A 144,179-nucleotide genomic window follows, 5' to 3' on the forward strand; every position below is an offset into this window, starting at 1 on the left:
GCACATTCTCAAATCCATCGGCTGATATACACTGGTTAAAGTGAAGGTCATTTACTAGAAATGAGGGAGCAGATGATTCTAGATGTTTACCTGTGCATCTGAATTTAGAACACACACAATTTCCATTCATGTTCTACTTGAGAGTCTAGCACAGATAGTCTGTTTATACAAACAGGATGTTGAGCAAAGTTGCAACCCAAGAAACAAAGTAGTTTTCCCAGGGCACAGATGTAGGTTGGCTAGGTGCCAGTATGGTCATCTGAGATGACAAAACTTGTGGTGGCATCAATGGAGTGCCATCTGGCTAAATCATGCCTGGGTGAAAACTATCCAGTGAATCACTGAGGGTACTCCACTCAACCACTTCACCCAAACTTCCCAGCAAATGATCTCCAGAATGACAATTTATGTGTACCATTTAGAGATTTCAGGCAAATGTCTAGCTGAGCTAAAGATTCTCCTGCTATTAGTATTCTCCCCAGTGCTGTCCCATCTTGCTGCATTTTCCTGAGAAGCACATGAAAGAAGCACAGATCCAAGTATTCATATGGTGCACTCTGCACCAAAGCTGCCTTGGAGAGATCCTGCCCTGGGATGCAGACTTGTGGACTTTATTAAGTGCCCAGGGCCACTTTGATTGAGTCACTTAACCTCTGTGCTCTTCATAGCTCCCTTCCTTGCCTCTTGTGCAGGGACATTTTGAGGTTGTCTACCTTCAGGAGTCTCACTCTGTGTGTTGCTATTAGACATGGGGACAGAGTAGCAAATTTTCTAAGAAATGATTAGGGAAACAAAAAAAAAATCCCGTTTATTTAAATTAAAATACCGAGGAACTTTAATTGTTGAATTAAAAGTATGTGTTTCCACAGTTTAGTGTCAAGTACTATGTCAAGTCAAAGTGATTTTGTAGTAGTTGAAGTAATGTCATCTATCACTCTGTTTGTCAATGTCATGAGACACAATTTAACTTAACAATGTCTTTTTTCTTTTCCCTTTCTTTCTTTCTTTCTTTCTTTCTTTCTTTCTTTCTTTCTTTCTTTCTTAACAGATTTTTCTGTGTAGCTTTGGCTGTCCTGGAACTTACTCTTTAAAATAGATCCACCTGCCTCTGCCTCTCCAAGTGCTGAGATTACAGGCTTGTGCTGAAAATGATATCTTTATATTGAAGTTTTTCAGACTTGCTCTGTTGAGTTCTTGGCAAAATTACGATAGCAAGGGAGCCAGCAAGATATTTAGTGGTTTTACATACTTTCTGTCCTTTCAAACAACCAGAAATTTGTTCTCAGCTCCCATTCAGGAGACTCACAAACATCTGCAACTGTAGGTCCACAGGATCCAACACTCTCTCCTGCATTTCTAGAGTTTCTGTCTGAATGTGTGACTATATACACTGAGTCACATAAACACAAATATTTTAAATGACTATAGTGAAGAAAATGGTGTTTTGTTTATTGTGTTTCTAGAAACAGAATAGGCTTATGACCACTATTAAAGTGTCATCTTGCAGTTAGCCAGGGAAGCAGGGAAGCTTACTGTAGATCCTTGCCTCCCCATCTTCTCCTCCCAACCAATCCAGTTCAATCTCGTACTCCGTTCACCTGCTGTTGCCTCCCCTCCCTTTCTGCTCCACTTTCCAGCAGATCAAAAGGATCTTCTCCTCCAATCTTTGTGGTACTCATCCTTTTGTCTTATTCCCCAACTGCAGAAGGCATTCTGTGGCAACATGCTGTCCAATCCTAACGCAAGTAGATGGCGGGTGGTGCAGATTAGCTCCTTGCTCAGCCAAGACCAGAGATGCTTCCTCCTGCCGCAACTGGGAAGAAATACAGAGATCTCCATCCAGACAATGAGCAGAGAGTGAGAGACACCACAACACTCAACCAAAAAAGCAAAAGGGATGTTGCCACCCAATGCCCACCCTGAGAGATCAAGGAATCTCACAAAAGAAGAGGAAGAAAGACACCCGGAAACAAGTACTTCTAAAAACTGCAGAATGGACACACATATGAATCCCCAGAAACTGACGCAGTATGCACAGGGTTTGCATAGGTATGTACCACATGGTGTCCTATAGCAAAAGGAGAAATGAATGCATATCCCTATCCCTGACCCAGCAGTTATCTCTAGTTGATAACCACTTGCAAATGAAAAAAGTAGTTTTCTCCAAGGGAGTATCACTGAGGAAACCACCACTCTTAAGGGTGTACCGCATGTGCAGCAGTAGATTGCCAAGGAAATGAGCTCAGTGGCATCTTTGGAGGTTCCTTGTCTCATAATGTCATATAAGGGCTTTTTTGTTTGGTTTTTTAATTTAATTTTCATTTTTAAAGTCATTTTATTTTATGTTATTATAATACCATCATCATCATCATCAATAATCATCATCATCATCATTATCATCATTATTTTTCCCTGCAGGCTTTGCATATATAACATGGTTTTGCTTTTTTTTTTTTTAAATGGGAGTCTTATCTGTGGGAATCAGTGGATCTCTGCATCTATATCGGTTTCTCATGTTTTTTCCTTCTGCTTGTTTGGTCCTGTTCCAACATGTTAGCTTGCTTAATATTGTTATATTATGTTATATTTAATTATTATCCCTTAGATGCTTGTTTGTTTTCTAACAGGAGATAGAAAGGGAATGGATCCAGATGGGAGGGATGATGGGAGAGGACTAGGGGAAGAAGAAATCAAAATCAGAATATATTCTATGAAAAAAACTACTTGTAGTAAAAGAAAAACATGAAATGTCATATTGTTAACTTATACATTACTTTCTCTAATTGTTAAATATAAAAATATGAAAATATAAAAATAACCACTCCTGATACACAAAGTAATGATCAGCCATGTTCTCTCTAGTCAAACTCAAGTATTAATATTTCCATATATATGTACATATATAGCTTACTTGAACAACTTATTTGTGGAATATACATAGTATTTCAAATATAATACCACATCATCTTGAAATCTCGATTAGTCAGTGGTTGGGTGAAAAACAGATGTTATATAGTGTTACGTACAATTCAACGTAGACATATCTTTCCCTATTCATTTCAGACAAATGGCAAAGCTGGAGAGCTGAATGCATGTTTCAAGATTTACTTCCTATTTCAGAGTTTTGAACGTATTTTGCTGTTGTAATGTACAGATGAAATGTAGTGCATGAAAACTGTGATCTTACCATACCTTGAACAACATATTTAATTTAATAAGGCAGTATATGCTGCTGTTGTCGGCTTGGTAACAGCATGAAACCGACTCCAACCAGATGTTGAAATAACATCTGGCTATTAACAACCCTTAAACAAATTGAAGAAGCATCTTCAAACTCAATCGTGAAAGCTCTTTCTCAAGTCTCAAGAAGCTTTAGGCAACAAAATAAAAAGAACACATTAATTTGTACCCAGGGGGCCATATGCTGTCTACAAATCAGACCCATTAGCTTTGCTTACCTTCTGGTTTGGATGCACATGGAAATCCTCTTGACTGTCAAGGAGAGATAAAGGTATACATTAAAAATGCATTGCACCTTATCTCACGGAAGCAGGTGAGGAGGCACTCGTTGTATGAACAGAGGGGCTCTAACTTTTTGTTGCAAGTGTACTTAACAGAGCCTCTGCCCCAGAGCTCCTGCCATGCAATCTGAACACGTTGTTTAGGGAACAGTGTCTGCCATCTGCTTAGGCTAAATGGCAGTGGCCCAGCCCTTGCTTCTTTTCTGCCCCTGAAACTTGACTATTAGATTTTAATTACACAGGTATATGATCAAATCAAAGAGATTAAAAGTGTAACACTAATGCTCCTAGAGGTGCAGCAGGCCCCAAGGCTTTGGAAACAGCTGGCATTGTGGGAGTTCTCTCGGTATGCCACAAAGAAAAAAGAAAAAAAAAGAGGTAATGAGCTCCAGGATGAGGCTGCTTTAGTTTTGTTAGATGAAGTTCTGGCTGAGAACGTTTAGTTCTAAAGCCTAGAAAATTAATGTAAAATCGCTTGTTTCTAATTTTTAAGGGAAAAAAGTGCCTAAAAACATCATTTTGTTTGTTCCTAATGTGGTGTTTTGTTTCTTTTGCTATTTGAGTCATTTGAGAGTCATGAAAATCTGGATGTGTTTTCTGAAAGTTAAGGAAGTAATGAGAAGTTGAGTCACATTGTCCATAGGTAGATTGTCCCATTCTGTTTTCTTTATTCTTTCTTTTCCTTTTTCTTTTCTTTTCTTTTCTTTTCTTTTCTTTTTTTTTTTTTTTTTTTTATGAGACAGAATTTCTCTGTGTAGCCTTGACTGTCCTGGACTTACTTTGTAGACCAGGCTAGCCATAAACTCACAGAGATCTGCCTGTCTGTGCCTCCAAAGTTCTGGGATTAAAGGTGTGCACCACCATAACTTGCCTAGATTGTCCCATTCTTATGTCCAAGAATTCTAAGGTATGTTCTGACCTGGAAGAAGAAATTTAGTCACCATTAAAGAACATGCAGCATTAATTAGTGAGTAAGAAGAAATATCAGTTGAAACCAATCTCCTGGGCATTTGAGTGTAAAGCAGCACAGAAGTAGGCACATCTGTCTTCTGTAGGCCGCAGACAGTACTAGGGACCAAAGCCTGCCTCTGCCGCTTGCCAGTGTTGATAAATCACTTATCATTTCTTTATTCTCACCTGGAAAATGGATTGCCAATAAAATGTATCTTATGGGATAATGCATCAATATTAATTTATATTCATACCACCAGATTTTTAAAGTATTGTTTTTGCTCTCTAATGCTGATTAGAAGAGGGGAACACTTGTCTAGTAATTTCAATGTAATTCTTTCCTAGAAATCTATAGGTTACTACTATAACCCTTTTCCAAATTCTTTTCTGAATCTATAGAAGATGCTTTGAGAATTTCAAAGGTCACAAGGAATGTTTCTTAGTAATATATGACCTCTAAGCCACAATAATGGCATTTTCATCATTACTGTAATAATGCAAAATATCTTTCTCAGGAGGAGTCGTAGAGAAAGAGTTACCCAGAATTCTTATTTTGCAGTAATAGGCCTTAGATAATATTGGTTGCTGCAATGAAATACCATGGTGAAAGCAAATTATAGAAGAAAAAGGGTTTTGGAAACTTACAGATTTAGGAGGTTAGAGTCCATGATCATTGTGTCAGGGAGCAGGGCAGGCATGCAGGCAGGTAGGCATAGATTTGGATGCGGAGAACTGACTTGGAATGGGACTGGCTTTTGAAGCCTCAAAGCCAGCCCCCAGTGATGCACCCCCTCCTAGAAGACCATATTTACTAATCCTCCCCAAATAGTCCCACCAACTGGCAACCAGGCATTTGGATATTTGAGCCTATGGGGGTGCTATTCTTATTCAAACTGACACACAAGGCTCATCCCCAGCTTTCCTCTGTTTAGCTCCTTGGGATTCAATCATGGTGAGACATTCTCCAAATTGTTACTTTTCTTTATAAAAAATCTTACTCAAAAAGGATAAGACAATTTGCTGCTTGTAAATGAGAGGTTGAAAATCAACTCTAAATAAAGGGGTAAAAAGATTTTTAAATATAGAATAGCATAGTAACCTCAGGTAAGAACAAGGACTTTGTTACAGCGTAGTGAAGATGGAAAACATCAAAATCCACATACTTCTTTATGCTATAGGGAGTGTCCTCTGGTTATCATGACCATGCCTCTAATTTCACAGCACTTCTTTATGCTATAGGGAGTGTCCTCTGGTTATCATGACCATGCCTTTAATTTCACAGCTAGAAAAAGGTAATGCCTGCCTTCAACCCATTGTGTTGCAAACTCAAAGCCATCATTCGGGGCAGGGAGGGGGGGCGAATCATACCAAATTGCACAGTGTAAAACAATTTCCAAAATATTTGTATACCTTTTTCTATGGAAAGGGCTTCTCAAAAAGTGTTTTACATTCATCACCACATTAGAAGCATCATTGGATGCAGGCATATTGGCTCTAATTTGCAAAGGAATCTGAGGATAAAAGATCTAATGAAGCCTGGTTCAGATGTAGGTACCAAGAGTCAAGGCTGTTTTCTAATTAAGCATATCATGCTAGAATCTCTGAGATAATTCTTCTGACAGTCCAGGATTTGGGATAAAAACAAGCATTAGCTTGCATGAACTACTAAGAAATAATACAACTTCAGAACTAACAAAGGCTTTGTGAGAATTATGAAGCCTAAGAAATAAATTATATTCTCCAGACATGGATAAACAAGTTTACACACTCTTCCAAATAGGGACAAAGTGGATGGTTGTTGTATGTTGTGTCACTGCTCTGAATATTACTATTGAGTATATTGCTAGAGTTCATTGCTTATTAAAATAGTTTCAAATTTTTATTTATTTATTCACAACCTCTCTCTTCTCTCTTGTCAGCCCGCCCTCCCATACTTTTTTTTCCTTTCTTTCCTCCTCTTCTCCTCAGACAAGGGGAGCCCCCCCCCACATACTCATGCACACAGGCACACACATGCACATGTACATGCACTCCCACAACCCAGCCCCCGCAACCCTCCACTCTCACAAATGAGCATATCAAGTCACACCAGGACAAAGGAATCCTCTTTCTCTAAGGCCTGAGAATGCAGGCCCTGTAGGGGAAAGTGAGCCAAAAGCAGGCAACAGGGTCCATGTCAGAGACAGGCCACACTCTAATTGCTAGAAGATCCTCATGAAGAGCAAGCCCATTAGCTACATATGTGTAGGGGATGTACGTCCAGTCCTTGCATGCCTTTCGGCAGTGGTTCAATCTCTGCAAACCCCATGGGTGTAAGTTAGTTGATGGGGGAAACTCTAGCTGAGACTCCCAGCAGTGGGAGACATGGAGACCTAAATGGCTACTTCCTATAACCTGGCAGGACTTCCAGTGACTGTAGAGGGACATCAACTTACCCACAAAAGCTTCAATCCAAAATTTACCTTGCCATCAGAGAGTGCAGGACTAAAGATGAAGCAGAGATTGAAGAAATGACAAAAAAATAACTGGCCTAACTTGAGACCCACCCCATGGAAGAGAACCAAGAGATGGTGACACTATTAATGATACTGTGCTATGCTTGCAGACAAGAGTCTACATAACTGTCCTCTGAGAGGCTCCATCCAACAGCAGATCAAAACAGATGCTGCGACCCACATCCAAAGATTAGGCAAAGCTCGAGGAGTCTTGTAGAAGAGTGAGAGGAAGAATTGAGGGACTCGGAGGAGACAAGAACCTCACAAGAAGACCAGGTATTTAAAGCAGAGAAATAGCACTAGTGAAATGTCTTAGTCAATTAAATAATTAAAGTTCTACCTTAAGGGTGTGATCACTAAAGTTCAGACCCACAGTCCACACATAAAAGTTAAACAGTCATAGTGGTCTCTTGTAGTAACAGCTTGGTTGAAACAGAGACAGGGATTCATCATGGTAATTTGGGTACCAAGATGAACCTCAGTCTCTGAGGTCTGTGTTCAACAGGAGACTCTGCCTCAGTAATAAAAATGGGAAGCTGCTGTGGACACACACACATCACCTTTGGGCCTCCACACACAGAAGTGTATGTGGACCTGTACTCACTCTCATGCAGGCACACATGTATGTGCATACACCAAAGACATATACATATAAAAAGAATAAAGGAAGGAAGGAAGCCACCTTTTGAGGAACATAAACTTTATCTGATGTTCTTTTTCAAAACTCATTTTTGTAATAGTTTTCCTTAATCCCACAAACTTTACAAAAGTACTTTCATACTGGTATCCAGTATGAAAATAGCTTTTATATAAGATATCTTTTATACCTTATGTATTTATTTCTTTCCTATACCATGAAATATTTTAATATTTTTCATTAAAATAGAATCATATAACATACTTCTCCTTTTTCTTCCTTCCAGGCCTTCCTCGATACACTTCCTTGAACTTTCTCCCATGTTCTCAAACTCTTGTTGATAGTTCTTTTCATTGATTACTATTGTTTCATACGTGTATGTATATACAAAAATAACTTGCTATGTTTATTTTTGTTGTTTGTGTGTGTATATATATGGTTTTATGTCTAACTACTCTGTATATACGTTCTGAAAATCTATTTGCTTATATACTGAAGGTGGCTATGGTATCATCTCTTTTTTTTTGATATTGTATTTATATATCAAAATATATCACTTGGAAGAGAAACACATGGCACTTGATGCTTCATGAAGCTCAAGAAGAAAAAGATTGAATAAATTCCTTTGCATTTGATAGGATAAAGGTTTTTTTTTAAAATCATGACTATTGAGGATTAGAGGCAAGAAAGATAATGAGTGATTATAGAAGAAAAATCTGAGACAATGATATAGTGGAATATACGTGTGTGTGTGTGTGTGTGTGTGTGTGTGTGTGTGTGTGTGTGTGTGTATATATATATATATATATATACACACACACACACACAACCAAGCCATGTTATCTGGGAAAACATGAAAAATAATCAAATTTTACAAATAAAGAAAAATTATCTACAAATCAAAAAAAACATACTTTGATATCATGAATCATAATATTTTTCATGTCATTTCCTTTTTTCTCCAACACAAAGCCTAAGGTAGAGAAAATTGTTATACCTCGCTGAATTATAGATTTTTAAGTGCTTGTTTAGAATTCTTATTCTTTTCTGGTATCAGTAGAGCCATAGAAAAACCACAGTCTAAAGAAACCACAGACTTGATTTGCCTTGAATTCCCTGCATCTGTTTGCTCAAGAGTGTGTAGAAGGAATGACAGGACAAAATTCCATTTTGCTTCTCAAGTAGAAGAGAAAAGGAAAATGAGAATATAGTCAAGACAATAAGTTAGAGACCAGGTAAATACTGCTACTCATTTCTTGTTATACAAATAGATGTGTTATTCCTTCTTGTTTCCTTGTACTGCTTTTCTATCAGCTCCAGACACTGGAAAGTATCACTTAGACCCATGTGGTGCTTTAAGTAAAATGATCCCCATAGGCCTGTTTATTTAAATATTTGGTCTCCAGTGGATGCAACAGTTTGGGAAAGATTGAGGGGTATGGACTTGTTGGGGGGAGTGCGTCAATTGGATGTGTCGGGAGGAGACTAGATTTGAAGCTTAAAATTCCAATGCAATGTCAAGTTTTCTTTACTTCTTACTTATGAATCAAGATGTAAGTGCTCAGCTAGTGCTCCAAACCATGCCTGACTGCCGGCTGCCAGGCTTCATAGCTTGATAGTTGTAGAAGCTGACCCTTTGAAATTGTAAGTCCTCAATACATTTTCTTTATAAGTTAACTTATGAAAGACTTGTAAACGGTCATGGTGTCTTATCACAGCAATCAAAACATACCAAATGAGAAAATGGACCAGGGAGTGGGCGGTGACAGATCAGGCCATGCTGCTTTTTGAAGGAATTGTGGAAGATTTGGGACTTTGGATTAGAAAAGTAGTTCGACATTTAATAGGCCATCCTCTTTCGAGATTGTAAGGCAGTGGTTCTGTAAGCAATGTGGACTATGGAAGCTGTACACAGACTTTTCAGAGATGAATAATAGTAACAAATGGATGATAGAATATTCTTTTGGTATTTGCACAAAGACTGTGGCTACTTTCAGCCCTTGTTCTAAAAATCAGCCTGAGGCTAAACTGCAAAGTTTTGGACTAATTTCATTGATAGAAAAGATCTCAAGCAGAGGAATACTGACCATGGGACATGGTTATTAGTGATGACACTTTTGCAAATTTTCAGTGAAAAAGAGCAAACAGGGCAGTATGAGATTTTTTTTTTTTTTTTAATGTGAGCCAGGTGTGGTGGCACATGCCTTTAATCCTAGCAGTTGAGAGGCAGAGGCAGATTTATCTCTTTAGGTTCGAGGCCAGCCTGGTCTACAAAGTGAGTCCAGGACAGGCAAGGTTACACAGAGAAACCCTATTTTGAAAAACCAAAAAGAAAAACAAAAACAAAAAAAAGCAAAAAACCAAACCAAACCAAACAAACAAAAAGGATGGTTTAAGGAGTAAAAGAGTACTTAGTGTAGGGGGGCAGGGTGGGGGATGGCTCGGGTGCAGAGAGTACCAAGGAATTTAATGTTGAAGTCAAGGTTTGTACTGAAAGAGAAAAAGAGAGGCAAGATCCAGGATGGAGTAAAGGGAGGAGTGACCTTAGGGCACAACGTTCTTCAGCTCAGCTTCTAGCCAATAAAAAGGCCGTGCTTAATGAACTTTTCTATGCCTAAAATAAAACTACAAGGGAAAGGCTTATCCAAAAAAATCAAAGCTTATGCAAATGTAACTGATGGAAGGGGCTATGCTCCATCCCAAGTAGGCAGTCAAACTTGGTAGCATCTGCCTCTTGGTTCTGACTAGATCATGAAAGAAGGTTGAAAAGAAGATCCTGGCCTTTTCCTCCATCACTACAGAGAGCTGATAAGGCCAGTGTATCACAAGGGATTCCCTGCATGGAAACTCTGAGAAGCCACTGCGTGAAGCTGTGAAAATGAAACCTGGATTCCCCTGGAGACCCCAGGAAGTTGGAGGTGTCAGAGGAATAGGATGACAGAGAGAGATGCATAAAGGAAGTGGGACCAGTCCAAGAGAAAAAAGTGTGTTGTGGTCATCGAGTCTAGAAGGATGAAGTGACCTAAGCCTTCACAAGAACCACAGTGCTACAGGAGCTGGAGTCTATCCTGCTCAGCTTTGGTCTTGCTTTGGTCCGGTATTTCTTCTCTATGTCTCTACGGCCACATTTGAAATAGTGAAGTAAATTCTAGGCCCTTGTGTGTTGGAGGTATGAATTACAAAAAAAAAAATATTTATTTTATGCAGGGTTACAATTGAAATTTAGAGGAAATTTTGACATTTTAAGCTGTGGTGAGACTGTGAAAGACCATGAGTCTTTTGAAGTTGAGCTAAATACATTTTGCATTGTGGTATGAGCCTATAAAGGCTAAGAGTGGAAAATGGTAACTTGAGTGAGAATGGCTCCTAGAGGTCCATATATTTGAATACTTGGTCCCTAGTTGGTGCAACTGTTTGAGAAAGATTTACGGGATGGTCTTCTATGAGTAGGCCTGTTACTGGGAGTGAGCTTTGAGGTTTCAAAATCCCATGCCATTCCAAGTTAGCTCTCCTTGTCTCCTGTTCTCAGCTACTGGTCCAGCACCATGTCTGTCTGCCGGCTGCAACGCTCCCCAGCAGAATGGTCATGGACTTTGACCCTCTGATATTGAAAGTCTTGGATAAGTTCTTCTTCTATTAGTTTTCTTGGTCATGGAGTCTTATCATAGGAATAGAAAGACAATTCCTTTGCTAATTTTTCAAGTACGTGAAGGAATAATTCCTATAGGTAACTTAATGACTCTGTATCTCATTTCCACATAATTTGCAATGTTTCTGGTGCTTTTAAGAACAGTTAACAGTCATGATAAAATTCTTTCATATATCAAGCATTTTGCAATACAGATATTTAGTATAATAGTGTACCAAAACAATTGCTTAAGTAATGCTTCTACAGACAGTATAGTATTTATTCAAATTAGATATTTACCATAAGCATTTTACCTCATTTAATATACCCAATGAGAAGAATTCTCTAGGTGATCATATTAGTTCTTTGCCCTAAAACCCAACATCTGAGAGAAGCAACTTTAAAGATAATGTGCTTACTTTGGGTCATGGTTGCAGGCATGTCCATACACCCTTGTAAAGAAGGTCTGTAGTATGAAATGACCTTTTCTGTGTGGCTATAGGGGTTTATAGCATAGCTCTTTATATCCTGGTGGACCAGAAAGCAGAGGGATACAAGAAGCAAATTAGTATTGTCAACATCTGCTTCCAGCAAACTATTTCAAATTAAACCAAGTCACAGTTCCAGAGTTTCTACAGTTTCTTCAAACAGTACTATCAGTTGGTGATATGAGACATTGTATATTTCAGGTTCAAACAGCGTAATACACAGTTCAGTGCACATGTACATGCTTTGTCCTACTGGAGTTAATACTTGAAAATCTTTGTGTTTACATCTATATTCTCTTGTAGCCATGTCCATTAGGACTCTCTATACATGAATAATCAAAAGAACATTTCTATCTACATACCAGTATCTACCTCTATTTTCACATATATTACATTATTTATCTTCATATAATATGTTTTACATGTAGGTGAGTAATACTACATCCACTCATTATAGGGCATTGGCTCATGTGCATGCAAAGCTGAACTAACTCAACAACCAGTTAGGAAGCTGGACAACAAGAGGATCAATGGCACAGTGCAAATTCTAGTCTGAGTAGATGAGAAACAGAATAGCCAACAGTGTATGTTGTAGAATAAAAGGGACTGATTTTTTAGTCTGAAAACCAGAAAAGGCCAATGGCGTGCCTCAAGAACCAAAGTATAAACATTTCTCTTACATTCAACCTTTTTCTCTACCCAGGTGTTTTATTGATTTGACGGGGATCATTTAAAGTGAGGAGGGGGAAGTGCTGATTTTGTCCAGAAATATCAATGCAGACCTTCAGAAGTTTTGCCCAAACAGCCAACAGATTAAACCATCATATCTTAGAACTGAAAGCCTCTGATTTTACCTATGTTTAAAATCAAGTTTTCTCTGTAACTTAATTGTTTATAGTAAAAGGCCGCTCCAAGAAGACACAGAGAAAAGTGGAGAGGGCATAGTCATGGCCTTTCAAGAAAGCCAAATAAATAAGAGCAATTCCCTTTACTGTGGAGTCAGATACTACTGAGCAACTGTGCACTGACCCTGGCACTGACAGTGTTCCATATGTCAAATTTCCTGTCCCACCCAACTGAGGCTGCTCTTGCTATCTTCCAGAGACTTGACTTAAAGACATTTACATTTTCTTTGTGTTTTTTTAAAATTTTTCTTGGCAGTAAAATGTTGAAGACATATTTTTATAAGTACATTTGTTTTTTAAAGTTTTCACAGAAGCATACCTGATACATTGAACTCCTTACTCCGACATCGTCTTCCCATTTTTTGCTCACTTCTTCCATCCGCATCCTCTGTTATTTTAGAGCAGTAGTTTTCAATAGGTGGGTCTTAATGCCTTTGGGGTTCACATATTAAGAGTAGGTGACTTGGTCAAATGTGAGGCACCAGAGTATGTGAGAAAGTCGTATCACACTCTCCACTCAACTGTGGAGAATATTCTGACCATTGGCTAGATCTGGGAAGGGGTTTAAAGTTTACCTCCTGTATTGTCCTTGGCTGGTGCCTTAGTTTGAGTGGGACCCCTGGGCCCAAATCTGCCTATCATATTGTTCTACTTGTAGATTTCTAGGACCCTCTGTATCCTTTTATTTTGCTGTTTGACCATGTCCCCTGGAGGGGGAGACCTGGTGGCACTCAGAGGAAGGACAGCAAGTAGCCAAGAAGAGACTTGATACCCTATGAGAATATATAGGGGGACGTAATCCCCCTCAGGAACAGTCATAGGGGAGGGGAATAATGGGAAAATGGGGGGGGGGAGGAATGGGAGGATACAAGGGATGGGATAAACATTGAGATGTAACAAGAATAAATTAATAAAAAAAAAAAAAAGAAAAAAAATTTTAAAAATTAAAAAAAAAAAAAAAAAAGTAGGTGACTTCAGAACTCAATTTTCACAATTTTCTCCTCCTGACAAAACAGAGACGCATCATACCAAAACTTTGATCAAGGTCTATAATATAAAGCAACACTCAGGTATAGGCACATGTGATTGCCTCAACTAGAAGTTTCTCACATTCTACTTAATTTCTCCTATAAATAGAAACTCTACCAACATCACTCCTAGCGGCAACCCACCCACTTTATCATCTTCATGTTCTTCCTTCAACTTTGGCTACAACATAAGCGGTCTGAAATAGTTGTTTAGATATCTAGTCATTCTTGGGAGCGGGGTGGAGGGTGGGGGTAGGAGAGTATGGGGTAGGGGGGGAAGGGGAGGATGGGGAGGGGGCGTGAATGGCTCTTTTGTTTTCATCTGGCAGTCAATTCATAACATGACTTTTGTTCAGGACAGGAACTGAGTGTCAATGTCAAACATGATGTTTCTTTTATGTTAATTTGAAAAATTGGTCACTAGACTAATCTCATATCTACTTGAAATTGCTGTTAAGTCATAATATATTTAATTTATAAAGAGCTTTGAATACAGTTTAACGAGCATCTGTGTCATCATGGATTTTGTAGTCTATGTCCTGTCATCATTAACTCTAATAAACTTTCTTCCTGCTTCTGTTTCCTTCTAGAGCCTTCACTTAGATAAGCTGAGTGTTGTTTTGTTTTCTTTCTTTCTGTGTTTCTATTTCTCTTAACAGTGGGAGGAGTTGCATATCCGGATCTTTGCTTCTGGCTTGTCATCTGTTGACTGTATCATACGTCAGTTCCAAAAAGCAAAACTGCGCTAGAGGATGTAGGTCATAGAAATGTCAACGCTACTTAGAGTTTTACACTTCTGATAGTTCAGAAAAGCTTTCCAAAAATCCTGTGGATACAACAAAAATGCAGGAGAGGAAGAAAAGAAAAAGCGAAATAGTAATGGCTGTACTCATTTCCCCTAAACCAATGGAGCCATCAACTTTGCAATTACTGAGATCCATTTCACTGGACTTTATAACTGGGAATGAAATGAGTGAGAAATGAGAATCCCTAATGAAGGGTTAGGTCCCCACCCACCGTGTTATCATCACATCCCACCCATGCCAACATTCATTCACCAGCTTTGTAATTTGCAGCTTAATTTCTCATAACTCGCCAAGCGGCTCACATTCATTTACATTATTGCCATTTAACACGCAGATGAAAAAGAAATATGGTTTAAGATCTGATGGGCTAGGCATTTTCCCCTTTCTTTCCTTTTTGTCTAGTTGCATTTGTTTTTGATGCTGAAAACAAATGTCTCTGGAGGTTCGTTTAATTTAGCATGTCAAACTGCTTCCTTTAAAGGCAATTTGGAAATGCTTTATATGTGTGATGGGCTATAGAGGCAAAACCCCCAAGCAGAACAGGAAGTGATGCTTAAAGGAGCAGCATTCAAGTTAGTTCCTGACACATTGCTGTGTTGCTGATGGATACCTGCATTGCCCAACAGAAAAGTCCTGGACAGGGTGGCAATGGAAATTCCTAGACCACAGACTAAGAGGTTATTTCTTTGTAACTTTTATTACTTCTCTTCTTTTTTGACTTTGGTTTTAATTTTTACAGGCTTTAACTGTAACTTTAAAGTAGCACTTGCTGCTTGTAGGAACCCAAGCACCATGTTCCTGAGATTTTCTGATTTTGAGTATGCACTCTGTGCATTCTTTATAATAAACTTTACGTGTTATATATACATTTCCTCAAATTGTTTGGGTTACTTAATCATTATCAATTAACTCTCTTTGTTGAGCGACTTTAAAAAGTAACAATGAATAAAATACCTCTTTCTCAAGTCTCTAATGGGATTGAAGACCAGGTAGCTTAGATTTACAATTAAGCTTAGTCGTTTAGGGGTTAAGATGATTTTAGGTCTCAATAGATGTTTTAAGTTGATAATGATGAGATATGATAGATATTGATTTCATTCAGAATTTTAGATGCACCAATATAGGAAAGACGTTTTCTTCAAGCCCTCCAAATACAAATAGCCAAAACACTATGAATTTGGCATTTATATAATTCCTAATTGTGTCATGGTTCTTCTTGCTTTGGCTAGTCTATTGTATATATGTGTAATAATATAAATATATGTAAAAAATTAAAAATTAAAAAAAGACCAATGAAACTAAGTCTTTCTCTTTCTAGCTCTTGCTCCTTTTTGCCTCCTTTCCCTCTGCTTCCCTTTCATGTTTCTCTTCATCCTCCTCTCCTTTTTCTTTCTTCCTTTTCCTTTTCTTCCATTTAATTTCCTCCTCTTCTTTGCTCTTCCATGCTTTCCTTCCACTACATATCTTCCACAGAAAGCAGATCTGATCAAGACATTCAAAAAATATCTTTAAAAATGCAATTCGCTCTCTTCAACCATGACTTCTCTCTATTCTATTTCCTTTTCTGGGTGAGATTTAAATATACTCCCTTGGGTCCTCCTTGTTACTTATCTCCTTTGGGCTTATGCTAAAGGAGTGGTTGAAAAGAGGGAACAAGATAGGAGTGAGAGCACAGAGAGATACAAGGGTCACGATCAGACCTGGGAGAGCAGGGACTGGAGGACAGAAGGCCTGCAGAGAAAAGAAAACTATGAGCTGAGGCCTCTCTGTGACCAGCTGGAGACCTAAGTCAGGGTATTCTCCTAGGAGGATATGAGGAGAACTCTAGCAGAGAATCCTAGTAGCAGGAGTTATCGAGACTGAAGAGGACACCCTCTAACTAGACAAGACTCCTAGTAGAGGGAGGAGAACACTAACTCTCCCACAAAAACTTAGACCCAATATTTCCCCTGCCTACAAGATGTGCAGGGATGAAGATAGAGCAAGACTGAGGGAATGGCCAACCAATGCCAGGCCCAATCCAAGACCCACCTCATAGAAGAAAGCCAACCCCTGATACTATTAACAATGCCCTGCTATGCTTGCAGACAGGAGCCTAACAGAGCTGTCTTCTGTGAGGCTCCACCCAGCATTAGTTCGAAACAGATGCTGAGACTCACATTGGGGGTATTCAGAGGGAGTCTTGTGTAAAAGTGTGGGGAAGGTGAAATAGACTTGGAGGTGACAGAAGCTCCACAAGATGACCAGTGTAGCCAACTAATCAGGGCCCCATGGGACTTGCTGAGACTGAAACCCTAATGAAGGATCATGCATGGACTGGACTTAAGTCTACACAGATGCAGCTGTTGGGCAGCTCAGGAGGCTTCATGTGGGTCCTTCTAGTAAGGGAAACAGGGCTATCTCTGACATGGACTCTGTTGCCAGCTCTTTAATCACTTCCTCCTGGTGGGGCTACCTTTTCAGATTACAAGGAAAGAGGACATGCTCAGTCCTGATATGATTTGATGATCTGGGGTGGATTGGAAGGAAGCCACCCCTTTTCTGAGGAACAGGGGTGTGGAAGGAGGCAGCTTGTATTTATGCATTTAGGAACACACACAAACATGCACACTAACACACACACACATACACACATGTAATATAAAAACAAAGAAAAAGAAGAGAAAATTTAAAAAGCAGCAAGAGGGGGGAATTACAATCAAGGGTTGGTAGGGAAGAAAGGAGAGGGGGAAATGATGAGACTATACTATAATCTAAAAAAAAAAAAAAAAAAAAAACCTTAAAAATTAAAGCACTTCTGTGCCAGAAAAATTAAGATTATAAATTCCAGCTAAACTTTTTTTTCATGAAATATTTCTGTAAAGCCAGACAGCTAAGGGTCACCATAGCTTATTAAGGTGTAGTTGGCTAAATAATGTTAGTTATAGAGTGTTAAGGTAGTAATTCTAATAATGAAAACCAAGCCTTTTTCCTTCTGTATGCCCGATGATTCTGCTATTTGTAGGGGCTCCAGGCCTCCTAATGTGGATACTTTTCTTCCTCTGGGCTGTTAATCCAGAACAGGAAACCTTTTATGACATGCAGAGTAGAAACCCAGAAGTCCCTGGTGCATCTACACCTTCTATTTTGCTTGGAGGAAACTATCTAACACAGTCTTTAATATCAAATACCAGTGTAAAGGGAGGCTGAATGTCAGGTCTGGGAAAGCTGAATGACGAAGGCTAAATGTGATTGCCTTAGGCAGGGAAAGAGAGGCTCTCAGCTGCTTTTCAGGACAAACAACAGAGACAACAATTTGGAGAGGTATACTGTGGCAACTTATAAATCAAGATTTCCCCATGCCAGTCTACTTGGAATGCTAGTTGGCATTGGGAAGACTAGTATTTAAAGGATTGTGATGGTCTTGAAGTAACTTGAAAGTCCGCAGTGGGAGAGCAAAGCTGAGCATTCCTGAAATCTCTATGGCACGTATTCTCTTTTGGGAGACTCTCAGAGAACTTTTGAGTTTAAACAAATCAATCTTATTTTGGATGATGGGAGGAAAAGACATATACTTTCATCATGGTCGATTAAGACATCTAGACTGCCAAGAGCTCACTGTTTGATCTTAGGCAATCTATAAATAAACAATGTATCCTAAACTCACTTTAGGTGACTTGTCTTATCAGTTTAGTTATCTCAGGCAACTGATTCTGAATTGTCAATTGTGTATGAATTTATGGGTGAACTTATTTACTTACATGTCCATTAAATTATGAAAGATGGTTTCATATTTCATAGTGGTTATCTGCTGGAGAAGTACACTGAATAGAAGACAGCATTTCTGTTTTATGATAAAGCACCCTGGCAAAACGCAACTTAGCTTATAATTCCTGGTTACAGTCCATCCCAAGGCTGCAAAAACTTGAAACAGCTAGTCAATTCACATCCTCTTGAGAGTATTAAGAGTAGAAAGAAACAAATGCATTGAAGCTCACTTGCTTTCTTGTGCTTAGTGTCATTTTTCTATTGCTATAGGTCAAGACCCCCTATCTAGGGAATAGCATCTCCCACAGTAGGCTATGTAACCTCAGTTAACTAAGACAACCTCCCACAGACATGCTTATAGGCCTACCCAACGTAGCCAATCCATCACTCTGACTCTCTTCCCAGGTGATTCTTTGTTGTTTCAAGTTGACAATTAAAACTAACAATTACACAAAATGATAATATGTATAGTATGGAAGCACTCACATTTATAGGAGAACGTGTCCTCCTACTGCCAGGGGGATTGAGGGAGTCTAACTCCTAGGACATACTAGGTCAATTGCTGAGAAAGTATAATTTTTCCTTTTTGTACATACATAATGTGCAATAAGCTTTTCACCAGCAGAGGTAATATCAAATGGCCCATGAAAATTAGGTATCCTGATAGAGTATTTCACTTTATATATATACTTAGATGCACCTGTGGAAATGACATAAAATAAGAGAAAATAGTATCATTTCTTTGGCCAATGAATACATATAAAGTTCTTCCCGTCTTATGAATCTTAGAGTATATTAATGACCTGAGGATCAGACTCTCCACTCTGACATTCATATGAATATCCTGTAGAATATCTCCTAAGAACATCTCATGATTCCCATTCTTATAAAAGCATATTTATTTCAACTGACATCTTTGCCTGTCTATAACATACTGGAAAGTTCTGAAAATAATAGTGGCCATAAGTTACAACATTTTCAATGGTTCTTTATAATTTTAAATTATATTCCTTTATTTGTCTGTGGATATCAAGGGGTATGCATATGGGTACACACAGGTTAAGGCATATCTGTGAAGGTCATTGGATAACCGGAAGAAGATGGGCCTGTTTTTATACTGTGCATGTCTCAAGGATTTGAGAAAATCAACTACTCAGGCTTGGTGGAAAGTCTCTTTATACCTGCTGAGCCATCTCACTGACCCTGAGGTGTTTCTTCATATACTGGAAAAATAGGTAAATTATGTTGCCTTGGTCTCAGAGATGTGGAGTTTGATATACACTTTTCCATCCCTCAGGTTTGTAGATTTGATATACCTTCTATACTCTTAAACATTGAAATTTATATTTTCCTCAACTGGACTCTATAGCAGCACATTGTGTTCAGCAACTTCATAAATCTTCTTTGCTGAATTGTATTTAATGCTATAATCCTCTGCTTAATAGGATAGCCAGTTAAATCACATGAATTATTTCCTAAATTTGCTGTGATCTACATTCCTATGATTACTGTGATTACTGGCCTTTATTAAACTCAGCAAAGTTTACAACTTTCATTTTAAAATAATTTCAGGTCCCAAACAATATGCAAAGAACTCTTTTATACCATTTTTCGGCAGTACCAATGGTGAAATGTTTTCACAGCTACATTTATAATGGTCAAATATAAGCAAGTAGCAAGTACATAATACAATTAAGTCATAAAAAGCTGTGCAACATTGGCTAATTTTCTACTAATATATTGTGTTTTCCTATGGTTAGAACAGCATAATCTCACATTGCATTTATTTGCCATGTCCTTTGTCTTATGAAATCTGGGAAGGCTCTTCATTTTTCATAACTTTAGCCTTTAAAAGAGGACTGGGAGTACACTGTAACCGTCATGTCATTTTGGGCTTGCTTGATGTGTCCTCATCATTAAATTCACAACTGCATTTTTTAAATTTAAATAATTTATTCAGATTACATCTTGATTGTTGTCCACTCATTTGTATCTTCCTATTTCCCCCTCCCTCTTTCACCCTATTCCCCTCCCCAAGATCTGTGACAGAAGGGGACCTCCTCTCCTACCATATGATCACAGCCTATCAGGTCTTATCCTGGTAGCCTGCTTACCCTTCCTCTGAGCTCAGCCAGACCTCCCCATTAAGGAGAATGAATGAGAACTTAGGAATAATGCCCCATGTTGACCTTTCACCTGTACATCCACACATGAACACACACACACACATACGTGCAAACAAACAAACAAACAAACAAACATCCATTATTTTTCTATTTGGAAGAGGATCTACTGAAAGTGGGAAAAATAATTTCAAGTCCCCATAGGATTTAAATGTTTTAGGATGGAGTTTATATCTCAGCATCAGCATCTGGGACAGAGCCAATCCTGGCATTCTTCGATACATAGATATCTGAGTGACAAAATGCAAGAATTCAAGTCCACATGCTTTATCCTACCACTTGTTCAACAAGGTCCATTGCTCAATAATATTCATGGTAGCCAGAAAATTGAAATAAGCTAGATGGCCCTCAACAGAAGAATGGATAAAGAAAATGTGGTTCATGAAACATTTGATGAATGGTATAAAAACCTAGTGCAATGGAAACTTCCTAAAATATATGAAGGCAATCCTAATGAAATCTCCACATTATGAGTAAGCCCGAGCCCCAACTGCCATCTCATGTCATTAAATGAAATTTCGAGTACTAGAACTGGATTACATCCAATCGAGTTATTGGCCAAGGGAGTCCCATGGAAATCCCAAATATCCCAGGCTGTAGGCAAGACAATAGGTTGCTTTCAGCAACTGAGAGCAAGGGCCCATTGCTGAATACAGTACCCACATAACTCATGGCACAATTGAGATTTATATCTGGTGCTTATATAGAACTTTCACCCCTACATTCTAGTGTTGTTGATTTGTAAAGGTTTGTTGTTGTTGTTTGTTTGTTTGCTTTTTGGTGCTCTGCAGGCTACCAAAAAAGAAATATAAACACCAATCCAGCCACAAAACCTTTGATCTATGATCTGTCCTGCATTGAAAATATGGTGTTGTAATGGTGAGAGACAGCTTGTGGAAATAACCAACTAATGTCTGATTTGACTTAAGGACCACTCACTGAATAAAACTCATATCTGATACTCTTTGTGTGATAAAGAACCAGTGACTAGATAGCTTAGATAAACCAGAGACATAGGGGAAAATAAAATACTACTGCTTTAAAGAAAAAGTTAGAATAAAATAACTCCTAATGATAATTTGACGTACTTATAGATCAGTGCCTTATTCAGCCATCATCAGAGAAACATATACCTGCAACAGATATGAACAAATACAGAGACCCATAACTAGACATCTCTGTCTCTGTCTCTCTGTCTCTGTCTCTCTCTCTGTCTCTCTCTCTGTCTCTCTCTCTGTCTTTCTCTTTCTCAGAGGGACAGAGATACACACAGACAGAGACAGACAGAGAGACAGAGAAAGATAGAGACAGAGACACAAAGACACACACACACACACATACAGACACAGAGATACCTTGGAACACACATCTTTAAAGGAGATTTCTCCTTAAAATCCATTTTCTTAGAGCTTAGGAAACCCTGTGCTAGAAGAGGAAGAAAGAGGGTAAGAGCTAGAGGGGAGGGGGCGCAGGCATCAGAAGAAAAGGCTCTCTAAATCAACTGAGCAAAGTTGATTTGAAGCAGAGACTGAAGCAGCAAGCACTGGACCTTTCACATGTCTGAAGCAGGTGATCTACACATATATTTTAGCTTTCAATTTAGTATATTTGTGGGACTCCTGAGTGTGTGAACAAGCGGGTCGCTGATTCCCGTTCCTTCTCTTGGAGCTCTTTTCTTTCTGTTAGTTTGCTTTATCTGACTTGGATGTTATGATTTTTGTTTTTATCCTATTATATGTTTGTTTTGTTGTCATATTTTAGAAACTTGTTTCTTTCTAATGAGAGACAGAAAGAGAGTGGATCCTTAGTGGAGGGGAGGTGCAAAGGTGTTGGACCCTATGGCCGAATCTGTCAGCCCTCTGAGGCCTTGAGGAAAGAACTGAGCCTGACTTGAGTTCCAACAACAGTCTCTGGTAAATACTTCTGCAAAGGAATGACTCAGCATGGTCCATCCTGGTGTGAGCCCCTCCTGCCAACAGCCATGTTACAATTGGTACTACAATATCAGGCCACTTTACATCCTGAGAGACATCATATCTCCTGAGGCCTCATGCCTTGCCCACTCCCTAAACTCTATATAAGAGAAACCTGCCACAATAAAGTTGTGTATTTTTCCTCTGGGCATCAGGAGGGCATTGGGCATCTTAGGAGGCAGCTGGGTCATTGACACTCACTATACTGTTCAGGCCCCAGGGAGAGGAAACAGTGAGTCCAGGTCCCCTCCCATTCTAACCCTATCTGCTGGTGTAAGAGACCCCATAGAAAGGAACTGGGTAGACTACAGGGAGGGGGAACTAGTCATAATATATTATGAGAAAAGTATTTATTTTTAATTCAAGTAGAAAACTAAATTCAAAAATGAAAAAAAAAACATAGAAAATGGCAGTGGCTATGCTTCCTTGATTCACGTAGGTTCATGAAATACTTTATACAGAAACAGAACCTCATATGAACATACATGTGGAAAAATGATCTCACAGCAAGTGTCAGGACTGCTATAGTTGCTTGAAACATCATAACTTTTTTGAAGAAGAAAATTATTTAATATTAGGGGTCTCAGAAGTGGATACAAATAACCACGTGACACAAAATTTCTGTAATTGCGATTAGAATAGTTACTGCTACACACAGCCATTTGCTAAGATCCTTCTAGCCAAGAAATGGTACTTTTCCATTTTTAACTCTACCAGTTTTTCAAATCACTTCTTTTGTTTTTGTTTGTTAGTTTGTTTTTTTTGTTTTGTTTTGTTTTTGTTTTTGGTATTGGTTTTGTTTTTTTGTTTTGTTTTTTTTTGACAGGGTTTCACTGCATTGCTTTGGCGGTCCTGGACTTACTTTGTAGACCAGGCTGGCCACGAACTCACAGGTAGGAGGAACTAAGATCTGATCTAAAAGCAATGTTACTTCCAGAGTCTGTTAGCATCAGCTTAGGGCAGTGTTTTAAATAAAGCCTTATGTATTTACTGCAAAAGAAAAGAAAAATGGAGTCCACAGTAGACTATGAGATATTGCTGTTGCCACTATTTCACTCAGCCTGTCATTCTCAGCCTTTTATCTCAGTGTCAATAGTGAGTCTTTGCTTGATAACAGGCATTTACAATTGCTGTGTATTTCATGTTTTTGACAATATTATACAATTATTCACATCTATTTTTGAAAATGAGGCCACAAAGTTGAATGCATTAGTTATTTTCTATGCTGCGTTTTCTAAGTTGTTAAAAACAAAGCAAAACACCCTCTGTAGATTTTTGCTTAATACCTCCAAAGCTAAGTACATTTTTGAGCTATTTCATGATTAAGCATTGAAATGTTTAAGCCTAGGTATTTAGCAGTTCTGTAAGAACCTAACACCTTCTAAATCTGCCTTCCATTTGAAAAAGTAGAGGATCACATTTAACCCTTATTCTAACTGCCTGTTGTTTAAAAGATCAGGCTGAACACTGAGGAGAAATAGAGACTGGATGGAAGGAATTTCTGTGGTGGGTTGTTTTGGTTTCCTCTGTATAAAATGTGCCTTCTTATTTAAATTAGACAAACACCAGGGCTTCCTGGCTATTAAGGCCATTTGGACTAGAGGTTTGGAAGTGTCACCTCCACTTTTTATCAGGTGATCATAATTAGGGAGAATGAACCAGCCAGGGAGGTAGAGAGCAAGCCAAAATGCATACTTAACAGAAACAAAAAGACCTCCAACAAATAGACCACCAGGGCACCATTGGGACATACACACACATAACACAAACACAGCTTGGAAAAGCCACTGGACAGCAGTGCTGTGACTGCTAAATTACATCCACTACAACTTTGAATCCAGACTGTCTGAGCAGCCTAGCTGGTTGTATTTTAATTATGTCTACTATTTCACTACAACCCCCAAACATTCCCCCCCCCCTTTTTTTTTTTTTTTTTTTTTTGCCAGTTGAAACTGTCTGTGATAAATCTGAGTTGCATATTGCTATTTCAGCTCTGGGATCCTTTCTGGAACCTTAGCATTCTCCTGCCTGGGGGGGGGGGGGGGCAGGAAGATGCTGTGAATCCCTAATGACAGCATTATATGGGATCCATAACCCATCCACATTGCTGCAAAGGGCTTGTGTAAATACCTGGTTTTGTTGTTTCAGTTTTAGTAAATGGTTTTCTTTAAGGATGATTCCTCAGGGAAATGTCCAAACCAAGTCAGATTAAGACCCTGCACAGTGATTAAAAGTGCTACATACTTACAATGTCAAGAGCAGGTTTGTTTTAAAAGTGATGCAAAGGCTGAAGAGAAGGATCTGGAAATTCATGTGAAAAGGAGTAGAAATAGACTGTGGGACTGATGGTCCATGAACAATCCAAGGAACAAATAGATTCCAGGTTAGTAATTATTAGACATTTGAATGCTCACACATGAATCGTCTCAGTGTTCTATTCGCAGCTATCTTGATTCTTTAAATCTACAGTGGTTGGATTTTAAAGATCTGTGTGTGCTACAGAGCACATTACAGCTTTGACTCCCCATGTCAGTGTGGGGAACGCCTTGATGAACATTACTCTAAGTTGGAAACAAGCGCTTCTTATGGAAAAGGACATATACTTGTTTCAGTTTTCTTTTAGGGAAAAAAAAAAAAAAAAAAAAAAAAAAAAGGAAATGAGTGGCATCAAGTATTCAAAGTAGTCAAAAGTAGATACTTAAATTAAAAGTCAGGGGGAGCCTGAACCAAGTGCTAAAAGAATGTTCTGTAAAAGCTTTTTGTATCCTTGATGTCTGCCTTTGTACTCGTTGGCTTCATATTTCAGGAGAGAGGATAAGAATTGTAGTCTTAGTACTAGAAATGGGAAAAAAAAAAAGCTCCATTGGATAGATAGCTATTTCCATTAGCTCGATTTCAATTCATGAATTTTTGTGTGTATATGTAGTAGTAGAATATATGTACATATGTTTGTATGTGAGTAAGTGCGAATGTGTGGGAGCCAGAGGAGGAGATGAAGTGTCTTCATGTATTATTTTGTGTGAGAGAGTCTATCACTGAACCTGAAGCCCACTGTTCTGGCTAGGTTGGTAGTCAATGAGTTCCTAGGGTCTGCTGTCTGTCCTCTCTGACACTGGAGTTCTAGGCATGTGTTACCTCATTAAGCTTTAGGATTTTATATATGAGTTGTGGGGACTGAACTCAAGGTTCCATGCCTGTAAGGCCATTAGTTTACTAACTGGGCTATCTCAAAACTCTGTTTAAAAAAAATTCCTTGAGGTGTGTGTGTGTGTATGTGTGTGTGTGTGTGTGTGTGTGTGTGTATATATATATATATATATATATATATATACACACACACACACACATATATATGCATATATCAGTCTGGATTCTCTAGATTCACTGGAATGACTAACAGTCCAACTATGCCAACAAGGTTTATTAGTGAATGGAAAGTCCCAGAACCTATTAGTTGCTTATTCCCACATGGCTGGATATCTCTGCTGGTCTTCTTTACATGCTGGAATTCTAAAAATGTGTGCGGCAACACCAGCGAGGGATGGAAATGCTAGCAAGGTAAGGGCAAGCAGGCAAAGAACACAACCTTCCTTTTTCCATTGTTCTTATATAAGCTTCCAGCACAAGGTGTGTCACAGATTAAAGGTGTGTCTTCCCAACTCAAGATCTGGATAAAACTGGTGGGCTTACCACCTCAAGGTCTGAATCCAAAGGCTGTTTTTCCACGCTCAAGATGCGGATCAAAGGTATGTTTCCTTTCCACCTCAAGATCAGGATCACAGGTATGCCCTCCATGTCTAGATTGTAGTTCATTGCAGATACAGTCAAATTGGCAGCCAGGAATATAATAAAATCGATCTCCACTCTTTACCCTCTAATTCTCCTGATCTTCATTCCACTATTTTCCACACTCGATTTCATGCTCTTTTTTTTTTTTTTTTTTTTTTTTTTAATTTTTTAAAAAAAGAACCACTGAGTTGTTGTTACCAATGTGTGTATATATGTAGAAATTTTCACTGGATCATGGACAAACTATTAGTTACCATACCCATGGAAAAAACTGACTATCTTCTGGAGATCACCAATCATTAACACCTCCTCAGGCAGTAAATTGAATTCATGAACCTTGCTCATGTCCGTATGTTAAAACATCTCTGAAATGGTAGAAGATATAACAAGTTACATATCATCTATAGAGTACTTCTAGTGTCAAAGGCGTCGGCCAACTTTTTCTGCTCACGTTTATATTGGTCACATGTTTATATCTATATTTAAGGAGTCAGGGTTGTTTTTTCTTAAATGGGAAGAAACTTAGAAATGGTTGGATTTCCTGTGATGTCAGTAGCAGCAAGCATCATATGGGAGAAAAAGTCAGCATCTAATATCAGAAGGCCACATGCTTATGTGTCACACTCTAAAAGATTTGAATTGAGAGCATCATATATCAATGTCTGAATATATTTTAGCATTTCTTAATAATCTGTTCACCAGAAATAAAAACCAGGAAACAGAAAACTGCATGGATATGAATATTATATAGAGGCCATTTGCTGTCATAATTCCAACACAGTTTTACATCCAAAGAAAGTACTTAATAAAAATTTTGAAGATTGTCTGATAATGCATGTTCATTAAGTGAAATCATCTAAGATTGCTAAATTAGATTTAAAAATAAGTATCTCAAAATGGTCTCTGTCCTTTGAAAATTAAGAGTTATGTTTGCTAAGAACAAATTAAAGGCAACAAATTTTAAACAAGTTTAGATTTTATGTTAGAGACATAAAAGTATTTGGAGTTTATGTGAGAGATAGATTAAAAGTAAAACTTCAGTGTCGTTTTATCTAGATTGTTTGGCTTTTTCTTTCTCTCTCATGCTGTAACTATATCCATCAAAATATATCCTAGATCATTAAATTTTATCATACTTCTTGTGGAGTACTGTAAAAGGCCATTTGACTTTTTAAAATATTAACTTCATACAAAAGTACTGAAATGCCAAAACTGACACAAAAAGACTCAGTAAAATTTTGTTATTTCATTTTCTCTCATAATAATGCATTCTCTTAATATTTTTACATAGTAAATTGTTGTGCAGTTGCATAAGAAAATCTGGGACCATAGAGGTTTCCCTCTGGATTTTTTAATATTACAAAACAATTTATAGTATGTACTTCAATTTTTTTTAAAAAATTACATTTCTATAATTAAATATAATTATATGCCATGCCTCCTTTCCTGTCCTCCTTTCAATCTCTCCTGTGTCCTGTTCCTCAAGCCACCTCCATGCACCCACCCTAAAATTTTATAAAACTAGTGATATTTTATAACTAAACATATCTATATACATTTTATCAACATTTTCAAATTATAGACTCCAATAACTATATTTTTGTTCAAAAATACTGTAAACATTTGAAAATATATCTTTAATTCTTGATGTTACCGTCATAAGAGTGATTTATGGAATGCAAATGATCAATGGATATTGTGTGTCTAAAGTGTGTTAGTTACACTCTGAGGTACATAGCATTTTCAGAACATATTCCACATAATCCTTTTGCAGAACTATGGTCTATAAAAATTATTTAATGTTCCGGAAAAGTTGAGCTATATCTTATGGCAAGTTGTAATGAATTTTACCAAATGGATATCTAGAAGACACATATATCATTCTGGGCAAGCCTAAAGAACTGTCTTTTCTCCATAAGCCATGTACAAGCAGAAAGGGACAACTTGAAAGTTGTCTTCTCATCTAAAACTATCTGCCATGTTGTACACAAACACAGATAAAATTTAAAAACAATTTGAAGACTTTGCACACCTTTAATAATCTTTGGAATCATGAATTATGTTCTGGCTTCTTTGAAAAGAACATTGGTTCTGCTGCCATTTTAGCAAGACCTGCATGAGATTATACGCACTTTGGAGCAGGTTCCACTTGCCAGAGTTTGAACAAGAAAAGGAGTCCTGAAAACACCACCAGAATTGTGGCCTTAAGCTCTGTGACTAGGTAATAATTGAGTGTGAGTAACACTAATATAATGAATGACTCACTGCTTATTGGGAATTTGGTTGAGAATTTGGCCACGCAGATTTTGGTAGGTTAATTCCCTCCATTTGTCATCCTGTAGTTGGCTGATTACGAAGAGGGTCACTAGAGCAGCGTGCTGTAACTCAGGCTCCCTTGCAGCTGCACTTCTGCCTAATTTGTACTTTGGCACTCGAAAGATTATAATACATGAAGTGCTGCTTTCAAAGTCTCAGACACGCCGATTTTTTTCACCTGTTTGGCAAAGGTGGATTTAATTTGACTTTCACGAGTGTAAAAATCCGTCTCCTTAGAAGTTGGTCAAACTATTAATTTTATGGCAGGGACAACTGAGCACAGTAAACCTTTTCACAAAGCCAGACAGCTTAACCTAATTAAGCAGTTGTTTTGACAGGTGGCTGAAAGTGGAATGAGTGCTATCAAAAATGTTTCAAGACATAAGTTTGATGAATGCATGAATGTGTTCCTGCAGGTGAAAATGTGTTTTGGAAGGATGTGATGACAGCTCTATGTCCAAAGAGTAGAAGGTGAACCTCCGGAGTCACGTGTGCACACGTCTGACAACTTCTTTCTGTGTTTTTTAAATACACACAAGGAGCTGGTAAGTTTCAAGTCTACAGATTGACAAAGAGTGTGAGAAAAAAAATCATTAACTATCATTGATATAATGAACAAAGTCATGCTTAACTTTGAACATAAAATACTTAAAATCAAAGTTGGGTTAGATAGATATGCTTGGTACAGAGAATCATGATTTTTTTTGAAAATGTACATATAGTTTCATAACCACTTTCTACATGCTGAGCTTGAATCTTAGGATTTCATATAAAATAGATGTACCTTCCTAAACCCATTCAATGACTAGTAGACCAATTGCATATACAACTTTATGGCAACATTTAAGCCTTGTGTGTATGTTTCAGCAATGACAATAAATTTAACATCAAGTATTCTGGGATGTAAAATGTTTTTTCCATTAAGAAGTCTAAGATTGGTTTTAGAAGGTCTTGTGCCTTCTATTGTGTGTGCAGCAAAGGCTGGGGTCACTGTATGCATTCTCCTTGTGTGTTTTCTGCTTGTGTCCTTTCTCTTTTTATCTCTTTAATAGAATGTGATGAAAATTACTCAAGCTTTTGCAAAATGAAGCAAAATCAATATTGGTGTTCATAATCATTTGGTACTTTTGATAGATTATCATTTGATAATGTGATACATTTTCCTAAAAATAAGTAATTTGTTTACAATAAAATGATGGTATCAAAACATTCAACAGACCCTTTTTTAAGTGATTTCTTTCATCAAGTTGATAATTTATTTCCTTAATGAAAGAGAATATCCACAATAAATAACTTATTACAGGTCCTAATTTTAATTAAGTGCTTTTAAAATTTCAAGCATAATATCAATTATAACTACACTGTCTTGAAGCACCAGCTCCCAATAATGACATGGAGACCATTTATTCATTATGAAAGCCTGGTCTTAGGGTAGGCTTGCTCCCAACCTGCTTTTACCTTTAATTATCCCATTTATACTAATCTACATTCTGCTACATGGTTTGTTTCCTCTCAGTCTTAGTTCCAGCACTGTTTCTTCCTCTGCATTTGGCCGACAATCCTCCTTTTTCCTGATTCTTTCTCAGGGTTTCTATCTCTTCCAAGAAATCCAACCTTCCTTTTCTGCCTTTGCTATAGTCCTCTCAGCTCTTTATTAAACTAATCAGAAAGTCTTGTAGGGAGTGTTTACAAAATAAGATGCAGAACAATACCATAGTCCAGCATGTAATCAGATCCTCTCCATACCGAAATCAGCATTTGAATATTCAAAGACAACCTTCAGCAGAGTGCACAAAAGAGATCACTCCAACAATTAATAGCAGAGATATTGTGGTTGGTGACCAAAGCAGTAACAAGATTAGTACTTTGATCAAAGTCACATAAATCCTTAGGTCTGAAATGGAATCTAAACTTTAAAATGTGAGGCAAATTTTCTGAACTGTAGTAATTCTTTCTATATTTGTTATTTTAAAACAGAGGTTCTCAAGCTGTGTGTCATGACCCTTTGGGGACTGACTGACACTTTCATAGGTGTTGCCTAAGACCATCAGAAAACACACATGTTTATATTTTGATTATAGCAGTAGCAAACTTAGAAAGTAGCAAAAAAAATTTTTTTTATGGGTGAGGTCACCACAGCATGAAGAACTTCGCATTAAAATGTCACAGCATTAGGAAGGTTGAGAACCACTCTTTTTTTTTTTTTAATGTTATATTCAAAGTATATTTAACCTAAGAAAATTTCCTTACACAGTGTGTAAGGAATGTAACTCCTAACTTATACCACCTCCTGGTCATTCCTATGTAAAAAACGAACAAATAAACAAATGCTAAAACATCACAAGAATAAAGGCCACCTTCTCTGTGGCTGCACTGGATTTGTCTCACATTCAGATACTCACTCCTGTTAAAACAGATCAAGTTTTCTAAACCATGTACAATCAAGGACAGAGGTATACTGAATGCTTAGTGTACATTCCAAGAAACACAGTTCCCATGAATAAAATATTTTTCTTAAAAGTAAAAGGACATAAGAAAGAAGATGTGATTGCATATAGTTTAATTTATACTTAAAAAATTAAATCCCAAAACTTGAACTATCAGAAAACCATGTCTCTGGAAGAAGAGATATAGGAAATTTCAGTAGAGAAGAACTTTGCTTGTACCCATGGATCAATTCCTTTCACAATTTTCTTTCAGGTACAACAGTTTTTCACTTTGATGCAGTCAAAACAATTTTGGTAGCATGTGTTCTTCTTCCACTGCTTATAAACACAGGCATCACCCCACTCAGCAAACCTTCTTTACAAATAAATAGGAACATCAGGAGATGTGATGCAGTGGCACCAACTGGAGCTAGACTCCAAACCATCTGTTGATCTCTGCATTTTGTTCTAATTGTGTTTTGTTTTGTGTTTATGGTTTCGCTTTTGCTTTTGTCTTTTAGTATCCCCATTTGCTTTAAAGAAATATTCTACAGCTCAGTGAACATCTTGGAAGAGAGAACAGAAATATTATACAATACCTGCTGCGACCATCTCTTCCAGAGATGGTTACATAAATAAGGCTGTGCCAGTGATACTATCAATAAAAATGTTATGTAGAAGGGCCAGATTTTGCAGTGTCTCACTCCCAGTAATGACAGGAGTGGGAGAGGAAAATTAATCTCTTCCCAGGATGAGTCCCCTAATCTGTTGTCTAATGCAGAGGGTAACTGTATGCACATTTATGTGTATATGTACATATATATATATATATATATATATATATATCACAAATACATACACACACTTATATTTGTCTATTTACAAACATGTAGGTATGCATATATATTACACACATATAATCATATATATATATATATTTTAGTACATACACCTCAAACATATGTGTAGCAATAACAATCAAGAGAAAATAGACCATTAAATTTAGAGTTGGTGGGGGCATGGGAAGTATTCAATGGAAGGTGGCTGGGAGGAGATGGATGGCAGAAGGGGACAACTGATATAATTCTGTTTTAATTAAAGAATATAGAAATATAGGACTTGTATAGCCTTTTCAAAAACCTGGCAATAAAAAGATAATGGCCTGTTAGCTTAAGGAGGATATAAAATAGTGGCAATTTCAGTAAGAGAGAGAGGAGAAGAGAGGAGAGGAGAGGAAAAGAGAGAGAGAGAGAGAGAGAGAGAGAGAGAGAGAGAGAGAGAGAGAGAGAGAGAGAGAGAATATCTATAGGAGATAGAGGCAGAAGATTTGTCCAGGGACCATGAAGAAGACAGGCATATGAAACAAAGCACAAATAACTAGCCAAGTGGCAGAACATAGACTAGAATAAATGGGATGTTAGTTATGGGCAGGTCAGGGAACATGCCTGGCTACATTGGCCTAGGCTTTTGTAAATATATTTAGGCCTCAGAGTCATTATTTCAGAAACTGGGGTGTGGGAGGAAAATATGCATTTATACTTTTTTTTTTTTTACGATGTAAATAGGACAAGATTTGCCAAAGTAGCATGCCATGCAAAACACCCCTTCTTTCAGAAAACAAAATAGAGATAGGAGTTGATATGAGAAATGGACTACATATAACATGGAACAAAAAATATAACATTAAGAAGAAATGGATTTTCAGAAAAACAGAATTTGGTGGTGTAACAGAGGTCTAAGTTTTCGGTGAAAGAGGCTGTATTAGTGCTGTAATAGAGCCAAAGAAATAAAGGTAGATGTATGAATTAATTTGTCCTTCAATGTGTTGATCAAAATCAAATGATGAGATTGGGTTCCAAAGTTTATGAGATAGAATTTTCGGTTAAAACATCTGACAAAATGAGGTGGACATTCCGTATTAGTGTGGTGTACAATAATATAACCAGGAAACATTGGTTGACAATGTCTATTTCATGATGTCCAAAGACAAAACCCTCAGAACATAAGATGAAGTTGATATTTACCGATGTCAGTTACACAAACTGACAATAACAAAATTTAACACTACTTGTCTTTAATATAAATACACATGACAATAAGTTGAGTGAATATATCCTATAGTTTATATTTTTAGTAACTTACAATGGGGCAACTTAGATGCAAAAGTGCCTTTGATTTGGCTGATCTAATTGTCGTTTCAGAGGCTTACTGCAGTGTTGATCATCTGTCTTCAGCAATAGTCATTTTGGCATCCAGGCTTTCTACTCTGCCAGCCTGATGACTACCTGTGCTCATGCAGGTGGTTTGTTGACCTGTCTTCATGCAGAGAGAGGGGTGTCTTCTTTCTGACCCTTCTGCATTGTTCTCTTTCTACATCTCTTCCTTGAGTTGTGCCATTCATGTGGAAGCAGCTCTTACTCAGATCACATCTTTGTCAATTTTGATGGGGTCTATACTCTTTCATCACCTGTGGAAACATAGACAAAACCTATTTCCCGGCACACCACATTTCCTGACTTCCATGTTGATGTTAAAATATCATTAAAGTACAGGCTGATCTCACTCAGTGGTTTTTTTTCTTTCTACAATCCAGTGTCTTTGAACTAATCTTATTCTCCATTTCTGTTTATCAAGGTACAACTAGATCTTTATAAATCTATACATAAACTAGATGTTCAGGAACTAGCATTCCATGCCCAGCTCCATGACAGCAAACTGGACTCCATGACAAGAAGCCAGGAGTCTTACCCATTGTCAATGTGCTGTTTATCTTGATCCTCAATTTCACTAGCTACTACAGGATCACAATTAAGTATTTCTCTTACTTCCTCTGCTTCTTATCTTTCAAGGCTTTGTATCATCATAGCTACTTTTTCTTGTTGTACAGCTAATTTTCAAGCCTTTTATCAAGGAGACATATAAAGATTGCAATTGAAAATAGGGAGGGGTTTACTCTAGTGGTGACAGTTGCAATAAGTAGTGTAATAGATTGTCTATACCCTCAAGTTCTACCGTTGTTCTTCAGGGATCTGAAATGGAGTTTTCCATTTGTTTTATTGCAGGAAAATTCTGTCTATATAATTAAAATTGTCTTTTGGCATGGCTTACTGTGATTTTCTGTTTCAGAGGCTTCTGTTTCTTTCCTTGGTCTGGGCTCAGCACTCCCATGTGTCCAGAGTCTCCTGGGTCTGTCTGGGTGTCCAGCCATATTAGAAAAACTGATGCTTCCTCTGGAGGTGATCCCAGGTATATTTTCCTCTGGGGCTTTTTGTCAGATGTCTCCTGTCCTCTGCAATGTTTCTGTCAGAAATTCTCTGCTTTCTGGAACATTGTTGGGCTTTCTACTTCTCCAATCACATTGGTCAGCAGATGTAAAAGTATCACTTATTAGCCTAATGTAATTGTACTCTCAGAGGCTTACTGCCTCCTTTTGCTAAACTAGCCCTAGCCCTAGAAGAGTCTAGCCTCCATAAAATCAAATGTTTTCAGCCTCTGAGACTTACTGCTGAATAAGCTCACCCTTTCTAGCTCTTTTTGAACTCTGGCTGGCTGCTTCAACTCAGCTATTCTGACTTAAATACCTTACCAAGCTGACTGATTCAAACTGACTTCTCTCAACTTCTGACCAAATTACTCTGCTTGGCCTCAAACTAACTCCAGAAATCTGTGTTAATCTTCTGAGTCCTTCTCATTCTCTGGCTCATTTTGTCTTTACCTGTGTCTAGCTTGTTCACTCTTCAACATCACTGTAAAATTCTCCCATTAAAACTGCCTCCTCTCCCTCTCTAGTCTGTTCTCTCTTCACCAACTCCCCACTGAGTCTAACTGACTGAATTTAACTCAACTAAACTTCCTCTCCCTGCACTCTCTTGAATCGCCTCTGTTTTCTGTCTCTGTTCTTGTGAGACATAGGCATATCCTATTTCTGTAGAGGTAACTCATTCACATTGTATTAAGGTTCGTCTCTGTATATTCTATTGTTAAATGCTGAACTGATAATGAGAAAAATGCTACCAGGTACTGGTATTGTCATTGCTACTGAGGAATCTCCTGTCTCAATGTTGTGTAAAAATTATTCCACAATTATCTCTAATTGGTTAACAAAGAAGCTGAAGAACCTATGCCTGGGCAGAGGAGACAACAGGTGTGACTTCTGTTCCCAGTCTTGGGGTCTCAGGTAGAAGGATAAAGAGAGAAGAAGAAGATGTTTTCCAGCCATGAGGAGCATCAAAACATGTGGAGTCACAATGAGGACAACGATGGAGTAAGACCAATCAGGGCAAGATTAGATGGCAAGTAGATGGGGCACCTGGCTAGGAAGTAGGCCAGACTAGCATAGATGGGTCAGAATAGATCAGTATCTGCACAGTTATAGCTCTTGAAGCTTATTAATAAATGTAACAAGTCTTTGTCTCTTTATGCGGGAGCTAGGGTAGGAATAGAAAAAACATTAATTACAATGTATTTCTGACTTATTCAGTCTCTCATTTGTCATGTTGTCTGACTTTCAATTAGACATCACTTTCAAACATGGTGCTTCCTTCTACAAGCTAACTTGACCTTTATTGTTTGGGATTGAAGATGTGTACTAGGGGCGTGTCTGCATTTTAGCCTGATCACACAGACCTAGAAGGGCTTTGGATGTGATCAGGGCAGCCATTCTGCTGGATTAAAATTCTGCTATACTTAGGCTTTCATTTAAAAGGCAGTGGTGCAAAACTGATAAAATATTTGTTGAATGTTACCTTTGAAGTTTTACCATTGCCTGACATGCTTTGTGGTAGACCTGCAAGGCGGCGAAGGAATAGCATCTGTAGACACCTGACAACCCCGTGATCATGTCAGTGAATACTGTATCCTGGAGTGAACAACGTTGTTAGGTAATAGCATTTGAGAGGTTAGGTGTGCTACTGCATTTTCAGCTTTCCCTGCATTCAGCTTATGATGTGCTTCCCAGGAGGGGAAAAATAGAGAAGTGGCAGCATTGTAATATGAAATTATGTTATCTTCACACAAAGGCTATTGCTCCATCTCAAATGCATAGCATGCCAGGAAGCACTTATTAGTCTACTTGACACATGTTTTGGAGGTTATTTGTTTGCTATCACACTTTAAATGAAGTACAGTCAACTACCTTCCAATGAGATCAAACAAATGCAGTTTTGTCCAAATAATGAAATAAAAAAAATCTCCAAGTATATGGAAGTTCAGAAATTTCTTTTAATATAGTTTTAGATGGCAAACACTTGAAGATCAATGCCCTCTCAGAATTGGTTACATGAATGCTTCAGGGATCCTCTTTTGAAAGTTTTAATCCTATTAAAGAAACAGCAGTTCTCCTGGGATAACTACCTCTTAAGGGCACTATATCTCAATAATAGCATGTTAACGAAATCTGAGCTCTGGAAGAGATGCATTCAAACTACCACATCAACAGAGAATGACTCCAGATGTGCTACACCTGTGAAATTTGCCTCTCCTGTCAAAATACAAATAGTATTTATTAATGGACAATTTAGCACACTGTAGGTACAAATAACTACAACCAGTTAAATAATTACTTATAATTATTAAGATCTAAATTCAGTTGGCTGATTGCATCAGTAGTAATAGCAGAAATTTATACTCTTACTATTTCTCTGTAGAATTATTTCTTTCTTTAAGTAAATGAAACAATTCCATTGGTGTGCCTAGACTATTGATAACAACACAGAGTGGTGGAGGAGGACTAAAATGAACTAATATGAAATTGGCAGTAGGGAATTTACTACACTTGGTTTCTATGAATTAAGTCTTTTTTTGGAATTCATCATTTTCATTAATGATGAATTTCTCTTGGATACCCTCTAAACCATTCCAACATTTTGCTGAGCCTCTGCATATAGTGCTGTGGTCTATAAAGATTATATTAAATATGTGTTAATCTTTCTATATACATCTCCTCTTTCTGATGTACAGATATCAATAATTTCTGACAGTGACTGAAAGGAACTTAGTTTTATATTTAAGGGAAATTAAAAGAAAATTTATATTCAGCCTAATGAAGGTTCAACAGAACATCCGAGTTTACTTTCTGTCTCATTTTTTCCCTACATTTACAGAAAACATTCCTCTGTGATGTATTGCTGTCACAGAGTGAAGAGATGTTTTAGTTAGTTTGGTTATTGTTTTGTTATGTCAACTTGACATAAATTTAGGTCATCTGGGAAGTAATTTGTTCACTGCTGTAGTTGATGGCATGAACCTTGGGAAAGCGGGGCCTAAAAATAAGGCAGACAAAAGTCTCATGCAATAGCCAATATTATTTAGATGCATCACATGAGTAAAGTATGCAATCATAAGGACAAGCCACATGTGGCAAGACATATTTTCCATAAAAGCATATAAGAAAATAACAAGAGCCAACTGTGAAGAATAATCAGAAATAAGCTCACTACTATTTACTATATCTGAGAGGGGCATGTGATCATATTGCAAGAACCATTCAGTGTTTTTGAAGAAACTAAAGTAATAAGACACTCATTTTCTTACAAGCACTAAAAATTCCTTTACCCTGACTCCATTTTTCGACTGTGCTTTGACAGGATTACTTCAATTGACAAAATTTCCCTATCATATTGGCCTGTAGGCAAGTCTTCATGGCATTTTTTTTGATTAATGATTAATGTAGGAGGGCATAGCCTGTGTGGGTAGCACCATCCCTGGGGAGATAGTCCTGGGAGGTATAAGGAAACAGGCTGAGCAAGAAGTATGGAACAGCATTCTTCCATGGTCTTTGCTTCCATTCCTGTTCCATGTTCCTGCTCTGACTTCTCTCAGTGATACACTATGACATGAGGTGTGTAAGCCAAATAAACCCTTTCTTCTCTAGCTTGTTATTGGTGTTAGCCTTTGTCATAGCAGTAGAAATCAAACTACGATACAAAACAATGTTTGCCCAGTTGAATATAATCCAGAACTATGTTTGCATGCTCACAGTCTTGTAGGTAGATAACTTCAACACATGAGAATAAGTTTCACATACGCGTATGTTTAAGTGTATACATTTAAGAGCGTCTTTTATGAAGTTGAAACATAAATCTTGTTAATGTATAGTAGAAAAAATTATTGATTAGTGCACTCTGAATAGACACTTTCAAAGAGGTGTTCCGTTGAAGACTATATTTACTGCATTGCCTTCCTGGCACAAAGTATATATCTTTAAAAGAAATAATTGTCTGTGAATGTACTTTCATGATCTAGGACTTGTCTAGCATGTAAGCTCAATCTTATGCATGCATCACAAATTAATGAAACATATAAATAAAATTAAATTTTGATTATGAGATTTATGGGACTTGTTAATGTTAAAATTAAAAGCATTAATTGTTTGAAATGGCTTTCTCCATGAGAGAGTATATATTTCAAATTCTGTAGTTTATGAGCTCAGTCTCACTAATTTGAAGCAATATATTTAATAATTACGAATGAGTGACTCTGTTTCTTGGTAAACAGAATTGGATGAATGGACAAAAAAGTGAAAGTTTAGTCATACAACACTAGGTTTTCATCACCCAGGGAAAATGAGTCATTTAAAGAAACCATAGTAAAACATTCTATTGCTATCAATAAAGTCTCAAAGTTGTGGGATGGTTTCTACAAAATCCTTTTTGCACACAATTCAAAGGTCATCATAGTTTAGGATTTTCACATGCTGAGGGAGTATAAGTATTTCCCAAGTCTTGCCAAAAATAGCATCTTTCTTACTGTATGCAAATTTTATTTGTACAAACTACTTACACCCTTTTTAGATCCAATATTTACTCTTCTTCATTTTGTTTACACTGAAATTTAATATACAACTTGTTTTTCCCAGATCGCTAGGTCCACAAAGAAGACCAGGAGTCCGAAAGGAAAGAGTCTTTATTCAAACTGGAGCCCAACAGTCCCCAAATGTCACCAAATAGAGTAATGAGATCCCTGAAAACCATCCTTATGCAAGGTTTTTTATTGTTGCTACAGCAAGGGATGGGAGTTTTCAGTTTGTCACTTACAGTATTGGTTGACATTTGGCAAGATTGGTTTAGCACTAGGGGATTGGTCGAACCTGACCTTGAAATGCTTAAGCAATCTACCTATAACATCTGGGGACTTTAGGTACTTTCTCCCTGTACCATGATTGGCTCAGGCCTAAGGTGATCCTTTTCCTGGAACAGGTTGTCGTTTTTCCAGAAACAAAGGTGAATTTAGGGACAGACTCAAGATGGTACCTGCTGACAAACGGAGTCACATTAGCGAGGGCTGTTCAAACTATCTATATTTTAGTGTCTTGTGTGGAGGACTATTTGCTTTGCTGTTTCCCTTAGTTCTTTCAAACCCATAGGCATCATACTTAAAGAATAGAAAAGGAGTGTATAAACTAGAGAATCGTTTGTCAAAATATGTTATCAACTCTAGTAGGAAATATAATGAATTGGTATTCTCAGTTAGCTTCACAGTATTTCATAGAATAATACCACAATAAGGTATGAGTAATGAAAGGAGATGGGGTTGAAGCAAAGTACATTGAGTGTAAGTGTTGGAACTCTGAACTTACCACTTTAGTGTCATCAGCTTGAAAAACATCCTTTGGACACTGAAGGCTCCCATGGTTTCTGATTAATAGGCTTGTCCTTAAATGAGTAATTGAGATTTTTGAATAACATACTAGTCAGTACACAAGTGATATCACAGTTCAAGCTTTTGGTTTTTCTCACAGTGTGTTTCTATTTTATTGTATAGAATTGCTTCATAATGGGGACGGTCCCCAGTAAAGCAAAAATGAAACAATAGGATATAATACATACTTGTATTACACCCATGTTCCAAACGATCTCTATGAACTTCAACTTACACAATATTCTTTGTACACCTACGATTAGAACTTACATTGAGAGGGTCAGCAGAAGGGTTCTTGGTTTACAAATTACATTGCATTATAATGTTGTAATAATTATAACTATTGCATCAATATGTCTATGGAATTATATAAGAAGCAAGCAAAATAAATATAAATATAACTCCAGTAGAAAATGTAAAAAGAAAAAAAATAGTGGCTTTTACTTAAGGTCTAGTAACAGTGTTGAGGAAGCCAGTAAGAGAAATGACAAACATGGCTGAACAGGGCGATGCCCCATGGAACTTACTCATTTGAGGGCAGGTTTATTCAAGGCAAGCAGAAAAATAAGTGGTTAAATGACAAATCCAAACCATAGTCAAGAGAAACGCAGATCCTGAAAGAGTATCCTCTATGCATTAACATCAAGAAAGAAGAAGATAATTAGGATATATGAAATTGGAAAGCATCAACTTAAGTCAGGATTTATAATACAAGGTATGTTGGAGTATAATGTTCAAGGGAACCAAAGCCTTTATTGACCATGGCACATTCGTCACATTATAGTTGTTTGTTGGGGGTAGTGTCCATGGCGTGTGAATATAGTGTGTGAATGGAAATAAAATTGTGACTTCTTGTGTTTGTGCTTACAGGACCTGACGCCAGGATTGCCTAAGGAAACTCATGTCTATATAGTGGTATCAGCCTGTTCTTGAACACTTCCTTCTCTGGAAGAACTTCAGCCTCCTCCACTATGCAATTGTGTGGGCTAAACATGAGTTACTCAAGAAGTCAGGGATATGAGAGAGAAATGCCAAGAATAATTAATATATTGTTTGTGGAATACATACAAAAATCATTGATTTGAATAACTCAATCATGTACTTTCAATTTTAATTAATTCTGTTCTGACATAGAAAAGATTTGTAAGAAGGATCCTCATCTCATAGTGGGAAATGGAGTGCAGCTAGGCCCTAAAGAGATGAAACACAGAAGGAGGTAAGTTGTAAACTTTCCTAGTATTCCAACAGTGATGATGAGAAGAGCATATAGAACCACCCAGACAGAACTGAAAGGTTAACAACTGATTCCTCTTCCTATTATGTGTGATAGACTGAGACTTTAAGGCTTTTCAAAGATGTCCCATATTAGCCACACAGTCAACATCGCTGTGATAGTGGTGATGGAATAGCATTGTGGAAGAAGGTCATTATAGATTTAGATAAAATGGCAAGTTGCCTACTGTCTAGTTATACCATGTGGGACACCAGGAGATGAAATGAGGAATGTGGACACAAGCACACCTATGTCCTGGAGTAAATCTTCATTTAAGAAAGAGAGCAACCTGAGGCTATAGCACAGCAGACATATAGTCTAGAGTAGTTGATACCCATGGACTCTAGCATTTTGTTAGATACAGGATCTACCAAAACCACGTGACCAGAGCCTCAGTAAGTCTGTACTGTAACACCAAAACTTATGCATATTCCCCTATATCCACCAGGAACAACTGAGCTCCCTCCCATCAGAGATGACTTGGGAATATTTGAAATATCATATCACCAGAGGGGGAATTTCCATGTGAGGAAACAATTTTACATATACAACTTTTATGAGGAAGAATTGGAAGTGAACACAGTAGTTATGACGAAAAATAATGTGGAAGATGAAAGTGCATTTTTCTTTTAAGATGCATTTTCCTATGTGTCTAATGAAGCAGTGTTTAGAAATACGGAGGTAGTTAATGAATAATACTCAAAAACAAAGCAGAAAACTAATCTGTATGGAAAGGACTATTTTTACTGTCCTTTCAGATTTGCCTCAAAAATATTTGTCACAAACTTGGTATTAACATTCCACTTTTTTCTCTCACTTATTCTCTATTTTTTCCTCGCAACTTCTTTTACTTCATTAGGAGAGCATACTGGAATGCTTGGGTGTATGCTTTATTTCCTAACTAATTCTGAAACATTCTAACTTACTATTTCTTCAAGTATTACCACTTCTGTGTGAAAATTCCCTTTCTTAAATTATTCACATGTTAGACCAATTTTTTTCATGTCTTTTAAATTTTCTTTCAGAGTTTTCAACTAGTATGTAGGGTCCAATTTACTTGGGCAATCTTTAATATTTCTTATAAAACACCCAATAAACAGAAAGGAAAGCAAGATAATGAAGCCTGGTACAGCTGCTGCAGTTGATGTCAGCTATGCTCAGTGGCTGGTTGGAAACAGAAATTCCTGGGAACCAATGATACTTTAAAGAATAGTGAAATGTCCCTCACTCTTACAAGTGCAAAGCATTTGTCTGTAGCTTATGTGCCTTTCATGTTTCTCATGGTATTATGACAATTTTGTTGTTTTCCACAATTTACTTTTCACAGGAGTTTGAAAAAAATGACCATTCTTTGGTTGGAATAAGACAATAAAATATTATTTGTAATATTTAAACTGTAGAAGTTACAACAGAAAAATAATTATGAAAACTTTGAGACTAAGCATTTTGGTCAAATGAGCAGCTCATTTCTAACGTCATAAACAGTCTAGAAATACACTCCAAAGGGACTGAAGAAGTCACCTCTAGTTGCCTGGGATCATTTTATGACTCTAATACTTGGCATATTCTTTCCAGACTCTGACTTTTTTCTTTTGGTCTGACTAAGGAGTTACTATTTGCCTTGAGTAAAGCTATTCCTTCCTCTGGCCATGCCAGGCACCCTCTCTATGTTCTTTCATCCTTGTTAGTGTGTCAATTGATTTCCTCTGCTCTGATTAAAATCAAACTCTGAATAAAAATATCATAATTTGGCTAAAGCCATCTTATAACTATGTGAAGAAAGTCTCCAAAACACAAAGGGTATGATATTTAGTAAAGAAAACAAGGTCTTTGTGTCTTATTTTCCTAGCTTAGAATAGATTGAAGAGCTCTATATGAATAGTTACACAGAAACAATTGAGCATATGATGAAATGGATAGAAGATGATAAGAGAATATAAAGCCCATGTCCTAGTCTATGGCAAATTTCAAAACAATCCTTTTAAAATATTAAGCTAAAATAGACAAGGAATTCTTTCCTTAAATCGTATTTATGTATCTAATATATATGAGTGCTCAATCTGCATATAGAGACCATCAGATTCTATTATAGGTGGTTATGGGCCACCATGTGGTTTCTGGGAATTGACCTCAGAACCTTTGGAAGAGCAGCCAGTGCTCTCAATCACAGAACCATCTCCAGCTCAACAGATTTGAACATTCAGCAATAAGAGAAGAAGTAAATCCATAAAAATGGGGTAAATTTCTGAATGTCTGAGACAATATGCAAATGAGAAATGAACATAAGAAAAGTACTGAACATGATTTACGATGAAGAATAGCAGCAATGTGACACTAGATCATCCCAACAAAGGAGCCATGCATTTCAAAAAGCTGGAAGTAACAACTGTTAGCTTTGCCAAAACCAGAAACTCCTGTTTTGTTGCTGATGAGAAAGAATAGCACTGTAGCTACTTGTCAAGCCAAGCACTTGACAATTTCCTGATAAGATAAATATAATCTTCTTGTCCAGAAATTAATGTTCTAGACATTGATCTGACCAAGCTGAACAATATGCTCACAGAAGTTTCTGCATGAGAAAGTTCATAGCAGATTTGTTTGGGGAAAAAGAGTGAACAATTCATGCATTGGGATATTATTCTACTATCAACACATAAACCAATATAACTGAAGTTAATAAATGCACAGTGTTAAGTGAAAGGAACCAGCATTAAATTATAATTAATCAATTATCCCCTATGACATATATAAGATTCCAAAGAAGACAGAACCGTGCAATAAAGAGACCACGGTTTTCCAGTAACTTTGGGGAAATAAGTAACAATTAAATAAATAATGTGAAATAGACGGAGCTCAAGGTTCTCATCATGGTGAAACTGCTGTCTGATGCTTGTAAGAATAACTAAAGCATTTAAGCCTTTGTCAAAAACTCATACAACTTCAGGCACAAAAAAATATGCCTAATGCATGCAAATGGAAAACATGTAGGAGTTGGGGTTACTACCAGACGGAAATCAGAAGTTGACAAAAAATTCTAAGCACATCACATAGATGTGACAATCTCACTGAAATAAGTGTGAAAATAAATTGTAGGAGTAGATTCAGAAGCCAGTAGAAGCTGTAGGATTAAGTGCAAAAAGAAATATTTGTAGGGGCTCTAATTAATAAGGATCCTTTCTTCAGAGTCTGTGTTTATAATTTTAAAAGTACTTGACATGCATAATGGACTGTAATAATGATGCATACTGATATCATGTGATAAAAACCAGATTTCTCTATGCCGAATGAAGAATGTCAGCTGAATTAGCGGATTAGGCTACAATGATCTGCATGGAAAAGGATCAGATTTGGAGATACCATGTATCATGCAGTATATATATATATATATATATATATATGATAAAATAGACACCAAAGATCATATATAAACATATTTATTGATGTGTGTATATGCCACTTTTAGATAGATAGAAGACTTGATAGATATGTAAATGATATATAATTATGGATAACTAGATAATGATGATAAATAAATAGATAGATGATAGATAATAAATACCTTAGATAGAACAAAACCTTATTAACCCTGAACACTCTTACTGTTTAGACTTGGATTCTTAATGCTATTATTCAATAACGTAATGAAAGCACCTGGAGGAAATGGCAGGCTCTAAAATTGATACACAAACCTATAACAATTATAGTTGTAGTGTAAGAATATTAAAATGGTTCAATAAGTAATTTAACAATAGTAAAAAAATATTTCACCACCATAAAATGGTTGGTGTTCCCCTCCTTCCACTAGGAGTTGTGTCCAGTTAGAAGTTGTCCTATTCAGTCTCCGTGGTGCCTGCCACTAGGAGTTTCAGATAGAGTCATTCTCAAATCTTTCCTGAAACCTACCCTGTCATAGATCTAGAGCTTTTCACAGAGAATCGCCTGCCCAAGGTTTCTTTTTCTCCTCTAGCTCTCTGTCCTCCTGCTCCCATTCACTCCAGGTCTTATATTGACTCTCATTTCTCTCTGTGCTCCCTCTCTTATCTTGTTCCCTCTCTTTAACCACTTCTTCTATCTATCATCTTTCCATTTCTGGGTGTGATTTAAGCATCTGCTCTTGAGTCTTCCTTGTTACTTCTCTTCTTTGGGTCTGTGAATTGTAATGTTTTTCTGTATTATATGGCTAAAATCTATACCATGGGTGCCTTTCTGGGTCTGGGTTGTCTCACTCAGTATATATTTTTCTACTTCTACCCATTGGTCTGAAAAGTTCATGATATCCTTGTTTTCAATAGCTGAGTAGTACTTCATTGTGTAAATAACTCTTTCAGAGATGGTGCAACACTCCTTATATATTAGTATTAGCTTTTTACAGTGATAGTTCTTCTACTGGGTAGCAGAGAAAGTTAAATAGATGATTATGGTATAGAGAAAAAAAATGACCTTTTTTTTTTTTTTTTTTTTTTTTTTTGCTCTGAATTGAACAATGGAATGAATAAAAACTTGGAGAAACTGAGGGAAAGTTTAACTATATATAATAGTAGATCAATTTTGGGTTTTAAATTGTGAAAAAATAATCAGATTAATAAATGTGTTACTAGTGAAGAAAAACCAAATGTGAAGTGTAGAAAATGTGCTATCACTTTACTCTAAGTCACATTATATTTGTTGTTGTTAATATAGCTTCTGGTTGTCAACATATATACTATGCTAAAAGAAATAGTTTGATTTCTTTTATATCTGTGATATCATATGTTTTTCAAAAAATAAACTAAGGATCTACACTATGTTAAGTGGAGGCATGGATTTCTAGCCTTTGAGGGAAATTTTCTTAGCATATCACATAAAATGTGTTACTCTTGGAATTTTTAAATACATTTTTATTTGTTCAAACCTTCTATAAATGAAACTATATATTGACAAAGTGAGATTTGAGAAATTTGAGATATAAAGATTAGTACTCCTGGCTATGATTATGACTCTAAACTCACCCTGCACAAAATTAAGACTAAATTGATTAAAAACCTCAACATAAAACCAGACACACCAAATCTGTTCGAAGAAAAAGTGGGGAAGAGCCTTGATCTCATTGGCACAGGAGAAAACTTCCTGAACAGAACACCAACAGCTCAGGCTCTAAGATCAACAATTAATAAATGGGACCTCATGAAACTAAAAAGCTTCTGAAAGCAAAGGACAGAACAAAGTCAAAAGAACAAAGCAGCAGTCTAAGACTGAGAAAAGACCTTCACCAACCCAACATTCAACAGAGGGCTAATACCCAATATATATAAAGAACTCAAGAAATTAAACACTACCATACCAAATAACCCAAATAAAAATGGGGTACAGAGCTAAACAGAGAATTCTCAATATAGGAATATCGAATGGCTGAGACACACTTAAAGGAATGTTGCCTCCCTTTGGGTCACTTCTAGATGGGCTGGCTTATCTGGCCTCAGTAGGAGAGAATGTGCTTACCCCTGCTGTGACTTGAGGTGCCAGGGTGGGTCTGCACCCCTTGGGGGCCTCCCCTTCTCTGAAAAGAAGGAGGGGGAATAGGTGGTAGCAGGGCATGAGGGTGGAACTGGGAGGAGAGGAAGGAGAGGGCTGGCATCAGGCTGAAAGTGATTAATCAGATACATGGGGAAAAAGGAATAAATGTGGATATTAGGGCTGAGTAGAAGACTCAGTGGCTAAAATGTTTCCTGTGCAATTAAGATGGCCTGTGTTAAATCCTCGACATGCATATAAAATTGTGGGAGTGGTGGTGCAAATTTTGGTCTCAATCCCAGAAGGGGGTTAATAGGGACAGATAGATTTTATGTGCCCACTAGCCAGCTCTATCCTAATTGGTGAGACCCAGATCTCAGTGTTAGATCCTATCTCAAGAAAGAGTGAGCAACTTCTGAGAAATAATATACCTGAAATTGACTTGTGCTATCGACGTGCATGCTGATACGCACATGCACCAGCATGCATGTATTCCTACCTACTTATGAACACACACATATGGAGCTATATGAGCTTCAATGTTAAGGAATACGTGAGAAGACAGGGAGAATATAGAAGATGAAGGCAGATCTTCAAAGAAGTCTACACTCACAGGACTCAATAACACATAATCTATGAAAGCAACAAGCATAGGTCAAGATGAAGATGAAGATGCAGACAAGAGAAGTGATAGTGGAACAGAGGAAGGAGAAGAGAGCAGATGCAGACAGAACATCACACTTTGCTTTCATGTGTGGTCCACGAGGCCTGGGTCTCAGATACATGAATACTTCAGTGGTAAATACCACTGTTAAACAATTGACTGCCTAGTTAATCGTAGATGGTTTCAAGTCCTGTCTAAACCATTGAATAGTTATGAAGTGTTCCACAAACATATTAATCTGAACCTTCATTATCTAACTTGGATAGTGAAAAAAAAAGTAAAAGGATGAAATCCCTTGGTGTTATTGAGGCAATGAACTGATCTAAGAGGTGTATAACAATCACCTCTTCAAAGACTGTCCAAAGGAGTGAAAAAAGGCAGATATTCAGGACTATGGTATCTATAGTAGACAGAGCTCTTCTGAAGAAGGAGAATTTGGTGCCCATGAGCAATATTTTCTAAGACTATGCATCAGAATTAGCTGGGGAGCATTAGAATGTACTGATATCTCAAAGTGACCCATAGAATTCTGGAATAATTGGTCTGGAGTGCAGGCTATAGCCCAGCTTCTTTCCGGTTTACTTTCTTGTCCTATCTTTGCTCTAGGCCGTTTTGATGATTACTTCAGTTTGCATTTTGTTTTTACCATAGCCTTTTCATTCAGTTCTGCATGCTTGTACAATCTCCTTGTACAATCTTGACTGGAGGTGTGGCAAAATTAGTCAAACTCTCATAGTATTGTGCCCCATGTGCATACAACCACCAGAGTCAAGGGGAGATTATGAAGCTTACTGAAGCATTTGAAAAGGAGATATTCTACCTTACTCTGTTTGGAAGTGAGGGGAATCGTGTCTGAAACTTAAGCAAACAAACACCACATCCTACAGTTTCCATACTCAAACTCCTTCCCATATCACCACGATTCTGTATAATACCAGAGCTTGGGTACTTGAGCAAGCATTTTTATAAAAAGAGAACAGTGCAGCCTGGAATTAATTAACTTATTAAAATCCAAGATGCAATCTCCCTAGGCAGATAGCTCCAAAGAACAGTCCGTTTGAAATGAGGCCACTCCACAATGCTGGACTCTCACCTGCTTACCTTTTCAATTCTGCACAAAGGCCTCCACTGAAACCTCTATTGCTTCAACATGAGTCATCTAGCTGGATGGTTCTGAAACACTTAATTTCCATTTGAGCTTTAGCTACAAGTTGTCAGAAAATAGCTTGCCTAATGCTATTCAGCAGATTCTCTCAAGGGTAAGGATTCACATCATAAGTTTTTCTCAGGTTCAATAACTAAATCGCCCACTTCATTTATTACTCTGGCACTATCTGTTCTCTGGGGGCAGCATGAAATACAAGGAGACTCTTTTTTAGAGTAGGTGGTGATGTGTGTGTTTATTTCTCCGAAGCTGCATTTTGCCATATCAGCCCAGTATAAAGACAGCCGACTAAAGAGCATCTCCATGTTGTCTGATAAAGATAAGAGATAGACACTATTACCAGGCAGGGAGAAACAGAACACACTTCAGGTTTTTTCCTTATTTATAAGAAAACGAACAGCAGCCCTCTCCCTTAACTTTGAGATAAATGGTGCTGTCGCACTCTGTGAAGGTAATTGTGGGTTTTGTTGGAAGGCAGCCACTAGAGGGTCCCTTTGTTTAAATACATGCATCTGATTTTGAAGGATGTGACCAGAAAGTGGGAGAAGGAAGGGACAAAAAAGGAGAGAGGGAGGGAGGAACAGGAGGATTGGGGTGGGGTGGGGTGGGGTGGCATGCAATAAAAATGACAAGCTGAAAATTTAGAGTAATGAGGTTACCTTGGCTTGTTAGTTCTGGCCTGTGTTTTGAATAAGAATGTTAGTGGTGTACCTAAAATGAAACTCTTCTTCTTAGATGGAAAGGGAATGATTTTCCCATCCCCAAAGGATGTCTAGCATGTTGACAACTATTGCTTCTTAGTAGTTGTCCTGTGTCAAATCATAGCAAAACATTGTTTAGGGCAACTGACTGCCCTGACTCTACCCGCATCTAGTAGAGATTCTGATAGCTAAAGACTTTACTTACCAGGAAAGTGGGTCAGAGGGGAGGACATCCTATTGGGATTTTAGGTGAAAGAAGCATGGGAGAATGGGGAAATAGAAGGATCCAGAGGGTCCTGGAAACCTACAAGAAGAACATTATGATGAGTGGATCTGGGTCCTGGGATCCTGCTCAAACTATGGTACCAGCCAAGGACAATATAGGCAGTAAACTTCAAACCCCTACTCAGACCTAGCAGATGGACAGGACATTCTCCACCGTTGAGTGGAGAGTGAGGCCTGACTTTCATACAAACTCTGATGCCCCATTTCTGACCATGTCCCCTTGATGGGGAGGCCTGGTGGCACTCAGAGGAAGGATAACAGGTCAACAAGAAGAGACTTGATACCCTATGAGCATATACAGAGGGAGGAGGTCCCCTCAGTCACAGACATAGGGGAGGGGAGTAGGGGGGAAGCTGGAGGGAGGGAGGAATGGGAGGATACAAGGAATGGGCTAACAATTGAGATGTAATATGAATAAATTAATAAAAAAGAAGGAAAAACTCTTAGATTTGAGATATCAAGCTTAGATGCAATTCAGAACACATGCGCAGCAACAAGCACATATCCCCCATATATGTAACACCTGCGGTGCAGTGAATGAAGCACAGGGATTTTAAGCACTTCCTGGGGTAGCTTATGAATTTGAAATACGCAGATTGTTGCTTGTTGTTTTAAACAAAGTTCCAAATATTAGATTTTACCAATAAAGACTCAGGAGCCAGATGCTGGGGTGAAAACCTCCTAGCTCAGAGAGGCAGAGAAAACAGCCAGCTGACCTTCCTACTCAGCTGACGAAAAAGCCCTTTCTCCTTCTCCACACTGTCTTAACATTTTCAAACTGGATGCTGCCTGTTTCTACTTCCTGTGCTTCTCTGCATCCATTCCCTGGTCTTCTTCTCATTCACTATGGCTTTTTCCTATGTTCACTCCCTGTCGCCTGGATGCTTACTCCACCTCTTGACCTATGGGTGACTTTCTTTAAGCCTGTTTGCAGAAAGCTATTGGATTAAAGGTGTGTGCTAGGGCTGAGCCACAGTATAAGTAGAAACAGGTTTTTCCAGTACACAATCTTGAGTTCACAGTGTGATCAAATATCCTTCAACGGTTTTTAGTGAAACATAATACAAGAGTGAAATGTTCCCACACATAGTATGACTTAAAACATGTTAATTGCATGCTTAGATTTTCTGACAATGGCAACTAGGTTCTTTTGTACAGTGAGTTGGTCTGGAAAACCTGTACCTGCAATAGGAAAGTGATCCAGTTGTAGAATTGTTCATGATTCTCATCTCAACTTTTATTCATAATGCTTTTTTCTTTGTGTAGTGTGGTGTGTGTGTGTGTGTGTGTGTGTGTGTGTGTGTGTGTGCATGTGTGTGTTTATCAGCAACTTTCTGAAGTTTTCATGCTTTGCTCATTTAAACCAATATTTTCAGAAATTTAGAATTCTACATCTTAAAATTTTAGTTTTATCAAATGGCTGCTCCTTATGTTACAATTTCCATTAATCCTTACATGAGTGTCATTTAAAATAGTTCGTCTTTCTTTCATTTTTCCTGTAAGTTAGGTTACCTATCATCAGCAGAGATATTTCCCATGCATATAAAAATGGAGACCTGAGAGTTCTTGACATGTCTACTTGGCTTCTGTACATGTAAATAATTTGTCCTTCAAACAATGGGTATCTGTATGTGGTCTGCATTCTTTCCTATGGGAAAAACAAAACAAAGAACAAAACCACAGTTGACAACATCCATATGTTGACCCCTACGTATGATTCCATCATATACGTCCTATATTAAGATACATTAGAAAAGACATGGAGTTAGTCGATTATCTTTTCCTTCCATTTACCATCTATATGTTCACTCATCTTGTCAGGAAATTCATTTTTCAAACATAAATCAAAGAGCTATTTTGTGACTAAAGACTAATATATAGTTTAGGATATGTGAAAGCAAAGTATAAATGCTTCCTCCAAACTCACTGGTTATTAGTAGGTTATTTATGGCTAAATGAACCAGGAGATCATGATATACTTAATTCAAAAATGCTGTACTCAAGCTGAGCGTCTCAGAGCTGGAGCGGCTCAAATCTCTCAATTTTACGAGTCTTGAAGCATAATAAAATGTTATGTGAAAATTGGAGAGTATGCAAGGAATTACTTATTTAAATAGTTGTCCACTAAGTAAACACATACAGTGAAATATCATTTGCTGCTTTTAGATATTAAGAGAAATTGTAAAATATTCATAGGATAATGCAAGCACTGCAGCTGCATTAGGGTATATAATTAAATTGAATTATTTTTCACACAGATTAGTGTTTCTTGCAGCTTACCATTTAAATTTGTAGTTGAATTTCGGCATACTATATAACCTGAGCCCTCTGTTAAAATCATATAACCTCTCCCCATTCCTCTGTAGGTAGGTAGACAATGGGTGGATAGAGTAGTTTATGCTAATTGCCTCCTAAATAGTTTGAAAATAGAGAATGATGTCAGTTTAATTTGGAAATTGGAAAACTGGTTTATATTGATTTTCCCTCAGAACATTAATGTTTTCAAGTGATTAGGTTAAAAAGAAGCCTGGGCAATTGTTAAATGGCCTAAGAAACAAATATTAAAACTGGCAGAAGCATGAGCATTTACTGTGTCCAGTGGCTATGTGGGTGATTTTAGGAATCACTGCTGTATTTACTAAGCTGGATCAGTCAAAAGAAACAAGTAAGGAAGTTTGGATGAATAAGACTAATGTGAAAAATGTTGAGGTCTCTGTTTTGGATCCTATTTTTAAGCCATCAATAAGCTGTCCATTAGGAGACAGAACTTCATGGCTTTTCCCCAAAGCAGGCATCAAGAGTTTACAAAATAGAGATGAGCAATGATCTTGCATGCAAATGCTCACATTGTTTGAATGAGAAATGCCAGTCCTGGGCTTGATATTTAAACATCCAGCTGGTGTCCCTGTTAGGGATGTTTGTGTAATGTTTAGGAGGCAGAATCTTGCTGGAGAAAGTACATCACTGAGCACAGGATTTGAGGTTTCATAGCCAAAGCTCACTTGCTATTCTCCCTGCCTCTGCTTCTTGTGTACAGATGAAATGTGATCAATCTGCTTCCTAACCACCAGGCTGGCCTTATTTTCCTGCAGTTATGTCTTCCCTGCTATGATGGATTATAGCCTCTGAGACCTCTAACTAACACAACCATGAAACCTGGTTATTTTTGTTAGTGCATTCTCTAAAAGGATCTTTATTCTTTAAGAAATTTGCATCCGGGATTGAGTCCTTTAGAATTCCCATTGCATAAAATATGTAATGAGACTGTAGCAGAATATACAAAGATGACTTAGGTCACACTCAGTAGTTTCCAAATGTTTCTTTAGCCTGGAGATCTTTAGTTCCATTGAAGAGAGCAATGTCTATATTGTTACTTAGTGTCTCAGTAAATTTCAAGTGGGCTGACATATATGTTTTTAAGCATTTCCTAGGGCTACCATGACAAGGTTATACAGGCTAGTTGACGTAACAACAAAGTCAATTGTATTAGGCATTAGAAGTCCAAGGTCCAGAGGTTAAGAGGCTGCGGCCTCCTGATGCTTCGCTCTTCAGTTTACATGTAGTCTCTTTCCCTCACATCTTCAAATGGTCTTCTGTCTGTGTATATCTCTTCCCCAATTCATTCTTACAAGAACCCCAGTCATATAGAAATGCACTCAAATCTAATGATCTTGCTTTAACTTCGTTACCTTAATGAAAAATCCATTTACTTTCTGAGGAACTAGAGGTTAAGTCACTTAATGCAGAGATTTGGCTCACAGATTGGCAGTTGCAATCCCCAGTTGGTGTCTCAATAAGTGAAGGCATCAGCTGGACTGTCATTTCCGAACAAATAGAACATGGAATAAGAAAGGTTTCACAATAGGCTTTGAGAATGCTCAGGACAAGCCAGAGTGGTAGCAGATATTCTGCACTGATTGGCACGTTGGTGGCTGGAAAGAAAGCCAGTGTGTAGAGTGATTCTTCCTTTTGGGAAACAATATAGCTTGTTGTAAAGTGATGGCTCTGTATAGAGGAACTGAATGCAATGAAAGGCCAGACTGGTGCAAAGAGCCGGGTCTGGATGTGGATGGTTCACTTACCTGGAAGAAAACCACATATAAGGCTATCTTTATATGCCTCTGAGTGAGGAAGCAAGGAGCAGAAGGAGGACCCATCTGAGGCACACCTGCCAGACATTCTGGAGAAGGACTCTGTCAGAACAGTTCTGGGAATGGGGCAACACTGTAGTGAGCAGTACAGGAAAATAATACTTCCCTTTGCTTTCCAGTTAGGTTATGCCAGAGCTTACACTTTCCTCCAAGGATGACTCAAAGAACTGCAGCCCAATTGGTATGCTATAAAAAAAATGGGGCCCAAGAGGGAGTGCCTGAGATAGGCGAGGACATAGAATATGATTGAAATAATTCACTCTAGTGAGTTTATATTTTCTCTCCTGGCCACTTCTGATTCTTGATGTGAGACTTATTTGAACAGCTATCAGCCTACATTATGGTCACAGGGGTAATAGGAAAAGAGATCACAGATGCTTCATTAAGTGTCAGTGGACCGCATGGCTCATGAGTGTATTGCCCTTTCTTACTTGGACAAAATGTTCTATTATTACTAAAACTGGACATCTTAAATATTTGAAATTATAAATTGATTGGAATAATAAAGAAAGCATTATAACTCCTTGGTGTGTGAGACTAATACAATGGGAGATCTGTCAAGTTGGATTCATGACAAATTGACACAAGAAGTTTTCGGATCACTTAGTGCCCTCAGCTTGAAGAGGTGACTGCTGATCATGATCTTAATGAAGTTTAGCAAGGCAAAGTGTGTCATGAAATTGCAAGACAGTGTTCTTACCTTTTTAACAAACGGCATTATGCCTCAAAATTGGATTGTCTTGTTTACATAATCCATAATGACTTCCAGAAGGAGAGTCCCCATGTCCCAAATGTACCACTTCATTATAGCATCAGGAAATTCAAACAAAAGAAAGAAAGAATCTATGATAACTTGTGGGGGGCTGACTGCTGTGAAAACAAAAAAGCAAAACAAAACAAACAAAAACAAAAAACCCCACCTGCAGGTGGTCTGTATATCACATTTTTTTCTGTGGATCTGAGACTCAGCACAGTAACAGAAGAGAAAGCATACACAGAGTTAAATCCAAACCATCTCAATTTTTCCCCAAATTGATTTTATCCATATCAACTCAGCCTGCCTAGTTTATTTCTTTATTTTTTTTTCTTTTAAGAAGCCATGTGTCAAGGAGAGAATTGCCTGACTCCAGTCAGATCAAATTTCTTTATTTCATAGAAAATAATGCTATTAGGAGCAGGTGCAGCAATGCTTTATTCTATTCTATATCTTTCTGAGTTTCTATCTTATTTCTCAGGAAAACACTCTGAGATTTTTGCCTTAACACTGATGCACACAGAAAATGTGCATCGAGAATAACAAACTTGAAATTAGCTATTTTTAAAGGTCATCTTTCCAAATTGCATTTGATAGGAGCTCTATTAGCAGTCATGATGGCTTGCTGAGGATGGCAAATCAAGAAATATGACAAAAGGCTAGAAAACTGCTCTTGTTGTTCATCTTCATTAATGATAGAAAAGGAGCAAACAGCACATTAAATTTGGATGTTATTAATTCAATAGCTTTTGAAAACCCCAGCAAGGTCAGGAAAAATGTTTAAGTGCTCATAAAATGTAGAATTGATGGAGAAAAAGAATTGAAATAGGAATAAGACTCCACAGCATTGAACAGGTAGCATTGAGAACCCTTATTTAAAGAAAAAAGTATATTGTTCATTAAAGCTATTGAGTGATACTTTAGACTTAAGATAGGAAGGAAAATAATGGAACTTAAATATGACCCAACGGTGAAAATATAAAGATAAATGAATATGCTGTATCTAGTATGTGAATTTAAGAATGTGAGCATTTGTGTAATAGGAAGACATGACCCACAATTATTCCACTATTCAATAATCTCAAATAAAAGCATCAGGATTTTTTGCACATATCATGCATTATATGTATGCTTGCATTTTTGATATTTCCTTTAGCAAATAAATACATATCTCCTCTCCAATGATCTTTAAGTCCAGGAAACAACTGCTGTGATTATCTATTAGAAATGCTGGTGTGAAAAAAACATCAAAATTCTCCACTCATTGAACTTATATTCCAGTTCAAGGAGACATAAGTAAATCATAAAGAACTGTTACTTAAAAAAACAAAAACAAAAACAAAAACAAAAGTCAAGAAGTGAGGAAAAGGCTAGGGTCTCAATGTAATGCTTAACTTCTGTTAGTGAGGTCATGAATTCAGTCACACTAATCAAAGAAAGAAGAAAAGAAACAAGAAGAGAAAGGAAGGAAGACAGTTAGGAAGGAAGTATTGGGGAAACTGAAAAACATGATTAAGAATAAATAAATTTCAAAATAAATTAAATATATATATATATATATATATATATATATATATATATATACTAATATACTATTGAAGCTGTGATGTTAAACTGCTTTATAAATGTAAATGTTATAACATTCACCATGGCACTTGTGAGATGGTAAGTATGTTAAAGCACTTGCTACCTTGCCTGACAATGTGAGTTTGATCCCTGGGACATATATTGTAGAAGCAGGAACTAATTCCTAGGAATTGTCCTTTGATCTCTGTACATATGTTTAGAAATGTGTGCCTTCACCAAAATAATTAACTAATTAGGGAATGGGGTAAACTTGATATAACATTTTATATACATATATGTAATTCTCCAACAAAATATTACAAATCCATTATGTTTTTGATTGTCTGTGTAACAGACCTACCCAAACTTGGTGGCCTGAGGTGGCAGGCAGCAATTCCTTCCAGTTTCTTGCTGCACAATGTGGGGAGCAAGCTGCCTTACCTAGGTGGCACATACTCCTTGTTTGTTTAACTATTATCTTGCAGATTTATGGTTTGATTATCTGTTTGTATCCTTGGAAGGCTCACCAACTGGGGTACTAAAAATGCTGCAGTCCTATTTTTCTTTTTGTTTTCAGTATTATCCTTGAAATTTCCTACCATATTGTCTTCATCAAATTGAATTCTGGGATCCTAAGATACATGACTTATGTTTAAGAGAGTGAGGCAGGTAGGAATGCATTGAACATTATGATCCAGTTCAGACAAGCCATTGCTACTTCTATAAGAATCATTAAATTGCAAAACATGGAAGGGCCCAAGCAAGTTAAAGGAGAGTATCAAAGAGCATATTTAATTGTGAGGAATATTGTCACTGGGTTCTAAGAAATGTACCTAGAAAAAGGTGGATTCTATTGTTTTCATCTTTAGAAAATACAAGCTGTCATATCAGTAAAATTTGCATTTTATTGAATTAAAGGAAGAGTAAATACCTTTAGTGGGTAAATTTCTGTAAATTGCAACTTAGTATTATAAAATAATACCACCAGAATATATATTAACAAATAGTATAAATGAATAAGTTTATAGCCAAAGTGGCCAAAGCTATTGTCTCCTTTTGCATGATGTAGTCTCATAGAGACAGTATCTTCTACAAACCTAGAGCAAAAAGAACACTGTAGAACATTCTGAAGAATATCACATTATAGGAAGACTTTGATCTCTTCATATTGGTTATAGACTGAGAAATGGATAAAACATACTCTGGCTATAAAATGAATTAATAAAGGCAAAGGGATCAGAGAATTCTTAGAAATGCTGATCTGAGGACAGTCCAAAGAAAGAATTCTTTCCAGAGTGTGCTTAGAATTATAACAATGAAAATCCAAAGGGAACTGGTAACACCACTGGCATGAATAGTAGTACCATGTTCATTTCACTATGAAAATCTAGGGGCAAAAATAAGGACAGTGAAGAGGTTAACCATTTTGAATTGTTTAAAATTTTTTTTTAAAGCAATGGCAATGTGCTAATAGAATGATCACCTATGACAAATATAACTAGGGGACTGTGTAGGTGGATATGTCAGTAAGGTGCTCCCATTGTAATGACGAGAACCTCTGTTTTATTCCCCAGGACCCGTATATTAAAGTTCTCTGTGCATGCTGGAACACACCTAAAATCATAAAGCAAGACATGTCATATGAAAGAAGGACAACCTCTTGGGCTCACTGAGTAACCAGTCCTGTCTACTTGGCAACCTCCAGGCCAATTACAGACCTCACCTCAAAACACAAATGAATAAATATCAACAGCAATATCGACAAAATAAGTACCATGTGGAAAGCTACTCCTTAATCATACACCCAGTCTGGTCTTCAGCTTCTATATGCACATTCATACAAGTGCAAACTACTGCCCTCAAAACCAAACATAATAAAAATAATTCTAAGATTATACATAAGTGAAAGTAAAGTGTCATCATTTGATATTCATTCTATTAACATTTCTGAAAAGAAAAATAAAATGAGGAGCATAGGATGTCCTCAGAGTGGCAGAGAGAGCCAGAAGTTGTTTTCTTGAATCTTCACACCTTGTCCCAAGTGTTACTCAGTTGGAAAATTCTGCACAACTTTTTTCTAAGGGAGTTAGATGATGTGGCTAGGTTCTGGAGATGAGACACTGAGGCCACAATCTTTTTCCAGAATGACACAGCAAAGTTTACATACTAGTGCAGGGAAAATCCAGAATAATTTGTACTTACAAATGTCTCATCAGACATTATAGAAGTGTCTTAAACATAAAATTCTCAGCATAATCATATTGTGTGTAAGAAAATGGTCCATCAAGTTGTACAATAGTTGATTTAGAGATTCTTGGAGAAGCCTTAATAATTCTGTGGGGTAATAGTAATGAATATGCTTTCAATTATCACCCAACAACTGTGCACTCATTCCAGCTGATATAGAGTGCTGCTCTGACCATTATAGCAGGAACATGGCAGCAGGCATGGTACTGGAGTGATGGCTGAGAGCTTATATCTGGTCCACAAGCACAAGGCAGAGAGAGCTAACTGGGAATGGTTTGGGCTTTTCTCAAACTTCAAAGCCCACATCTAGTGCTACACCTCCATCAAGGCTACATTTCCTAATTCTTCCCAAGCTGCCCTACAAACTGCTGACCATGTATTCAAATACATGAGCATATGGGACCTATTGTAATTTAAACAATCAGGAGCTATGTTTATTCCTTTTAGTATCATCTCTGGTATCAGAGGTACGTATATATATTTACAGTTTGGGTGTATGTGTCTTTGTCTATGCCATGGAACACGTTGTTGCTCTTGGCTCTTGGCTGCTGAGACATCTCCCCTGTCCTCCTTCTGATTCTTATGGTAGCCATCTAAACTCACTTAAATATCACTTCTTCAAGGAAAGTAACCTCAAATGATGTAACCAGATTTTCAGTGACTGTAATGCTTATTCACTGTTTAGATTTTCAAATTATTTATTCAACAATTACCTATGAACACCTAATATATGAAGGAACAGTGCTAGACAAAGTGCAAAAAAGCCATTAATGAAAATGAATGCTTACTTAATCTTACAGATTGTATTCATGATATACAGAGGCAAATAAAAGAACCAGGTTGCTAACCATGTAGAGGTATGTGTATACCTGGATTCATATGTATGAAAGGTGCAACAGTTTATAAGATTCCTTAAGAATGTACATCTCCTTAGAAACTGAAACTGGAGGCTAATCATGGAAAGGAGAAGGTCAAAACTAGTTGTTGGGGCAGAGACAGATGTGGCTGAAGGAAAAGGTCTACCGGAGCTAAGGGTATAAAAAGCTTGGCATGCTGGAAAGGCTGAAAAGAAGAGTATTTGGAGGTTGAAATAGGGACCTGACATAAAACTGTGTTTGCTTTTAAGACTGGTGACAATTTAATCACTCAAAGAAAGCCAAGATTATTTACAGAAAAAAAGGCTTAATGAAATCTCAACACAGACTTACTAATTTCAATAGCATTTTTACACTACTTAACAGCATTTAACACAGGCTAACAATGCTTAGCTCTCTCTCCCATTGACCCAGAAGGAGATGAATCCTTCTGATCTGGTCCACATCTCTGTACACTGATTTATCTTGAACATTTTGTTATTTTGTTTTGTTCGTATGTATATTTCTTTGTGATGTGTGAATATTTGTGTATGTATGGGGGCAGAGGTGAACATACCCCAACACACATGTGGAGATCAGAGGGTAGTCTTTGTGTATTGGTTCTTGTCTTTGCATCTTGCTTGAGGCTGTCACTTTGACACTATGTAAGCCAGGCGCTGGCACCCAGCTTCTGAGGATTGCTTCTCTGCTTCTCTTCCCCTGTAGGCAGATGCTAAGACTGCAGTTCAGTCCCAAGTGTATTGATTTTCCATGGGATATGGGCAAATAAATCCAGGCATTCAAGCTTACCAAACAAGCACTTTCCCCCGCTGAACCGTGTCTATAACCCCTTGAACTTTTTATGCATCCCGGAGAAGCCCTCACCCAACCTGAGATCCGCCTATCTCTTCCTCCAAGTGCTTGAATTACAGATATGTGCTACTATGTCTGACTTGAAACAACCAATTCACATAATGGTGTTATAACATATTTGTCATTCATTTGATTACATATTCAATCTCTATGGTTGTATAACAAATTCCCCATACTTAGTGGTTTAGTAGACAATAATGATTTTATCTTTGTTTCTGTGTATCAGGGTTTTTGAAGCAGCCACACTTGAAAGCTCTGATATGGGCTCTCTGATAAGGAGGCAGCTGACAGGGAATTTATTTTTCTCAGGGTCCATGTGCAGTTGTAGTTTGCTGAAGGGATGCCTGAGACTTCAATATGTGTTTTCAAGATAACTCAAGATGAAGCCAATGTTGGTAGTTGACAAGAACTCTTAGTTCTTAATGGTGCCAACGCACCAAGCTGCCTGAAATTTCTCACAGCATGGTAGCTGGATTTACATGTGGGAAAGACCAAGAGACTCTGGTGTGACTGTTGTGATGAGTCAGTTTTGAGTCTGTGTGGGAAGGCCTACCAGAATCCCATGGAAGCAAGGCTTGTGAAGACATATTGAAGGTCAGTCACTGGAAGTAAACAACCCTTAACACTTAATAAAACATGACTTTCTTATCATGTTTTATTAAGGAACACTCTTTCTTTGTTCTCTCTTGGTTAAATCTGATCATTTTCACAAGGGATTCAGGAAGTGTTAGCTTCACGTTTCCAACTGCATTCGAGAAATTTGATTTTAGGAGCCTTAACCAGTTCAGAAGTTTACCCTGCCTCTAGAAGGAAAGTCCCTTTATCTTGCATACTTGGCTCATTTCTTTTTGCACCATGGGAACCAGATGGCAAACCTCTCAGGAGTACTGGTAGCTTTTAAACCATATTTATAGGATTACATGAGACAGCATGCCTTTAATTTGCTGTTTAGCTGCAGAGCAATATGTTTCTCTATTTGGAAAACAGTTTTGCTAAGGCACCGGAACAGGGGATTGGAAATGAGGATTTCTTGGATCAATTTCCTAACTGACTTATTGGTTGCAGCGTACCCTTCAATAAGACACTTAATGTGTTTTCCTCTGAAGCAGGGATAGGAAGAATAAATCCTGCTTGGAGGGAATGCATCCTAGCTGAATTCATATTAATGGAATAGGTTTTGAAAAAATCTCACAAAAATGAGTACTATAGAAATGTAAATTATTTCATTGCAAAATTCTTTAGCAGAATGGTTCTATGAGCCTATAAAATACTATATCAGTTTGTTTTATCTGCTTTATAACTGTTGGCTTTTAATTTGAAATACAGTTCGTTTTCTTGACTGGTGACAAGACACATGCAAGCTCACATTGGATTTGTAAATGATACATTGTTTGGTGGCTGACTTTCATTGAGCTCTATTATTCTCATATGGAAGTCACCCTGTAATCAAATAACATCTTTCAAAATGATAATTGCCTTACTCCCATGCTATCAGAAGAAAGTGCATCACATTCATATACACACTTTTTACCCTGGTAGCATCATTTTAATAATTAGAAATGTGTGGGAGAGAGCAAAGGATAAGAGAAAGCCATAAACTATTTTGTACATCAGTATACATAATATATGCAGAGAATCATATATTATACATATATACATATATATTCAACATTGTATAGTGCTTGTTTTTCATTTAGAGTCTGATGCATAACAGCTACTTTAATGACTGTAGTAAGTTTCATGAGAACATTTTTAAAAATAATACTTTGACTTAGACTTACTGGAAAGGAAATACAAAAAAGATAGATTGATACTGAAATTAGAAATATTTTATAAATGACTCAATTACATAAAGAATGACAGCATTATATGATATGCACATCCCATTGGAGTCTACTATTGGTAGACTGTAGACATGGATTATTTCAAAGCCCTTTCCTGTTTCTGATCTGTCCCACGGCTGCTCTCTAGCCTTAAGCATCTATTTGTCTCATGCTGCTTCTCAGTCAAAATCTCTACTGAGAATGATACTGAAATTTCTACTTATGGAAAGAAAAGGTGACAGAAAATAGGTTAAAATGTAACCCTAGCCAGGAAAATAGGAAATCGAAGTATGAGTTATTGTCCTGTGGTAAAAATGTGACATATTTTCATGTCTCTTAGTGGCAATATGATACCTTCTTCCATAAGAAGTATGACTATTTCTACCCCAACATGGCTACATCAAGATATGTATCCAGTGGGATGAATGGCCAGTCATGAGTAAAGACCCAGTTAGACGCAGAACACGGGACAGAGTCTGAAGGATGATAGTACAAGATTCATGGATTCTTATCGCTCTCCCTTCAAAAATCATTTTATTTGTATGTGTGTGTGTGTGTCATAAGTGTGTGCATGTGTGAGAATGTGGCTGTAGCAAGCCGAAGAGAGTTTTCTAGATGCTGGGTTTGGAATGACAGGTGGCTATGTGCCTTCTGATGTGGGTGTTGAAAACCAAACTCTGGTCCACTGCAAGAGCAGCAAGTACTCTTAACAGCTGAGTCATCTCTCCATGTCCGGTTTACGACCATTAAGAAGTGTTTCTTTTTCTTAGACCACTCACCATAGAGAACATCATCCATTTCCATTGCTTTCTCAAAGATATTATTTAATCTTCAGGATTCTTAGATCAAACATGACTTGGAGCATAAGAAACATTTCTCTGAAGCAAATAGTCATTGCTATAATTGCCTTGTCGCTGCCTTGTTATTGAGTAGAAGCCATGGTGAAGAAAGTGTCTAAGTCAGAGATAGTTAATATGAAGAAGAAAACACTCATCACTACAGATGTCAAGAGTTATGAAGAACAGGGACAATATCTTTTGTAAAATTTTTATTTTATTTAAATATATTTTATTAATTTATTCATATTAAATCTCAATTGTTATCCCATCCCTTTGTCCTCCCATTCCTCCCTCCCTCCCATTTTCCCCTTACTCCCCTCCCCTATGACTGTGACTGAGGGGGACCTCTTCCCCCTGTATATGCTCATAGGGTATCAAGTCTCTTCTTGGTAGCCTGCTACAGGAAGAATATCTTTAGTCAATATATGTTCTTTTCAAAAGCAATATTTGACTTGCAGTGGACCTTGGTAGAGATAAATACCTTGTCATAGAATTTCTTGAGTGTAAATGATATTAACTAGCCCACCATTTTGTTTTACCAGCAACCAAAGCAGAGAAAGAGGAAGGTTTAAAATGATAATATAAATGATCAAATATAGACGATCAAGCTAGAGATATCTTAAATGCAAATGTGTATGAGCAGGTGTCTCATAGTCTCATGGTCTCCATTTTGGTTTTACTGTTACACTGCCTTGTACATATTGGACAGCTTCTCATGCACAGTTCTTCTAAATCACAGTAGCTTCAAGACAGTTTATTTCAATTTAGTCCCTGCCACTTCCACTTTCCCTGGCTCTTTTGGTATCTCTAATATATATTTCATCACCTATTTATCTACCCTCTAATATATCCACTATCTAATATATATATATATATATATATATATATATATATATATATATATATATTCAGGGATTATAATTTTTGTTAAAGTAATATGCATATACACATGTAATTTTTACTTATTTGGTAGTATACAAAGTTATGGATTTCATAAAGACATTTCCATACAAGTATATCATGTATTGACCAATTTCTCATCCTTATTCTCTCCTTTCTCCTTATCACCTCCTGCTAGACCCTTCTATTCATGTCACTCCCAAACAATATTTTTTGTGTTTTCATGTCTCACATTTTAAAAACGATCGCTTAGGAGAAAAAACACATGCAAAGGTATATGCATTATATTGATTATGAAGTTACCTTTAAAAGCATGCTTTGTTTACAAATTTCGGGAATTCCTTGTTTTTAATAGCTGAGTAGTATTCCATAGTGTAAATGTACCACAGTTTCTTTATCCATTCTTCTACTGAGGGACACTTAGGCTGTTTCCAGGGACAGAGGGGAGGACATCCTATTGGGATTCTAGATGAGAGAAGCATGGGAGAATGGCAAAGTTGAAGGATCCAGAGGATCCTAGAAACCTACAAGAAGAACATTATGATAGGCAGATTTGGGCCCAGGGGTCCTGCTCAAACTATGGCACCAGCCAAGGACAATACAGGCAGTAAACTTCAATCCCCTACCCAGACTAGCCAATGGACAGGACATTCTCCATAGTTGAGTGGAGAGTGGGGTCTGACTTTCACACGTACTCTGGTGCCTCATATTTGACCAAGTCCCCTGAATGGGAAGACCTGGTGGCACTCAGAGGAAGGATAGCAGGCTACCAAGAAGAGACTTGATACCCTATGAGCATATAAAGGGGGAGGAAGTTCCCCTCAGTCACAGTCATAGGGGAGGGGAGTAAGGGGAGGATACAAGGGAGGGGATAACCATTGAGATATAATATAAATAAATTAATAAAATAAGTATAAATAAATAAAATAATTAATTAAAATAATGCTTTGATTGATTAAAATGAAACATGAAGATTAAAAAAAAATGCTTGTATGTATACATTTGCACATATCTTTTTGCACACCAGTTCTCCAATCTTTTTCTTTGTGTTTTTAGAACTCTTTGTCTTCTGCATGCAAATCATACCTATTTTTTGTAGCATACCCTTTTTTTTTTTGCCCTAATTTTTAGTCAATGTTTTGGCTGTACACTTAATGTTGAGTTCTAAATTTCAATTTTTGTTTCATTTAGAACTCTGAATTTATTGTTATAATGTAAACTAATTTATCTTGTTTCTGATGATAATTCAGTCATTTAATATTAACATTTCCTCCTGTACAAAACAAAGTATTCACATCTGTCTTTCAAGATTCTCTTTCATCTTTATGGAATTTGAGTGAACTGGATGTAGGACTGGTTTTATTTTTTGTATTTTTTTGTCTATGTAAACATTCACATAAATGTTACTCTAACAGTCAAAGCATACAATTTTTTCTTTTTCTTATTTATTTATTTATTTATTTATTTATTTACTTGATATCCCTCTGATCGCACTACTGAAGAAGAAACATTGAGAGCAAAGGGTGGAGGTTCCTGGAATCCTCGTACAGTTCTGTACTATTGTTCTAGCTGCTCATTTCTTCTAACACGCTCATAGTTAAATTTTCTTTATTTATCCTGTTTGTAGATAAACCCAAATGTTTGAATCTTTCACTTAAAGAGTGAGAATAAATAGAGATAATATGAATTATGAACAGTAGTTTCTGAAATCATTCCATATTTAGAAGTTTGATGATAAAGACTGGCAGATAAAGTGTCACTGTCTACCCTACGTTTTACTTTTGTAATGACCATCTTAATAAATTTAGCTATTTAAACATTGTGATTACATGAATTTTATAAGACAGAGTCCACAATAATGAGAGGTGCCACACTTGGTTCATGTTTGTGTCTGCAAACCACTTTCATGTGCAGGGTCTGAAATATGGTGAACAATCAGGAAACACAGGGACAATGTTATCACCAGGATGTGGATGAGTTAATGCTATGCGGTTATATGAACCATGGAAGATATATTCCTTATTTCTCTTAGTAGATAGGAACTTCAAGAATGTGGTGATTCATTTGGTATGTTAATTGAACTGGGACACGACATTAAGTTCAGATATTTGGTTATAAGCATTTACACTGCATCTATATGAGTATTTTTAGACGAGATTAGAATTAATGAAGGTAGATTGAATGAGTCAGATTTATCTCTCTGTTATAGTTAAACAAGACAAAGAGCTGAATAGAACACAAGGCAGACTCTTCAGTAATGATGGGGGAACTCTTAAGTATCACTTTCAAAACACGATAACATTGTCTCGTTTCCTGCCTCTTGACTCAAACAAGCTTTAGTTCAACTGGCTACTCTCCAAGCAAGAATTATGTATCATAAGTCCTCCTGGGTTGCAGGCCTTTTGACATGGAATGAGAATCATAGAATACAGATTGCAACTTGCCAACCCAACTTGCAGAGCTTGGGATGACTCCTCTGCTAATCATGTGAAATAACTTATTATATCTTTGTATATGCATTCATACATATATTCATATGTAATTTTGCTACATATAATATACACATATACATAGGTACATATTTATACAAACCCACATTCAAAGTATTCTGTTTCTCTGCAGAATTTACTGCAGAAAATATGATGACATAGTAAGTTCCTTACTGAGTAACTTAGTCTTTCAAATGGGGATACTGATTGAGACTTTTCATTTACGTGTAGCTACAAACACTTAAATTGATTTAAGTGATCTGTCATTGTACTAGCCAGTTTTTAAAAATTCACTGTTCTGTATTAATATTATGATAATTTCCCACATTAACCATAACTGGTAAAAGAGGCAATTTAATTTGTTAATTTAATAATACAACCAACATATAATACAGCTCATTATAAGTAATTTATTAGTTAACTGGCTTAGTCCTCACATTTTAATAAAATAAGTACTAATATAATCCTTCTAACTGACAAATAAAATTATTGGGACTCTCTTCCCGCTGACCCTGCCTCCCTCCTTCTCTCTCTCTCTCTCTCTCTCTCTGTTTGTGTGTGTGTGTGTGTGTGTGTGTGTGTGTGTGTGTGTGTGTGTGTGTGCATGCACATATGGTGTGCGTGTGTGTGTCGTGTGTGAGAAAACCATAGGAATCCATAGGTGGAGCCCTAGTGTCTCCTTCAATCACACTCCACATTATTATTATTTTTTATCCAATAGCTGTCATTGAAAACATTACTTATTTTCTAGACCAGCAAGCCTCAGAGATCCCCCTGCCTGCAGCACAGAGATTAGAAGGCAAACACAATGTACAATCTTTACTACATAGGTTTTAGAGACCAAACTCAGGTCCTTATGTTTGATTGGCAAATATTTTGTCTGGTAATCTATATCCCAAGTGCTGATTGTATTTTGTTTATGTCAGCTCCCCTTGAGATAGGTATTTTACATAATAATTATTATGTTACCATCTCACTAAAAACATAACAAGTTAACTATATAACATTGAGGTGTAGAGATTATAAAAGTTATATATTTATGCTCACTGTAGGCTATGTCAGCCAGCATCTTACATCTATGTCATTTTAATGTCTCTCCTACTGAACTTATTTGAATTAAGGCCAAGACTTGCTGTGGTGTAGGAAAGAATACTGGTTTTTTACCTATGGGAAAATTGAGGCTAGGGAGCTGTGGCAAGTTTGGAGGTCTATTTCAAATACTATTAAGAAACCATATTGAAAACTTGTTTGTGAAAGTTTTCATGAGTACTTCTCAGGGAAGGATTAATAGTAACGTGAAAACATAAATGTTAAGATCAATGGTTTCAAAAATTTGAAGGGAAAGTAGAATTAAAGTGAATGTAATATATAAATATATTCTAATACCTGCCACCAACCCCCTTGGTGGTTTATGTTTGAGAACAGTCTCAGTGCATATTTATTTCTTTTGAGTTGTTACAAAGGCATACAAACTGAGACAATATTTTAACCTGTTGTTATATCTATTTTATTACATATTTCACAATTTTAAATTAAGTCTGAAGTATAATTTTCCACTTTCCTAATATTTATTAAGATATATTTTTGGACTTAATCACAGGTTCAAATATTCATGGAGGCAGAATTGCATTTTCCTCAAGAAAAGGCAAACAATCACAGTATTAGGAATTCTAACAAAATAAGCAGAACTGTTGTGTTTCCCACAGAAGAATTTTCATACTGATTTTCTGCTCACAGGTTAAGTGAGCAACACAGGTAGACAACATGTTTCTTAAAGGGTTTGGAGGTCTTTCTGTGAACCAATCACTTGCTATTGCCAAGTGTGACCAGAATTTGAATACCGTGTAAACCAGGCATGCTAGTGCACATCTGTCATCACAACACTATTAGAGTAAAAAAGGAGGCAGAGGAAGAACCCCAGGGAAATATGGGCCAGCTGGCTTGTCACATACAGTACTAAACAACACAGAGATGCTTTCTCCAACAAGGTGTAAAAAGGCGACTAACCACATCCTAGGCTAGCTTCTGACCACAACACATGCTCTGTGACATGTTACTTAAATGCACTCGCACGCGCGCACACACACACACACACACACACACACACACACACACACACACACACACACACACACACACGGAAATAAGTAAATGAAAATATATCCTTTAAATGCCAGGCATTCAGTCGTTGCCACTTGGGTTCTGATTTTAAGCACCTATTTCTTTTTCTGCTGGCATTTGATAGGATGCTACAAATGTTTCAACTATTTGAATTACAGAAGCCTTTCTTTCCTGTGTATAGGCTTTCTCACATCAAAGTATATGATCCAACTACTTATTGTATTAAAAAACCATTTTTTTAGAAGATAACTGCAAAGTCATTATACTTAAGTTCTCTAAAAGAGGAGATATTTCCTTTTGAATTATTTAACAAAGATTTACATTGTGCCATAAGTATAATTAAGCTAATATAGAACAAAAAACCCAGAGATATAATTCCTTAGCTGCATTAAAACTTTGTTTATGATGGTAATAATCATGGGTAATATAAACTCATCTGAAGATATCAAAATATTTTAGCAGTCCTTTTGTAATATTTCAATTTTTATGTATGATTATCCTTTGATAGTTGTTTTTATAACTCCATTGTTGATGAATTAAGCTAACTTATATCATTAAAAATACCATGATGAAATTGGACCTCCTGGAGTTTGTAAGGAGGCACTAATATTCTTATACATAGAAATTTAATAAAATATTCCTCTCCAACTATTATAGGGACAAAAGTAAAGAAGTTTGGGTAATAGTCTTAAAATAATTGTTTTGTTAATGTGTTAATATGGTAACCCTGTTGCTGCAGGAAGAGAAAATGCTTGTAAATCTTCACTTATTTTCCTCACTTCTACCCAGAGCTTCCACATTTATGTGATACACAATCATGACTAGGATTGTTTTTAAAATTATTCACTGGAGAAAAATTTCAGCATAATCTAACAAGATGATGCCTGATGAAAAATAAAGACTATGAACATATTTATTCCAAATACCTAATTTTAACTTTTTTGGTCATTTTAAAAAAAGATCTATTTATTATGTATACAATGTTTTTGCCTACATGTACATCTGCATGCCAGAAGAGGACACCAGATCTCACTATAGATGGCTGTGAACCACCACGTGGTTGCTGGGAATTGAACTCAGGACCTATGGAAGAGCAGGCAGTGCTCTTAACCTCTGAGGCATCTCTTCAGCCTGGGTCATTTTTAATATCCAATGTTATTTAATCATATTCAATAGATCAGATACAGATGCATTAGTGTTTTTGTTGTATTTGTTTTTTTTCTTGAAATAGCTCATTTTCTGAGTATTTGTGATAAGATCCAGGTAACCATTTGTGGAGAAAGAAGGCTTTAGACAAAATGTTATAGTCCTATAAGCTATTTTTCTAATGTACAATTCATTATAATGAACCACACAATATTTAAAATAATTTAAAAATACTATTTACAAATATGAATAACTGCATTAATATGAAAGCTGTATCACTCAGTAGATTTATGTGTATCATGTGATCATTTTAATAAATAAGATCAATCAAAAGAAGTAGCTAAAAGGATTAAGATTAAGTTGGGGCCCAGACACATTGCATGAAGAGTAATTATTATCTTATAAAATGAGACACCAAGGAAGGGGACAGAGTGTAGAGAATAAATAGGTGGACCATCCTGTCAATCAAGCTTGAGGGACAGACTAGGAGCAGCGTATACAAGGAACTGAGACATCATTTGTCTCTATTCATCAGGCTGTAATATAAAACATAACAACCTCCACCACATCAGCAAACTGAATATGCTGATGCTCTATGAGAAACCAGTGCATCCAACTCCTGCCTGTGACATGCAAAATCTGCTGAAATGTGTCACATTGAGCCTACCACCTTGTCCGGGAAAAATACAGAGAGTATGCTTCTTTTCTTCTTTGTTTTCTTTTATTTCCTCTCTATCCACCTTATTTCCTTCCCTACCCCAACCCCTTCTTTTATCCTACCTTCTCTCCTTCCTACTTTCCCTCCTTCTTTCCTTCCTTCCTTCCTTCCTTCCTTCCTTCCTTCTTTCCATCTTTGCTGGCAAGGTGCAGGTACACAAAAATTGTTATTTCTTCTCATCCTTTCATCTCTCCTTGTGTGTATGTGTGTGTGTGTGTATCTGAATATGTGTGTGATTGTGTGTATGTATATTATATGTATAATGTATGGAAAGTAAATGTCCAGGAATGATTCTTGTAGATATTTGTGAACAAGTTGTTAGTTCTCTCCTTTCAACATATGAGTCCTGGGAATCTAACCTAGAGTTCAGGGGCAAGTGCATTTACCTACTGAGTAATCTTCCCAACTCCCACCTCTCTTTAAAAAAAAAAAAAGAAAAGCTGTCAACTTAAATGACACTTGAAATAGGATTCCAGTGGCAAAAGAAATAGGACCAGCAACTACAAACGGCATGTTATAAAACAAAAGGCTTCTGTATAGGAAAGAAAGCTTCCACTTTGTAATATGTTTGGAAGTTTCTCAAAACAACAGCAAAAATAACAACAAAACAGAAATAAGGTATTTATATCTTACTATGTAGATAATTGCACACCTGCCTTTATTTCTGCCCTATTCAGAAAAGGTAGGAGTGGAATTGGACTAGATATCTGTCAATAAGTGAATGGATAATGAAAATGTGGTACACATGTGCTGTGAATAAACACTAAAATGTAAATTTGTAGAGAAACAAATAGAGTTAGAAAATTATACTGAGATCACCCAGCAAAAAAGACAAATTTCATGTGTCCTCTCTCACATATGGGTGTTAGCTCCAAATCTCTCTCTCTCTCTCTCTCTCTCTCTCTCTCTCTCTCTCTCTCTCTCTCTCTCTCTCTCTCTCTCTCTCTCTCTCTCTCTCTCTCTCTCTCTCTGTCTCTCTCTCTCTCTCTCTCTCTCCCTCTCTCTCTCTGACATTTCCACTTTGTGTGTGTATGTGTGTGTGTGTGTGTGTGTTTGTGCATGTGTTTGTCTTCAGATTAGAATACATGTGGAAGGCAGGAGGGAGAATTTATTTTGGAAATGTGTATAGTAGAATGTAGGTTAATGAAAGGAGAGAAGTGAAATACTGGGAACAGAGTGTTCAAGCAGGTAGTGAACTGATAAGGATGAGATATGAACTGATCATTTGACCAAACTACATGGTAACATGTGATATAGCAAGGCATGTACAAAATTTTAACAAGAACATTTAAAAAGGATATTATATATGATATATAACATCCTTTAAACATATTTTAAAATCATATGCATATATATATTTATATGTGATGTTATGTGAAAGAATAGGGAAGGGAATAATGGGTGTAAAGCTACAGTTTAGTATAAACTAAAGATGCATGAAGGAGTCTTATCAAACCTAGTAAGTTTGTAAATTATGCCTAACAGCAGAAATTCAAACCAGTTAAAACTTTCAAGTTGGAGTGGGGAGACGGTCCCAATATTAGATCCCTAGCTGCTGGCTATTGACAGAGAGAGAGAGAGAGAGAGAGAGAGAGAGAGAGAGAGAGAGAGAGAGAGAGAGACAGACAGAGAGAGAGACAGAGAGAGAGAGAGAGAGAGAGAGAGAGAGACAGAGAGAGAGAGAGAGAGAGAGAGAGAGAGAGAGAGAGAGAGAGAGAGAGAGAGAGAGAGAGAATCACTAAGAGAACTCAGAGGATAATAGAGAGGAATCTGAGATCAACCTTGGGCCTGGGTAACTGAAAAAGGGGAATTGCAAGTGGGTGGGTATTATCAAGACATATTGTATAAATGTACAAATATTTAGAAAAAACATTTCTTATAATAAGCGGACATATCAATAGTTTTTGCTATCTTTTAACCAGCAATTAAAAATATTTTTTGTAAAGAAACAGTTTCACAGTCTTTGCCAGATTTTCAGAAACCATTCAGATAGTGTGGAGTGCTCTGGGAACATGACAGATTTGTAGTGATAAAAGGCTAAAGTTCAAGGATATGGGAAAAAGCTATAGGTATCAAAGCTTCAGATGAAAAAATAGGTAGATACAATCTCCTACTTATTGGAGAAGAGCTTCTTTTCCTTTTCAGTCCCTCAACTGCTGCACCTTTCATTGCACAAAACTGATTTATATAGCAAGGAATCCTTTGATATAATTGTAGAATCTCAGACATCCAGAGTCAAAAGCAGAGTGTAGATGGGGTTATACATGGGTATTAAGCACATTTTATATTTAATACATAAATATACAATTAACAACCTTTAGGCAATCCTCACATATATCTTGGCAGGGAAACTCCCTACAGAAAAAAAAAAATACAAGGAATAATTCAAAGAATTTTAACATACATATTTGAAATTCTGTTAGTTCAGAACACACGATAGCTCCAAAATTAAAGAATGAAAAATATAATATGTAGAAAGTTTCAGATAATTTGTGTAAAATATAATTACAGGCTCAGAAGCAAACTCTATACACATGAGGAGATTCCCTGGAACAGACCAATTTGAACTTTTGTCATATCCAGTAAGCCTTCTCCCGTTTTGTGACACTGCATCACTCTCTTGAAGACTAATAAAATTGTATCACATGGCTTATTTATATGCAAAACTTTCTGTACAGTTACTTTGTTGTTGTAGAATTTTGAGATTTTTTTTTAATCACTTGTTATTATTTTCCCCCATGTTCCCACAACCGTCTTGTGTTACTTAATGAAGGGTTATAGTATTTCCTGTGAAGAAGAATGACAAAGACACAACGGTTTTCCAGGGGTTGTCTTCCTACACTTACCAGAGACTTTTCTAGTTTAAAATAGATCTTGTAAATTGTTCTGGTCATTGAAAGGGGTAGCAAATGGTAGAATAACTGGGGAAAGTAATCAAACAATTGCACGAACAAGGGCATGAGTAAGAGTTTCGCCAGAGAGGCATAAGGTGAGTCAGTGCCCATTACAACCAGGGTGGGCAGTTTTGTTTTTTTTTTTTTTTTTTTTTTTTTTTTTTTAGCAGAATGTAAGAATCTTTGTTGTGTAGAAACAGATAGAGAATATGGGGGAGGCAGGCAGACAGAGAAAGAAGAAAGATCATGAAAATCAGAGACGGTGCTCTTGGAATAAATAGTACGTCACAGAATTGATTCTATGACTTGTGATGCATTACCAACTTCTGTTTCGCAGGCATTATTCAAAACCTAAGGGAGTAACCAGAGCCCCACCCCCCCACGCCACTTCACTTTATACAGAAACAGCGTCACTGTAAGTACAATAAGTAAGCTATAGCTTTAGCGAACACCATTGTTTGATTTTAACTTTTGGAAAGTTATCCAAATCAGAAATAGAGGAATCATCTTCTCTTCCTGCACTGTACTGTAGCAGCCAGAACTGAGGCCCCCCCTCCTTATAGCTCAGGTTCCACCTTTCTTCCCTTTGTTGCACACAGCCTCAGAGAGCTGGTGCTAGGGTGGGGAAGTTAAGAAGCAATTATCAGAACTATGTGTAGGCTATACAAAATTTAGAAAACATTGATTCTTTCCATATGTACAGGTCATCTTTAAAATATGTCTGAAATAGGTTTAGATCTGGTAATAGGCATTGTTCAGTGTTAGGTAGGGAAAGATGATTGTAAAAGGTGTTTCACACATCAGAGATCTTTTCAAGTAGTTAAGAAGACAGAAAACTCTGTTACATGGTGAACTACCTACTAGTGGTGGTGGCTTCATGTCCAGTGACTGTTATTATTCTTAGGTATCAAAAGTGAATTCTACATGACAGGAAAGCCTGGATGAGAGGAAAGGCAGGTCAAGAGCTGAGAAACACATCTTGTGAAGATTAGAAAAGATGACTTTTCCAAGAAAGTGTAAGGATCTTTGGCCCCTAGATAAGTAGGGAGATAGGAGACAGGGCAGCAGCTGAGTTGGCCAGAAGAACAACATCTTTAACTTTAATAATCTTCCCGAGCTATAATTCCCATGAGTTTCCATCCATATCTTCAAAGATAAGATTGTACATTCCGAATTGCATGCTTATTTTATTGGACAACCACCATAGTTTTAGTGTTAAGGAAATATTAAACAGTGACCCTTCAGTCTTTGCAGTAAATCTGGAGTGCTTACTATCAATTCATTTGTGTTTCTCTGTAAGTACAACAGTGAACACACATACAGGATCAACTTCCAGAGTCTGAGCTATTAGGAATAATACGCTGTTAGACATATGAATTCCATCCAACTCTTAAAAGCCCAGTAAACTTAGTATAATCAATCATTCTAAAATATTTTAACAGAGACTTTTAGTTTTAAATTGCATTATTAACTCTTTATTCTATTTTATTTTATTTTATTTGTAACAACAGTGAATCTTTCCAGGTTGGGCACAGCATGCTTTCTAGACCCATGCTTTATTAGTTAACTCAATAACAAAATTGCTTAGTTTGGCACGATCATTTAGCATACAGGATGTCAAAAACCATGCACAGAAAATTGTATTCTGCCTCTTGATGAGAACAGTTCTTATTATTATCCCTTTCATTATACATAGTGAAATGTATTCCACATTACTGAAAGTAGGTGTAGATAATTTTTTTTTTATATTATGTGAGAATTTTATGGAAACGTGAAGCACTGTGGAAGAGGGTTAATCCAGCAACATGGCTGCACTGGCAAAGGATCATATCCAAAGATATTCAAGGTCTTTATGACATGGCTGGAATGCAGACATGCCCTTAGTTATACACCATTAATCCATCTAGGTAGAATATAGAATATAGGTTTATCTTTAGATCTTAGATCTAGTGCTCTCTCTCTCTCTCTCTCTCTCTCTCTCTCTCTCTCTCTCTCTCTCTCTCTCTCTCTCAGACATGCCCTTAGTACACATTTTTAATACATCTGGGCAGAATATAAACACACCTTTAGTTATGCCCCCCTTTTCTCAGAGGCTACTTAAGAGAACCACAGGGAGAGAGGGGGAGAGAGAGAATGGGGATGGTGGGAGGGTGTAGTTCAACTGAGTTCAGTGCAGGCTGTTTAGTGCAGTTCAGTTTGTGGAGTAAAGAGGCAGTTTTTCCAGGCAGAGAAATTCAGTGAGATCCTTAGAGAAGCCAGTTTGAATCAGTAAGCTTGGAGAGAAGTTTTGAGGCAGATCAGCTTAGTTGAACTAGCCAGCCGGAGTTCAGAAAGAACTAAAAACAGTGAGCTCATTCAGCAGTTTAAGTTTTAGAGGCTGGAAACATTTTAGGCCTAGGTTGGCAAACAGAGGCTGGAAGCTGAAACAATCAAGGTCTAGGCTTGCAAATGATAACATTGTATAGAGGCAAGGAGCTTTCAGCCCTTGGACTAGGGACAGTTAGCTAGACATGTTCTGGGCTCAGCGGACGTCATGTATGAGTAAAGCTAGGGTATTGCTCTCATCTCATGCCATCATCTGAGGAAATAAAAACATTTATAAGCCCCTAAATTGGAAGTCCTATTCCAGATAGACATTTCAGAATCCTCATTGCTCTCTCTCTCTCTCTCTCTGCATGATGTTATGTTACTTTTGTGTCCAATTATGAACAAAACTTTCTATTGTCCTTGTATCAAACCTGAAGCTACTATAGGCTATTATTTTACATTATAGCAAAGAAGAGTTATTAAAAACCACCTCTGTCTAAGTGCTGAGATAGTTCATGAACATCTAAGGGCTAAACTCCTTAAAAGGTATTAGGATTTCCACAATAAGTTGTAACATCCCATTCATACTTTTATTTCTTAGTACACTAATTTTTCGATTTACCACATAGACTATCACATCAGACTATGCAGTTTTAATAGCATGATTACACAAATTTTCACACCCATGAAATTGGTCATATATACTCTCCTTGACAACATCTTCCTCTCCTGTTATGAAACCTTCTGTATTTTGAACCAAAATCATAACTTTTCTCTCTTCTATATACTCAGCTTTCATTATAGTTCATTAAATATGTCATTCTTGGGCCCTAGCTATAGTGACATGTGTTCATTTTTTTTTTTTTTACTTTACCATTAATATCTAAAAAAAAAGATATTTGATGTCTTTGGCCATCTAGGTCATGCTAGTTTATAAATATTTTTAGAAACATATTATAACAAGTTCTTTGTGCTAATAAAGAATAGAACTGAATTTAGTGGCATAATAGCTTTTTAAAAAGGCAGTTACAAAAATTGAAGTAACTATAAAAAAAAAATAAAGAACATTGCATGAAAATAAAAGAAAATTACAGTACACTTTCTATGAGAATCAAAGAAGTTTTCCTTAATACATGATTAATAAAACTGAGCCGAGAAGAGTAAAGGGAAATATATGTTAGGCAAAAATCAATGAAAGTTTAGCAAATTGGCCAGTGTGTGAAGAGGGCTTAGCTTGTCAAAGGGCACCAGTGCTTCAGTAATGTTAGATCCCAAGGGCTTACAGAGCAAGAATAAGCTGTGCTATGAAACAGCACCATTACTGTGAAAAGAGTGACTGTTCTTGAACACATGCACATTTGGCATCTTTGTTGAAAATAGGTTAGTCTACCTGCACATTTGTGCTCACCATGACATTGTTCATAGTAGCCAAAAATATGGAATTAGTCAAGTTTCCATAAAAATAAATAGATAAAGGAAATATGGAATTTGTATTCATGATAGAGGTTTTAAGCTATAAAGAAAATTGAAATATATTTTTCAGAAAAATAAACAATCATGGTGTTAAGAGAAGCATGACTCTCAGATGCAGAACATAGAAACACACACACACACACATACACACACACACACACACACACACACACATGAGCAAACATGTATTGGAAAGAAAGTGGGACCAATATTCAGGAAGGAAGGAGAGGTCAATAGAGGTTAAAAAGAGGTGAATGAGGTCCACACATTGGATATCCTTTTATGAAAATACCTTAATTAAATCCATAACATTATATAAGGACTGTACACACATAAAATTAAAGTAGTAAATAACCTTTTATTTCCTACTAGATGTGTACAGGATAGGAAATACTTCATGGTTTTACAATGACCTGAAATTTTCCAGAGATTATTGCATGGTTAATAAGTGAAGAAAAGGGAAGTAAACTGTATGCTTCTGTGGCTAAGGTGAAGCCACCAAAATACCAAAGCTATGAAACATCACAACAATAAAAAAAAATAAAACCAGGAAATAAAACAACAACAAACTAGGAATATGAAAAAGCAGGCTGGTAGAGTAAAAGTGGTAGAACTTTCATGTCGAGTTGTCAATGTGGAAGTTGTAAAAATATGGAGAATATTAAGAAATAAAAGGAAAGTGAAGACTTTTGCGAGAGAAGCATGGGAGAATAGCACAGTAGAAGGATCCAGAGGGTCCTAGAAACCTACAAGTAGAACATTATGATAGGCAGATTTGGGCCCAGGGGTCCCGCTCAAACTAAGGCTCCAGCCAAGGACAATACAGGTGATAAACTTTAAACCCCTTCCCAGATCTAGCCAATGGTCAGAACATTCTCCACAGTTGAGTGGAGAGTGGTGTATGACTTTCACACGTACTCTGGTGCCTCACATTTGACCATGTCGCCTGGAGGGAGAGACCTGGTGGCACTCAGAGAAAGGATAGCAGGCTACCAAGAAGAGACTTGATACCCTATGAGCATATACAGGGGGAGGAAATCCCCCTCAGGAACAGTCATAGGGGAGGGGAATAGGGGGAAAACGGGAGGGAGGGAAGAATGGGAGGTCACAAGGGATGGGATAACCATTGAGATGTAACAAGAATAAATTAATAAAAATTTTAAAAAAGAAAGAAAGAAAAGGAAAGAGAGCTTCAGAGGGGAGTGACATTCATTAGGAAGTATCAGAAGGAACAAGGTAATGGAAGGTGTGGAAGAAAATGTAGATTGCAGAGTAAGATTATGGATTGCAGAATCATAGAACACTGAACACTCTTAAGGCATAAGAAACAACATCAAGTGTCTGGTGTCATAAAAGAGACCAAGGAGCAGGAGTTGGGGGAGTATCAAATAATGGAAGTGGAGAAAGGAGAAACTGTTTGATGTGCCGGTAAGATAAGGGTGGAATTGGAGTTGCACTCTATGGGGTTCAAAATACAGTGTGATAGCCAAACCAAGATTGTAGTCCTCAATAGTCCTCAATCTCTCCTCTCTCTCTCTCTCTCTCTCTCTCTCTCTCTCTCTCTCTCTCTCTCTCTCTCTCTCTCTTTCTCTCTCTCTCTCTCCTGTCTTCCCCCCCCCCGTTTATAGGAGTCAAATTTCTTGTAGGGATATTATCCTATATAAAACAATAAAAGTAAAAATAAAATGAAGCAAAACATGTCTTTAATGGCCTAACCTGTAATAGGCAGAGCAAGCAAAATGATTTTTGTCATGGCATGACTCCTATGGCCCTTACGGTATGCACTATCAGTCAAAGTGTTTCCAGGAATTAAATAGATAAGAAGCTTGTTACAGCTTTCTTTGATCTATGTAAGTAGGAAAGCTCAAACAAATTAGAGAAAGGCTACATTGAACTGTAGAAACTGGGAATCTTAGCTCCTCAACAATTTCCTGGTGATTCAGTTTGAAGACCAAGATACCCATCAAAGGGAAGAGCCAAGTTTCCCTTTGGAAATACTTTAATAAATTGCTGAAGAGTTTTACTGTTGGCCTTTCCCCCATCCTTCCCAAGAGTGATCTACAATATGTTATAAGGGTGAATGTCTTGAGGAAGGGAAACAACCAGACTTCTAGAGATGTACTGGAGATTCATTCTCAATTAATACTGATTTTAGATATCCCAAGACACACTATGGACCACAAATTGAAGAAGTGGCTCATGGAGGCTAGTTGATTAATGGAGAGTTGTTTGAAGTATGACTCACAGTAATCCAGTGGGTCCCTAAACACATCCTGTGGTCATAATTCCCTATTCCCAAAGCATATAAATAGGATAGGTATTCCCACACTAGTTCCCAGAACTATGATGTGAGGGTTATTGTTTTTGGAAAGGCCAAATGGAAACCATTGGAGTTGCCTCTAGTACAGAAGACAGTGAACCCTACGAAATATCACATCTCTGGAGAAACTGCAGAAATTAGGGCTACTATCAAGGTAAAGACATGCAGTTCCAAGGCAGGAAAGGCCACATAATGAAACCCTGTCTCAAAAAGAAAACAAATCAAAGAGGATATTTGAGTATATGGTATATATTATTTTCCAATAAGATAAGTTGTAGGTATATAGGTGATATAGAGTGACCAAATGGTCTCTGGGCAGTGTATAGATGTAGGCAAGCATTTTTGCAAAACTAGGAAATTCAATTGTGTTCTGAGTTAGAGTTCATTTATTAGGATATGGTATTGGGAATAGATATTTGTAAAAATTAATACACATTGAAAATAACTACTTTGTGTGAAGAAGTAACCAAGCAAGAACATATGGTTGGATTTCTAAACAATGTTCAGTTACCTAATGTGTAAAATAATACTGTTAGTGTTGATTACAAACTACAGAAATATAGAAGACAATGGGCTTGTATAAAGAAAATTCAAGGAAGTTGAGGTAGAATCCTCTTGAAAATTAAGTATGGGTGAGACTGTGGTGACTCTATAAAATTTTGGAAGCAAGGAGTCATGAGATGATCAGTGATTATGAACCAGAGAAGACATCAGCAGAACTGACAGATGAGCTTGGATGGAGTTACAAAGAAAATCCTCTCAATCTATCTTGTACATGTGGTCAATGATGATATAATTACTATGTAAAACCACAGACATTGAATAATTAAGCAATCCCTATACTATGCAAGAGTAAAGCATGAAGTATCTCTCATAACATTAAGTACTTCTATATGGCTATTGTTATTATAGTAAAGTAGTCATGGTACAGGGACAAACTAATAAACCAACACAACTGAATAGAGTATTCTTAACTAGAACCATACATGAAAAGTTAACTGTTGTTTGAAAAAAAATGCAGGCTAATTCAATAGAGGAAAGACAATTGTTTCCTCAAATAGCAAGAAACAACACGATGGGCATGTGAAAATAACAAAACAAAAAGTTAATTAAATTGATACCACCTAACAAATCCTGTATCAGGTGAAAGTTTGTGTAGAAAAAAAGATCATCCTTGTCTCAAGAAGAGCTGGAAGGCTGAGTATCAGTCTATCTGTCTGTCTGTCTGTCTGCCTGCCTGCCTGCCTATCATCTATCAATCTATCTATCTGCCTATCTATCTATAAATTTATCATCTATCTTCTACTTCCACACAGAGACAAGTAATATTTCGTCTGCTATTATAATTCCTGTGTGAGCTCTATGCACCCTCCCAGAATGCACTCCTCAGAAGTGAAGTACCACAATATCATCCCGGAGCTGTGTATGAAGACACAGGTATAAGCTGCTGGCCAAACGCTTCTGGTCCTTGGTGGGTTTATAGTAATAGTGAGAAATTATGTTTGTACTGCAGCTTAGTGATTGATGGTGCTGTTGTGGTGGGAACTGCACTTTAAGAATCACCTTTTTTGCTCATTATAGAGTCCAAGTTAAAGTATCTGTTAACACAGTAAAGAATCAAAATAAGTATTTTATTTAAAAACAAATTAACAAGCCAAATACTTCATTTAAAAACTATCAAAACAGAAGCACAATTGAAAAATATAAAAAAAATAAAAGATTAAAGACGAAAGCAGAGATTACTGAGATACCAAATAATTAGAAAAATACATAAAAAAAATTTTCACATGATTTTAGATTCACTTTTTAAATTTTTTTATTAATTTATTCTTGTTACATCTCAATGCTTATCCCATCCCTTGTATCCTCTCATTCTTCCCTCCCTCCCATTTTCCCACTATTCCCCTCCTCTATGACTGTTCTTGAGGGGGATTACTTCCCCCTGTATATGCTCATAGGGTATTAAGTCTCTTCTTGGCAACCTGCTGTCCTTCCTCTGAGTGCAATCAGGTCTCCCCCTCCAGGGAACATGGTCAAATGTGAGGCACCAGAGTACGTGAGAAAGTCATATCACACTCTCCACTCAACTGTGGAGAATGTTCTGACCATTGGCTAGATCTGGGTAGGGGTTTTAAGTTTATCACCTGTATTGTCCTTGGCTGGTGCCTTAGTTTGAATGGGACCCCTGGGCCCAAATCTGCCTATCATAATGTTCTACTTGTAGGTTTCTAGGACCCTCTGGATCTTTCTACTTTGCTATTCTTCCATGCTTCTCTCATTTAGAGTCCCAATAGGATGTCTTCCCCCCTGTCCCAGTTCCCTGGTAAGTGAAGGCTTTCGTGGGATACACCCCTTGGGTTATTTTGCAGATATAAGTGAGTATATACCATTTGCATCTTTTTGTTTCTGGGTTGACTCACTCATTATGATCATTTCTAGCTCAATCCATTTATCCACAAATTTCAGGAATTCCTTGTTTTTAATAGCTGTATATGTACCACAGTTTCTTTATCCATTCTTCTACTGATGGACAATTAGGCTATTTCCATGTTCTGGCTATTATGAATAAGGCTGCTATGAACATGGTTGAGCAAATTTTCTTGTTGTGTGCTGGAGCATCTTCTGGGTATATTCCAAAGAGTGGAATAGCTGGGTCTTGAGGAAGCCCTATTCCCAGTTTTCTGAGATAGCACCAGGTAGATTTCCAAAGTGGCTGAACTAGTTTGCATTCCCACCAGCAATGAAGGAGTGTTCCTCTCTCCCCAGATCCTCGCCAGCATGTGGTGTCACTTGAATTTTTGATCTTAGCCATTCTGATGGGTGTAAGATGGAATCTCAGAGTTGTTTGTATTTGCATTTCCCTGATGACTAAGGAGGTTGAGCATTTCTTTAAGTGTTTCTCAGCCATTTGATATTCCTTTGTTGAGAATTCTCTGTTTAGTTCCAAGCCCCATTTCTCAATTGGGTTATTTGGTTTGGTGTTGTTTAGCTTCTTGAGTTCTTTATATATTTTGGATATTAAACCTTTGTCAGATGTAGGGTTGGTGAAGATCTTTTCCCAGTCTGTAGGCTGTCACTTTGTTCTCTTGACAGTCTCTCCTGCCTCACAGAAGCTTCTCAGCCTCATGGGGTCCCATTTATTAATGGTTGACATTAAGCCCTGGGCCATTGGTGTTCTGTTCAGGAAGTTCTCTCCTGTGCCAATATGTTCCAGACCCTTCCCCACTTTTTCCTCTAAGTGACTTAGTGTCTCTGGTTTTATGTTGAGGTATTTAATCCACTTGGATTTGAGTTTTGTGCAAGGTGACGAAAATGGGTCCAGTTGCATTTTTTTACACATAGACCTCCACTTAGACCAGCACCATTTGTTGAAGATGCTATCCTTTTTCCATTGAATGGATTTGGCTTCTTTGTCAAAAATCAAGTGACCATATGTGTGTGGATTCATATCTGGGTCTTCGATTCGATTCCACTGATCAACCACCCTGTTGCTGTGCCAGTACCATGCTATTTTAATTATTATTGCTTTACAGTACAGTTTGAGATCAGGTATGGAGATTCCTCCGGAGCAACTTTTATTGTACAAGATTGTTTCAGCTATTCTGGGTTTTTTGTTTTTCCATATGAAGTTCAGAATTGAACTTTCAATGTCTTTAAAAAATTGTATAGGTATTTTGATAGGGATTGCATTGAATCTGTAGATTGCTTTTGGTAGGATGGCCATTTTTACTATGTTAATTCTCCTGATCCATGAGCAAGGAAGATCATGCCATCTTCTCAGGTCATCTTCAATCTCTTTCTTCAGAGTTTTGAAATTTTTTCAAACAAGTCCTTCACTTGCTTAGTTAGAGTAACTCCTAGATATTTTATATTGCTTGAGGCTAATGTGAAGGGTGTGGTTTTCCTAATTTCTTCCTCTGCAAGCTTGTCATTTGTGTATAGGAAGGCTACAGACTTTTTTGAGTTAATTTTGTATCCAGCTAATTTGCTGAAGGTGTTTATCAGCTGTAGGAGTTCTCTGGTGGAATTTTGAGGGTCACTTATGTACATTATCATATCATCTGCAAATAGGGATAATTTGACTTCCTCCTTTCCCATTTGGATACCCTTGATCTCCTTTTGTTGCCTTATTGCTCTGGGTAGAACTTCGAGTACTATATTGAAGAGATATGGAGAGAGTGGGCAGCCTTGCCTTGTTCCCGATTTTAGAGGAATTTCATTGAGTAGCTCACCATTTACTTTGATTTTGGCTATTGGCTTGATGTATATAGCCTTTATTATGTTGAGAAAAGTGCCTTGCATCCCCGATCTCTCTAAAACTTTAACCATGAATGGGTGTTGGATTTTATCAAATGCTTTCTCTGCATCTAAAGAGATGATCATGTGGTTTTTTATTTTCAGTTTGTTTATATGGTGGATTATATTGATGGATTTCCATATATTAAACCCCATCCCTGCATGCCTGGAATGAAGCCTACTTGGTCTTTGATGTGTTCTTGTATTCGTTCTGCAAGTATTTTATTTAGTATTTTTGCATCGATGTTCATAAGAGAAATTGGTCTGAAATTCTCTTTGTTGAGTCTTTGTGAGGTTTAGGTATCAATGAGACTATGGCCTCATAGAATGAGTTTGGTAATTTTCCATCCATTTCTATCTTTTGGAGTAGCTTGAATAGTATCGGTATTAGCTTGCCCTTGAAGGTCTGGTAGAATTCTGCACTGAAACCATCAATGATTGCTTCTATTTCTGTAGGGGAATGGGACTATTTAGCTTGTTTATCTGTTCTTCACTCTACTTTGGCAAGTAAACTTGATCAAAAAAATCGTCCATTTCCCTTAGATTTTCAAATTTTGTGGCGTATATGCCTTCAAAGTAGGATCTTATGATTCTTTGTATTTCTTCCGTGTCTGTTGTTATGTGTCCCTTTTCATTTTTGATTTTGTTGATTTCAATACTGTCTCTCTGCCTTTTTGTTAGTTTGGCTAACGGTCTGTCTATCTTGTTGATTTTCTCAAAGAACCAGCCCTTGGTTTGGTTGATTCTTTGGACTGTTTTCTTAGTTTCTAATTTATTAATTTCAGCCCTGAGTTTGATTATTTCCAGACATCTACTCCTCTTGGGTGTTTCTGCTTCTTTTTTGTCTAGGGCTTCCAGTTGTGTCGTTAAGATGCTTATGTGTGATGTTTCCAATTTCTTTTTAAAGGCACTTAGTGCTATGAATTTTCCTCTTAGCACTGCTTTCAATGTATGCCACAAACACACACACACACACACACACACACACACACACACACAGAGAGAGAGAGAGAGAGAGAGAGAGAGAGAGAGAGAGAGAGAGAGAGAGAGAGACAGACAGACAGACAGACAGACAGACAGAGAACACCCCTCACATTCCTACTGATTACAGATAGTATCCTATGCACACTGCATAGAGCTGAAATGCCTGGGTATGGGCAATCTATAAGGAGATTGTCCCTGAAGAAACCCACTTCTCTTTACTCAGAAGGTATCAATTTCTCTCTGACTAAAGGTGGGACTTTTTGGGTAGATCGGAGTAGGGGTTTGATGTTTACTACTTGTATTGTCCTTGCTTAGTGTAATAGTTTGAGCAGAATCCCCTGGGCCCCAATCCATCCATCACGCTGTTCTTCTTGTAGGTGTCTAGGACACTCTGGGTCCTTCTATTTCCCCATATCCTATATTTCTCTTACCTACAGACTCAGTAGGATGTCCCCACATCTATCCGAAACTCTTGGTAAATGAAGACTTTGGTGAGACCTGTCTTTTGGGCTAGTGCCCAATTATAAGTTAGTATACATGTGAATCTTTTTGCTTCTGGGATAACTCATTCATTATGATCATTTCTAGTTCCATCCATTTGGCCACAAATTTCGGGATTTCCTTGGTTTTAATAGCTGAGTACTATTCTATAGTGTAAATGTACCACAGTTTCTTTATCCATTCTTCAACTGAGGGACATTTACGCTGTTTCCAGGTTCTGGCTACCCAATGGACAGGACATTCTCCCCTGTTATGTGGAGAGCGGGGACTGGCTCTGACATGAACTCTGGTGCCCCATCTTTGACCACCTCCCCTTGGTGGAGAGGCCTGATCACATTCAAACAAAGAATAAGCAGCCTACCAAGATGAGACTTGATAGCCTATGACTATATAGTTGGGGAGGAGGTCACCCTGGGTCTTAGACCTAGGGGAGGCAAATACAGTGAAAGTTGGAGGGAGGGAGAGAGGAAGAGGAGGATACAAGTGATGGGATAACAATTGAGTTATAATCTGAATAACTTAATAAAATTAATTTTTTTTAATTAAAAAAAATAATGGAGGGATTTTTGTAAGACCTCCCCTTACCCATTCTGGCATGTAATCATACGGTCTTGTATAAGAAGCCAAATTTGTTAACAGTTCAGGTTGCAAGGAGAAGTTTGTAATGCCGTTATTTTAGTCAACATTTGAAAACTTGTTCAAGTAGGAAAATAAGGTGAGACTAAAAATATAATATATTTGCTTAGAATATGAAAGGAAGGAACATAATATAGGAACCTGATTGTATTAGAAAATTTTGGTGATGGACTCCATTAGGAAGGAGATATGTTGGTGTAGTTCAATGACAAATGGGAACATTTCATCTTGAAGGATAAGATTCTTATCAATGCCATAGTAAAACAATTCTCTCACTCCCATTTTGCTAAGCAAAGTAAGGATAGCTATATTCAAATTGGTGTAGCTACTTCTCATTTCTGTAGTTATTAATTTTCCTTTTAATTCCTCCACACTCTATATTAATTATCAAAAAATTATGAGAGCTCTAAATTGCCAGCCAATGATAATGAATCCACAGGGGCAAAACTGTTTATTCAAGAAGCCTAACTTTTTCATGAAAGCACTCATGATTTTATATAATTATTTTCTTTCTCTCTATTTTTTAAAAAATGCCATGGGGGTGAGGAACATGGAGTAAATCATCGTCTGGATAAATCTACTTGGATATGTTCAATTCTGTGTTTCCTTATGACTTCCTCTAGTGTTTGCTATCTTTCATATCTCATAGTTGCTGGTATTTATTGCCATGGTGATCTCTTCTTTTTAATAACATCTATTGTTTTAATATTCTTTTAGGAGTCTGTCCTGTCAATAACATATATGGGAACACTTGTTACAATGAACGCCGTCCATTGACTATGGTCAGCAAGGAGAAAAACCTCAGGTCTCTATTAGGTCATCTTCTCCTAACACTACAGACATCTGCCCATGTGTATTCATTCTAAGTCCCAGACAAATTTGGAGCTATGAAGAGGCAGCAGCTCATCATGAACCTGCCCTGAAGAGCAGCCATATTGTAACATTCCTCTTTTTGATTTTCATCTTCTTACATCTGAGTGTGAGTCACAAAGAATTCCTTTGAATATATCCCTCCATCTTACTGCATGCACCTGTAATAAGGCAAAGGAGACAGACATGTTTCGTTACTGTTTCAGCAGTGTGTGTGTACAGTGGTGGTGAGTTTTCCATGCATCATATATCCTTAGTAACTGGGGTGGCTTTTACCCTTTTCTTTACCAGTGGGCACAATCATGTGTGAATATAGAACGTACAAAACTTTCTCAGAGAGAGAAAGAGAGAGAGAGAGAGAGAGAGAGAGAGAGAGAGAGAGAGAGAGAGAGAGAGAGAGAGAGAGGAGATCATGATGGAAACAGAAAAAGTTCACTCCTTAAAAGCTCAATTCAAATTTCTCAATTGTCTTGCAAATATACCCCAAACAGAATCTGAGACTATAGAAGTAGACTTTAGAAATCAGATAGCAGTAAAAATATATAGTGCTTTTCTAAGTAATGCTTTAGGTTGCCTGGCCATTTAATTAAAAGCAAAATAAAATCAATTAATTAAAAGATATCTACTTAGCTGTAAAGTGTTTGGGTTAATTTAAGCGTTTTTTTTTTTTTTTCAGTCAGATTTATTATTTATTAAAGCATAATTTATTTATTTAAGAATAATTGTTAACAGTATGAAGTATAACTCTAGAATATATCCTATGTTTAATACTTAATTTTGAACTTTGGGACATAGAGCTTTTAATGCATTGTGGTTAAATTACAGATGGCAACAGAATAGCATAGAAATAGAAAATGATGTTAATTACTACAAAAATGAAGTGTTTTCCATTTAATTTCAACAGGACCTTAGGAAGGTACACCTTTGTAGTAACTTCTGGTAGTAGGTAAAGCTCATGCTTCTACATGATGGGGGATTCAAGGTCATAGTTAGATCATAGCAAGATCTCTCAGGACTCTCTTCCTTATTCTGTTTTGTCACTTCTTTCTCCATTCCACTCTAGGCACTAAATTCCTTTCACATCTCCCTTTCTGGCCTGTACATAGAATGTTTCTCTATCTCCTTCAGTCTTACATGTCAGACTTTTCTAGAGCTCTGTGTTGAGCTTTCTCTACTTTTCTCTCACCCAGAAATCTTATTCTCACCTCCACATTTAACGCAGCATTAACTGTCATCCAAACTACCATTAAGCTGATGACAAATATTTCTTTATTTCCAGCTCCAATCTTTGTGAATGTCAAAAGTCTTCAGCCCACCTAGCTGATCTTTGAGCATGATAGAAGACTTCAAATTTAAAACATCTAAGGAAGAATTCTTAAGAAATTGTTGCATCTTCAATCTTTTTTCAGTGTTCCATTGCTCAGGACTATTAGACCACAGGTTTACTTCTATAAATTACTGTTCTGCCCTCATAGTATTGCTTAATCAGGGCAGCTGTCACCTTTTCTGTACCTGCCTTTCTATAGGCCCATCTATATATTGGTCTTCTGCATATATTTGTATATACTTTTTGATCCTTACAAACTATTCCAATCATCTTATGTCTCTTCTAAACACTTTACCAAGTGTCTCATTTATCTTGGAATAGAATCCAATGTGTGGCCTGGAGCTCTTAGGTGACATGGATATTGGTTAAACTTCTTTTTGTAAAACTGTTTGTTTCTCAGTTTCTTTCTTAACCTGGCTACCATACAAATAATTGAGATGCTACAGTATTATTTAACAAGCTTTACAGCACAAGAACTGAGCAGTTATTACTCTATTCTTAAACCTTTAAGCTAATCTGGTTTCCTCTCAGCATACATTGCAGAGATAAGTGCACTTTGTAGCACTCCCTGATGTAGGTCCTCTCCTGATGTCACCTGGACCTCTTCAGTGGCTGAATGCTCTCCTTCCTCCAATTCCTCCTCCTCTGGCTAGCAGGTAGTCTAGTCCTATCCTCTCCCCTGCTCATCGATTGGCTGTAAGCTGCATTATTGGTATTAGGGTCGGTCAGTAGCCCACAGACCACTCAGACTCAAACATTAATTCCAAACACTTGTTTTATTAAACATTTTTTTCCAAACTGATCACGGAATCAGCTGGACTCAGGAGCCATGATTGTGACCCCAGGCCAATCTCATGGCCTATTTTTATAAACAGGTGCATTTGCAACATTTAGAGTCTAGACAAAGAATTTCTCTCTGACCTTTAAGCTTATTGGATAGGTCGTAGGAGTCTAGGGAGTTTCTAAGACCCATGGGCCTCATGATGGGGGGCTTCCAGAATAAGAAACAAGACACCATAGTTAGGGCAAGGAACATAGGTCAAGTTAAGGGTATCGTCTAAGTCTAAAGTAGAATTATTAGAACTATTATCAAGTCTTAGCACAACATTGGCTAAGGTACTATTGGGGAGCAGTGTTTATACAACATTGAAACAAGAGAATCTCAGAACAAGGGCTGCAAACAGATATTGGGAGTACAGAAATCAGCATTTGAGTTACACAGTAATGTAATGCCTACAGATAGCTACCAACTCCAGTCTCATCCATAAGCCTCATTATTGTATCAGCCTTTCTGTGAGCCTATGCTTCTGTCTGTGTCTCTCAATATTCGTCCTTTCTTTTCTGATTGAATTCTGTCCTCAGCTCCGTGCATGGTTTGACACCTTCATTTAGGACCTTTGTGAACAGCAACAATTGCTACTTCCCAAATATTTACCTCTTTTTCATAATGTAACCCCCCCCCCTTTAGCCTAGAAACAAACTAGAGAAACTACTGGTCAAATTTGATGTATCACTTCTAATATAAATGTTTTAGGCCCTCTGCACTGATGCTTGTAACATTGTCTGACTCCATGGGGCATTCCCCGTCTGTCTTGATCAGTTAATTGCCCTTTAGTTTTTCATAACCACTCTCTGTGCTAACTAATCAGTCACTCATCATCTGAGGCAAAGTTTGCACTGCAATGGGTAAAACACATAGTATCAATTATTAGGCAAATGTATACCAAAGCCACAATGAAATATCACTTTATACCCACAGAGCTGTGCATGATTAAATACAAATGGGAAATGCCAAGTTTGGGCATGAGGAGAAACTGAGTCTTTTTACATTCTCTGTGGGAATACAAAATGGCAACTTTAGAAAAGGCTATTCCATGCATAATTAACAAATGACCAATCACTTCTATTTGTTGGTATTTGTACTAAAAAATACCCTGAAAGCAGAGATTACTACAGGTGTTTCTACATTCATGTTCATAGCTTTACTGTTTCTAATTGGCCCTCCCCCCCCCCCCCCCACACACAAAGAAAAAGAGACAATCATTTTAAATGTGCACAGATAGAAGATTGGCTAAACAGAGTGTGATAAATGCAGACAGCGAAGCACTTTCAGACTTCAACAGATGGGAAATTTTGAGCATACATACTACAACCTCGGTGAATCTTAAACATGTTCTTCTAACAAAAATAAGCCATGCACAAAAGGACACAATTTTTCTTTTATTCCACTAATTTGAGGTTCCAAAAGCAGAAAAATCTAAAAAGAAAGTAAGCGATTACCTCCCAGAACTGTGGAGACGAAGAACACGGAGATGCCCTTCACTGGGTAGAGAGTTTAGGCCTTGAAAAATGAAAAAGCCTGGAAGGTAATTGTGGTTTTTTGATTATAGTCTCCATTAAACATCAAAGTATAAGTTCTCTGAGGGAAGAAGGATCATGACTATTTTTCTGATTTATTTGTGCCTTCTTAAACACTACCCAGCATGTTGGTCATTGTGTCTCAACAAATATTTGCTGAGACACTACACTTTTGAGCCAAGCATTGTGTCATTACTGGAGAGTCTGAATATTCATGCAATTTCAAGTGATTACTCTGTTCAGCTTTGACGCTGACATAGTATTCACAAGTGTTTAAGAGTGTGCGACCTGTATCCACCTCATTCAGTTTAAAATACAATTGGAAAGAGAATAGAGAATCATGAGATCACCCCTGCATATCCCTGGGGAGAAGTTTACAGTGTAAAAACTAGAGACTATACTGTAAATTATGTTGAGTATTTTTTTTTTTTATTTAAATGAAAGTCTTAATGTTCCTGAAGAACTGTCATTTATGTCTGGGTCGTGGGAGTTAAAAGTCATGGAGAGTTCACATTCAGGTGACTGCCATTTTTAGAACTTCTAGAAAAAATTTCCGTATCTCATGTGGAAATACCTCTTTGCTTACAGTCTATCAAGCAAAGTTTGATGAATGAACGACAGCAGCCACATAGTCTTCAAGCTCTATGCTATCTGTGGACTTCATCAGTAATCTAAAAAGGTTAAAAAAGGGGATAAAAAGTAGCACAGCAAAAACATTAGCAGGGCCCATAAAATAAAGTAGCTCCATCTTTATTGTTTTCCTTCTCAAATCAACAAGAAAGAACAATATGAAATAGCCCACTTTGAACCTTCTTTTGAATGTTTAAAGCAGGGCACAGGTATTTAGAAATGAAATTATCTGAAAATTAAACTGCTTTAAAATGTTATGTGCAACTGCAGGGTTTTCCTGTGCTAGAGAGTGGTCCACAGGGGCTCCTGAGAGTATGGTCTCATGTTCTCTTACTTGTATGTAAGGAGGAACTTTCTCTGATCTCCTGCAAATAGCAAGGTCACCAAAGGCACTGTATCAAGTCCTTGTCAGAGAGATGAAAGTGAGTGGTGATTCACTAGCCACCATCTTAACCCAACAGGAAATGTACTCTCATGAGCATCTTCCTCTATACTGAGTGGAAAGCACTCCACCTTGTACACAAAGTCACAACCATCAAAGAGCACCTTACTGTCTGCACCTTTCAATATGTAATCAATGGCAAGAACTGCAAAACAGTATCATTTTTGTATGTAATTAAAAAAATAAAGTGTAGTAATATGTGTTTTTTTTCCTTTTATGTTTATAGGAATCATACTGCAATACCATAGATGCGCTAATAAGGCTTCATGGTCCTAATTTCAGTTGTCACGTAAATTCCCCGATATATGGTCACAAAATCATGTGGTATTATTATGTTTTATATTTTATGGAACCTGTGTATAGATTGAAAATTTTTCCCCATTCCCCAAACTTACATGTTGATTAATGATTTCGAATGATGCCTAGAAATGTTTTTAGAAGACAAGGCATCAGATTATTCAGTGTGTACTGCAGGTCCACTTTCTGGTATATGATATGATATCTTGTTATATCCTTGTATAATAGGAATTATGAAGGTGCTCTCTGATGTCTCTTCCCTAAGGGAAATTATCCCTTTCTGTGGATGTCTGATCCTGTCCTTTAGGACCTCTCTGGCCCCTCTCAAGGGCTCTGGAGTTTATGAGGGTCCCCAGAATTCTAAATGTAAAAAATCCCCAGCTGTCAAAGTCACGGCCCTGTCAGTGCACCAGACATACTATGGTTAGATGCTGTGGACAATCTGAAGTAGCCCCTGTCCCCACACCTGGGATTAAAACAAAAACATATTCACAAAACATAACTGAATTTTTTTTCATTTTTTTTTATTATTAATTTATTCTTGTTACATCTCAATGTTTATCCCATCCCTTGTATCCTCACATTCCTCCCGCCCCCCCCCCATTTTCCCATTATTCCCCTCCCCTATGACTGTTCCTGAGGGGGATTACGTCCCCCTATATATTCTCATAGGGTATCAAGTCTCTTTTTGGCTACTTGCTGTCCTTCCTCTGAGTGCCACCAGGTCTCCTCCTCCAGGGGACATGGTCAAATGTGAGGCGCCAGAGTACGTGAGAAAGTCGTATCACACTCTCCACTCAACTGTGGAGAATGTTCTGACCATTGGCTAGATCTGGGAAGGGGCTTAAAGTTTACCTCCTGTATTGTCCTTGGCTGGTGCCTTAGTTTGAGCAGGACCCCTGGGCCCAAATCTGCCTATCATATTGTTCTACTTGTAGATTTCTAGGACCCTCTGGATCCTTTTATTTTGCTGTTCTCCCATGCTTCTCTCATTTAGAGTCCCAATAGGATGCCTTCCCCTCTGTCCCAGTTTCCTGGTAAGTGAAGGCTTCGTGGGACATGCCCCTTGGGCTAGTATGCAGATATAAGTGAGTATATACCATTTGATTCTTTCTGCTTCTGGGTTAACTCACTCATTATGATCATTTCTAGCTCAATCCATTTATCCACAAATTTCGGGAATTCCTTGAATTTTTAAAGAAACTGAAGTTACCGTTGCAGTCAGTTAGGTATACCATCTTACCATATGAAATTTAAGGTCCTTTGGCGCCTCTTCCTCCTACTCATGTCTCCCTTATGTCCTTCAGTCGCCTCATTACTCTAGCTAAGTCTTCAAGTACTGTATATGATAGGTATGCGGGAGAGCCAATAACCTTATAGTGTTCCTGATTTTAGTGGAAATGCTTTAAGTTCCTGTCCATTTACATGGTGTGCTTGCTGTAAATTGGGTTTACTATTTTGAGGTGTCACCTTGTATCCCTACACTCTCTAGGGTTTTTATCATGAAGGGATTTGGGGTTTTGTCAAAGGCCCTTTCTGCACCTAATGGGATAATCACGTGGTTTTTGTATTAGTTTCTTTATATGGTGGATTACATTTATTGATTTTCATCTTTTGAACCATCCCTGCATATCCTGAATGAAGCCCACTTGATCACGGTGGATCATTTTTTTTTATGTGTTCTTGGATTCAGTTTGCAAGTATCTTAATGAGAATTTTGAATCTATATTCATAAGGAAAATTGATCTTAATTATTTTTCTTTGTTGGGTCTTTATGTAGTTTAGGTAAGAAGATAATTGTGTCTTTGTAAAAGAATTGGGCAATATTTCTTCTTTAAAAATATTGTATAAGTCTAAGATAAATCAACCTGGTCCTCTGTTTTTGTTTGTTTGATTTGTTTTTATTTGGGAGATATATACATACATACATACATACATACACACACACACACACACACACACACACACACATATATATAATGTTTCTCTTTTAACATATATATTTATATTGTTATGCATGAATAAAATAAACTACATACAGCAAGAAGAACCACTAGACAATCAGGAATTATATAAATGTTACATTCATAGTAATTTGGCTATTTGTATTTGGCAAACTTAAAGTAGACATCTTTCCTATCATATTTGGTCTAAATTTTTGAATGAAGATCAATATATATCATATCTCATCTCTATTAACGTAAAACATCTATCTTTACCTAAAAACATCTTAACCCCTAACCCAATAAACTTAACTGAAAGACCAAAACTATCTGGACTTCAACCTCATGAAGGATTTGAGAAGGAATAAAACATAAATATCTGAGTGAGCCAGAAGTGCAGGTTAGCAGCTTCCAAAATGAAAAAATTATTCAGACAGTAAACTGTCTGAACAGTCAGTCACCCAACACCCTCTGTAACATTGGAACTATTGAGGACTTGCTTACCCTGTCTTGGCAGAGTTCGGCTGCATCTAAGCTTGCCCATTTTTACACAGAATTCTGTCTGTGGCAGAAACAAGGACATTGTTCCCAGTGGCTGATTTGCCACATTTGAAGCCAACTCAATAAGGAGGTTCTTTAATGTTCACCGTCTTCTCTGAGGCAAGCTGGGTCTTGCCAAGAGTTAACTTGTCTTGTTGTCAAAGAGTCTTTAGAACAATAAAACCATCTTTAAGTCCCATATTCTGTAGGTTTCTGAGGCTTTTGAAGACCTTATTTAACTATATTATCTTATATATCTATAGAATCATATCCATGAGACCTAGAATATATATTCTTATGATAAAATTATACTAATTTTTGACCTAAGCATGTTTGGCATCAATATGGAAAATTCAATACCATTGAATTAAAAAATATTCTTTTTTTGCAAGTAACAATTAAGTCTTTGAGATGAGTGGATTCAACAATCTACCTTTTGTTCTCTCCTATCACTATATTTCTATATCCCCATTTCTTTCTTTTTAGCTCCTATCTTCTTACTTACAAAAGAACGATAAAGGAAAAGAGAGACATCCCTGAGTTAAATCTAGTTTCCTCTCTGTAAAAGAACAATAATACTTATAACCAACTCCCAATGAAAATAAGCATTTGTACATCAAGAGAGTAAACAGAAACCTATCCAAACCCCTAAGAGGAAATGGAACGTCATTCTCTTAAGGTTTCTTCAGGTTGATTTTGGGCAAATAATACCTTTGAAGGAGCTCACAATTTGAGGAGTAGGGACTACTTCTGACATAACTCGGACCTCCTAATGTTGCTCACTTCCATCCTGGCGGGGTAGCCTTGTCAGGCCACAGAGGAAGAGGTTACAGTTAGTACAGAGTACATTGCATAAGCTAAGGGCAACTGTTAGGGGAGGAGGGCTCCCCTTGTAAGGACTAGGGGAAGGAGGGAAAGGGGATGAGGGAGGGGATGAGATTGGGAGGTGATGAGAGAGGGAGCTTCTATAGGGATGTAAAGAATTCAAACTACAGAATAAGCAAGTAACTAATATTGCTCATCGCACTGCATGGGAATAACTCTGAGACTGGCTGAGGTATGAAGGTCTATGCATAGACAAGGCTTCATGTCGATCACAGATTCTGTGTGACTCATAATTAGGAATGAAGGGCGATTTGCTGATGTCTTACTTCTGCTCATACAATGAACAGAGAACCAGCCTTAATTGCTCTGTACATCCTGCACACCTCATACAATCACAATGCTAGAACTATATAATGCTTTAAAATTTTTTTTTTTTTGTTTTCAGAACAAAAGACTGGGAACCGATGCTCAATCAGACTTGACAGGATTCATTCCTCTCAGTAAGGTGTATGCTGACATCCTGCACTCTCCATGTTCCAGCCCCAGGTGCCTCAGTTGCTGTTACGCATCAAAACAGGACAGCTTCTAGAACAGCATTGTAGAAAGCTTCTGATTCTAATCGGTCCAGCATCTCAGACTGTCCTACACAGGAATCCAATTATACCTAGAATTTTGCAACATTTGGAAAATGGAACACAAATGCTATCCCTGGCTTACTTAACTAGTTGGGAGATCTTAATTACATCTTCTTTTCACTACGGGTTATAGGTCTGTTTTGTTTATCTGATCTTTCTTTTTGCTATTGTTTATAACATTCAACTCTTAAATGCATTCACAAAATCAAGGTAGTGAGTTAATGTCTCAAATTCAATCTTAAGATTTTAATTCATGGAAATGTGCCTTGCTAAACATTCCTTTTTGGACCAAAAATGTGGCTGGATTGTTGGAATTTTATGCAGAGGGAAGCTGCCTGCATTCTTAGCTTTATTATTTATAGTCAGGGTTAAGAATTGTCTGTAGGGTTATGAGTAACCACTGAGCTAGATGCTGTCCTTGGGATGGACACAGTATTGGGGAGTTAATTTTGCATTCCTGTCTCCTTTACTTTTTCAAATAAAAAGAAACTAATATCCAGAAACTAAAGTGGCATGTAGAATTTAATGATTTTTTAAAACTAAAAATAGATTTTTTTTTCTCACACAATATAACCTGACTATAGTTTTCCTTTCCTTCACTTCTCCCAGTTCCTCTCCATCTCACCTACCTCCTGGATCTACTCCTTTTCTGACTCTTTTTTAGAAAAGAACAGGCTCTAAGTAGAACAACCAAACATGACAAAATGAAATAAATAAGATGAGGTAATGACTTTCATACTGAAGGAAACAGCAGTCCAGCAGAAGGAAAAATGTCCCAAAAGCAAGCAAGAATCAGAGACCTGCTCATTCTCATCTCCAGGAGTCCCATAAAAATATTAAGCTAATAGCTGTAATATATGTGCAGAAGACCTGGGACAGACCAATGTAGGCCCTGTGTTAGCTACTTGAGTCAGTGTGAGCTCATATGTATCTTGCTTAGTTGATTCAGAGGGCTGTGTTCTCCTGGTGTCTTTCATCTCCTCTGGTTCTTACAGTCTATCCACTTGCTCTTCTGAAGGATTCTATGAATTCTGAATGGAGGGATTTTATGGAAATCTCTAATTTAGACTCTCTGTCTCTGTCCCTCTCTCTGTCTCTGTCTCTCTGTCTCTCTGTCTCTGTCTCTCTCTCTCTCTCTCTCTCCCCCCCACCCACATGCACATAATACCTATCTATGGGTTTCTGCATCTCTTCCAATCGGTTTCTGGAGGATACTTCTCTGGTGATGAATGAAAAAGGCACTGATCTTTATGAGTATAGTAGACTATGAATTATCAGTATAGCACAATCCTATCTGGAGTCATTCTATTATTTTTTTTTTAGAACATCCCACTTTGATTTTACCCTAGGTTTCCATGCTATCTTGTCTCTGGTTCTTGGTTACCCAAGCAGTGACAAGTATGGCTTCCATCTCATGGAGTGGGCTTTAAGTCAAATCAAACATTGGTTGGCTACTCCCAAAAGTTCTGTGCCATTATCATCTCAGCATGTTTTGCATGTACGACAGCTTTTAGGCCAAAGATTCTGTGGGTTGGTTGTTGTCTTTGTTTCCCTTTCGGTACCCTGCAGAGCACGTTCCTGCAGCAACGAGAATAGAACATAGGGCTGAAGTCTCTATGTAGGCACCAGTTAGTCTTCTTCGTGGCCAGTAAATTATGTAGATGTTTTTCTAAGCAATGGGGCCTGCTGTCTGTTTGAGGAGAGTAAGCCTTTTGTCTTTAGCATCAGCCTGGGTTGTCTAGGTATTTCCATGATACCCTCTTGGCCAACTACTCAATTGAATGCAACCTAATCTTTCAACTGGAAGACTATAAGAAATGGTCTGACTATAAAAAATAATCAGTTCAGACTTTAAATTCCTCCCACCATTACTCAGAGTCTACATTAAAATCACCATATATTCAAAGAAGTTTTCACTGCATTAGGTTTCCACACCACTCCCAAATGTCCTCAATTGCAGATGTTTCTCCCTGAAATCTCTCCCTCCATAGAATCTCCCCACAACCTGATTCCTCCTGCACCTGTTCTCACCTGCCTTCAATCTATCTGTAAGATATATTATTCTCTTTTTTTCTTCCAATGGAGAGCCTTGTTTGCCCCATAGATCTCTCCTATTTACTTAACCTATGTTGGTCTCCAGATTTTAGCTTTGTTATAACTTTACTTCATGGCTAATATCTACTTATAAGTAAATACATACAATACTACAATATTTGTCTTTCTGGGTCCGAGTAATCTCACTTAGAATAATTTTTTTCTAATTCCACACATTTGCCTAAAGATTTCATGGTACAATTTTTGTTTGCTTGTTTAGTTTAGTTTTTTTTTAAAGTCATCTGAGTAATACTCTGTTGTTTAAATATCCCACAGTTTTCTTATCTGTCCTTCTGTTGAGGAACAGGAATGTTGTTTCCAGTTTCTGGTTATTATGAATAGACCTAAAATAAACATGCATATCTGATCTTGATTTAAGTCTGGTAAGTGGTACCTATTGAGAAAGTTACCTATTCATTTTAGATTTTCCAATTTGGTGGAATATAAGTTTTTAAAGTATGTCCCTATAGTTCTCTGGATTTACTGGGTGTCTGTCATTATCTCTTCCTTTTAATCTCTCATTTTGTGAATTTGGATTCTCTTTCTTCACCTTTTACTTAATTTGGATAAAGGTTTGTCAATATTATTGATCTTCTCTAGACAACACTCTTTATTTTGTTAATTCTTTATATTGTTTTGTTGTTATTTTATTGATTGTATCCCTGAGTCTCATAATTTCCTGCCATCTACTAGTTTTTGTACTTTTTCTTCTTATTATATAACTTTTCAGACAATGGTGGTCCTGGGGACTATAAACAAAAAAACAAGACTGAGTAAGCCATAAAGGATGTGTTGGTATCTGTTGCTTCATCTGCTTCTTAGGAGAGTATAGTGGGTGTCGTTTGCCTAGAAGAGACTGCTTCGCATAGCCTGCAAGGTGGAGGGTGCTTTTCTAGGCATCATGAGCTGACACATAGGAAAGGGAATGGACTAGAATGGAGACGGGATGAGGTAATCCACAGCAGGAAGGAAAGCAGGATTTGCCTCTAGTGTTGGGATTTTCCCTTGGGAATGGGGGTGGAGAAAAGCTAGGGCATTCGATTTGGAGGAGAAGAGGAAGAGTGAATATTGCCTATCTGCTTTCCTGGCCAGCTGGTTATGATTGTGCTTCTTTAAAATCAATAAATAATTTTTTAATCATAAACAAAAATATTTAACTGAGCATGGTGGCACATGCCTGAAGTGGAAGTTTCTGGTTTCCTTAAAAATTCAGTTGTGTCATGTGAATATGTTTTTTGCTTTTGTCTCAAGTAAGGGATGTGGGAATGTTCTTCAACCTCTGAAAACAGATTTGTGATCTTTGTTAGCTGAAAACAGAATCACTAGAGGGCACATGATGTTTTGCTTGAAGCCCTCTTGTATGAGGTGTGGATTTTGCCAGATAGAAAACATTCTTATGTGGACTTTGAAAAAGGATAAATAGAAGCCCACAGGCAGTGAGACAAAAATTTTGTATCACATTGCTACACGTTGCAACAGTTCACATCGCTTTGCTTGTCATCATTTTTCTACAGTTCTCTTCCTAGAGAAAAATGCTTCAAAGAACTTCTGGTATTCAGGCTGAGTCTTGCCACTTCTGCAGATTCAGCTGAGTCTTGTTGTTTCTTCTGGATCATGCCATTGCTGGTGACGCATGTTGCTGTTTGGTGTTTGCTATTTGGCTGGAATGCTGGTATCCTGACAAGGAAGACTGGAATGGCCCCAAGAAGCTACATCTAAAAAGGTTTAAAATCCCTGTTCCATAATAACTTTCTTTCTCCCTTACCTTGGGTCAGTGGATTGGAAGAGAGGTAGAAGCATTTAAGAATCCTAAATAATGTAGGTTTTTGAGAAATCAAAGCCTACACATGCCTTTAATCTTAGTACATGGAAGGCAGGATTAGGTATAAATTTATATGTTTGAGGCCAACATGGTCTACATAGAGAGTTTCAGGCAAGCCAGGGCTACATAGTAAGTATGTACAAACATGTATGTAATGGCTACATGTGTCAAAACATAATCCTAAATTTCAGTTTATTATCATTGCTGTATCTAAGCTATTGGCTGCTCTGATCAGAGGGGCTACAAATCCACTGCTTGATGAGAGATGATGAAGGGTCTTAAAGTTGTACTAAGCTTCCCCTCACACTCACGCACATCACTCTAAAAATATCCCTTCCCGCTTGTGGGGAGCCACGCTAAATTCAGGCACGCTAGAAATCCTGTACTTAGGCTGCATGCTGTGATGTTTGAGCTGTTGATCTTTGCTGAAGGAGGTCTTGTGTTTAGGGTATCTTCAGATTGCTTACCTTTGAAAGAAATAAGGAAGTTCTTACAGGGAACTACTCAGAGGATTATATTCCTGTCTGGGGCGTAGGGAAAGTGAGATTGCACGAGAGGTTGTGGTATTCTTTCTATTTAAACCATACTCACCTGTAATAAAGTAAGCCTTGATCAGAAATTTCTAGACTTGGCTTATATTGCTTGCGCCTCTGTCCCCCTCTTTCAATCCCCACTTCCTCTTCCAGGGAACCTTGTTCAATTTGTCCTGCGGGCCAGGGACACCCACTTAGGCTAGAACGATCTGAAGTAATGTTATGTTAAAGGGGAAGGAGCTTGTTCTAAAGTTATGACTAAGACACCAAAATCTTTCACTTTTGGCTGATATAAAGGAGGATTAATTTGAGTGGGCCTGGCCTCAACAGATGAATCCTTCCCTGATGGAAAAGACTCTCTGCCTACCACTAGGTACCACAAAATTGAACTACTAGGAAGTCTAAAATTGTAAATGATGTCCTAGGGAAATATATGAAATTGGAAACATACACTTCCTTGGTCAAATCTCCAGCCAGAAGCAAAGCCCCAGCCATTGCCTTTACTTCAACCATAAAAAGTGTGGATGAAGAACCCAAATAACAAGTGCATATCAATGTCTGACTTGCAGAAGCTTAGGGATGATGAGTACATTGTTTAAAATGGCTAAACCTGTAGGGCTTATGATATAGTTCCTTAACAGAGGGCACCCCAAAATAATAAACAAACTGCTTTTGTTTGTGATCTTTTGTTACCTGGCATTCCAAACTTATGTATAAAGATATAAGAAAATGACTGTTGATTCATGACATCTGGTGTGTTGTCCATTTTCTGGGAAAAGGGAGAGATGAAATTCGATAAAATTCTCCATTTAATGTTCCTGATAATCCAAAATCTGATTTTTTTTTTTTTAGACACAGCATATATCTGGCTCATACTATACATCAATTGTAAGTTAGTGTCTCATGCTCTGAACCTATTATGTTGCTTTCCTTTGACTGGCCACTAGACTTCAATTACATTCACTTCTCAAGTATAAATTCACCATCATCTGGATAAAAGTTAATAATACATAAACAAATCAGTGATTTGAGAGTTCCAAATAAACAGATGTTCATTGTTGAATAAACTGATTTCTGGGTTACTGGTTTTCCATTTATACTTCTGAGGATGCTTATGGATCATGTAGCTGCAGCTACAGAGAATGACAAGAATGTGGAAAATGATGATCGGAGTAAGGACCCTTGAAAGGCAAGTGGTGATGTGCAACTGAGAGAACCACTGCTTATTTCTGTGCCAGAGCATAAGGAGTAGCTAAAGAGTTGTTAAACTCCCCCGAACAATTGCAAATCATTTGTATTGTGTTTCTCATTAATATTCAGCCTGGTTTCCTTTTTGTATGCCAGTTTTGTTCTCATATTAGGTGGTTTTTTTATTTTGCTGTTGTTGTTTGTTTTTTGTTTGTTTTGTTTTTGTTTTTGTTTTTGTGGTAACAGGAAAAGAATATACCCTGAAATGAAAGGAGTTTTTCAGCCCAGAGAAATCCTTGTTGGATATTGGTTGGAGGACTTTGGTCAGATGGACTATACCGTAAAATTTATAACTTAGTGTTGAGGAATATAATCAAGCACTCATGTGCTTACTGATTAATTGAGAAAACCACTCACAAATTTTTGTAATTATACCATATTGCTAACCACTGAGAGTAATTTACATGTAATACCAGTCTATTTTTGTTTTACATGTTTTTAAAATAAAAGTGGGTGAAAATGATATTTCATAAATAACAATTGAAGTAAATTTGATTAAATCTCCCCCAATAGAGTTTTAATGAGTGTACTAAGGCACAATAAGTGAAAATAAGAATTTCTGGAAAAGAAGGTAAGATTTCCTAACCAATTTTCTATATGATATCTAAAATATGCAACATAAGGAAAAGATAAATGTATTTTAAAATATTTTGTTTGTATATGTGGTGTAAGTATGTGTTGAAATGGGAATATACATGTGTGTGTGTGGGTTTGTATAAACATGTGTCAGTATAGAAGCTAGCTTTTTAAGTTTTGTTTTTTGTTTGTTTGAGCTTTTGATTATTTGTTTTCTTTTGTTTTGTTGTTTTTAGAACAGGGTTTTTCTGTGTATCCCTGGCTGTCCTGTAGACCAGGTTGCCCTTGAACTCACAGAGCATGCTGGTATTAAAGGCATACTCCACTGTGCCTGGCTGAAGAAGCCAGTTTTGATGTTGTCCTCCATTCTTTCCCTACTTAATTTGTGGAGTAGTGTTTCTCATGGAATCCAGTGCTAATAGGTTTGTCTAGATTGGGTGGGCAATGAGCTTCAAGGATCTTCTTGCCTCTGCATTATTTAAGTGTTGTAGTTATAGAAGAATACAAACAGCTACCTCAACTATCATTTTTGGTGATGAACACAAACTTAGACCCTATGCTTTTAGAAGAAATGTGTTGTTGACTGAGACATCTCTCCATTACTTTATATATAATGTGTATGTCTACACACACACACACACACACACACACACACACACACACACACACACATGATAATTTGAAGCATACTGGACAAGTGACTGGTTGTATAGTTAAAATTTAAAGAAGAATTTTCAGTCACCAGTTTCACTGTTAGACAAGTCCTTGTTTTGTGGAATGTCTTGTGACTATCAGGATAGGGTATGTTCCCCATACACAAGACATTGTGGTATGCTGGCACAGAGGTTTGCAAGAAGTGTGAAATAAGGACAACTGCTGAGATAACTTCCAAAATTAAATGCTTTAATTACTGGAAGTTTTAATTGTTCAGACATTTGTTAATGGATGCCATTGTCTTGGTATCAGAAATAGTGCCGTTTATTAATAATGAATACTTGAAGTTTGAAGTGCTTCTATATATGTTATTTCAAGGAGGAATGATTTCCTTTAAGAAAAGAAAAAACATCTTTGTTTTCATTTCTGCTGAAAGTCACCTTGGGCTATTGAAAAGAAAAGCATTTGTATGTATCCAGATTCATTTATTTTTTTGGTTTGAATTTTGTAGCAGAGAAAAAGCAGCAATTCCCCACTGTTTACTGTTCTTAACAGGTCCAGCTGCCTGTGGGTGGTCTACAAAGTTGTGAAGCAAAGGCTCTGCATATAAAAAAGAAGTTGACCATGGTCTTCCAAGCTGGATCCCTAAACTGCAACTGCACAAATTGGTACAATTTCCAAGGAGTGAATTTCGCTTGACACACTCATCACTTTGATTACCAGAGTATGTTTCTCTCTAAGAATATGTCTCCTGGAGTAGAAGGTAAACTTCAAATTAAAACCACACATTACTTTTCATTTTAAAGTTTAAACTTTAAATGTGTTTACTGGATTATAAATTAATGAGTAGTTTTCAATTTTACAATATATTCAACATAGAAATAAGATAGCATTTATTGTGACATAAATGTTAAAAAAAAGAATAAAAAATATTTACATCAAATATATAGAGTATTAAATGTAAAGCTGGATTTGTGTTAAATTATTGCAACAAAACAGCATTTAAAAAATCTAGAATGCATTATTAGACCAGGCACAGTGGCACACACCTGTAATTCCTGCACTGAGGAGGTAGAGACAGGCACATCTCTGTGGGTTCAAGGCCAGTCTGATCTATAAAGAGTGTTCAGGACAGCTTAGGCCACACAGAGAAACCTCATTCATTCCCACAAATACATTATTAAAATATTTCTGATGGGGATTAATTTGATTATATTCTATTCTGTATGATTTTAAATTGAATATATTTAATATATATTCCATTTGAACATTGTTTGTGATATTGTGTTTTCAAGGAATGGTTCCCTGTCCTAGCCATTCAGAGATAATTACAATACACTTAATACAGGCTAATGGTAGAGAGGAACATGCACTCTGATAGGAACTAGATAAAGGAAGCATGACGGCCTCATAGGACAACTTGTTTTAATCTACTTTTTCACCAATGTGGAAATAAGAAAGAAGAATGGCTTACTTGCAGGCAGTTAATCATATTCAGGCCACTTGCACTGGTTGATTGCCCTTGCTGGCTGGCTGACTATGCAGGAGTTATTATTATAGATAGAGAACAGGATGTGAGGAGGGGAAGCTCTTGAGTCCAATGGGCTGAGTGTGAATCCCAGGTCAGCCTTTATTTCCTCACGGTGTGACCTCAGCAAGTAATGAGCATCACAGTGCTACATGGCTCCATGGCAACACCAGGGTAGTAACCACAATACCTCATTATGTGGAAAGGATTAAAGAGGTGATTCACATAAATAATGTAGGACACTGAAGTGTTATTAATGACTATGTACAGTGGGCCCAGAGCTGCTGATTCTTTATAAACATTGAAGTAAAAAAGATTCTTTTCTTATATCATAAGAAATTCAGAATTTTTTGTATAAAAAAACTACATAAGGAGTTTAAATACAGAACTGACCAAAGAACACAATCAATCTCTAACCCATAAGGAATTTAGTAGGATTTTAGTGATATATAAAACTATAGACTTAATTAGAAACCCTATTAATTAAAAACATTATTATGGTTGATGTTTTTGATATTATATAGTTCAGATGAGTGGAACTTGCTATATAGCTAAACTGGTTGTGAATCTCTGGTCTTTCTGCCTCAGCTGCTTCTGTGCTAAAATTACAGGCATGTTCATCCATTTTTGGAATATCCTACATTGGAAATTATGACCCTACAAGTATTTCTAAAGAACTGCATTTAGTACTCAAAGCACGTCAAGTTGAACATGAGATAAATGTAAGTAGGAAAGCATGCAAAAATGTTATTATAAAAACAAAATCCCAACCATAAAGACTCAGGAGCCAGATATTTGAGTGAAAAACGTACTAGCTCAGAGAGGCAGAGAAAACACCTAGCAGATTTTCCTACTCAGCCAGTCTCCAAGAAGGAAAAAGCCTTTCTATCCATCTCATGTCCCAGAAAGAAAAAGGAAAAAGTCAAAAGCTAAAAGTCCAAAGCCCAAAGCAAAAAGTCCCTTCATTTTCTTCACAATGTCTTAAATGTCCTTCTCTCAATGTTTCTCCTTTCTGTTTTATCCTCGTCATCTGGTTTCCTGCTACATATCTTGACCTTGGATTGACTTTATTTAGGACCTGGGTTAAACATACGTGCTAGCGCTGAGCTAAAACCACAAGTATTTGTTTACAATAAACAGAGTTCTTGGATTAAAGGTATGTGCTAGGGCTGAGCCCATCCACAACTAGAAAGAGGTTCTTATTCTTTATAGTTCATTATCTTGGGGTTCACAATGGGATCAAATACATTGCAACCACCACCACCACAACAACAACAAAATAATAGAATACTCAAATTAAAGTGATACCTATGGATAGGTAATACTAGGAAGAGATAAAACAGGCTATCAAGACTTGTGTGTGTGTGTGTGTGTGTGTGTGTGTGTGTGTGTGTGTGTGTGTGTGTGTTTGCAGGTGCATGGATGTGTATATGGGAGTCCACATGTGGGTGAGTTGACACTGACCTATGTGTACATATGTGTGGTGGTTAGCGGTTGATATTGGGTTTCTTTCTCAATCATGTTCCATGAACTTGAGTTCAATAATTTGGCTAAACAGGTTAGCCAGAAAGACAAGGGTGTTCCTCCTGCCTCTGCCTCTGCCTCAGCCCTGGAATTTCAGAGCTTATACCATGTCTAGATTTTTGTATAGGTGCTAAGGATCAAACAGAGCCCCTCAGGCTTGTACAGAAACTTTTTCTTTCTGTGGGTTTTTTTTTGGTTTTCATGATATTTCTTCATTTATAATAGGTTTAATTTGTTTTTATGTATGCATATAGAACATGTCTCAGTTCAAATTGAAAAAGGGAAACTTTCTCATAAATGCCTTCTCACCTCATATGCATTCCAAGCAGTCTGTTGCTTAGCTTCCACGGGCATGACCTATCTCTCTTAGTTACCTCAAGCTGTAAGGAACATATCTGATTGTTAGTATAAGATTTACAGGTTACCATCATCTTGACAATTTCAAAGAAAAGTGAAAAGAGAGCATGATGCAAATATAAGATCATTAGTTTTGGAAATGGTGCACATCCTTTCCTAACAACACATTCTTTAGCTTCCATGGGTCTCTTACTCTTTTACTAATCTTTTTCATGCTCAATTTTCCTTTTCTTTTACTTTTTTTCCTTTCCTTTTGTTGTTTATTTTTGTTTTGTTTTTATAGACTGGGTTTCTCTGTGGTAGCCTTCACTGTCCCAGACTCACTTTGTAGACCAGGCTGGCCTCAAACTCAAAAAGATCTGCCTGACAAGGGGGAATATAGAAATATAGAAGGAAGATAGAACAAAAAGTAGATTAGTGAATCTACTCCTCATTTTAATGCCTTGTCACTCACAAGGTTATTTTTAATTCACTGATATAGAAGGAAAATAAGTTTTATTTTAGATACAGTGGTATAGAATTCTAATTTAAGATTATTTTTCCACACATTATATATATACTCTAATATGCAGTATTGTACCCATATAACTCAATTATAATACAAAGTTACTTCCAATATTTTGAAAGTGGTGTTGCTTGCTGTTTAGGATATATAAATTATATGTTATTTGTTAGTTGATCAAATTATGGTGCAACAGATATATATGATTCTATAGAAAGATAAGGAAAATTAGTTAGGTAAAGTCTTTACAACCTCACAGACATATAAAATATGGCATTTTAAAATGTCTTTATTATTTTAGAGATTCATTGACAATGAGACAGGTTAACTCCTGTCTAGACCCAGCCTACCTCAAAGAATATGATGAGCATCAAAGAACCTCCTTATGGAGATGACTTCAAATGTGACAAACCACTCGGCAAAATCTTATTACTAACACAGACAGAATTCTGTCTAAAATAGGGGAAGTTTGGATGCAGGCAGAGTCGATGGCCAAACTCTGCCAAGACAGGGTAAGCATGTCCTTAACAGTTCCTGCCTCACCAATATGTCTGTCAGATATACTGGGCCAGAGGACTGAAGATGATGAGCCAACGTTATAGAGAATTTTGGGTGACTGCTCCTGTAGCAAACTGTTTCTGTCATTTTCTCATTTGAGAAATTACTAACCTGCTCTCCCTGTATACTCTGATAATTAATTTTATTCCTACTCAAGTCGCTGATGGGATTGAAGGCCAGATAGTTTAGTTTTCCAATTAAGCTTAGTTGTTTAGGGGTTAAGATTTTTTTAGGTCTAGATAGATGTTTTAAGTTAATTATCATGAGATATGATAGATAATGATTTACAGTCAGAATTTTAGACTCACCAAGATAAGAAACAGAGAGATGTTTTCTTCAAGGCTGCCAAATACATTTATCCAAAACACTAAGAATATAACATTTATATAATTTCTGATTGTTTCATGGCGCTTCTTGCTATAGATAGTTTATGGTATATATGTATAACAATATAAAAGTATTTGTAATTTTTTAATTAATAAAAATAAATAAATAAAGGAAATAAAAAAAATACTTGCAAAGTAAATTCTAGAACATCAAAAGCATAATCCACTATGATTGAGTAGGCTTCATCCCAGGAATTCAGGGATGGTTCAACATATGAAAATCTATCAAAGTAATCTACCACATAAATAAGGTGAAAGAAAAAAAAATCACATAATCTCCTTCAATGATGAAAAAGCATTTGACAAAATTCACCACCACTTCATATTAAAAGTCTTGGGGAGATCAGACATACAAGGCATATATCTAGACACAATGAGGCTGTACACAGTCAGCCAATAACCAACATCAAGTTAAATGGAGAGAAACTTAAGGCAATTCCACTGAAATCAAGGTTAAGAAAAGGCAACGTCTGTGTTTATTCAACATAATATTTGAAGTTCTAGCTAGCACAGTAAGACAAATATAGAAAATAGGGGGATACAAATTGGGAAGGAAGAAATCAAAGTATTGCTACACACAGATGATATGATAGTTTATCTAAGTGACTCCCAAACTGTACTATAGATCTTTTAAAGCTGATAAACACCTTCAGCAAAGTGGGTAGATACAAAATTAAGTCAATAAAAGCCAGTAGCCTTACTTTGAACTCTTTATTTAAAAAAATCACGTGTCCATATGTGTGTTGGTTTATTTCTGGGTCTTCGGTTTAATTCCATTGATCTGACAGTCTGTTTCTATGCCAGTATCATGCCATTTTATTACTTTTGCTCTATAGTACAGCTTGAGATCAAGGATGGAGATACCTCCAGAAGCCCTTATTGTATAGGACTGTCTTAGCTGTTCAGTTTTTTGTTTTTCTATATGAAGTTGAGAATTGTTTTTTCAAGGTTGATAAAGAATTGTGTTGGCTTTTTGATGGGAATTGCATTGAATCTATGGATAGCTTTTGGTAAGATGGCCATTTTCACTATGTTAATCCTGCTGATCCATGAGCATGTATGATCTTTCCATCTTCTGATATCTTCAATTTCTTTCTTCATTTTTGAGAGGTTTATTTTGTTTTTATGTTTGCATATAGAACATGTCTCAGTTCAAATTGAAAAAGGGAAACTTTCTCATAAATGCCTTCTCACCTCATACACATTCCAAGCAGTCTGTTGCTTAGCTTTCTCTGGCATGACCTGTCTCTCCTAGTTACCTCAAGCTGTAAGGAACATATCTGATTGTTAGTATAAGATTTACAGGTTACCAAAATCTTGACAACTTCAAAGAAAAGTGAAAAGAGAGCATGATGCAAATATAAGATCATTAGTTTTGGAAATGGTACACATCCTTTCCTAAAGACACATTCTTTAGCTTCCATGGGTCTCTTACTCTTTTATTAATCTTTTTCATGTTCAACTTTCTTTTTCTCTTTCTTTTTTACTTTCTTTTTTTTCCTTTCCTTTTGTTTTTCATTTTTGTTTTGTTTTTCTAGACAGGGTTTATCTGTGGTAGCCTTCACTGTCCTGGACTCACTTTGTAGACCAGTCTGGCCTCAAACTTTACTCTGATGTAATGTCTATCTTTATTGCTGTGGTATGTTTCTTATATACAGCATAATGATAGGTATTGTTTTTTGCATCTATTCTGTTAGCTTCTGTCTTTTTATTGGGACATTGAGACTATTGATGTTGAGAGATATTAATAACCAAATAGTGGTTGCTTTTCCATTTTTTTTAAATGTTGTTTGTGGTAGGTTATATATGTATGTTTACTTTTTTGGTGTTTTAGTTTTGGAGTTATTTATTTCCTTTATTTTCCTTGGTGTAGTGAGCCCTCCTTGGGTTATAGTTTTCCTTCTAGTGTCTTCACTAGGGCATTGTGGTTTGGTAGTGTTAAAACATGGTTTTGTTGTAGAATATCTTGTTTTCTCCATCTATAGTGCTTGAATGTTTTGGTAAGTATAGTAGTCTGGCTTGGCATCTGTGGTCTGTTAGTGTCTGCATGACATTTGTCCAGACCCTTCTGGCTTTCATAGTCTCTCTTGAGAAGTCAGGTGTATTTCTGGTCTATATATGTGACTTGGCCTTTTTCTCTTGCAGCTGTTAGTAATCTTTCTTTGTTCTGTACATTTGGTGTTTTGATTATTATGTGGCAGATTTTCTTTTCTGATACAATCTATTTGGAGTTGTGTAACCTTCTAGTATGTTTACTGGCATTTCGTTCTTTAGACTGGGGAAGTTTTCCTCTATGATTTTATTGAAAATGTTTTCTGAGATGTGGAGCTTGGAATCTTCCCCTTTTTCTATTCCTATTATTTTAGTTTTAGTTTTTGTTTTTGTTTTTAAATAGCGTCCTAGATTTCTTGGATGTTTTATATCAGAAACTTTTTAAAAAAACATTTTCTTTGCCTAATGTATTGAGAATTTCAATGTTATCTTCAAAACTTGAGATTCTGTCTTCCATCTTTTGTATTCTGTTGGTGTTGCTTATGTCCGTAGTTTCTGTTTTCTTCTCTACGTTTTCCAACTACAAGATTGCCTCAAATATTTTGTTGTTGTTGTTGCTTCTAATTCCTCTTTTAGGTCTGGAATAGTTTTAGTCATTTCTTTTTCCTGTTTGATTGAATTTTCCTATAATTCCTTATAGAGTTTATTTAATTCCTCTAGCTGTTTGAATATATTTTTCTGTATTTCTTTGAGAGATTTATTTTCCTTCTTCAAGGCTTCTATCATTTTTATCACCTCAGATATAAAATGTTCTTCTTGTGTGTAGAGGAATGCTGAGAGGATGTATCAAGCCATCAATAAAGCACTGTTTAGCCAATCAGCTGGGCAGAAGGACAGGAAGTGAAAGGCGGGCCTTACTAGGGGAGGGGAGCAAGTTTTGTGGTTGAAGAGAGACAGTTAACTGGGGAGGAGGATGAAGGGGAGGATGGCCCATGGAACATCATAGTAGCAAATGCTTGGGGAATATGTATTATTTATCAGTTTAGAGTAGTTTGTTTACCATAGTTTAGGAATAGATTTGTATTAGTATAATTTCTGTCCAGCTTAGAGCTAGTAGCTTTAAATTTCTTCATTCTTCAGACTCTGTGTCTTTATTTAGCATCTTAGGCTGAACAGATACATTTTTACTATAACACTTGTACTTTGTTGGTGTAAATACCTCCATAGCTTGCTGTGGTTGGACCACTGGTTTTAGGTTGTGTCACATGGCTGAGTTTTATTGGTTGTGTTATTATGCTGACTTCCAACCATCTGGTTGTCTCTGTTATTAGCAGGCCTGAAGGTTCCTCCAATGGGGTCACTTTCTTTGTCCTCAGTGGGCCAGAAAGGACTGGAATAGGTGGTAAAGGGAGCTTCAAGCTGAAAGCTGTTTGTTAGGTCTCCCCAGAGGCCTTCTCATGATGGTGAACATTGGCTGTTAGAGTCTGTGCTCAGCTCTGCACTGCTTGGTTACCTGTCTGTGTCCCAGTTTGGTCTGGCATAAGAGAAGCAGACAGAGAGTGCTCCAAGCTGAAAGCTTCTTGGGTGCACCTCAGGTCTCTGTAGTATGGTAGACAATACATTGTAAATGGCACCTAACTTACCTCTGCTGGTTTCCTCTCTGTGACCCAGATGTGCCAGGCCAGAAAAGAATGGGTAGGTAGAGATCCAAGCTCTAAGCTGCCCAGGTGTCCCAAAGTCATTTTTGGGATTGCAGCTAATGTAGTTTGTGGCCCATGCAAGTTTTAGTTCTGCTTGTTTACTCTCTGTGTCCCAGATGGGCCAGGCCATTAAACCTCCAACACAATTCTTCACCAACATTGAAAGGGCAATCCTGTACTTTATATGGAAAAATAAAAGACCCATGATAGCCAAAACTATTCTGAACAATGAAGGAACGCAAGTGAATTGTAGAGCTCAACATAGTACCAGACATATTAAATATATTAGAAAAAAAAGTGGGGGTGGGGTTCCAAGATGGTGGCGAGCAGCGTGGACCGTGTTTGGAGGCTCCAGTGAACAATTCAGGGAATTGCACAGATTTCTGAGCCAGGAACACCAAGGTCCCCACACCACGGCAGCGGGAGTGCTCCACGGTTCGGAGGGACCAGGGTGCGGAGGACCTGTATGCCCCTGTACACAGGAGGAGCGCTGATTTTCTCAGATCAGAGCAGCAGCAGCAGAGGCAGCATCAGCAGTGGCACCAGTGGCACCAGCTGCACCCGCAGAAACTATTCGCAACAAAATCATAGAAGAAAATTTCTCCAATCTAAAGAAAGAGATGCCTATAAACATACAGGAGGCCTACAGAACACCAAATAGAATTGACCAGAAAAGAAAAACTACCTGTCACATAATAATCAAAACACAAAACATACAGAACAAAGAAAAAATATTAAAAGCTGCAAGGGAAAAGAGCCAAATAACATTTAATGGCAAACCTATCAGAATTACACCCTTCTTCTCAGCAGAGACCATAAAAGCCAGAAGGGCCTGGACAGAGATCCTGCAAACCCTAAGAGACCACAGATGCCAGGCCAGACTACTTTACCCAGCAAAACTATCAATAACCATGGATGGAGAAAACAAAATATTCCATGACAAAAACAAATTCAAACAGTACCTATCCACAAATCCAGCTTTACAGAAGGTACTAGAAGGAAAACTCCATCCCAAAGGGTCAAGCTACAACCAAAACTACTCAGGAAATAGATAACTATCCCATGACAAGAACACAACTACACAAACGCTCGATGGAAACAACATCAAAATTAAGACTCTTAACAGTCACTGGTCATTAATATCTCTCAACATCAATGGTCTCAATTCTCCAATAAAAAGACAGAGACTAACTGAGTGGGTACATAAACAAGATCCAACATTCTTCTGCATTCAGGAAACACATCTCACCAATAATGCTAGGCATTACCTCAGGGTAAAGAGTTGGAAAAAAATATTCCAAGCAAATGGTCACAAGAAGCAAGCAGGCGTAGCCATTTTAGTATCGAACAAAATAGACTTTCAACCAAAATAAATCAAAAGGGATGAGGAAGGACACTTCATACTCATCAAAGGTAAAGTCAACAAAGATGACATCACAATTCTGAACATCTATGCTCCCAATACAAGGGCACCCACATTTGTAATAGATCTGCTAAAAAAGCTTAAACCACACATCGATCCCCACACAATAATAGTGGGAGACTTCAATACCCTACTCTCACTGAAGGATAAGTCAATGAAACAGAAACTAAGATGAGAAATAACATCATTAACCAATGCCATGGGTCAAATGAATCTAACAGAAATCTATAGAACCTTTCACCCAAACAAGAAAGAATATACTTTCTTCTCTGCACCCCATAGAACCTTCTCCAAAATTGATCACATCATAGGTCACAAAGAAAGCCTCAATAGATACAAGAGGATTGAAATAATACCTTGTATCCTATCAGATCACCATGCTCTTAGGCTGCAATTTAACAACAACAGAAATAACAAAAAGCCTACACCTACATGGAAACTAAACAACTAAACAACTCTCTGCTAAATGACACGTGGGTCAGGGAAGAAATAAAGAAAGAAATCAAGGAGTTTCTGAAATTCAATGAAAATGAAGAAACAACATACCCAAATTTGTGGGATACATTGAAAGCAGTGCTAAGAGGAAAATTCATAGCACTAAGTGCCTTTAAAAAGAAATTGGAAACATCGCACATAAGCATCTTAACGATACAACTGGAAGCCCTAGAAAAAAAAGAAGCAGAAACACCCAAGAGGAGTAGACGTCTGGAAATATTCAAACTCAGGGCTGAAATTCACAAATTGGAAACGAAGAAAACAGTCCAAAGAATCAACCAAACCAAGAGCTGGTTCTTTGAGAAAATCAACAAGATAGACAGACCGTTAGCCAAACTAACTAAAAGGCAGAGAGACAGTATTGAAATCAACAAAATCAGAAATGAAAAGGGACACATAACAACAGACACGGAAGAAATACAAAGAATCATAAGATCCTACTTTGAAGGCATATACGCCACAAAATTTGAAAATCTAAGGGAAATGGATGATTTTCTTGATCAAGTTCACTTGCCAAAGTTGAGTGAAGAACAGATAAACAAGCTAAATAGTCCCATTTCCCCTACAGAAATAGAAGCAATCATCGATAGTCTCCCAACCAAAAAAAGCCCAGGGCCCAATGGTTTCAGTGCAGAATTCTACCAGACCTTCAAGGGCGAGCTAATACCGATACTATTCAAGCTACTCCAAAAGATAGAAATTGATGGAAAATCACCAAATTCTTTCTATGAGGCCATAGTCTCATTGATACGTAAACCTCACAAAGACTCAACAAAGAAAGAGAATTTCAGACCAATTTCTCTTATGAACATCGATGCAAAAATACTAAATAAAATACTTGCAAAACGAATAGAAGAACACATCAAAGATATCATTCATCATGACCAAGTAGGCTTCATTCCAGGCATGCAGGGATGGTTTAATATATGGAAATCCATCAATGTAATCCACCATATAAACAAACTGAAAATAAAAAACCACATGATCATCTCTTTGGATGCAGAGAAAGCATTTGATAAAATTCAACACCCATTCATGTTTAAAGTTTTAGAGAGATCGGGGATGCAAGGCACTTTCCTTAACATAATAAAGGCTATATACAGCAAGCCAGTAGCCACAATCAAAGTAAATGGTGAGATACTCAAGGAAATTCCTCTAAAATTGGGAACAAGGCAAGGCTGCCCACTCTCTCCATATCTCTTCAATATAGTACTCGAAGTTCTAGCCAGAGCAATAAGACAACAAAAGGAGATCAAGGGTATCCGGATGGGAAAGGAGGAAGTCAAATTATCCCTATTTGCAGATGATATGATAATGTACATAAGTGACCCTCAAAATTCCACCAGAGAACTCCTAAAGCTGATAAACACCTTCAGCAAATTAGCTGGATACAAAATTAACTCAAAAAAGTCCGTAGCCTTCCTATACACAAATGACAAGCTTGCAGAGGAAGAAATTAGGAAAACCACACCCTTCACATTAGCCTCAAGCAATATAAAATATCTAGGAGCTACTCTAACTAAGCAAGTGAAGGACTTGTTTGAAAAAAATTTCGAAACTCTGAAGAAAGAGATTGAAGATGACCTGAGAAGATGGAATGATCTTCCTTGCTCATGGATCAGGAGAATTAACATAGTAAAAATGGCCATACTACCAAAAGCAATCTACAGATTCAATGCAATCCCTATCACAATAACTACACAATTTTTTAAAGACATTGAAAGTTCAATTCTGAACTTCTTATGGAAAAACAAAAAACCCAGAATAGTTAAAACACTCTTGTATAATAAAATGTGCTTCGGGGGAATCTCCATACCTGATCTCAAACTGTACTATAAAGCAATAGTAATTAAAACAGCATGGTACTGGCACAGCAACAGGCTGGTTGATCAGTGGAATCAAATCGAAGACCCAGATATGAATCCACACACATATGGTCACTTGATTTTTGACAAAGAAGCCAAATCCATTCAATGGAAAAAGGATAGCATCTTCAACAAATGGTGCTGGTCTAAGTGGAGGTCTATGTGTAAAAAAATGCAACTGGACCCATATTTGTCACCTTGCACAAAACTCAAATCCAAGTGGATTAAAGACCTCAACATAAAACCAGAGACACTAAGTCACTTAGAAGAAAAAATAGGGAAGAGCCTGGAACATATTGGCACAGGAGACAACCTCCTGAACAGAACACCAACGGCCCAGGGCTTAATGTCAACCGTTAATAAATGGGACCTCATGAGGCTGAGAAGCTTCTGTAAGGCAGGAGACACTGTCAAGGGAACAAAGCGACAGCCTACAGACTGGGAAAAGATCTTCACCAAACCTACATCTGACCAAGGTCTAATATCCAAAATATATAAAGAACTCAAGAAATTAAACACCACCAAACCAAATAACCCAATTGAGAAATGGGGCTTGAAACTAAACAGAGAATTCTCAACAGAGGAATATCAAATGGCTGAGAAACACTTAAAGAAATGCTCAACCTCCTTAGTCATCAGGGAAATGCAAATCAAAACAACACTGAGATTCCATCTTACACCCATCAGAATGGCTAAGATGAAAAATTCAAGTGACACCACTTGCTGGCGAGGATGTGGGGAGAGAGGAACACTCCTTCATTGCTGGTGGAATGCAAACTAGTTCAGCCACTTTGGAAATTTATCTGGTGCTATCTCAGAAAAATGGGAATAGGGCTTCCTCAAGACCCAGTATTCCACTCCTTGGAATATACCCAGAAGATGTTCCAGCACACAACAAGAAAATTTGCTCAACCATGTTCATAGCAGCCTTATTCATAATAGCCAAAACATGGAAACAACCCTAGTGTCCATCAGTAGAAGTAGAAGAATGGATATAAAAACTGTGGTACATATACACTATGAAATACTACTCAGCTATTAAAAACAAGGAATTCCTGAAATTTGTGGAGAAATGGATTGAGCTAGAAATGATCATAATGAGTGAGTTAATCCAGAAGCAGAAAGACTCAAATGGTATATACTTACTTATATCTGCATACTAGCCCAAGGGGCATGTCTCATGAAAGCCTTCACTTACCAGGAAACTGGGACAGAGGGGAGGACATCCTATTGGGACTCTAGATGAGAGAAGCATGGGAGAATAGCAAAGTAGAAGGATCCAGAGGGTCCTAGAAACCTACAAGTAGAACATTATGATAGGCAGATTTGGGCCCAGGGGTCCCGCTCAAACTAAGGCACCAGCCAAGGACAATACAGGTGGTTAACTTTAAGCCCCTACCCAGATCTAGCCAATGGTCAGAACATTCTCCACAGTTGAGTGGAGAGTGGGATATGACTTTCTCACGTACTCTGGTGCCTCACATTTGACCATGTCCCCTAGAGTGGGAGACCTGGTTGTACTCAGAGGAAGGACAGCAGGTTGCCAAGAAGAGACTTGATACCCTATGAGCATATACAGGGGGAGGTAATCCCCCTCAGGAACAGTCATAGGGGAGGGGAATAATGGGAAAATGGGAGAGAGGGAAGAATGGGAGGATACAAGGGATGGGATAAACATTGAGATGTAACAAGAATAAATTAATTAAAAAAAAAAAAAAAGAAAGAAAGAAAAAGAAAAAGTGGGATTAGCCTTGAACTCATTGGCACCAGAGATAACTTCCTATAGATAAAACCAATAGCTCAGGCACCAAGATCAACAATTACTAAAGGAACTTTTTGAAACTGAAAAGGTTATGTAAGTCAAGTGATATTATCAATAGATCAAAATAGAAGCATATAGAATGGAAGAAGATATACACTAATCCTACATCTAAGATAGAGTTAATATCCAAAATACATAAAGAACTCAAGAAATTGAACACCAATATACCAAAAAAATCCAATTAAAAAATGATATACAGAGCTAAACAGAGACTTCTCAACAGAGGGATCTCTAATAAAGAATATGTGATTAATTTCCACAATGAAATACTACTCCGCTATAAAAAATAAAAGATGAAATCTGTAAACAAATGGGTCAAACTAGAAAATATCATCCTGAGAGAGATAATCCAGACCCAGAAAGAGGCACATAGTATATATACACTTATAAATTGGCCATAATGTACAGGATAACTATGCTACAACCCACAGACACAAAGAAGCCAAGGAAGGCCCAAGTGAGGATCCTTGAATTTCACTCTGAAGAGGAAATAAAAGAACAAGCTGTGTGGGAAACTGGTGGGGAGGATAACAGGGGCATGGATCAGGTGTGGGGAGAGTGGGCGTTGGGGATAAAAAGGGCAGGACAGGAAGAGAGAATGGAAATCAGTGGAAGAGCATCTCTGGGACAATGGCACCCCAGGAAGTCTATGCAAGTGACCCTAGCTGAGATCCCTAATAGTGAAAGACAAGGAGCCTGAACAGGCTCTGTAACCAGGTGAGACTTCCAGTAGAGGGAGGGAGACACCAACCCACCCATAAAACCTTTGACCTAAAATTTGTCTTGCTTACAAGAAAAGTAGGGATGAAACAGAGATTGAGAAAATGGAAAATCAATGGCTGGTCCAACTGGAGGCTCACCCTATGAGAGAGAGAGCCAACCTCTAATACTATTAACAAGACTTTGCTACGCTTGCTGACAGGAGCCTAGGATAACTGTGTTCTGACAGGTTTCATTCATGGCAGCTCTTAGAGACTGGACCACCAACAAAAGAGCTTGCATTAGTCACACCTAAAACCCTTACCCATATGTAGCAGATGTGAAGCTTCATCAAAAAATGGGTCTCTTAATAGTGGGAGTAGGGACTGGCTCTGACTCTGTTGCCTGAATTTGGTTCCCTTTCCCCTAGCTGGGCTGTCCTATCTGGCCTCAATAGGAAAAGATGCCCTTAGTCTTTCTGTGACTTGAGGTGCTGGGGGTGGGGGTTGGTAGCCTTCAGGGTTCTCTCCTTTTCTTAAAAGAAGGAGAGGGGAGAATGAGAGGGAGAAGGATATGTGGGTGGAGCTGGGAGGAGAAGGCTGGGATAGGGCTGTAAAGTAATTTAAATAAAAAATTAAAAAAGCACATAATCAGAAAACAGATGTATTAAAAACACAGACAAAATTATTGATAATAGCAACATGCTATTGAGAAAATATTATAGTATATACATAAAAGACAATGAAACACAATATGAACATATGTTTATGCAAACGCAGTCACTGTTTTAGAATAAGTTGAATGAAAATGTGCCAAAGGCTTCATTTACACTTGGAGAAAAGAATATAAATATATTCTGTTTTAAGTTTTACATATGAAAGTACCCAAAAGCAATAATATTGATACCCTCATAGATAATATTAAAGTTAACAATGAAGAATTAAAGTACATGTAAATATCTTAATATTTTTCCATTTTAAAATTCATGTGTGAACATAGTATAAACATTTACAGAAGAAATATTAAATATTGAAAATGTAGAATCAACAGGTGATATACTCATGAGAATATATTATATGACTGTTTAAGATTTAATTCCTATTTTTAAGTTATATATATATATATATATATATATATATATATATATATATATAAAACTTCAACATTTTATATCAATTAAAAATAATTTATTATATCTTAAACCTGGGAAAAAGGATAAGATATAAAAAGTTGCTTGTCTCAGTGGCACATGTTTGTAATCCCAGCACTTGGAGAGGCAGAGGTAGGAGAATCTCTGTGAGTTTAAGGCTAACCTGGTCTACAAAGAGAATCTAGAAAAGCCAATGCTTCACAGAGAAACCCTGTCTCAAAAATCAAAAACAAAAACCAAGACAGAAAATAGATATTAAAAATTTCTAGTAGCTTATGTCTCAGAGTGATCAGATTCTTTAAAACTTTTAAACTTAAATGATTTTAGTCATGTACTAACACATCACATGCAAAATATGCATAATGTTATGCCTCTTTTTATTACCTAAAAATAGCTATAAATAAATTCAAATGACATTAATTGAAATGTGAAATTATACAATATTTAATGATTCTTACATTAAAATTGTGAGAGATTATTATTAACATATCCATAACCATGCTCTCTTATCTGTTTTTAGGTATATTTCTTCTAATTCTTTTCTCCTACAATATATCTCATTATATTACCTCCCCATGCACCTCTCTGTGGGAACCCATGCCCAATTCTGCCATGTCAGAAATCCTGTGCTTAGGCTGTATGCTGTGACCTTCGAGTTGTTGACCTTTACCTCATGAGGTATTGTATTCTAGGCTATCCTTGGACTACTTACCTTTGAAAGAAGTAGGGAAGTCCCAATTTGGAACTCAGAGAACTAGGAAGTTCTACAGGGAGCAATTCAGGCTATTGTTTTCTTGCCTGGGGGCTATGGTGAGTGAGAGTAGAATAGATCCAATTGACCTTGCTCTCTATATATTCTTACTAGTAGGACATTAAAGTGAATCTTGATCAGAAATTTCCTAACTTGATTCGTTATTTCTTGTGTCTTTTGTATCCTGCTTTCAATCCCCACTCCCTCTTTCAGGTAAACCCTGATTCAATTTTTCCCGCGGCCTGGGACCCGGCACCTCTCAGTTTCTCCCACAAAACCCTCACTTCTAGAAAAGAGTAGTCTTCTAAGAGATGATTACAAAAAATGGCAAAGTAAACTATAAAATAAAACCAAAACCATTACACTGAGGATGGACAAGGCAACCCAACAGGAGGAAAATAGCCCGAAGAGCAGGCCCAAGATTCAGTGGTCCACTTTCTCACTCACTCACTCAGTAGTCTCGTAAAAATGCAAGGTTGAAAGCCATAATGTATGTAGAGGGCCTGCTGAAGACATGTGCATGCCCAGTACTTGCTGCTTCCGGCTCTGTGAATTCTTTATGAGACTTGCGCAGTTGATGTAAATGGCCTTGTCCTCCTGATGTCCTCTATCACCTTTGGCTGTTATACTCTTTTTCCTCCTCTTCCATAGGCTTACTTGAACACTGAGCAGAGGGATTTGATGAAGAGATACAATGCAGACCAGTGTATTACAAGGATTCTTTCTCTATGTATGTCTGGCTGTGGGACTCTGCATCTCTTCCCATCTGCTGCAGGAGAAAGCTTGTCTGGTGATGTCTGAATAAGGCACTTATCTCTGAACATAGCAGAATATTGTTTTTTTGTTTTGTTTTGTTTTGTTTTGTTTTGTTTTTTACCAGTTCTGCTTGGTTTTACACTAGGTCTCTATTAGCTATCTAGTCTCTGGTTCTTTTTTACCCAAATAGTATCAGTTATGGTTTCATCATATTGAGTGGACTTTACGTCATATACGACTTTGATAGGCTACTCCCACAAATTCTGTGTAACATTTGACAAGACTATTGCAGGCAGGTCAGATTCTAATTTTGTTATTACATTTCTTTTTGATAGCCTATGGAGTACTTTTCTATACCAAAGACACTAGAATGTAGAAGTTAAGGCACCATGTAGATACCAGCTTGATTTCTCAATGTTGAGAACATTGTATAGGTGTTGCCCTTGGCTGTAGAGCCTCACTGTGAATTTAAAGAGAGCAACCCATTATCTTAGTAACAGCCTGGGTTGTTTGTGGATTTCCATGAGACCCTCCTGGACAACAATTCATTTGAATACAACCAAGTCCCAGGACTGAAGGCTCTTTTGGTGACAAGAGATAGCCAGCTGAGACTACATCTTGCCATTGTTGGGAGACCTCATTTGGATAGCCTTCATATATTTTATGCAGTTTCTACTGCAATAAATTTCCATACCATTCTTCAATGCTCATCAATTCTAGCTTTTTCTCCATCACCATATCTCATCTCATCTTTTCAGTTGATCCTCCCTTTCATATCTGTACCTGTCCCTGCAGTCCACACATTAAATATATTCTATTTTCTACTTCCAGAGACATCCATTTGTCCTCCATAGTACCTTCTTCTATATCCATACTCTCTGTGTATATGAATTGTAGGTTGGTTATCATATTTAATGGCTAATGTCCACATTTAAGTAGATATATATCTTGATTATCTTTCTGGCTTGCCTCCATTAGGATGATTTCTTTTGTTTCTGTTTTTTTTTTTTTTTTTTTTTCATTTGTCTGCAAATTTCATGATGCCATTATTTGTACCAGCTGAATAATACTCCTATTTATAAATGTACCATATTTTATTTATCTGGTTTTTATTGCATTTTTAAAATTAATTTATTCATATTACATCTCAATGGTTATCTCATCCCTTGTATCCTCCCATTCCTCCCTCCCTCCCATTTTCCCCTTTCTCCCCTCCCCCATGACTATGACTGAGGAGGGCTTCCTCCACCTTTATATGCTAATAGGGTATCAAGTCACTTCTTGGTAGCCTGCTATCCTTCCTCTGAGTGCCACCAGATCTCCCCATTCAGGGGACATGGTCAAATATGAGGCACCAGAGTACGTTTTTTATTTTGTTTTATGAGACAAGTTTTCTCTGTGCAGCTGTGGCTGTCCTGGAACTCATACTGATGAACACGCTGTCCTAGAGCTTAGAGATACACTTGTCCTGCCTCATGATTACTGGTATTGAAGGCATGTGCCACCACCACTTGGCTACTATTCTTCAACCGAGGGACATCTAGATGGTTTCCTGTTTTGGCTATTATAAATAAAGCCACAAAGAATGTAGTTGGGAGAACGTCCTTGTGGTAGGATGGAGTATCTTTGGGTATATGCCCAACAGTGGTACAGCTGGGTCTTGAGGTAGGTCAATTCTCACTTTTCTGACGACTGAAATATTGATTTATGTAGTAGCTGTATGTTTGCCATCCCACTAGCAATGGAAGAGAGTTCCTCTTGCTACACATCTTTGCCAGCATGACCTGTAACTTGTCTTACTGATTGTAGCATTTCTGACAAATGTAAGATGGAATCATAGAAGTTTTGATTTGGATTTCTCTGAGGAATGGTGAATATTTATTTGTTTACTAGCCATCTGACATTTCTCTATTGAGTTCTGTTTAGGTTTGTACCACTTTTAAAATTTTGATTATTTGATTTTTGATATCTAGTTTCTTGTGTTTCTTATATAGTTTCAATATTAGTTGTCCTCTATCAGATGGTAAAATAAGAGGTAAAAATCTTTTTTCCATTCTGTAGGATGTCACTTTGTCCAACTGATGTTCTTTTTTCCCTAACAGAAGCTTTTCAGATTTATGAGTTTCCATTAATTAATTGTTGATCTTAGTGCCTGAGCTATTGGTGTTCTGTTATGACAGTCAACTCCTGTGCCAAGGTGTTCCAAGCTATTTCCTCCTTTTTCTTCTATCAGATTCAGTGTGTCTAGGCTTCTTTTGTTGTTGTTGGGTTCTTTGGCCCACTTAGAGTTGAATTTTGTTCCATGAGATAAATATGGCTCTATTTGAATTCTTCTATGTGCAGAGATCCAGTGTGACTAGTACCATTTGATAAAGGAGCTATCTTTTATCTAATGTGTGTTTCTTCTTTAACAATGATCAGGTGTCCATTAGTGTGTTTTGAGACCAATACCATGCTATTTTTATTACTATAGATCTGTATTATATTTTGAAATTTGGAATTGTGATACATCCTACAAATCTTTTACTTTTTAGGAAGTTTTAGGTATTTTGGATTTTTATTGTATGTTTGTTTTGATAAGAAGTTGAGAATTGTCCTTTCATGATCTGTATAGAATTTTTTTTGGAATTTTTTTTGGGGGGATTGCATTGAATATTTGGATTGCTTTTGGTAAGATGACCATTTTTATGTTAACCCTACCAATCCATGAGCATGAGACATTTTTCAGTCTTCTCATAACTTCTTCAATTCTTTTTCAAACACTTTCTTGGTTAGAGTTTCCCAAAATATTGTATATTGTCTGAGGCTATTGTGAAAAGTGTTGTTTCTCTGATTTCTTTCTTGGTTCATTTGTCATTTACATATAGGAAGGATACTGATTTTTTAAGTTACTCTTATATCCAGATACTTTGCAAAAATATTTATCTTCAGTACACATTCTCATAAGAAAGTTTCAGAGACACTTATATATACTATAAATACATCTGCAAATAAAGATACCTTGAGTTCTTCCGTTGCAATTTTTATCCTTTCGATCTCCTTCAGTTGTCTTAGTGGTATAGCTAAAACTAAAAGTACTATATTGAATAGTTATAAAGAACTGTACATCCTTGAAGCTGTTCCTGACTTTAGTGGAATTGCTTTGAATTTCTCCCCATTTAATCTGATGTTGGCGATAGGCTTTCTGTCAATGCCTTATGTTATGTTGAAGAATGTCCCTTGTATTACTAAGCTCTCTAGGACGTTTATCGTAAATAGATGTTGGCTTTGTCAAAGGTCTTTTCTAAATCTGATGAGATAATCATGTTTGATTTTTTGTTTGTTTGTTTGTTTGTTTTGTTTGTTTCTTTGGTTGTTTATATAGTGGGATACAATTACTGATTTTCTTTCTTTTTTTCTTTCTTTTTTATTTTTCAACACATTTCTGGGATGAAGTCTACTTGATTATGGTGGATGATCTTTTTGATATATTTTTGGTTTAGGTTTGAAAGTATTTTGAGCATTTTGCTTTTGTGTTCACGAGATATGGTGATGGAGAAATTGGTCTATAATTTTCTCTTTGTTGGGCTGTCATTGGTTTATATATTAGGTAACTGTTGCCTCATAAATAAATTTGGCAGTCTATCATTTGTTTCTATTTTATGTAGTAAATTGAGAAGTATTCCCATTAACTCTTCTTTGAAAGTCTGGTATAATTCTGTGCTGAAATCCTATGGCATTGACATTTCTTTGGTTGGGTGTCTTTTAATGACTGCTTTTATTTCACTGATGATTGTAGGTCTATGCAAGTTGCCTATCTGATCTTGATTCAACTTTGATAAGTGGTGCCTATTGAGAAAATTGTACATTTCTTTTAGATTTTCTAATTTTGTGGAGTATTCATTTTTAAAGTGTGTTCTTATGATTCGTTTTGTTTCTGATTTTGCTGTCTATGCTCTGTCCATGTTTTAATTATTTTGAATAACAGTTTCTCTAGCTTGTTTATTTTCTAAAATAACCATCTCTTTGTTTTACTCATTCTTTGTATTATTCTGTTTGATTCTAGTTTATTGATTTCAGCTCTCAGTTTCATTATTTCTTGAAATCTAATCCTAATTGTGAATGCTTACTTCTTTTTGTTCTAGACCTTTCAGGTATGCTTTTAAGTTGCCAGTATGAGCTCTATCTAGTTCATTTTATTTGTGTATTTATTCATTTGTTTAATGTAGACATTTATTGCTATAAGGCTGATTCTTAGAACCAGTTTCATTGTGTTCCATAAGTTTGTGTATGCTGTGTATTCATTTTAATTGAATTCGAGCAAGTCTTAAACTTCTTTATTTCTGCCATTTTTCATTTGACAGAGATTTATTTAGTTTCCAGAAGTTTATAAGCTTTCTGCTCCTTCTGGTTTTGTTGATATCCAGCTCTAGTCCTTGGTGATCTGATAGGATGCAGGGAGTTATTTCAGTTTTTTTGTGCCTATTGAGACTTGCTTTGTGTCCAACTATGTTGTCAATTTTTTGAGAAAGCTTTATATAGTGCAGAGGAAAAGAAATATTCTTTTCTGTTTGGGGGAATTTTTCTGTAAATATCTGTTAGGTCCATTTGGTTTATAACATTTGTTATCTTCAATGTTTCTTTGTTTAGTTTTTGTCTGGATGGCCTGTCTGTTGGTGAAAGTGGGGTATTGGAGTCTCCCACTATCAATGTGTGAGGTTTATGTGTGATTTAAGCTGTAGTAATGGGGTTTGTGTTTTGTGGGTTTCTTTAAGAGATTATTCATTTCCTCTTTAAATACTTCTATAATATGCATAAAGTCAGCTTTAAGGTCTATTTCTTTGTTTCAGCTATGTTGGTGTATTCAGGGACTGCATGATTGCTGGCTCCAGTAGAGACATTACCATGGATGTTATTAATTGTGTTTTTAAGCTTGTGTATAGACATGTGGTACTGGGATAATTATAGGTATAGGCGCTGATATCTGGGCTTGTCTTTATTGGGCGAATGCTTTGTTCCTTACTTTTTGTTTCCTCTCTGGATTTTTAGAGAGTATGATGCATATTTTTGCCTAGTAGAATATTTTCTTTGGACTTGATAGTAATGGGACTTTCAGGTAAACTGTTTCTAAGTATTGGTATTGTGATCTGACACATAAGAATGGGGCTAGGCTAGGGGTATGTTGTGTTCACTGGAAGGAGAGTAGAGTGTTCAACCAAGCTCTGCTTATTTGTTCTCTTTGGAATAGTAGAAGGAGTCTCCCCATGGGTCTGTTATAACACTGGTACTGAGACTGAGTCTTTGAGTCTAGAGGAACCAAAGAGTAGGAGAGGATTTATAGACAGGTTACCTGTTTTCTTGGCAGGAGAGATCTGTGGGTTAGCATGGAGTGCCTAATGAGTTGGAGCCTATGGAGAGATAGAGAGATAGATGGATAGATGAGAGAGAGAGAGAGAGAGAGAGAGAGAGAGAGAGAGAGAGAGAGAGAGAGAGAGAGAGAGAACAGAAGAGGAAAGGAAAGAGAGAGGTAAGGGGGGATTAAAAGGATATGATACATGCTGCAGCAGGTGTTCTATTGCAGATTGGCTTGAGTCTGGAGGACTGGGTTTGGATGAGAGGAGGGAATGGTGAAGGTCTTCAGTGAGATTACTTGTTCCCTGGCCCGCTCAGCTGTTCCACCCATCCCCCAGGGAATTCCAGTTGGTGGTGGAGGCTAGGATGTTGGGTTGAGTTAGAGGAAAAAGGTTAGAAGAGAAAGTCTTTGTGATCCAGTGGACGTGGAGTCAGAGAAGAAAGGAAAGCACAGCAGATTTTCTGTTACAGAGCTGGGGATGAGACTGGGAGGATTATATCTAGAGGAGCAGAGGGAGAGGTATGAATCCACTTTCTGCCAACTTGCTGTCATGGCAGGAGTGACTCTTAGGTTGGTAGGGACTGCTTTCTTGAATTGGGGACCGAACAAAGCAGTGAGTCCCATAAAGGATGATAGAGAGAAGGGAAGCTCTGTGGGATTCACAGAAGACCTAGAGGCAGTGGAGACAGTCGTAGGTGTTCTGCTGAAGAAGTGGGGATGAGGCTAAGGGATTGAGCAAGGCATCTTTTCAGTTCTACTGCTTCTGGTCTCCCCTCTTTTCAGACGGACAGTTGCCCTAGTTAAAAAGTTAAGTTTTGTAATTTAACACAATATCAAGTGTTAGTTTCTAATTTCTTGAATGTGTACTATTCAGAGAAAGATAACTACAAATTATGAGATTTCTCTTTCACAGTGGCTGCTAAAGAAAATATATTACAGATTAAAATGCAACTTATAGAATGTTTTCAAATTGATTTAGTTGACATGTACTTATTAAGTTCCCAATACATACATGGAATGAGGAACAATGCAGACATCAACTGAGTTTATCATGGAAATATAGCATCAAACTCTGATTTATTCTGATTTTAAGCTCATGGTTAAGCCTTTATTATATTCCTTTTTTACTCAGTTTCTTTGCTTCTAAAATAATCCAAATTAATTAAGCACAATAGAATGTTAACATAAAATGTATTAATAAATCTCTTCTGTGCAGCAAGCTTTTTAAAATGCAGTTTTACTATCCTGTCTAATACGTACATTTCAGAGATCAAGAGATGGGAGAACAGAATGTAAACTCACAAAACTAGCATAGACAGGACATGGTTGAAATCATTTTACTACTATATATGATTTCTTCTCATGTTTAACATACTTTCCCATCAACACAGACAACATCTTTTGTATTAGTCCACATGTGCTAAGTTTCATAACATAACAAGAAGAGAATCTCAGCAGTTAGCTTCTAAAATCAGTTACTTCTTCAGTTTGCAGATGTAGCCTTGCTTGGAATCAAGCTTTCTCATTGAAAAACCCAGTATTTTACCATATGCCTTCAGGGTCAGCAAGGGTCATAGAATACAATCGCTCAGGAATTGTCCCTTATGTCTATACATGTAAATTGTATTTGTAACTTCTATGAGTAATTCCTTAGGAAAAAAAATCATATGGTCCCCACTAATTGAAAGGAGTTCAGAGTTCAATCCTATAATATACTCCAAACCAGTGGCTAACTGGTCTGTAGCATCAAAGATATAATTAAAGAATAACTCATTTAATGATATACCAACCAAGAGAAACTATATGAATCTGCATAGTTTCTAAAAGATATTATTTTTGTTTGTGTGCTTCCCCATAGGGAAAAGACATTCAACTTTTCATTTATCTATAACAAGATGCTTCTCTAAAGTCTCATAATGGTTGACTTGCAGCCATTTCAGTTTTGTTGTTGTTGTTATTGTTTGTTCATTTTTTAGATAGTATTTATTGACAACATTTCTCCCTTCTCTGTCCTCCTTCTAAACCCCCCCCCCCAATACCCATTTCACAGTCCTTCAAACTTATAGCCTTTTTTCTCACCAGTTGTTTTTGGACGCACATGCACAAACACACATTTCCAAATGTAACATGTGGAGTACATATAATGTTATTTGCTTGTTACGTTTTCCAGTTTGACCAGTTGGCACTGGATAGGCAATTTGTGTGCCCTTCTCTGGGGGAAGACTTTTCCCACTTCCATTGTTTTTCAGTTACCTATGTGTAGGGCTGCTACAAAGCTCCCTTTGTTTAGGGTCTATGCCTTGTGGACTTTTCTCTGTTCATTTTGGCATGTCCTTGTCTTGACCTTGTTCAGCTCATGTTTGAGCAGACATGTTGGTAAGACTTTATGGGTATAAATTCTGATGCTATTAAGAGGTATAGTCTTATGGCAAAGTTCCCGGTCCTCTGCCTGTAATAGTCTTTCCGCACCATCTCTTTGAATACTGTGTAAGCCTTTGAGGCAAAGATGTTTTATAGATGTATTCATTGTGACTGTCATCCACAACTCTGTGTATTATTGGTTGTGGGTATCTGAAGTAGTCTTCATCTTTTGCAGTCTATGGTCTGCATCTGTTTCCTTGATGAGGGGTCAACACTACACTTTTCTGTATAAGGACAGAAGTTTATATATGGTTGTTAAGGAATACTCTGGTTTAGTTAATCAGTATTGTAGATATTCTTCCAATAACCATTTCATTCATACTTATCATTAGCTAGGTTTATAAAGCCAGGTAGTATGGAAGAGTGTGAGAGGACAGTATGAGTGAGGAGTAGGATACAAATGATATGTTTGGGGGAAATGGAAAAAAAATGGGGCTCCTTATGGGAATAAGATGGAAAGAAATACATGAGAAGGAGTTAGGTAGGTACAATAACCACCTGGATGGCTCAAGAAGCCATGATGTATCATACTATTAATACCTAAAAATCTCTAATGCATGCATTTTCATATATAAATATCCATATATAGTTTTAGTAAACTTTTCTTAATCTAGGATGACTATGCTTCCTCAAAGAATGAAAGACCACCTAACAATGTTCCAATACCAGAGGATGAGAAGGTCTTTTTTGAGCTGTTGGCCATGCCTATCAAAGAGTCTCCAACAAGATTTAGTCTATTGCTACTGCGCTTGGTTATACTTAAGGAAAAAAACAAGTCCTTATTGCTTATGACACCATGCATTTCAGAAACAAGGACCAGAGACACCTGAGCTGGAACTGTCCTGAAAGCCCCCTCCCTGAGGACTAGTTCTTATGGTGCCAGTGTGTGTCCTTCATTCATGCTGACTTTTCACTGCTATCGTCTTTATGTATTTCCTGACTCACTCACTTTTGAGTTGTAAGTTGGTAGGGCTAGCAAGATCATTGAATGGGTTAGGTGGCTGCCTCTGGGCCTGACAAGCTGACTTTCATTCCCTTCAGGAATTACAGGGAAGAAAGAACCAATTCTTGAACATTTTTCTCTGACCTTCATAAGTGCATTCTTGGGCACTGGATGGACAAGGTGCACAGACATGTATGAAGGCAACATGCACACACACACACACACACACACACACACACACACACACACATAACACACTACAATACAAAAGCATATGAAATTCATTGTCTTCAAATAACCTTGTATAGCATAGCAAAAGCACACCTGTCTGTGTCTTATAAACCCTATGAGATTTTGGAAGTTAGTGTTAGGGTTCGGGAACATTTAGGGTTTAGGGCCCTGGGAAAGACCCTGAATTTTTGTGTTTATGAAAATCCATGTTAGAGCTAGGAGATGGCTAAGTAAAGTACTTGCCATGTAAACATGAGGACCTGTGTCTGGATCCCACGCATCAATGCCTGTAGTCTCACTGCTGGGGATTTATGCTCCTTATTACAGATTTAAGTTGTGCTGTGGACTGAATATTTATGTTCCCCAGTCAAATGCAAACACGAAACCATAATGTAATAGTTTTTGGTGAGGCTGTAAAGATAATTTCCTGCAAGTGGAACATTCATGGTAAAACGCACCTAAAAGACGCCATGTACAAACCACAGAACAGGCTTTCACTAGACATTGGATTAACTCAGGTCCTGTTCATAGACTTCTTTGTCTCTAGAATTCTTGTGATAGGAACCATCTAATTTATGGTATTTACAGCTTGACTCAATCAGAGATCCTGCAATGAGAACAACATTGTCTTTAAAAGTTGATCCTTTAATCATTCAAATGTGATTTTCTAGTAGTTTCCCAGTAAAGCAACAGCTGGAGAAGTAGCTACTGTGGTAAAAGAAACAGACATTTAAATAATGCTTCAGATAGAAGAAGGGAAGGGATTTTATTCATTAAAATTTGTCCTTATTGAAACAAGCTCATTGTAAAGTTTTTTTTTTTTTTTTTTTTTTTTTTAAGTTGACTTTTGAGTCAGTTTGAAGTTACAGTCCTAACAGGAACATTAACTAGTCCCACCGACCTACAGTCAGGAGGAACAGAACAGTGATGAATGCTGGTGCTTACCTTCCCTTCTCCCAGGACTCCCACCAGTGGAGTGAACCTGTCACACTAAGGGTGGGTCTTCTCACCTCTATTAACCCAATCTAGCTAATTCTTCACAGATATACCCAGAGGTTTGTTCCTTCAGTGATGATTCTAGATCCTGTTGACATTTTAATTTTTCTATCATTATATCAACACAATAGGTGGCTGTTGTTTTTGGATATATGGGTGTACATGTGCTTGTGTTTGTGTGGGTACACATGGGGGTACACGTGCAAAGGTATACAGAGGCCGGAGGTCAATATCAGCTGTTTTTCTCAATGGTTTTCAATCTCCCATTTTAACACACTGTCTCCAATCCTGATCTTATTTATCAAGACTTATATAAGAGGTAAGATGTGGACATGGGGGCCTTTTATGTCCTATATTGAGTTGTTTGAGGACCCGGGAGTTCATTAACTCAATGTCTCTGATACCATTTGAATACTGGATGAGCTTCTTTGGACGTCGACTTCTTCATATCTTTGAGGAATGAACACTGTTAGGGGACATGGGGAAACAGGTACATTGGACTGCATGAAGATTGGACCTGAGTCTCTATGTTCATTTATGTGCAATGCTATTTTTCATGCCAAGGTACAGGGACATAAAAGACAGGAGATGAAATCCAGTTGTGAGGCAATGCATATACTTATTGTTGGCCTTGTAAATTTTATAGCTAGGCTTTATGGAAGTAGGAGGAAAGAAATCACATTTTACTTGGAGGTCATTATAATTGGAGTACTGTTCATAGGAAGAAGAAAACTGGAATGGTTGGGAAACAAGTGACAGGCTGCATCAGGGCTATTTGTTTGGTTGTCTTGCCTTTTGATAGAAAGCAATCACAATAAAGGTAAAAGAAAGTGATGCTGAGTGTTAAGACAGCTTTAATTGCTACTGGGAATCCAAAGCTGCTTTTATAGCTTGAATTAAAATGAAAACACAGTAACTGCCCAATTCTAGGAGAGTTTTGATGCAGCCTCTGAGACAGTTCCTGCATCTCCATTGTACCAGTACATCCTTCCAATTAACCCCAATTCCCAAAGGCTCCATTCTGCTCCTGGCAAATTGTTTCTTGAGACCTTAAGTAGCCAAACCAACCCTACTGTCTGGGGGAATAATTATCCCCAACATGGATGCTTCTTTTTCTTTCTATGTAGAGATTTCTAGTCAGGAAAAATATTCTTATATTTGTATTTGAAGTTCTGAAGTCAAAACACGCTGATAAACAACAAAGCTAGTTGCTCTTGTTCCTTTTAATTTGTAGGAGACAAACAGTATGATAATCCAAGGCTATGTTGCAGATGTAGAAATAGACCGGTGGAAGCCTGAATCAAAGGCTCAGTCTCTATACAGTCCCAAGAACCCATTTGACCCAATGTCATTACTCTATCTTCACATTTACACTCTTTGATTCTACATATTAAATTAATAATTACTTTTTGGTCTATTTTAGAAGGTTGTTAAAAATACAATACCTGCTTCAAATCCCCCCACCCCCTTTTTGTCTTCTCCTTTTTGAGTTGCTTTGGCAAAAGACTGAGCATTTCGTCTCATTGACCTGCCACACAGGCACATCTTTCTCCAGAGCTCTAATTTCTAACTCCTGTTGTGAATCATTGCACGAAGGCATTGTCAGCCTTCTTTGCCTACTGGGTCTCCAGTCTCTCTTCTTAAGCTTCCAGCAGAGCCAATTAGCAGAGCATGTGGTGTAAGTTTGCAGAGTGTATGTGGTCGCCAAGTCCTGAAAATGTGGCCTAAATGCTAATTGGCCTTCAGACAAGTTTTTGGGTGTGAGTTCTGGAACATGATTAAGCGTAGCACATATAGGACATGGGGATTAATCCATTTTTTCCTGAAGGCCATGACATTCAGAGTACAACTGAAAAATATATGAAAGGACCTGGAATGCTCTAAAAAAAAGATGTGAAAAAAATTAATGAAAGTTAGAAGGTAAATAAAATAAATAAGTGGCTTATAATAACTGAGAAGCACTGGAGAAAGAAAAGGATGGGGCTGAACTTTTATGCCTAAGCACAGGTCTTATCCCAGCCAAAGATACTAACACCTGCTCACCTATTAGAGTTTCTTCTTGCTTCTCTCAACACTTTGAGCCTTTTTCCACTAAAAAGTGTCATGGTGTGTGAATGGAATTTTTTTTTTTTTTTTTTTTTTTTTTTTGTGATATGTCTGGCTAATTTTGGCTCTCTCTGTCAGTTTCTTCTCAGTGGGTGTGGTCTTCCATTCAAAGTGCAGCAAATTCTCTCAAAGTTTACTGTCACCTTTTCTGTTTTGATAGTTCTATCTTCATGTCTATAGCATCCCTTGAAAGTCCACAGAGGCCGCTGATAAGTCTCCGTACTGATCATCTAGAGAGAAAAATTTTATAATAGTGGACACTTTTAAGTGCCAAACTCTCTTAGAACTTTTGTTGCATCATTGATTTAGTGATCAAATGGTCACTTAAAGGTGATTTTTTTTTTTCATCTCGAAAAAACCATGTTCATATAGGGAAAGAATTTTCTTTTAACCCATAGACCTCAACAAAGATGGAGATTCGAATTTTTAAATTGCTTCTGTCTCATTTACTAAGTGACATTGCCATGTGAGACAAGAGTGGTCCCAAGGACTAGCACTTAAATAGTGAAGACTGCCAAGTGCTTCACAGATGGTTTCACAAAATCTTGTAACACTACATGGTTTATTTCAAGGTGGGTTTTGAGAAGGGTAAATAATTCTTTCAAGGCTGTATGTATAACCAGGAAAAAAAAGCCATACAGAAAGCAGGTGACCTGCACAATCTCAGCTATAAAAATATATTTTGAGAATTGCATACAGTTGTATAATGAAATGTTATCATATTTATTCCTCATTTTCACTGGCATCTCAAAATTACCACAACAGGTTCTGTGTAAGACACCCACTGAAGCACAGGACTCTTACCAGGGGCCATATCTTCAATGTAGAATGATTGTTGCTATCCTAGCTGACACCTGACTTTATTTTATGTTTCATTGTACAAGAGTTTCTACTCACGTAGTCTTAAAGACAGCTAGCTGACCTTTAGGTCCCCTAATACTTAAAAGCCTTTGTGCAATATGATTTACCTTTTCCACTGTCTCCAGAATGCCAACTATAACACATCATATTCCATATACACAAATTCCTTTATTTTTCACTTTGGAATACATTAGGAATTTTAGTACCAAGTTTATCAGGATGAGCAGAAGACGCACATCTTCTGAGTGTTAAAGTCCACATTTTTCTGAGATCTTGTTTCCTCATGTTTCTTAGTTATGTGAAGTGAGTGGTACAAGCAAAAACACTCAGAATAAATATTCCCACGTTCTCCTTCAGCCATCCCTATTAAATAACCGTATGTGTGCCTGCCTTGTTAGATCGCTTAATGAAACAGACTTGTATTGCACTGGCCAGTTAGCATTTTGGCCAAGTCAGAATGGAGCTGTTTCTCTATTTCCTCTACGTGCTTTGCCAAGTGGTTTTTCCCATCATAATTTGGTCTTTAGCAAGAACAGAAAATTCTGCTGAGCAGATCAACTAACTTCCCTCATATATCAAGCTTTCATCTGAAGATTAAAAAGGGTCACTCCTGGTCCAGATGGGTTTAAGTCAGTGACCTGGACCCTGTGCGTATCTGATTACCAAAGCCCAGCAGTACAAACCACAGTCTGTCTAAGTATTTGCATGGAACCTAACCCTGACCAGAGATTACGCAGTTTGGGTTGGCAAAGGCAATTCTGTCCATTTACAAACATCTGCCAGGAGGTCAGATGCAGCCTGGCCGCTTCCTGGCTTCTGATTCTGCAGACTGCTTTGGTTGCAAGTACTACGTCCAAGGAAAATTAAAGAAAAAGAGAACTCAAGCTCATGTAGACATCTCTGGAAGTTGAATCAAATTCATACAAACTAAGATTTCTTAGTCCTTTCAGCCAAGATGTTGAATCAGGAAAGTTTTAAAAAATGAGGGAATCTTTTACTTCTAATTCTCACTTCTATTCAAGTATATAAAACAGTGAGAAAGATATGAATGATAGGAAGGAAAGAGAGAGAGGGGGGTTTACATCATTCTAAATTCAGACATTTGTTCTTTTTTCCATAAAGAAATTGTTTTTAGTTAACCAATATGCTGCTAAAAATATGGAACATTTGATTTAATTTTTCTTTTCATGAAAAGCTATGCTAGCACTCAAGTTCATTTAAAAGAAAGCCCCTCACAATAATGTGCAGTTTGAACAGTGAAAACTGCAGAGACTATCAGATTCCATTTCAGAGTATTGAAATGAAATGCTTCTTCATATTGGGTCAGTGAATACTTAGTGTTACAACGCATATAACCCTGTGCTCCTAAAGAACTAATTTCCCCAATCTGCGTTGCCTAGCTATGTAGTCTGTCAGGGAGATTCATTACCACATTCTCAGAAATGCCAAATGAACCAAGCTGCTCAGGAAAGCACACTGAACAAGCACAAGCATCAAAACCTACCACCATTTATTGGCTACTAAAAGACATTTCTTCTTATGCTCCATAAATACAGCTTTAATTTAGTGGAGTTTATTTTGAGGTAGAGGAAAAGGAAGAGGGGATAAAGGAAGAGGGAGAGTATTAGAACACTTTCTCATGTTAGGGAACAGCATGTTTCCACTAATGGGTGTTCGTCTGGTTCCAACAGGAGACAAAAAACAAGTGAAAAGGCTTTTAGCATGTGTCATATTCTTGTCTTCGCATCTGGGGTTTTTAATAAGGGAGAAATACAGAGAGTACCTTATCAGTGGGGGGACTGGGAAGCAGAATATACAATATATCTTTTTCATTTTCAATTTTTTTCTGAGGATGGGGCTTCTTCAGCTTGAATCCAGAGCCTAAGCATGTTAATCAAAATCTCTGCTACTGAGCATTACGCCTGCCACTAATTTGAGTGTTATGTCAGTGATAATCTGGGACAGATGTTTGATGCATCAAAGGCATATGATATACTCTGTTTCATTTATTGAGGCCATTTCAGTCTGCATGGGTATTTTTTAAGGATGGTTATTCAGTTTTAATCTTTCATTCAATGTGTTATCAAATTATTAATAATTTGTTGACAAAGAGCTATAGTATAAAGCATATTGCATATCTTTAAATTCTAACCCTACTCCTTTTGGCTAATTTAAATTTAAAAGATTTTCCCTGGGACATAGAGGGAGTTACATTTGGACATTCAAAGTTTAGGTTGTCCAACTTCCGAAAGTTGCCCTCTTAGTCTCTTTGAATAATCAGCCTAGGAACTGTCCAATATGACAACATTTGACAAACATGTAACATCAGACCAAAAACCATCCAGGGTCAACATTCTGGACTAAGTCCATAATCTGCAGACATGACTTAGCTCCATCAGCTTGACCAGTATAACTGATAAATACTGTTCAAGTGACAGCCCTTGGAGCAAGAAAAACTGCCCAACTCATCTGTCGATTCCACAAGCCACACCGGTAATTGTTCTTTTATGGAGTTGATAAGCATGGATAGACATCTGAACAAACTGTGCTATAATAATAGAAACAGGCTATTCAGTACATGAGAATGGTCACCTGGTTCTTGTCTCTTTGCTGACATTAAAAACAATGTATTTCTCTCTGAAATCTTTCCTAGCCCAGGAAGAAACAGATTCCCAGTACTTTTTTTTTTTTTTTTTCATTTTAAGCCTTCTTCTCTCAAATTTAGTTCCTCAATGGCAGGCTATTTTCCAGCTGAAGAATCACCTCTGAACGTAGGCAGCATGTACAGAGAGCAAAGCATCTTACTGCTGTAAATGTTTACCATGAATGCCCCTCCTAGTAGACACGAGTTTCAATCATACTGCATTCACAAGTGGATATGCCCTCTCTTGGCTCTTTCGTTGTATCTATTACAGACCACAAACTAATATGATGGCAGATAGAACCATACATGTGTCCTGGATATATCAAATGTTGGCATGTGACTATATGTGCATTTGTTTTTGTAAGACAAAGTGCTAAAGGAAGAAGGTTTTAAACTCTAACGCCAGTACTTTCACAATAGCTTCACAATATCCCTACCAGTCAAGTAATATTGACACTACCCAATCCTAAGTAAATGTGCACAAAGTGGCTTAGAATGATTCCTTTTACATAGATATTATAGAATCATATTTTTACAAAATTGTGATATTCAAAATAAAACTTGGTAGATTATTAGAATGGTAAAACATATATTTCATTTTGTGCCATATACTTTCCTATTTGGACTTTTGGCAGCTAAAAGCAATACGTTACAGATCTGATCTGTACATTATTTAACTAAGATGTAAGTTGAAAGTGATTCCATTTAATCTACATTACAAATGAATGTGGGTAAAGCCAGCTGTTTTCTTGATTGAAACTCACCAGCTAATACATGGCATATAGTAGACTTTCAGGTAATCATGAGCCCAATAAATTTTTTAACTCTTCCACTGTAAGCTCTATGTAAGTTGCCCTGTATAATATTGATTTACAACTTAACTAGAATATAAATTGCAAACTAAATGATGTGGAAGTAATAAGGGGTCAAAAATAAATCAGCAGGCATGGGGAGGTGGTTCAGTGAATAAAGTGTTTGTGCATGACCATGAGAACCTGAGTTCGGATCCCCAGCACCCACACAAAAGCTGGCAAAGCCCTATGTTCCTGTAATGAAAATGATGAGGGTGGAGTCAAGTGGACCTGTGAGGCCTGATAGCTAGTCATTTTAGTCAAATAAGGTTCAATAAGAAATCCTGTCTCAATATATAAAGTGGAAAAATGATTGATAATGATATCCTTATGTCAACTTCTGTTATTTACATGCACCTACACAGGGGAACATGAATGCAAACACACATGCATTCATCATACATACACACTGTGTGTGTGTGTGTGTGTGTGTGTGTGTGTGTGTGTGTGTGTGTGTGTGTGTGTGTGTGTGTGTGTGTGTGTGAGTCTCATCCACTGCTGGGTTTCTTGCTATTGTTGAGACCATAGTTTTAATCACTAATATTTGAGTTACTGCTGGCAATCAGAGTAAGAAAAGGAAGTGTTGCAAATAACTTATCAGTATGGCCTAGGGTGTAAACACAGTGAGGCTATAGTGTAATTTAAAGCTGAAATCACTATGCTGGGCAGAATACAGACTCCTCTAATCCTATGGCCTCAAAACGTACATATATACCACTAACTTGCCAATCTGAAGACTCTTGGGACAGCTTCCTTCCCAACTGTCAACTCTCCAGCCCCCCGCTCTTCCAACCCTCTCTCAGGAATTCCACCTTCCACTTCCTCTTTCTGCCCATCTGACTGGCCAAACAGTGCTTTATTGACAACTGTATATACACTCAAGGCATTCCTCCACATTTCCCCTTTTTAGTCTAATAAAAAGCCCCCTTTACTCTCTATCAACTTAAAAACATCCAAACTCCTAAACAACTAAGCTTAATTTTAAACTAAATTATTGGTCTTCAGCTCCATCAGAGACTTGAGAAGGAATAAAATTAAGTACCCAAGTAGACAGAAAGTGCAGTTTAGTAGCTTTTAAAATGAAAAAATGACAGAGACACTTTGCTGCCTCAAGAGTCACTCAAAATGCTGGGAGCATCATCTTTAGCCTTCTGGTCCAGAATATATGGCAGACATATTTGTGAAACAGGAACTATTGTGGACTTGCTTACCCTGTCTTGGCAGAGTTTGACCCTCAATTCCACCTGCATCCAAGCTTGCCTACTTCAGGCAGAATTCTGTCTGTGGCAGAAAATGAGGACATTTTGCCCAGTGGACTGTTTGGCACATCTGAAGCCATCTCCATAAGGAGGTTGTTACATTATCTTCTTTGAGGCAGGCTTGGTGTTGCCAGGAGTTAACCTGTCTCATTGTCAAAAAATCCTCAACAAGGAATATATCTTTTTTTTTTTACTTTTATTTTTTACTTGTATTGAATGTCTATGATTTACACATCATGCACCAAAATCTCTCTCCTCCCTCAAGTAAAATAAAACAAACAGACAAACAAAAAATCTTATCACAGAAGCTGTAGTGTGTCATGCAGTATAGCCTTTTGTCCACATATGTTTACTTTCAAATGTTCATTGCTATGAGTCATGGGTTTGGTTTGATGCCTACACTATCATTACTGAATCCTAACTGGGACTGCTGTTGGATATCCTGTTGTTGCCTTGTGCCAAGGAGCTTCTTAATCTTTGAATCTGCAGGTCTGGCCCATCATGTGTTCCAGCAGGTCATACATGGGGTAGATGTTGGGGTGAGGTCCACTTAGAGCCCTGGATCAGGGCCCATTCTCTTGTTCTCCAGGCAGGGCCCACTCTCTCACTCCCATGCCATCAGGGCAGGGCTGGCTCACCTGCAAGCAATCTATCTTTAAATGAAGTATTCTGTAGGTCCCTGAGGTTTTTGAAAATCTAATTTATTTTACCTTATCTACCTAATGAATCATATCTACCTGTTAAACCTAATATGTATAGTCTCGTGATAAAAATAGAGTAGTATTCGACATGACTATGAATTGACCAACTAACAATTAACTTGCATTTCTAGTTATTTCTAAACATCCCTCAATAGCATTTTCAAAATATTGGAAATAAATCCTGTATCATAATTGAGTTGTATGGATATACTATCTCATGTAAAGGTAGAAATATATATGTAATGTGTGTGAAGAATAATCTTTAATTTGAATTCTATACCAGTGTACCAAAATTAAACTTATTTTAAATCAATGTACAAAATTCTGTATGAATGAATTAAAAATAACCTTGTGAGGAACAATTAAGGCCTCAAGTTGCAGAGTAGATTCAATAACCTATGTTTTTGTCCTATCATTCTTATAAGAAAGGAAGAGGTTATGAAGACACTGTGAATATATTCCTTTGAAATTTGAGGAATTGTATTAAACTCATTATTTTTATAATAATCTTTTTACTAATGACCTTTAAACAGAATTAACTGGATGTTGCAAATTTTTAAAACTTGGATAAATATAGAAGTATAGACTTTTAATATTTATAATTACTTATAGACAGTTAATTTTCATTAGAGTTGTTAGTGACATTGACAAATTAAAATTATTCTGCATTTAGACATAAATATGGATACAAACATAAATGTATACATTAATTTTTATACATGTGATGCTGATATAAAATATTAGGTTACCATCAACCTCACTCCATGTAAAAATATCAACTGCTCATGGAAAAACATAATAGTTTTATGAAGCAATATTTATGTTCAGCTTTTACTGAGACATCAGGAAGTGAGTCTTTGAAGAATTGCAAAAATATGGGAATCAATGAAGCAGTTTGTGAATATCATAAAACAACAAAAAATGGAGGATCTGTGAAGAGCAGTTGAAGAGTAAGTGAGTTTGTATCCTGAACTGAGCAGTGTTGTAGAGCCTGCTCAGAAGCTGAGGTCCTGTTAAGAGATCCTTCTACTCAAAAAAGCATAGTTGTTTTAATATTTTCTATATTTATCAGTTTTCTAAATTCTGTGACTTGCATAATTTATTTTTTTTTGTCCTGCTGTAGAAATTAAGCAAGCATGTTAACATCTCTAGTTGTTAATGGGGAAAAAGTCCTCAGAAATTACTGTAACACGTCTGAAAATAAAAACATTTGGCCTAATACTTTTGGATAACTAAACATTTGTCTCTATTTGGAAATGAAATGTGCCATATCAGAAGCCAGAAAAAAAACAATAGAAATCATTCAGAATGTACTTAAGTCTACGGTAAAGAAAATGTCCTAGCCTATTTTTCCAATTCAGCTATCCAATTGCTCATGTTCTCTAGCACAAAATAGAATCTCAAAATAGGACCATGAGCAACCATGTTTCCATCCCATCCCTAGGTCAGCACCTGATATAAGCAGGAGAATATACTTGTTAAGAATTTTTCAAAAACATAAATAAAATCCTTTGGGAATTCCAGTTCTCCATTGATTAATTAAGTGATAAAAATATAAATTTAGTAATATCCAATGGCCACCTTTTGCTAGAAATGTACCATAAGCATGGTTCTTATCTCCTTAAATTGAAACAAAATAAAATCCATTTAAATTTACAAGGCTCTTAGCACATAATGAAATGTACATGGTAATTATAATTATAATCATTATTTTCATTTTTTAGTTAATTTGCTGTTTACAAATTTAAAGCTGTATCTAAATAGAACAAGAGTACCTTTGATAAAACCTTATAAGTCATTTTGGTAAGCCTCTTTCCAGATTGTTGGAACTCAGTTCAGCAGAGAATGGAGTGAAAACTGACACAGGCAGTACAGAGACCTTACAGAGTCACATTTTCAAGGTTATGCATCTAGAGATAAGGCAGGTGGTTTGCTTAGCAACAGGGGTCCCCCTTTATATGGCCTCTATCCTATTTAGGTTTCATTCTGAAGTTACTTATTGAAGATATGAAAAGAGACACAGGAATTGTTGTCAAAAGCAAATATCCCAACATCGGGGGTGTGAGCTTTTTGCTTCATCAAAAACAGAATGACTGTCCTTGATTTCTCTCTCTTGTGAACACCTGGGATCACATGTCTATCATTTGTGATCAGTATAATAACAGATCCTGTCTCAATCACAGGTCGCATGTCCATTGTTGAATCAACAAGTGGTGTAAACAAGTTGATAGGTCTTATGTATAGTTATGTTCTATAAATTCCACCATTGTATTGAGACTGGATTTAACAGTGCTCAGGAAATTTGGTTTCTGTCCATTGGGGATAATGACCATGAGTGACATTCATATTGTTTTTGAGTGTTCACAGTACATCTGAATATTCTTTGTTATAAGAATCATATTATACCCTACTTTGCCCACAATTTTTTTTAAACTGTATAAGGTTTTATGTATGAGGGCCACTTGATGAAATAAAAGATGACTGTAATTTAGACTTCATCAGGATAGACAAAGGAACATTTAGTTAGGGGTGCTTGATATTAAGCAGATTTACGGTTCATTTACATATAGACGTATGAAGCAAAATATGGCCCATTCTTTTACAAATTAAGTAACCAATGCACTTCTGGTTAAAACATTTTTAAGAGTTATGAGTCACAATATTGTTTTGTGATAAATCTGTTGAGAACTTCTATTCTAGAAAGAAAAAATTTTCAATATCTACTTCTTTGGCAAAAATATTATATATATATATGAATGTGTATAATATGTGTAATATTGTAATATGTTATATGGTTACATATAAAATCATGACATAATATACATATATAAAATGCAGACACACACACATGCATGTATATATAAATGTGTGTGTGTGTGTGTGTGTGTGTGTGTATTCTGTCCAGTGATTTTTTTTTAATTAACCTATTTAACCTATTAACAATTTTTGGGACCTTCCAAAAATATATCCTTTTCTTTCTTTTTTAATATTTATAATGTAATATAATTCAACCTATACAACCGATTACTTTTTGCAATTGAAATTAAAATTTATTTGTAGCTTCAAATCTGTCAGAGTTCTGCTAAGTAACAGCACCAAAGGTTTTCTTTTCTCTAATTGTGTATTCCATTACAGAAGTTATTTTTCCTCTCCCAGGAAGACATTTAGAGGGATACAGGGCCAAGAATGTAAGAATAAAAAATAGAACGACTGAGGACATACTAGAGTAGATCCATTGTTGAAGGCAGAAATCTTGGCAGGTGAAAGTAGGATGCACCATTCACCAAAGCCTTTCTATTAATATGCAGACACACTGAATTTATTAAATTATTTATTAAAGTATTGCTAACTTTTTAATTTAAATTTACCCATTGCTCCTTTTAGAGATTTAATTCTTTCTACTTAAAAATCTCACATTCCTGTCCAATAGACTAGTGCTTTTGTCTTGTTATTTAATAATTGGTTAGAATTTATCATTAAGAAAATAAGACAGCCAGGCATGATAATGCATGCCTTAATCCAAGCATTCAGGGAGGCAGAGACAGGTGGATCTCCTTCAGTTCAAGGCCATCTTGGACTACAAAGTGAGCTCAGGACAGCCAAGGCTACCCAAAGAAACCTTGCCTCTAAAAAGAAAAACAAAACAAAACAACAACACCAAAAAAAAAAAAAAAAAAAAAAAAAAAAAAAAAAAAAAAAAAAAAAAAAGAAAAAGAAAAAAGGAAAAAAGAAAAAAAGACAATAGTTTTTCATAATTAATAAACATATATGTTATTACATTTATATGATTTTACAAAGGAATCTGACTGTGACTAGTCTTTATGTACTTTGTTATGGTCCAATTTAACCCAGGCATGCACTAATTTATTTGCAAATAATTCAATTACAATTGTTTTACCCTAATACTTAAAACTTTCTTAAAACTTTTGTGTGTGTGTGTGTGTGTGTGTGTGTGTGATTGTTGTATTACAAAGACATTAGTAAAATGAATTTATCTTTTCCTGCTTGAATTCTGATACTTTATTCAGAATTGATGTTTCATGTGACAGCTTAATATTTTGATAAATATAGAAGTGTTTTCTTTGGATTGAGCAAGCATTTCTTTTTTTTTTTTTTATTTTTTATTTTTTTTTATTAATTTATTCTTGTTACATCTCAATGTTTATCCCATCCCTTGTATCCTCCCATTCCTCCCCCCCCCATTTTCCCATTATTCCCCTCCCCTATGACTGTTCCTGAGGGGGATTACGTCCTCCTATATATTCTCATAGGGTATCAAGTCTCTTCTTGGCTACTTGCTGTCCTTCCTCTGAGTGCCACCAGGTCTCCCCCTCCAGGGGACATGGTCAAATGTGAGGCACCAGAACACGTGAGAAAGTCCTATCACACTCTCCACTCAACTGTGGAGAATATTCTGACCATTGGCTAGATCTGGGAAGGGGTTTAAAGTTTACCTCCTGTATTGTCCTTGGCTGGTGCCTTAGTTTGAGCGGGACCCCTGGGCCCAAATCTGCCTATCATATTGTTCTACTTGTAGATTTCTAGGACCCTCTGGATCCTTTTATTTTGCTGTTCTCCCATGCGTCTCTCATTTAGAGTCCCAATAGGATGCCTTCCCCTCTGTCCCAGTTTCCTGGTAAGTGAAGGCTTTCGTGGGACATGCCCCTTGGGCTAGTATGCAGATATAAGTGAGTATATACCATTTGATTCTTTCTGCTTCTGGGTTAACTCACTCATTATGATCATTTCTAGCTCAATCCATTTATCCACAAATTTCGGGAATTCCTTGTTTTTAATAGCTGAGTAGTATTCCATAGTGTATATGTACCACAGTTTCTTTATCCACTCTTCTACTGAGGGACACTTAGGCTGTTTCCATGTTCTGGCTATTATGAATAAGGCTGCTATGAACATGGTTGAGCAAATTTTCTTGTTGTGTGCTGGAGCATCTTCTGGGTATATTCCAAGGAGTGGAATAGCTGGGTCTTGAGGAAGCCCTATTCCCATTTTTCTGAGATAGCACCAGATAGATTTCCAAAGTGGCTGTACTAGTTTGCATTCCCACCAGCAATGAAGGAGTGTTCCTCTCTCCCCACATCCTCGCCAGCATGTGGTGTCGCTTGAATTTTTGATCTTAGCCATTCTGATGGGTGTAAACAAAATTAACTCAAAAAAGTCTGTAGCCTTCCTATACACAAATGACAAGCTTACAGAGGAAGAAATTAGGAAAACCACACCCTTCACATTAGCCACAAGCAATATAAAATATCTAGGAGTTACCCTAACTAAGCAAGTGAAGGACTTGTATGAAAAAAATTTCAAAACTCTGAAGAAAGAGATTGAAGATGACCTGAGAAGATGGCGTGATCTTCCTTGCTCATGGATCGGGAGAATTAACATAGTAAAAATGGCCATCCTACCAAAAGCAATCTACAGATTCAATGCAATCCCTATCAAAATAACTACACAATTTTTTAAAGACATTGAAAGTTCAATTCTGAACTTCATATGGAAAAAAAAAAAACCCAGAATAGCTAAAACAATCTTGTACAATAAAAGATGCTCCGGAGGAATCTCCATACCTGATCTCAAACTGTACTATAAAGCAATAGTACTTAAAACAGCATGGTACTGGCACAGCAACAGGCTGGTTGATCAGTGGAATCGAATCGAAGACCCAGATATGAATCCACACACATATGGTCACTTGATTTTTGACAAAGAAGCCAAATCCATTCAATGGAAAAAGGATAGCATCTTCAACAAATGGTGCTGGTCTAACTGGAGGTCTATGTGTAAAAAAATGAAACTGGACCCATATTTGTCACCTTGCACAAAACTCAAATCCAAGTGGATTAAAGACCTCAACATAAAACCAGAGACACTAACTCACTTAGAAGAAAAAGTGGGAAAGAGCCTGGAACATATTGGCACAGGAGACAACTTCCTGAACAGAACACCAACAGCCCAGGCCTTAATGTCAACCATTAATAAATGGGACCTCATGAGGCTGAGAAGCTTCTGTAAGGCAGGAGACACTGTCAAGAGAACAAAGCGACAGCCTACAGACTGGGAAAAAATCTTCACCAACCCTACATCTGACAAAGGTCTAATATCCAAAATATATAAAGAACTCAAGAAATTAAACACCACCAAACCGAATAACCCAATTGAGAAATGGGGCTTGGAACTAAACAGAGAATTCTCAACAGAGGAGTATCAAATGGCTGAGAAACACTTAAAGAAATGCTCAACCTCCTTAGTCATCAGGGAAATGCAAATCAAAACAACTCTGAGCAAGCATTTCTTTACCAACGTCTACTTCGTTATTTTAAGAAGCATACAAACTATTTGTTTGACGTGATGGTAAAAAGCTGGTAGATGGATCAGATTTTAACTTTTTCCAAGTTTTTTTTTCCAAACTAACAAAGCCCTAGGCCTCACTAGGCACAACCCCAGCAGGCCATCTCATTCTTCATTAACCTGTTTAAAGAATATTTTTTTTGTCAATGTTGAGTTCAAATGGCCTCAA

Source organism: Acomys russatus, chromosome 1, assembly GCF_903995435.1.
Source record: "Acomys russatus chromosome 1, mAcoRus1.1, whole genome shotgun sequence".
Taxonomy (NCBI): Eukaryota; Metazoa; Chordata; class Mammalia; order Rodentia; family Muridae; genus Acomys; species Acomys russatus.